Source organism: Ranitomeya variabilis, chromosome 3 (assembly GCF_051348905.1).
Source record: "Ranitomeya variabilis isolate aRanVar5 chromosome 3, aRanVar5.hap1, whole genome shotgun sequence".
NCBI classification, from domain to species: domain Eukaryota; kingdom Metazoa; phylum Chordata; class Amphibia; order Anura; family Dendrobatidae; genus Ranitomeya; species Ranitomeya variabilis.
Window position 1 is genome coordinate 505505879 of NC_135234.1, and position 144179 is coordinate 505650057.

Sequence of the window (144179 nt, forward strand, 5' to 3'; positions counted from 1 at the left end):
TCTTCCCTGTTATTTATTATTAGGATATTGGGACAGATAGGGTAAATGTTTAATGTAGTATAAGTTGACTAGATAAATTAGATTATATAAATATATGAATTAATTTTGAATTTTTAAAATAAAAATAAATCATTAGGGTTAAGCTTAGGGTTGATCAAAATTGCTTTACCTGTCAATTATTAGTAATTCCATCAATTATTTGAATCAATAAGTGACAGTAATCAATTAGTTCCGCTAATTAGCTACGCTAATCAGTTATGTAAATAATTAATTGTGTTAAAAATTGGTTGCTTGATCAATTAAATATGTTAATCAGCCAAATAGTTTCGCTAATCATTTAATTGCGTTAATCAATTTTTTCATTTTTGCACTAATATACGCATACAAATACTACACAATACTACTGTATATATAATATATAATTAGATTAGAAACTTATTTTCTACTAAAATATACTAAATACTGTAGTGTGTACATTTATATATAAAAAGTATTAAAATGGCAAGACAGTTTTATACTCCAAGGGATGCATATGCCCTTTTAAGTACTAAATAGCCACTTATAGCGTTTTTCCACATGGTACATCAATGGTAATCTATAATTAGTACCCATGGATAAGACTATCATGAGACCTATCATCAAATATAGAACATATACCAAGCAACAGATGATACTAGGTCAAGATAAATGGTATAAAATATCAGTACTTTATTATTAAAAATTGAAGTCAGGTATAAAGAGATGATACACAAAAAATGAAGTCTAAAGTACTGCTATAAGAAAGACATTGGCAAAAGGCATGTAAACAGGCGGTCAGTTAACCTAGATACAGCAATAATTTTAAGTAATCTTAATAGACTGATTTAAATGACCCAAAAGGAGGGGGGTGCCCTCATACAATGTACATTCCAATAGTCACACAAAGGTCCCTATCAGTCAGAAGTATACACAAAGACGCTGCATCCCATCAAGCAGTGGAAACCTAGATAGTAGTTACCCATCATTGCTATACAGCCGTTAAACCAGTGATGGCAATCACATAACATAATAGTGCAGTCATACGGCAATTGTCAGCATATACCCACCGCAGTATAGATGGACCCTCCTGGAACATGCCTCCGCCATCACTATTTTATACCATTTATCTTGCCCTAGTATCATCTGTTGCTTGGTATATATACCTTTGAAGTACTAGCAGGGAAGAAAGTATAATGTCAGATGGCGATGATGACTTCAAGGGCCTTTTTTTCCAGCGACAGTGATAGTTCAGAAATGAGCAGTCATTCTGATCCATTTTCAAAAATGAAAAGGACCAGTAGAAGAGAGGCAAAGAGCACTAATGGAGAGACATCTCCAAATCAGGGAACACTGCCCAGTACAAGTGATATGCCTAATACTAGTGAATTAACACTTAACACTTGTTTTTATGTGGTCCTATATGGCACAAGCCTCATGTATCTGACCACATATCTTATTTAAACATTATAATTTGTTAGTAACTTATTATTTTTTGATTGGCTCATTATATTTATTATCTATTATATATCCTAGAGCATATGTGCTAATCCCATACAATGTGAGCATACATCACACACATGTGTTTATATATGATTATGATGTCTCACCAGGTGTCTTCCCCTTTTCCTGCATTAAGTGTATTTTACCTGCTGCCTATTGTAGGCTTTTTATGACTATTTTTTCAGTCTTCTAAAGTATATAAATAAAAACTGTTCTAAAATTGAGTATTTGTGTGGTGCCTTTCTTTGTAGGTATATATAATACTAGTGAATTGGCACATGCCAATATACTGTATGTACAAGGGGCTTTACCACTTGATGCAGCATTTCCCAGATGGGATGCTTCGGATCTGGCTACCCCATTCATCACTGATTATAATGTCATCCCTGGTATAAATGTGGAGGTGGAAGACTTTTGACCAAGTTATTTTTTTAATTTGTGTATGACAGATGGATCGCTAGAGCATACTGTCCTCCAAACATACTTATATGCTTCCCAATTTATCAGTCAGAATCCACAATCCTGTTATACTAGATCAAATTTATGGATGCCAATGCAGCGCCCCAGGGTCCTGGTCGTTGCAGTAATGTCGCTCTGCCACTAAGGGGAGTGATGTTACGTCTGATTGCACTAAAGGAGTTTCTCTGACCAGGTAACACTCGCACTACACTTCACACTCCGGCCACCAGGGGGGGGGGTGGTTCTATCTAATAGGCCACTCCTCACACTCTGGTAAAACTGGGGGTTGGACAGGAAGACAGAGAGAAGTAACTGGGAAGAGCTAGTGAGAGGACCTGTCAGGGATGGGATCCTGGCAGACTCCTAAGAGCAGAACTAACCAGTGAACAACGGGAATACAGTAAAGAGGAATTAGGACCAGAAGGAGTCGTGCTGTTAGACCGAGGCAACATCCTTCTGAGGCACAAACAGTCGGTGGCCGGAACGCCGAGCAAGTAAGAGACTCTAAGTACTACTGCAAACCACAGCCGGACAGCCAATTATAGGTTGGCTGTCTCACACAAATCACCTAAGCAGACAACGGAGGCAGCTGTGGGAGAGGGGCGACACTAGAGTCCCGGAAGAACTCCAGGCCTACCCCGTCATACGGGTGCGTCCTACCATATCATCTGGGGGACAGAGAGAATGAACATCAGAGACAAACAGAATCCGTTGTGAGGACTATCCCGGGAGCTAAGCAGGGAAGGACTACAATACACAGCGCTAGAAGGTAGACACTGATTCCCACCTGTAAAGAGAACTCCTGATGTGCCTTTGGACCGGCCGGTCTCAGACAGCCCTGTTGACAGCGCTCTGGACTGAGGATTCTAAAACCTTCAGTAAAGAGGTAAAGAAACTGCAACCTGGTGTCCTTGTTATTACTACGACCTACGCGGCACCGCAACATCACCACCATTTACCACCACCTTTCACTGGACGCCCCTCAGCAGGGTCACGGACCGGGTCTAGCCACCGTGACAACCCCAGAGCAGAGACTCAGAGGCCCGGTACCGGGTACCCCTCGGCCCTGCGGCAGTGGGGGCGCTCCACCAACTAATCATTCTGAAATAAAAAAAATGTTAGGACTTACAATTGGCATGGGTTTTTCAAACAAAAAAAAACAAGCATTCGGTTTTACTGCTCCAACTGCCCTGTCGAAGCCACCCCAATATTTTCTGCCATTCTACCTAGGACCCGTTATGAAATGCTCATGAGATTTTGGCATTTTTATGACAGTAGTCAGTGCCTGCCCAAAAATGCTCCAAAATCTAACAGACTAAATAATATCAGACCCATCATAGCAGACTTGACAGAAATGAACTTAAGGCTCTACACCCTGTTAGGGTTTGCGGAACGCACCAAATATATTTATTGATGTGATTGGTGCGTTCGCAATCTGGGATCCACCGTGCAGGAAATATCCTGCCGCTAAGTAAATGGCGACACAATATGGCGGTATTAACCAGCTCTGTTAGCTTCACAGAGCGGCCGAGAAAGCAAAGCTCTGTGCCCAGTTAACTCTCACAGAGACACAGGCTAACTACCCAGAAGAGAGCAGTCAGTGGTCATGCATGCACACAACACTCCTCGCCGGAGGTGCCAGCATTCTAGGGGCTTATTTCAGCCGGGTACCTGAATACTCTCATACACAATCTCCTCGCCGGAGATGCCAGCATTCTAGGGGCTTATTTCAGCTGGGTCACTGAATACATTCACGCATATGACCACAGTGGCGCAAGGCATGTAACTTTAGAAGATACTAGCGCATGGCCGTGCGAGCCTTAAATAGCTGCAGCACGTACAGGACCTTAAAAAAGAGGACCAATGAGAGACTGCTACTGAGTCTGCATACCTACAGGACCTTCCTAGTAAGACCAATAGACTTGGCTGCAGTACCTGAACATGTGACCCTTGATCTCCACTGAGAGATCTTACCCTGGGCATGCTCAGTGTGTGCAAAGCAGGACTTAGTCCCAGAAAAGCCTGTTCGCCGTAGATCAGTGCAGGGTACAATATGCCCTCATTCCAGCAACAGAAACAAGAAAGAAGCCCCACAGAGGATGTTGTGTATGTATCAAGAAGGGACTAAGGCGTGATACCCATCTCTCTATACTAATAGATCACAGACTGCACATGAGTCAACAGTGTCATGCAGCAGCAAAAATGGCAAACACCGTTCTAGGATGTATTAAGAGAAGCATAGTCTAGATCACGTGAATTAATTATCTTCCCCCACCCCCTCTCTACTCCCCCTTGGCCAGGCCTCCTCTGGAATACTGTGTCCAGTTCTGGGCACACCAGATTTTAAAAAAGACATATAAAAACTGGAGCAAGTTTAGAAAAGAGTAGCAGGCTGGTGATAGGACTGCAAAGTATGTCCTATGAGGAACGGTTAAAGGATCTGGGAAGGTTTAGCTTGCAAAAAACAGTTAAGAGAGGGGCACAATAGCACAGTTAGCAAAATAAGTCAGTTTACTGTAAGGTCAAATTCTCACCTTTACATGTTGTGAGTATGCACAACACATATAGTAAGTATGATAGAAGGGCTGCAGATGGCACCGGACCCACAAAGGATCTTCAAGAAATTCTGGATAGGATATTCAAGATGCCGACAATTCCGTGCTCCTCCAAAATCAGGCAAGGGAATCAGAGTTCAGAAGAGTTGCATACTTTATTCAGGGTTATAAAACTACATGTTTCATAGTAGCTATCCAGAATAGCTTGCAAAAAGGAAGGCAAAGCAGAGACTTAATATCTGAAGGGATGTCACAGTGTAGAGGGATCATCATTATTCTCATTTGCACTTGAAAACATGAGAAACAATGTAATGAAACTGAAAGGGAGAAGATACAGATTAGATATAAGAAAAACTTTTTGTCATTGAGGGTGATAAACAAGTGAAAATTTAACAAGTTTTGGGATACATTTTCTCATTTTAATTGCTGTGAAAATGTGAAATTTAGATTTAAATCAACATCGTCATGGAAAAAAAAATTATATTTTAGTTTCATGGGGTGTAGTTTCCAAAATGGGATAATTTATGGGATCTTTATGCTGTTTTGGCACCTCGGGAGCTTAGCCAATGCAACAAGGCATCCACAGTCTATCCCACCACAATTTGCGCTGCAATTGTCAAATGGTGCTCCTTCCCTTCCAAGCCCTGCCTTGTGCCCAAGCAGTAGTTTATGACCACATGTGGGGTATCCTTGTACCAGGAGAATTTACACAAGTTGTGGGATCAATTTTCTCCTTTTAGGGCTCTATCACACTGCTGAGTAGCCAGAGTGCAGTGCGGATAATTGATGTTTCATCAGATAGCACTTGCTCCAATGTTGTACTATGGAGCCGTGTCGGCGAGTGTTTATTTTTTCATACCTAGTTGCTATGAGAAAAAAAATTGCTGCATGTTGAGCTTCGCAGCATATATTGAATAGCGCGAACGCATACAAGTCTATGGATTCAAGCAAAGCTTCCAACTACATTCGGATGTTATCCGAGTGCAGTCAGTCCGATATACGCCAACATACAGAATTGGAGAAGATGGAGAAATTAAGTTCTCCATCTTCTCTGCACCTGTGAACCGATTCTTGCATGCAAGAGAATCGGATCACAGTAAAATGACACTCTGCTCATGCTTGCAGCAGAGTTTGAGCAGAGGGTCATTTGCATACAGCATATTTTCTCCCATGAGTGAATCATCAGATGCTGCTTGACAGTGTGCAAGCTCTTACTCTTGTGAAAATGAGACATTTGAGGCTAAATCAACAGTTTTGTTTTAAAAAAAACTTAAATATTTAATTTTCACGTCCCAATATTCTAAAATTCTGTGAAGCACCTGCGGTATCAAGATGGTCATCATGCCAGAATATTAATTTATCAAGGGGTGTAGTTTCCAAAAGGGATCACTTTGGGTGGTTTCTAAAGTTTTGTTACCTCTGGGGCTCTCCAAATACTACATTGCGTCCACAGTTTATTCCAGTCAAATTTAAGCTACAAAAAACAAATTGCGCGCTTTCCCTTCTGAGCACTACAGTCTGTCCAAACAGTAGTTTCCAATCAAATATGGGGTATCACTGTATTTAGGAGAAATTGAACAGCAAATTGTGGGATCCAATTTCTCTATTTACCCTTGTAAAAAGTGGGCTTAAGATGCCCATTCCACCCCTAGAAAGTAGTAGTTACTTACCGATAACGGTGTTTCTCAGAGCCCATGACAGCACCATGGAGAGAGGGGATCCTCTCTTCAGGGACAGGAAACCTACAGATAAAAGGGCGGTACCTCTCCCTTTCATCAGTTGTTTTCCAGAGCATCGGAGGACCTCCAGGTTAATGACAACAAGAAAATTGTATGCACAACATATTTGTTTAACAGTATATACACTGTATTTATGCAAAACACACACAACTCAAAAAATAGAAGGTGCTCACCACACACATGACGAGAGGGAATAAGCGGGTGCTGTCATGGGCTCTGAGAAGCACCTTTAAAGGTGAGTAACTACGACTTTCTCAGTCCCCCATGACAACTAAGGTGTGGAATTTCTGCTCTTTCCTATTTTTAGGATCTGGGCAAAAAGATGGAAGGGATACCTCTTGTGATCTGTGGAATTTAGATGCCACCTTTGGTAAATAGGCCGGGTCAGGCTTAGGGATAACTCTATCATCTAAGATCTTTGTAAAAGGGGGGGATTGCAGATAGGGCTTGAATGTCGCTTACTCTGCGTGCAGATGTTGCAGCTACCAGGAGAATGGTCTTTAACTATAAGATCTTAAGGGGAACTGTCTCTATGGGCTCAAATGGGGGACCTGTTAGAGCGGATAGGACTAGATTCAGATCCCATGATGGTAGCTTTTGTGTGAATAAAGGTTTAGATCTTGCTGCAGCTTTACTGAACCGTGTTATCTGTTGTGAATTCTGCTTTTGGGCTCCCTCCGGTGGTTGTAGGTGGTAATGCAGTTGTCCCTGAGTTGCAGTCCTGGTCAGGTGTATCTGCTGATTGCAGTGCTGACTGGGGTATTTAGGCGTGCAGGATTCATTAGTCCTTGCCAGTTGTCCATGGTTGTTGGGAGGTTTTGGTCCTGGTTTGGTTCCTTCTGCCTTCCAAATCAGCAAAGATAAGTGTGTGGTTTTGTTTCTGTGGCACACATGCTGTGTGCTTAATAATTCTGTGCTATTCAGAGTTTTTTTTGTCCAGCTTAGATTGTGTCAGTATTTTCTGAGTCTTGTTGGATTCTCTGGAGTGGCAGATATACATTCCATGTCTTTAGTTAGATTGTGGAACTTTTTGTATTATCTGCTGAGGATATTTTTGGAAGGGTTTTAATACTGACCGCTTAGTATTCTGTCCTATCTTTCCCTATTTAGCTAGAGTGGCCTCTTTTGCTGAATCCTGTTTTCTGCCTGCGTGTGTCTTTCCTCTCCTACTCACAGTCAATATTCGTGGGGGGCTGCCTATCCTTTGGGGTTCTGCTCTGAGGCAAGGTAGTATTCCTATTTCCATCTATAGGGGTATTTAGTCCTCCGGCTGTGTCGAGGTGTCTAGGGTTTGTTAGGCACACCCCACGGCTGCTTCTAGTTGCGGTGTTAGTTCAGGTTTTGCGGTCAGTACAGTTTCCACCTACTCCAGAGAAAGTTCATGCGGCTCCAAAGTCACCGGATCATAACAGTTATCCATGGGTTGCCTGCAATGTCCTGGTTGTAGAGTGCACCTAAGGCTGCCACCTGTACTTTTAAAGTACTGACTGCTAGGCCTTGTTCCAGACCTTTTTGTAGGAATTCGAGTATTTTACTAATTGAAGCCCCATCCTGAACTTCTACTCTGGAGAGAGATAGGCTTTGATAGTAACTGGTTTCCTACTTTTTAATAACCTAGATGCTAAATTCTCTGAAAATCCTCTTTCTCTCAGCAGCGCCCGTTCAAATTCCATGCTGTTAAATGGAGGATCCAGGGGTCAGAGATGGATAGTATTCTTAGCCAGGAAAACCAGGTTCTTTTTGGCCAAAATGGGGCTATAAGTATCATTTTCGCTTTGTCTTCTCTGACTTTCCATATAACTGCCAGAATCAGGATAATCGGGGGTAAGCCATATGTTAGGTTGTGAGTCCACGGAATTAGGAAAGCATCTAGCGCCCAAGGATTCCCCTTGGGGTTGAGGAAGCAGAATGCCCTTACTTTTTTGCTTTTGAAATTGTCGAATAAATCTATTACCGGAGTTCCCCACATAATTGTAATTTGGTTGAAAATGGACTGATTTAGAGTTCACTCGCCCTGTTTCAGTTGAGTACGGCTCAGATAATCTGCTTTCTGATTCTTTGATCCTTGAATATGTAGTGTAGAGAGGAACAGTATGTTTTCCTCTGCAAAGCTGAGGATCCTGGAGGAAGAGTCCATCAGCGTTCGAGACATGGTTCCCCCTTGATGGTTTATATAGGCCACTGTTACTTGGTTGTCCAAAAATATATGGACATGATGTCCGTGTATGTAAGGCAGAAAAAATGAAAGAGCTTGACCCACAGCCCAAAGCTCTTTCTAGTTTGAGGTGGCGGTTAATTCCTGACTTCCCCAATCCCCCTGAGCAACCTTGTTCCACATGTGAGCTCACCAACCCGTGGGACTTGCGTCAGTCGTTATTATGTGAGATACTTTTGGGGATCCCCCTGGATAGGTTATTGTGTTCTCCCCACCAGAGTAGGGAATGAGTAGAGGAGGAATTTAGAGTTATGTGGCCCTCTAGATGATATTTTAGAATTCATTGCTTTTCTAGTATATCCCATTGAGGTTCTCTTGTGTGTAATTGTGCCCAGTGTACTGCTGGTAGGCATGATGAAAGGGAGCCCAATAGTAACATCGCTTTCCTTAGTGTCATGGAGGGATTGTGTAGAGTCCTTGCTACCATGCACCTAATTTTCTCTTTTTTGCGAACTGGAAGGCAGCACTCTTGGATGTGAGAGTCCAATGTTAGTCCCAAAAATTATTGGATTCTGCAGGGCTCTAACTTTTTTTTTGTAAGTTTATAAGCCAGCCCAAGTTTGTCAAGGTACTTATTACTCTCTCCCTCTGCTCTCTGCAGCTTTGGGCCGAGTCGCTTGCTATGAGAAAATCGTCTAAGTTAGGGATTATTAATATGTTCTGCTCCCTTAGATGAGCCACCATTTCTGCCACTATCTTTGTGAACACCCGGGGAGCTATCAATATCCCAAAGGACAGGGCTTCGTGCTGGAATTCCCGTATTTGTCCTTTTATGGAGACTGATTATCTGAGAAATTTCCGGGATTGTTTGTGGATAGGAACGTGGTAATGTGCATTGCTGAGATTTAACACAATCATAAAACAGATCGGAAACAGGATTTTGATGGTGGATCTTTGTTGATTCCATCTTGAATTTTTGGTTTCTGACATATTTGTTTAAATTCCTTAAATGTATTATTGTTCGATAGGTGCCATCTGGTTTTGACACTAGAAATAATGGGAAGTAGAATCCCCTCCCTATTCCTTGGGGGGAAATTTCCTGTAATACTGATTTCTGTAGAAGGGTTAGGATTTCGTTTTCTAAAGCTTTATATTCTGCCACTGAAGATCTTGGTTGGGTTACCACATCATTTTGGGGGGAGTAGAGAGGAAAAATCTATTCTCAGACCGGACCTGATTAGATTTAGAATCCATGAGTTGCTTGATATTTTTTCCCAGGCCGGAAGGAATGAAGTTAGTCTTCACCCTGGGGAGAATGTCACTTGGAGGGTTTTTTGTCTTGGAAAGAGTTACCAAAAAAGAAACCCTTGTCCTCCCTTCTTCCTTCATCCCATCTATTTTGCTCTCTGGGGGGGTTTCTGCGGAAGAATTTTCTGTTCCAAAAGGACTGTTTAAATGGTGTCGGTTCCAAGTTCTCCCGCTTTCTGGAGTATGTCATCCAGAGTTTCACCAAACAAGAATTTTTACTCGCAGGGAATGGAACATAATTTAAGTTTTGTTTGAAGATCCCCTGGCCAGCTTTTAAGCCATAGAGTTCTCCTGGCTGCATTAGAGAGGGCTACGGACTTAGATGTTAAGCGGACAGAATCCGCTGATAAGTCTGCTAGAAAAGCCGCTGCAGCCCTTATTACAGGAATGAATTCTAAGATTTTGCTTCTGGGAGTGCCATTTTTTATCTGTTTCTCCAACTGGTCTACCCATACCATTACGCATCTGGAGGTACATGTTGCTGCTACAGTGGGTCTTAAATTACCCCCTGCTGATTCCAAAGCCCCTTTAAGAAAGGTGTCAGCCTTTTTATCTAAGGGGTCTTTAAGTGTGCCCATATCTTCAAAGGGGAGGGCAATTTTTTTTGAGGCTTTGGTTACGGCAACATTAAGTTTAGGAGCTTTGTCCCAGGATGTGGACGCTTCCTCTTCGAAAGGATATTTCCTTTTAAGAGAAGGTACTGAGAAGTTTCTTCTGTCTGGTCTTTTCCATTTCTTCTTTATTAGGGTTTGGACATTCAGGTTCAAGGGAAATGCTCTCCGTTTTTTCTGTCCAAATCCCCCAAACATTATATCCTGTGCAGTTCTATCAGCACGAGGGTCTTCTACTCACATAGTAAATCTCACGGCTTTCACTAAGGGTATCTACTTCATCTAAGGGAAAGCAGTGGTGACTTGATTCTTCATCTGAGGAAGATGAGGAGAAATTTGATCTATCTGATTCAGCGCCTCCCAAAGTAGAAGGGTCAGATTGCGAATATACTGCTTCCTTTTTCTTTATTTTTTTCCCTTTTACCAAGGGATGCAAAAGGACTCTGAACTTCTGATCTGATTAAAGACTTTAGTTCAGAGGCAAAATCCGGGATTTCCTTACATAACAATTGTTGGATACAGGAATTTCAAAGCTTTTTGTTCCAAGATACCGGTAAAGCTTTGTTACAGGTGGGACAGCACCTGTTTTTCATTTTCCCCGATCTCTTCTTTCCCTAGTAAGGGAAGAAAAGGAACCTCACTATAATAGTGAACTTTCTCGATGATCACTCACCATTCAGATGCGGACGCAGGTACCGGTTCTGGAGGGGGGATAGGTTGTTGCGGAGGAAGATCCAGGGATGGTGACTTTCTCACTGCAGCAGATCTGCTGCGCTGTGTACAGTGACTGTTGGAGCCACTTCGCTTGTCTTTAGTAATCTTTAATTGCTGTTTGTGGTGGCACTGGTGCTGCTGCCAAGGCTGCTGTTCCAGGACTTGCTGGTTATCGCTGTCCTCCATGGTTTACAGAGGACTGTGTGGAGCAAGAATGTCTGCACTCCCCCCTTTTTAAATTTACTGCCACATCCAGCATTTCCGGACCCGCCCCTCCTCCTGTGCCGCATCAGAAGGTGAGCATTCTTACTGCGCATGCATGCGCCTCAAGGACCTGGAAGCTCTGCTCTATTTCTGTGCACCTTCCGGAGTGGATGCTGACAGACGTGCACTCCTAGGGGGCCTGAGAGCTCCTGTCTCCCTTCCAGAGTGGCGGCAGTGCTCCCCCCGCTCACCCTGAAGAACCCAGCGGTTCCAGCGGTGGGATCCGTTGAAGCGTGCCAGAGTTATTACCAGATAAAGTGACACTAGTCAGAATTAGTGTTGAGTGATACCTTCCGATATTCAAAAGTATCGGTATCGGATTGGATCGGCCGATATCCCAAAAATATTGGATATCGCCGATACCGATACCCGATACCAATACAAGTCAATGGGACACAAATATCGGAAGCTATCCTGGATGGTTCCCAGGGTCTGAAGGAGAGGAAACTCTCTTTCAGGCCCTGAGATCCATATTCATGTAAAAAATAAAGAATAAAAATAAAAAATATGGATATACTCACCCCTCCGACGGACCCTGGACCTCAGCGGTGCAAGCGTCTGCCTCCGTTCCTAAGAATGCAGTGAGTGAAGGACCTGCGATGATGTCGCAGTCACATGAGCGGTCACGTGACGTCATCGAAGGTCCTTCACTCACTGCATTCTTAGGAACGGAGGCTGCCGGTTGCACCGCTGAGAGCCAGGGTCCGTCGGAGGGGTGAGTATATCCATATTTTTTATTTTTATTCTTTATTTTTTACATGAATATGGATCCCAGGGCCTGAAGGAGAGTCTCCTCTCCTCCAGACCCTGGGAACCAAACGCACCGCACACGCCTGGGAACTTATAGGAACTTCCGATTCCGATTTCCGATATCACAAAAATATCGGAACTCGGTATCGGAATTCCGATACAGCGAATATCGGCCGATACCTGATATTTGCAGTATCGGAATGCTCAACACTAGTCAGAATTGAAAAAAATAGCCTGGTCAGGAAGGTGAAAACAGTATGTGATGTGAAAGGGTTAAATACATAGGCCAATAAAAATGCATAATAACCCTCATAAAAAAAAATACAAAAGGAAAAAAGAATGTATATAATAACCAAAAAGTGTAAATATATATATATATGACAAATGCAGTCCACTAAAATAGTGTTTTTTTCTTGCATACTGAAATTACAGGTGCATCTCACAAAATTAGAATATCATCAAAAAGTAAATTTCAGTTCTCCAATACAAAAAACGAAATTCATATATTAGATAGAGTCATTACAAACAGAGTAATGTATTTCAAGCATTTATTTCTGTTAACCCTTTCGTTCCCAGGCCTGTTTTTGCCTCCGGCCAATTTTTACAATTCTGACCACTGTCACTTTGAGGTCATAACTCTGGAATGCTTCAACGGATGCTAGAAATCTTGAGCACATTTTCCCGAGACATATTTTATGATAGTGGTCAAATTTCTTCGATATGACTTGCGTTTATTTGTGAAAAAAATGGAAATTTGGTGAAAATCTTGAAAAAAGAGTCATATCGCACAAAATAGTTAACAAGTACCATTTCCCACATGTCTACTTTACATCAGCACAATTTTGGAACCAACATTTTTTTGTTAGGAAGTTATAAGGGTTAAATTTGACCAGCGATTTTTCATTTTTTCAACAAATTCTATTGTTTGGGCGCATGGCAGGGCTTGGAAGGGAAGGAGCGCCATTTGACTTTTTGAATGTAAAATATGCTGGAATAATTAGCGGTTGCCATGTCATGTTTGGAGAGCCCTTGATGTGCCTAAACAGTGGAAACCTCCAATAAGTGACACCATTTTGATCCCTTAGGCAAATTATCTAGATGTGTATTGAGCACCTTGAATCCACAGGTGCTTTACAGAAGTTTATAACGAGAGCCGTGGAAATAAAAAAAATAAAATTTTTCCCAAGTAAATAATTTTAGCTCCATATTTTGGATTTTCATAAAGGCAACAGGAGAAATTGCACCATACAGTTTGTTGTGCAATTTCTCCTGAGCACGCCGATACCCCATATGTGAGGGAATACTACTGTTTGTGAGCATGGCAGACCTCGGAAGAGAAGGAGGGCCATTTGACTTTTTGAATGTAAAATTTGATGGAATAATTAGCGGTTGCTTGTCGCGTTTGGAGAGCCTTTAATGTGCCTACACAGTGGAAACCCCCAACAAGTGACACCATTTTGGAAACTAGACCACTCAAGGAATTTATCTAGATGTCTGGTGAGCACCTTGAACCTCCAGGTGCTTCACAGAATTTTATAATTTTGAGCCAACAAAATAAAAAAAAACATTTTTACCACATAAATGCTATTTTAGCCCCACATTTTTATTTTCACAAGGGTAGTAAGAAAAAATGGACCCGAAAATTTGTTGTGCAATTGCTCCTGAGTATGCCAATACCCAGTATGTGGTGGAAAACTACTGTCTGGGAGCACGGCAGGGCATGAAAGGGAAAGAGCGCCATATTACAGTGCAATTGTGGGAGGTGGAGACGCACATTCATCCCTGTAATGAGCGGCACCATGTGACCGCTCACACAGGACAAGCTGCCGGCGCTGATAGGAGGCATCGTGGGAGCTGGGTGAGTATTTTAATGCAAACGGACGGGCGGGCGCAAAGTGGGTGGGAGGCGGGGGGTGACCCCGAACTTTATTTTTAACCAAAAAAATAAAACAACCTTGATTTTTCATTCCTTCTCTCCAGCAAACGCTGCTGGGGAGAAGGAATGAATGCCGGCTTCAGCACCAAAGCAGGGGACAGCGCTTAACTCTAGCACTGTCTCCTGCATGGACCGTGTGGTCCTCAGTTGGCACACGGGCGGCACACGGCTGCCGCACGTGTGCCACACTGATGTGCCACGTGAGCACACGGAGACGGATAACTCCGGTACCGGGATTATCTGGATGTGTGAGACTGGCCTTAGTGTTTCTTAAAGCCAGAAAGTTGCCATTTGAAATGACTTTAGTTTTGTGCCAAGTCTGTGATCTGCTTTTTATCTACAAAATTAAACAACTTAATGAACATCCTCCAAGGCTGGTGATTCCATAATTTTTGCCAGGGGTTGTAGTGGGCAGTGAAGAAAAAATAATTACATTTTTACCACAAAAAATGGTTTTAGCCACAGATTTTACATTTTAACAGTGAGAAATGGGTAAAAATGGTGCCAAAATGTGTTATTATTATTTTTTATTATTATAGCGCCATTTATTCCATGGCGCTTTACATGTGAGGAGGGGTATACATGATAAAAACAGGTACAATAATCTTAAACAATACAAGTCACAACTGGTACAGGAGGAGAGGGACCCTGCCAGCGAGGGCTCACAATCTACAAGGGATGGGTGAGGATACAGTAGGTAAAGATAGAGCTGGTCGTGCAGTGGTTTGGTCGATCGGTGATTACTGCAGGTTGTAGGCTTGTCGGAAGAGGTAGGTCTTCAGGGTCTTTTTGAAGGTTTCAATGGTAGGTGAGAGTCTGATATGTTGTGGTAGAGAGTTCCAGAGTAGGGGTGATGCGCGAGAGAAATCTTGTATGCGATTGTGGGAAGAGGAGATAAGAGGGGAGTAGAGGAGGAGATCTTGTGAGGATCGGAGGTTGCGTGCAGGAAAGTACCGGGAGACGAGGTCACAGATGTATGGAGGAGACAGGTTGTGGATGGCTTTGTATGTCATGGTTAGGCTTTTGTACTGGAATCTCTGGGTAATGGGGAGCCAGTGAAGGGATTGACAGAGTGGAGAGGCCAGGGAATAGCGGGGGGACAGGTGGATTAGTCAGGCAGCTGAGTTTAGAATAGATTGGAGGGGTGCGAGAGTGTTCGAGGGGAGGCCACAGAGCAGGAGGTTACACAATTTCTTCTGAACTTGGCAATACCCCAATGGCTGTACAGTACTGCTTCGCCACACAGCAAGATTCTGGAAGGACGGAGCACTATGTGAATCTTGGAGAACAAATTATTATAGAATAGTTTCTAGACTCTATATAAAGAGCCCCTAAATGCTATAAAAGCAGAATCCCCCCTCAAGTGACCCCAGTTTGGAAATTATACCCCTTTAGGAATTTATCTACAAGTGTAGTGATGATTTTGACTCCATAAGTGTTTTCTAGAAACAGGCAGCAGTGGATGTTGCTAAGTGAAAAATGCAAACTGCCGCTGTAGTGACCAGTACGTTGTAGTGACCAGTAGGTTGCAGTCACCAGTACATTATGCCCAGCCCGTGCTTCTGAATAAATGCACCCATAAATTAGGTGGGCTCTCATCACTACAGAAATGCCAAACATGTGGATGATATATGTGGTTTAGGTACACTGTGGGGCTTAGAAAGGAGGGGGCATTTGAATTTGGGATCGCAGAATTTCTTTTAGCGGGGTGAGTAGCCATGACTCTTTCCAGAGCCTTTGTACTAGTAGTAATGTGGAAGCCCCCTATATTTCCATTAACAGATGACAGACCTGAGTGGGTCTTGCTTTATTTGTGGATTGAGTGGAAGCTTTTATTGGGAACATTTTACATAATCTTTGGGATCACAGTTATCCGGCGCTCTACGCTGACCACTTACTTTGGGGTTTCTAACTAAAGCTCTGTGTGACGTGACAGATGAAACCCCCGATCCAATCACTATGAGGCAAGAGAGTTACTCTGGACTCTGTTTGGCATCTGTTCAGCTGTGTCCTTCTTTTCAGAGGTGCACAAAACTGGCTGACTGCGCTTTTATGTATGACTAAAAAGACGGACGCTGCCAGATCACAAGTCTTATGGCATCCACAGTGCCTCCATCTGCCTCATTATGGGGAGTCTTCCGCTGGGGGTTCCATCTTAATCACGTATTTCAGAGATTTACATGGAAACTCCGGTGTAAGTGATCAGCGCAGTGTGTGGGATAAATGTGCGCCGAGCCTTACTGCGATCTTTGGGAGGCAGAATGAAAAAATAAACAGCAGGTGAAGAATTGGTTTTATCTTTTTTATTACGACGTTAGTCATGCGGTATAGGTGATTAGGCGACTTTATTCTTCGGGTGGGTGCGATTACAGCAATACTAGATTTATATCGGGTTTTTATGTTTGGCTGCTTTCACACACTAAAAGACGCTTTTCATTGCAAAGACAAGCTTTTGCATCACCATATTTTAAGAGCTATAAGTTATTTATATTTCACCCGACAGAGTCATGTGACAGCTTGTATTTTGCTGGACGAGCTGACATTTTTATTGGTACCATTTTTTGGCATATGACTTTTTTGATCGCTTTCTATTCTGATTTTTGGGAGACAGAATGATCAAACACCAGTAGGGTTGAGCGAAACGGATCGGTCATTTTCATAAGTCGCCGACTTTTGGCAAAGTCGGGTTTCATGAAGACCGACCCGATCCCTGTGTGGGGTCCCCAAACCGCTTGTGCTGTAGCGATTTCCACTGTCCAACACCACCTTTTGTTTGCAGGGACAGTGGAAGCTACATTTTTTTTCCTCAGCGCTGTAGCTCATTGGGCTGCCCTAGAAGGCTCCCTGATAGCTGAGTTGCTGTGTGTGTACGCCGCTGTGCAAACCAACTGCTTTTTTCAAAACACAAATCCTGTTGTTCCTTCCTTTCTTCACAGCTATCTTGTTTGTTTGTCCACACTTTTGTGTGCAGCTGTCCTTTTTATAGCTGCCTGCCATACTTTTCTGAGATTACTGCAGGGAGATAAAGATTGGCAAGTCTGCCTCTGTGCCAGTGCTGTGTGTGGCATCTGTCTCTCATTGTGTGCCACAGAAAACCTAGTGTGTAATACTGGGCCATTTCTTTTTAATTCTCCCTGAAAAAAAATAAATAAATAGTGGGAGATAAAGATTGGCAAGTCTACCTCTGTGCCAGTGCTGTGTGTGGCATCTGTCTCTCATTGTGTGCCACAGAAAACCTAGTGTGTAATACTGGGCCATTTTTTTTTAATTCTCTTTGAAAAATAAAAATAAATAGTGGGAGATAAAGATTGGCAAGTCTGCCTCTGTGCCAGTGCTGTGTGTGGCATCTGTCTCTCATTGTGTGCCACAGAAAACCTAGTGTGTAATACTGGGCCATTTTTTTTTTAATTCTCCCTGAAAAAAAAATAAATAGTGGGAGATAAAGATTGGCAAGTCTGCCTCTGTGCCAGTGCTGTGTGTGGCATCTGTCTCTCATTGTGTGCCACAGAAAACCTAGTGTGTAATACTGGGCCATTTTTTTTTTTTTTTTTAATTCTCCCTGAAAAAAAAAAAAAAATAGTGGGAGATTAAGATTGGCATTTCTGCTTGAGTGCCGGTCCTGTGTGTGCCATCTGTCTCAAATTATTGGTGCACAGAAAACCTAGTGTGTCATACTGTTAATTTTTTTATTTTTTTTAAATTCTCCCTGAAAAAAATAAATAGTGGGAGATAAAGATTGGCAAGTCTGCCTCTGTGCCAGTGCTGTGTGTGGCATCTGTCTCTCATTGTGTGCCACAGAAAACCTAGTGTGTAATACTGGGCCATTTTTTATTTTTTTTAATTCTCCCTGAAAAAAAAAATAAATAGTGGGAGATAAAGATTGGCAAGTCTGCCTCTGTGCCAGTGCTGTGTGTGGCATCTGTCTCTCATTGTGTGCCACAGAAAACCTAGTGTGTAATACTGGGCCATTTTTTTTTTTTTATTCTCCCTGAAAAAAAAAAATAGTGGGAGATTAAGATTGGCATTTCTGCTTGAGTGCCGGTCCTGTGTGTGCCATCTGTCTCAAATTATTGGGGCACAGAAAACCTAGTGTGTAACATTGGGCCTGATTTTCCTTTCAGTGTCAGGCACCTATAAAGGTATATATAAATCCTACAGAAGTTTGAGTTCACCTTATAAGTTGTTTTGCAGTAACAAATACCATTACTTTGGTTATGTTTTGCAAACAATGAGGAAGTCTGGTGGAAGAGGTCGTGGCCGTGGGCGGTCATTGTCAGCTGGTAATGATGGTAGTGGTGGTGGAGCATCAGGTGGTCATGGTAAAAGCAGTACAGCACCTAAGTCTCGAGTTGTTGAGCCAGGTTCGTCGTCTAGCTACACAAGGCCTCGAACGCTCCCTTTTCTGGGAGTAGGAAAACCGCTTTTAAAGCCGGAGCAGCAAGAACAAGTTTTGGCTTTCCTTGCTGACTCAGCCTCTAGCTCTTTTGCCTCCTCTTCTGAAAGTGCTAAATGTAAAAGCAGCGCGTCGTTAGTGGATGTTCACGGTCAGGGACAAGTCGCTTCCTTGTCTTCTTCACCCAGAACAAGAGAGAAGGATGCGTCAGGCGACACAACGGGTTACTCCATGGAGCTCTTTACACATACCGTTCCTGGGTTAGACAGTGAAACAGTTAACAGGCCATGCCCAGAAGTTGAATCGGACATGGAGTGCACAGATGCACAGCCACAGCCAGATTACTACGCTGTTCCTTTGACTCAGACCAGAACATTGCCCTCGCAGTGTACTGAGCCAGAATCAAACCCAGCGGAGACTATGGTGCCCCATCACGAACGCTATACCACCGGCTTACACAGTGACACAGACAAAGTTGCACACGACATAGAAGAGGAGGTCATAGATGACCCAGTTGTTGACCCCGATTGGCAGCCATTGGGGGAACAGGGTGCAGGTGGCAGTAGTTCTGAAGCGGAGGAGGAGGAGCCGCAGCAGGCATCAACATCACAACAGGTTCCATCTGCCGGGCCCGTATCTGACCAAAAACGCTTGGCAAAACCAAAACCAGTTGGGGGACAGCGTGGCCATCCGGTTAAAGAAGCTCAGTCTGCAATGCCTGAAAAGGTATCCGATAGTAGAAAGAGTGCAGTCTGGCATTTTTTTAAACAACATCCAAATGATCAGCGCAAAGTCATCTGTCAAAAATGTTCAACTACCTTAAGCAGAGGTCAGAATCTTAAAAGTCTAAATACAAGTTGCATGCATAGACATTTAACCACCATGCATTTGCAAGCCTGGACTAACTACCAAACGTCCCTAAAGGTTGCAGCACACTCGGCCAATGAAGCTAGTCAGCAACGCTACATCCCTTCCCTCACTGTAAACCCACCATTTCCCGCACCACCTGCAGTATCTGTGCTGCTTTTGTCGCCAGGCCAAAGCAGTCAGGGAATCACCAGGTTAGTAGTAGGAAACACTGCATGTAGGGCACCGGAAAGAATACCATCTCCAACCCTATCTCAGTCACCCATGTCCACCTGCACCCCCGCTAGTTCCACCGTATGCAGCTCTCCAGTCCAGCTCACCCTTCATGAGACTCTCGTTAGGAAAAGGAAGTACTCATCCTCGCATCTGCATACACAGGGTTTGAACACCCACATTGCTAGACTAATCTCATTAGAGATGATGCCCTACCGGTTAGTTGAAAGCGAAGCTTTCAAAGCGCTGATGGACTACGCTGTACCACGCTACAAGTTACCCAGTCGACACTTCTTTTCGAGAAAAGCCATCCCAGCCCTCTACCACCATGTTAAAGAACGCATCATCCATGCACTCAGGCAATCTGTGACTACAAAGGTGCACCTGACAACAGATGCATGGACCAGTAGGCATGGCCAGGGACGTTACGTGTCCATCACGGCACACTGGGTGAATGTGGTGGATGCAGGGTCCACAGGGGACAGCAATATTGGGACAGTTCTGCCTAGCCCACGGTCTAGGAAACAGTTGGCTGTAGGTGTTCGCCCCTCCTCCTCCTCCTCCTCCTGCAGAAGCGAGAGCTCGTCCACAGACCGCAGTCGCACATCCACTCCATCCGCAGCTGCCACTGTTGCACACCAGGTGTGCCATTATGGGACAGCTAGTGGCAAGCGTCAGCAGGCTATATTGGCAATGAAGTGTTTGGGCGACAACAGACACACCGCAGACGTTCTGTCCGAGTTCTTGCAGAAAGAAACCCAGTCATGGCTGGGCACTGTACATCTTGAGGCAGGCAAGGTAGTGAGTGATAACGGAAGGAATTTCATGGCTGCCATAGCCCTTTCCCAACTGAAACACATTCCTTGCCTGGCTTACACCTTAAACATGGTGGTGCAGTGCTTCCTGAAAAGTTATCTGGGGTTACCCGACCTGCTCCTCAAAGTGCGCAGACTTTGCTCTCATATCCGCCGTTCGCCCATACACTCCAGCCGTATGCAGAACTATCAGCGGTCTTTGAACCTTCCCCAGCATCGCTTAATCATCGATGTTGCAACAAGGTGGAAATCAACACTGCACATGCTTCAGAGACTTGGCGCAAGCACCCGTTAGAGTGCCGTTTGTCTGAAGAGGTGGGTGTGCCCGCTTTTGGTCGACGGCACTGCCACTGGGTCCCTCATAGTACAATAAAGTGTCTCTGGTGGTGGTGGCGCGCAACCAACGTCAGACACACCGTTGTAACATGAGGGGCCCTGGGCCTGTACCGCCGGCCACAAGAGAGTTCCCCCCCCAGCTCAAACTGTGCTCTACCACGTGCAAAATTATCTCTCACAGCTCCAACAATGTTTAGTCTATGCGCTGACATCCTTCAATGCCTGGCACTGACAATACCAATTTGTTGACATGTATGATGCTAGTTAAAATAGTCAGGGTCAGTGTCCTACATTGACACCAGTAAATACGTAGTGCCAAATTACTATGTCTGAAACTCAGTAGAGGCGCCCACCCCTGTACCTAAGTATGCCACACTTTTTTTTTTGTTTTGTTGTTTTGCGAGACATTAACATCTATTTATTTTTTGGGAGTACTAACTGTGTCAGACACTCCTTGCAATCGTCCTCCGCTGACCACACCAATGCTGCCTGTGTACCCCTGTGAGATAACTCTAACTGCCTTGAGCCTATTTTTATTTATTTTAGGCCTAGTAAGCCTGTCTGCGGTCCCTCCTTGCAATCGTCCTCCGCTGACCACACCAATGCTGCCTGTGTACCCCTGCGAGATAACTCTAACTGCCTTGAGCCTATTTTTATTTATTTTAGGCCTAGTAAGCCTGTCTGCGGTCCCTCCTTGCAATCGTCCTCCGCTGACCACACCAATGCTGCCTGTGTACCCCTGTGAGATAACTCTAACTGCCTTGAGCCTATTTTTATTTATTTTAGGCCTAGTAAGCCTGTCTGCGGTCCCTCCTTGCAATCCTCCTCTGCTGACCACACCAATGCTGCCTGTGTACCCCTGCGAGATAACTCTAACTGCCTTGAGCCTATTTTTATTTATTTTAGGCCTAGTAAGCCTGTCTGTGGTCCCTCCTTGCAATCGTCCTCCGCTGACCACACCAATGCTGCCTGTGTACCCCTGCGAGATAACTCTAACTGCCTTGAGCCTATTTTTATTTATTTTAGGCCTAGTAAGCCTGTCTGCGGTCCCTCCTTGCAATTCTCCTCCGCTGACCACACCAATGCTGCCTGTGTACCCCTGCGCGATAACTCTAACTGCCTTGAGCCTATTTTTATTTATTTTAGGCCTAGTAAGCCTGTCTGCGGTCCCTCCTTGCAATCCTCCTCCGCTGACCACACCAATGCTGCCTGTGTACCCCTGCGAGATAACTCTAACTGCCTTGAGCCTATTTTTATTTATTTTAGGCCTAGTAAGCCTGTCTGCGGTCCCTCCTTGCAATCGTCCTCCGCTGACCACACCAATGCTGCCTGTGTACCCCTGCGAGATAACTCTAACTGCCTTGAGCCTATTTTTATTTATTTTAGGCCTAGTAAGCCAGTCTGCGGTCCCTCCTTGCAATCGTCCTCCGCTGACCACACCAATGCTGCCTGTGTACCCCTGCGAGATAAATCTAACTGCCTTGAGCCTATTTTTATTTATTTTAGGCCTAGTAAGCCTGTCTGCGGTCCCTCCTTGCAATCGTCCTCCACTGACCACAACAATGCTGCCTGTGTACCCCTACGAGATAACTCTAACTGCCTTGAGCCTATTTTTATTTATTTTAGGCCTAGTAAGCCTGTCTGCGGTCCCTCCTTGCAATCGTCCTCCGCTGACCACACCAATGCTGCCTGTGTACCCCTGCGAGATAACTCTAACTGCCTTGAGCCTATTTTTATTTATTTTAGGCCTAGTAAGCCTGTCTGTGGTCCCTCCTTGCAATCGTCCTCCGCTGACCACACCAATGCTGCCTGTGTACCCCTGTGAGATAACTCTAACTGCCTTGAGCCTATTTTTATTTATTTTAGGCCTAGTAAGCCTGTCTGCGGTCCCTCCTTGCAATCGTCCTCCGCTGACCACACCAATGCTGCCTGTGTACCCCTGCAAGATAACTCTAACTGCCTGGAGCCTATTTTTATTTATTTTAGGCCTACTAAGTCTGTCTGCGGTCCTTCCTTGCAATCGTCCTCCGCTGACCACACCAATGCTGCCCGTGTACCCCTGGAACCTATTTTAAAGTGCATAGAGCTTATTTTTTTATTTTATTTAATATTAATAAAGCCATGATGGACTACGCTGTACCACGCTATGAGCTACCCAGTTGACACTTCTTTTGCAAGAAAAGCCATCCCAATCCTCCACCAGCATGTAAAAGACCGCATTGTCCATGCACTCTGGCAATCAGTGAGTACAAAGTGCACCTGTCAACAGACGCATGGACCTCTAGGCATGGCCACGGAAGGTTACGTGTCCATTACGGCGCAATGGGTTAATGTGGTGGATGCATGGTCCACAGGGGACAGCCTACTAAGTCTGTCTGCAGTCCCTAATTCAAATTATCCTTAATTCAGGTTTTAGGGCTTTTTTAAAAAATAGGAAACTGCATTTGGGCTACTAGTTTGGTTGGGGCCTACTGTTGATGTCTGACGCTCCTGGGTGTTCTCCTCCTCCTGGGTGTTCTCCTCCTCCTGGGTGTTCTCCTCCTTCTGGGTGTTCTCCTCCAGGTTTCCTTGTCTGAGCTTCAACCTTCTGGCTCTCATTAAGTATTTGTTGGTAAAAATTGGTGGTTGGGGCCTAGTAATGGTGTGTGCCGCTCCCTGGTGTTGTCCTCCACTGTATAAAGCTGAGCTTCAACCTTTAGGCTTTCGGCCTATAGTAGCAGATATTAAACTGCATTTGGCCTTCAACGTTGGTTGGGCCCTACTAACGGTGTGTGCCGCTCCCTGGTGTTGTCCTCCACTGTATAAAGCTGAGCTTCAACCTTCAGGCTCTCATTAAGTATTTGTTAGTAAAAATTGGTGGTTGGGGCCTACTAACGGTGTCTGACGCTCCTGGGTGTTCTCCTCTTCCTGGGTGTTCTCCTCCTCCTGGGTGTTCTCCTCCTGGTTTCCTTGTCTGAGCTTCAACCTTCTGGCTCTCATTAAGTATTTTTAAATGTAACACTGCAGTTGCCCTGCTACCTGGGTTGGGGCCTAGTAACAGTGTCTGCCGCTCCCTGGTGTTCTCCTCCTCCTTGGTGTTCTCCTCCAGGTTTCCTTGTCTGAGCTTCAACCTTCAGGCTCTCATTAAGTATTTGTTTGTAAAAATTGGTGGTTGGGGCCTACTAACGGTGTCTGACGCTCCTGGGTGTTCTCCTCCTCCTGGGTGTTCTCCTCCTCCTGGGTGTTCTCCTCCTGGTTTCCTTGTCTGAGCTTCAACCTTCTGGCTCTCATTAAGTATTTTTAAATGTAACACTGCAGTTGCCCTGCTACCTGGGTTGGGGCCTAGTAACGGTGTCTGCCGCTCCCTGGTGTTCTCCTCCTCCTGGGTGTTCTCCTCCAGGTTTCCTTGTCTGAGCTTCAACCTTCTGGCTCTCATTAAGTATTTGTTGGTAAAAATTGGTGGTTGGGGCCTAGTAACGGTGTGTGCCGCTCCCTGGTGTTGTCCTCCACTGTATAAAGCTGAGCTTCAACCTTTAGGCTTTCGGCCTATAGTAGCAGATATTAAACTGCATTTGGCCTTGAACTTTGGTTGGGCCCTACTAACGGTGTGTGCCGCTCCCTGGTGTTGTCCTCCACTGTATAAAGCTGAGCTTCAACCTTCAGGCTCTCATTAAGTATTTGTTAGTAAAAATTGGTGGTTGGGGCCTACTAACGGTGTGTGCCGCTCCCTGGTGTTCTCCTCCTCCTTGGTGTTCTCCTCCAGGTTTCCTTGTCTGAGCTTCAACCTTCAGGCTCTCATTAAGTATTTGTTTGTAAAAATTGGTGGTTGGGGCCTACTAACGGTGTCTGACGCTCCTGGGTGTTCTCCTCCTCCTGGGTGTTCTCCTCCTCCTGGGTGTTCTCCTCCTGGTTTCCTTGTCTGAGCTTCAACCTTCTGGCTCTCATTAAGTATTTGTTGGTAAAAATTGGTGGTTGGGGCCTAGTAACGGTGTGTGCCGCACCTTGGTGTTGTCCTGTGTTATTTTCCTGACCTTTAATCTTCAGGCTTTCGGCCTTCATTTGTAATATTAAACTGCATAGGGCCTACTAGTGTGGTTCGGCCCTACTAACGGTGTCTGCCGCTCCTGGGTTTTCTACTCCACTGAACTAAGCAATGCCACCTGGTTAGTCCTGTTACCAATTTTGAACTGCATTTTACCCACTTTATTATTTGGGCCTATATCAGTGTTTCGTCCTCATCCTGCCCATTGCCCAGCCGGTGCTAGGTGAGTCTTGTGGTACTTTGACCCAGACCACTACATTCCCCTTGCACGCTACACAGCCACAATCTGACCCTGCTGAAAGTCAGGTTCCCCTTCCTGCATACTATACCACCTTACACAGGGACAAAGAGGAAGGTGCAGATGAAAGTGCAAGTTTCTTCAACAGATAGGGGGGCATACTCGTTGGCGACGTCACAGGCACAGGGCCCCTCAGAGTACGCAAAAGTGTCGCTGCCGGTGGGAGGCGCCCCCGCCGTGCAATCACACCGCCGTACTTTGAGGGGCCCTGTGCCAGTGCCAATGCGAACGAGTGGGCCTCCCTGCTTGCTCAGGATCACAGCACTTGCAAAGTTGAAATACTTACCTCTCACTGCTCCACCGCCGTGACGTAGTCCACGTTTCCTGGGCCCACTAAAACCTTGAACCAGCCCTACCCCCCACAACTTTTGCCAAATGACCCCCAATTTCCAATGCCCAACTATTATTATAAAGTTAATTAAGATTGACAAGCTTCAGAAACAAGAATGGATGTTTTTGGCATTAAAATGGGCACTGTAGGTGTTTTCCTAGCCTCCACTCACTGCCGACTATGCTTCCCCATTGACTTGCATTGGGTTTCATGTTTCGGTCGATCCCCGACTTTTCGCGATAATCGGCCGACTTCACTCGACTCGACTTTGGACAAAGTCGGGTTTCGCAAAACCCGACTCGATCTTAAAAAAATGAAAGTCGCTCAACCCTAAACACCAGCAATTCAGGATTTTTTTTTTTTAAATGATGTTCCGTGTGTAGTAAAATTATTAAGGCAGCTTTATTCTTTGGGTCAGTACGATTACAGCGATACCACATTTATAGTTTTTTTTTTTTTACGTTTTGCCGCTTTTTCATAATAAAAACTATTTTATAGAAAAAATAATTGTTTTTGCATCGCCTTATTCTGAAAGCTATAACTTTTTTATTTTTCCCACTTTTGGAGCTATATGTTTTTTGCGGGACAAGATGTCATTTTCAGCTGTACCATTTTTATATAACTCTATGATCGCGTTTTATTCTACTTTTTGTTTGTGAAAAAGCAAAGGTCTTTGCTCCGTGTTTTTTTTTTTTCACAGTGTGCACCGAAGGAGTGAACAAGTGTGAACATTTAAAAGGTTGGCTCATTCCGGACATGGCGATACCAAATATGTGTACTTTTTTTGTTTATACATATATACATATTGTAAGATAGCGCTTACTGCATGTGTTGGGGGACACTCGCTTAGCAACGGGATTCAGTCACACAGGCACATTTTTCTCACAAAAACAGTCCATGCGGTTTATTATGACATCATAAACCGGGTCATGCACAGTCCATTACACTTCATGGAACACAATAGTCACCAACAGGTGACATTAAGTTGAAGCTTTAACTTCGATATTTCATATATGGCTTTCAATTCACAGTTCAGACACTACACCCGCCAGCCCTCCTTCACTAGTTCCCGGGGTTATCCGTGTGCCGTATTAATGTCTCTATTCACAGAGCATTAGATGACATGAGATTGCAGTTGATTAATGTCCATGGAACACAACAAGCACCAACACATGACATTAGGTTGCAGGCACTACACATGCTGGACCTTGCTCCATCCAGTTACCATGGGTGACCGCGCAGTTCATTAACTGACCCCCTGTCAGTGCACACAGTTCCCCATACTCTGGGTTACCTTCCAGGAGCTCCTGCTCCACATGCTGACCCCTGTCAGCCCTCTCTTCTCCAGGGAAACTGCTGAATCGGGATCACCAACTTGCCTGGCAGGCACATATCAGTTAGTCCAGATCCTCAGATGGGCTGTAGCTCCCCCAATGCAGTGCCATCACAGACTCTGCATACACTCCTTCCATGTGCTCTTCAGGAAGTCCTACTCCCAGGATCTTCCAACACAGGTTGTGCTATTCAGAAATCCTACTCCCAGGACTTCCAACACAGGCCACTCAATGTGCTATTCAGGATGTCCGTCCCCACCTGGGACCATCCAACACACAAGTCTCTCAGTGCGCTTAACAGGGATCCGATCCTACTCCCAGGATCTCCCAAGACACCAGGTCTTCAGATCCAAGGCCTCACAGTGCGCTATTCAGGGATCCAGTCCACACTCAGGACCTCCCAACACACAAGCCATCCATGATCACACAGTCTCCATTACAGAGACCACTCAGTTCCATACACAGGAACCACTCCCGACTCCATTGCAGGAACCATGTGACCCACACCCTGGTCACATTATGTAGTTGTAACCACTCCCATAGATGGGTGGTGGGTGTGTATGGCTAGTCCAACCCACCCAGTTCTCGAACTAGCCCAATAAGCCTCCCTTCATAACTATACAAACACTTGTGGGACTACATGTCCCAGAACAACAACATTACATCAGGCTTACAGTGCAGACTCCCTCTGCTACACACATCGGCCATTTACAATTTTGCCAGTCACTGTTTCACCATCATTACAACCACAGATACGCCTCCATGCATATCCTGAGGAGCACACACAGCGCCCCCTAGCTGCAACAGGGGTCACTCCATCACATTATGTATTTATTTGTTTAATATTTTATTTATTTAATTTTTGTCATTATTTTTTAATAGTTTTAAAATATGTTTTTACTTTTTTTTTTTACTTTTTTACTTGTCTCATCACAGGTCTCTTACAATGCAATACACATGTATTGCATTGCAAGAGACCTGTCAGTGTGACACAGGAAGATCGCTTGTTAGACTCAGATGCAGGCTGAGCCTAACAAGCCACCATAGCTGGAAGTCACCATGTGACATTCTGCTGTCAGGACAATGCGGATCCCCATGTTGTGATCAGATCTCATCATGGAGGGTGTTTGAAAGGTGAGTATAGCAGGGGTCTCCCTCTGCTATCTTCTAAATGCCGCAATTGTGGCATCTAAAAGATAGCATAGGGTTAACATCATTGGGACCTGATCTAATCAGGTCACGATGATGTCACCTGTCAGAGCTATCGCTCTGTACAGGAATCGCAGCAGTTGCAGGACCCTGGGGGCCCTGAGCTTTGCGAGACCACCGACTGTAGAGAAACGTCAGTGCTGCACAAAGCTCTACTAGTGCCGTGTTGTGAATTTACCTTTTGGCTCCCTCTAGTGGCTACTAGTGTTTTTACTCTGGGTATGTCTATCATCCCTTGTATGCTCACCTGGGTCGTTAGGTCAGGGGTGTTGCTATATTAGCTCCCTGGACCTTCAGTTCAATGCCTGGCAACGTTGATATCAGAGCTAATCTGTAGTGCTCTTGTCTACTGATCCTGGTTCCTGCTTGATTAAGCTAAGTCTGCTTTCTTGCTTTTTGCTATTGTTTTTGTTTGCATTTTTGTCCAGCTTGTACATAATCTGTATCCTATCCTTGCTGGAAGCTCTAGGGAGGCTGGAGTTCTCCCCCCGGGCTGTTAGACGGTTCGGGGGTTCTTGAATCTCCAGTGTGGATTTTTGTAGGGTTTTTGTTGACCATATAAGTTATCTTACTACATTCTGCTATTAGTGAGTGGGCCTCTCTTTGCTAAACCTAGTTCATCTCTGTGTTTGTCATTTCCTCTTACCTCACCGTTATTATTTGTGGGGGGCTTGTATCCAACTTTTGGGGTCTATTCTCTGGAGGCAAGAGAGGTCTTTGTTTTCCTCTTCTAGGGGTAGTTAGTCCTCCGGCTGGCGCGAGACATCTAGCGACCAACGTAGGCATTTTCCCCGGCTACTTCTAGTGTTGGCGTTAGGAGTAGATATATGGTCAACCCAGTTACCACTGCCCTATGAGCTGGATTTTTGTACTTCGCAGACTTGCTGATATCTCTGAGACCCTCGCCATTGGGGTCATAACAGTTTGCCAGGCCAGTATTAAATGTTAAATGCATTGCAGAAGCGGGATTATAAGAAAGAAAGTTCTGAGTTTTTTTTTTCTCTCTCTCATTTTTTTTTTTCTTTTCCCCTTTACCTCTGAGTGGCTTGTGATTGCTGCAGACATGAATGTCCAGACCTTGATTACAAGTGTGGACCAGCTTGCTGCTCGTGTGCAGGGCATACAAGATTATGTTACCAGAAATCCTATGTCAGAACCTAAGATACCGATTCCTGAACTGTTTTCCGGAGACCGATTTAAGTTTAGAAATTTCAGGAATAATTGTAAATTGTTTTTGTCCCTGAGACCCTGTTCCTCTGGAGACTCCGCTCAGCAAGTGAAAATTGTTATTTCTTTTTTACGGGGCGACCCTCAGGATTGGGCTTTCTCGCTGGCGCCAGGAGATCCGGCATTGGCTGATATTGATGCGTTTTTTCTGGCGCTCGGTTTGCTTTATGAGGAACCCAATCTTGAGATTCAGGCAGAAAAAGCCTTGCTGGCTATGTCTCAGGGCCAGGACGAGGTTGAAGTGTATTGCCAAAAATTTCGGAAATGGTCCGTGCTGACCCAGTGGAACGAGTGTGCATTGGCTGCAAATTTTAGAAATGGTCTTTCTGAAGCCATTAAGAATGTGATGGTGGGTTTTCCCATTCCCACAGGTCTGAATGATTCTATGGCCCTGGCTATTCAAATCGACCGGCGGTTGCGGGAGCGCAAAACCGCAAGTTCCCTCATGGTGTTGTCTGAACAGGCACCTGAATTAATGCAATGTGATAGAATCCTGACTAGAAATGAGCGGAAAATTCATAGACGCCAGAATGGCTTGTGTTACTACTGTGGTGATTCTACACATGTTATCTCAGCATGCTCTAAACGTCTTACTAAGGTTGTTAGTCCGGTCGTCATTGGTAATTTGCAACCTAAATTTATTCTATCTGTAACTTTGATTTGCTCACTGTCATCGTATCCTGTCATGGCGTTTGTGGACTCAGGTGCGGCCCTGAGCCTTATGGATCTGTCATTTGCCAAGCGCTGCGGATTTGTTCTTGAGCCATTGGAAAATCCTATCCCTCTTAGGGGTATTGATTCTACGCCATTGGCAAAAAATAAACCGCAGTTTTGGACACAGGTTACCATGTGCATGACTCCCGAACATCGGGAGGTAATACGTTTTCTTGTTCTGCATAAAATGCATGATTTGGTTGTTTTGGGTTTGCCATGGTTACAGACCCATAATCCAGTCTTGGACTGGAAGGCTATGTCAGTGTCAAGTTGGGGCTGCCATGGAATTCATGGAGATTCCCTGCCCTTGTCTATTGCTTCTTCTATGCCTTCGGAAGTTCCGGCGTATTTGTCTGATTATCAGGATGTCTTCAGCGAGTCTAAGTCCAGTGCACTGCCTCCTCATAGGGAATGTGACTGTGCAATAGATTTGATCCCTGGCAGTAAGTTTCCTAAGGGGAGACTGTTTAATCTGTCGGTACCTGAACATACCGCGATGCGTTCATATATCAAGGAGTCTTCAGAAGTTCTTGGGTTTTGCTAACTTCTACCGTCGTTTTATCGCAAATTTCTCTAGCGTTGTTAAACCGCTGACGGATATGACCAAGAAAGGCTCTGATGTAGCTAACTGGGCTCCTGCTGCCGTGGAGGCTTTCCAGGAGTTGAAACGCCGGTTTACTTCGGCGCCTGTTTTGTGCCAGCCTGATGTCTCACTTCCCTTTCAGGTTGAGGTGGATGCTTCGGAGATTGGGGCAGGGGCCGTTTTGTCGCAGAGAGGCCCTGGTTGCTCTACTATGAGACCTTGTGCCTTTTTCTCTAGGAAGTTTTCGCGGCAGAGCGAAATTATGATGTGGGCAATCGGGAGTTATTGGCCATGAAGTGGGCATTTGAGGAGTGGCGTCATTGGCTCGAGGGTGCTAAGCATCGGGTGGTGGTCTTGACTGATCACAAAAATTTGATGTATCTCGAGTCTGCTAAACGCCTGAATCCTAGACAGGCCCGCTGGTCATTGTTTTTCTCCCGTTTTGACTTTGTGGTCTCGTATTTACCAGGTTCTAAGAATGTGAAGGCCGATGCTCTGTCTAGGAGCTTTGTGCCTGATGCTCCTGGAGTCACTGAACCTGAGGGTATTCTTAAGGAAGGAGTTATCTTGTCAGCGATTTCTCCAGATCTGCGACGTGTGTTGCAGAGATTTCAGGCTGGTAGGCCTGACTCTTGTCCACCTGACAGATTGTTTGTGCCTGCTAAATGGACCAGCAGAGTCATTTCCGAGGTTCATTCCTCAGTGTTGGCAGGGCACCCGGGAATTTTTGGCACCAGAGATCTGGTGGCCAGGTCCTTTTGGTGGCCTTCCTTGTCAAGGGATGTGCGGTCATTTGTGCAGTCCTGCGGTACTTGTGCTCGAGCTAAGCCTTGCTGTTCTCGTGCCAGCGGGTTGCTCTTGCCCTTGCCTGTCCCGAAGAGACCTTGGACACACATCTCTATGGATTTCATTTCGGATCTCCCGGTGTCTAAAGGCATGTCTGTCATCTGGGTGATATGTGATCGTTTCTCCAAGATGGTCCATCTGGTTCCTTTGCCTAAGCTGCCTTCCTCTGCTGATCTGGTTCCTGTGTTCTTCCAGAACGTGGTTCGTTTGCACGGCATTCCTGAGAATATTGTGTCGGACAGAGGATCCCAGTTTGTTTCCAGGTTCTGGCGATCCTTTTGTGGTAGGATGGGCATTGATTTGTCGTTTTCGTCCGCTTTTCATCCACAGACTAACGGACAAACGGAACGAACTAATCAGACTCTGGAGGCGTATTTGAGGTGTTTTGTCTCTTCTGATCATGATGATTGGGTGACCTTTTTGCCGTTGGCTGAATTTGCCCTTAATAATCGGGCTAGTTCTGCCACCTTGGTTTCGCCATTTTTCTGCAACTCCGGTTTCCATCCTCGTTTTTCCTCGGGACATGTGGAGCCTTCTGACTGTCCTGGAGTGGATTCTGTGGTGGATAGGTTGCAGCAGATCTGGAATCATGTGGTGGACAACTTGAAGTTGTCACAGGAGAAGGCTCAGCGTTTTGCCAATCGCCGCCGCGGTGTGGGTCCCCGACTTCGTGTTGGGGATTTGGTATGGCTGTCTTCTCGATTTGTTCCTATGAAGGTCTCCTCTCCCAAATTTAAGCCTCGATTCATTGGTCCTTACAAGATATTGGAGATCCTTAATCCTGTATCCTTTCGCCTGGATCTTCCGGTGTCGTTTGCCATTCACAACGTATTTCATAGGTCCTTGTTGCGGCGGTACGTTGTGCCTGTGGCTCCTTCTGCTGAGCCTCCTGCTCCGGTGTTGGTTGAGGGCGAGTTGGAGTACGTGGTGGAGAAGATCTTAGATTCTCGTCTCTCCAGGTGGAGGCTTCAGTACCTGGTCAAGTGGAAGGGCTATGGTCAGGAGGATAATTCCTGGGTGGTCGCCTCTGATGTGCATGCGGCCGATTTAGTTCGCGCCTTTCACGTCGCTCATCCTGATCGCCCTGGTGGTCTTGGTGAGGGTTCGGTGACCCCTCACTAAGGGGGGGGTACTGTTGTGAATTTACCTTTTGGCTCCCTCTAGTGGCTACTAGTGTTTTTACTCTGGGTATGTCTATCATCCCTTGTATGCTCACCTGGGTCGTTAGGTCAGGGGTGTTGCTATATTAGCTCCCTGGACCTTCAGTTCAATGCCTGGCAATGTTGATATCAGAGCTAATCTGTAGTGCTCTTGTCTACTGATCCTGGTTCCTGCTTGATTAAGCTAAGTCTGCTTTCTTGCTTTTTGCTATTGTTTTTGTTTGCATTTTTGTCCAGCTTGTACATAATCTGTATCCTATCCTTGCTGGAAGCTCTAGGGAGGCTGGAGTTCTCCCCCCGGGCCGTTAGACGGTTCGGGGGTTCTTGAATCTCCAGTGTGGATTTTTGTAGGGTTTTTGTTGACCATATAAGTTATCTTACTACATTCTGCTATTAGTGAGTGGGCCTCTCTTTGCTAAACCTAGTTCATCTCTGTGTTTGTCATTTCCTCTTACCTCACTGTTATTATTTGTGGGGGGCTTGTATCCAACTTTTGGGGTCTATTCTCTGGAGGCAAGAGAGGTCTTTGTTTTCCTCTTCTAGGGGTAGTTAGTCCTCCGGCTGGCGCGAGACATCTAGCGACCAACGTAGGCATGTTCCCCGGCTACTTCTAGTGTTGGCGTTAGGAGTAGATATATGGTCAACCCAGTTACCACTGCCCTATGAGCTGGATTTTTGTACTTCGCAGACTTGCTGATATCTCTGAGACCCTCGCCATTGGGGTCATAACAGTGCCGACGGTTATCTAACATTGACAGTCGGGAAGCGGTTAATGTTGATGATTATGGCTTACAGCCAATGAAAACCCAAATTCATTATCTCAGTAAATTAAAATACTTTATAACACCAGTTTGAAAAAATGATTTTAAAATCCAAAATGTTGGCCTACTGAAAAGTACAGGGTGGGCCATTTATATGGATACATCTAAATAAAATGGGAATGGTTGGTGATATCAACTTCCTGTTTGTGGCATATTAGTAGATGAGAAGAGCAAAACTTTTCAAGATGGGTGGTGACCATGGCGGCCATTTTGAATCCAACTTTATAAATGGCTCACCCATGTGTATCCATATCTATAATGTGGTGGTGCACCATCTTGGGTGTCAGTTCCGAGCATTCCTACATGAACAGTTTCCTGGAAAGCGGATTGGTAATCGTGGGACAGTTGAATGGCCACCAAGGTCTCCAAATCTGACCTCTTTAGTCTTTTATCTTTGGGGTCATCTGAAGGCAATTGTCTATGCTGTGAAGATACAAGATGTGCAGCATCTGAAACAACAGATACTGGAAGCCTGTGCTAGCATTTTTTCTGCAGTGTTGCTGTCAGTGTGTCAAGAGTGGGAGAAGAGGGTTGCATTGACAATCCAACACAATAGGCAGCTCTTTGAACACATTTTAAAAGTGGTCATAAACTTGTAAATAACTCATGAAATAATAAAGTTATTTTAAAACCAAGCACACCATTGTTTTTCTTGTGAAATTCTCAATAAGTTTGATGTGTCTCATTGAAAAAAATAAAGTTGGATCCAACATGGCCGACTTCAAAATGGCCGCCATGGTCACCACCCATCTTGAAAAGTTTTACCCCTCCCATATACTAATGTGCCACAAATAGGAAGTTGATATCACCAACCACTCCCATTTTATTTAGGTGTATCCATATAAATGGCCCACCCAGTATGTGCAATAAATGCACTCAATACTTGGTTGGGGATCCTTTTGCATCAATTACTGCATCACTGCGGCATGGCATGGAGGCGATCAGTCTGTGGCACTGCTGAGGTGTTATGGAAGCTCAGGTTGCTTTGATAGCAGCCTTCAGTTCGTTTACATTGTTGGGTCTGGGGTCTCTCATCTTCCTTTTGATGATACCCCATAGATTTTCTATGGTGTTAAGGTCAGACAAGATTGCCTGCCAATCAAGCACAGTGATACTGTTGTTTTTAAACAAGGTATTGGTAATTTTGGCAGTGTGGACAGGTGCCACGTCCTGCTGGAGAATTATATTTCCATCTACAAAAAACTTTTCGGCAGAGGGAATCATGAAGTGACCTAAAATTTTCAGGTAGACGGCCGCGCTGACTTTGGTCTTGATAAAACACAGTGGACCTACACCAGCAGATGACATGGCTCCCCAAACCATCACTGATTGTGGATACTTCACACTAGACCTTGGAAATCAAGGTCCCAGAGTCTGGAGGAAGAGTGTATAAACAGACAATCCAAGCTGCTTGAGCTCTAGTGTGAAGTTATAGTTCCAGCAATGGCTGATGAAATGTCCTTAAACAAGGCTCCACAGCTCACGGTTCGGCTTCTGGTGGCAACGGACAGTCTATGGTCTCACCCGTTGGGCCCCCAGTCCATAAACTTATGCAGCCAAATACAAGGGTGCTGCAAAAACCCCAGTATCAAGTGAGGTCTCTAGTGTGCTGGTCAGCATGGGGGATTGCAGCGCTGGGTCCTGTACACAGCCCACGCTTCTATGCACGAGCACAGCCCCATACTTAACTGAGCCCATGGCCCTGTCTCGGCTCACAGTCCCGGTGTAGTGCTTGTGGGGTTTCAACCGCCGTTTGTCGCGGCACTGATGGCTGGAACCCCGAGCACGCTGTGCCTGCATCTGCTCTGCCTCTGCTGGAGGGAAACTGCCCATCACTGCACATGCTTTTTTGTTTGCCATGCCCCCTGCTTCCAGGTGAAGAGATCTGTCCGTTTCCCAATTCTTTCACCTGGACAACCTGGTCCGCAGCCTCGACAGTTCCGGACCCATCGCAGTACAGGTGCCTGCAGCCTGGTCTTCCTCTTTACACTCCCCCTCTCCTTTAGCTAACCATTCCATGAGCAAGAGTTTCAGTAGTAGAAATTGCCATTCTTCCATCTCTTGAATAATCCAGTGCCAAATAAATTGGTCTTGTTCATATCGAGTGGTGGGTAATCCAGCTGTCGTCCACTTGGTATGACGTAACTCAGGTTGAGTGGTAGAGTCAGGCTGGGGTGTGGAGAATGGGGGTTTGCCCCAGTTCTCTGGAGCAGCCATCTTGGAAGTTTTGAGCCCGCGTGCTTCCTCTGGATTCTGGACAGGCAATGTGCCATCCCCTTCAGGGAATGAAACAAACGTGTCCTCTTCATCACAATCAAGAACCATAGGGGTGAGCGTTGTAGAAACACTTGGTATTATCTCCCCTTCTTTGGGGTCCCGAGACAGACAAGGAGGCAACATACTTTGGTGGACTATTCGGGTAGGCGCTCCTTCCTCCACTTCGGGTTGAACTTCATAGTCGGGACCATTGGACCTAACTCGGCATTTCACCCGATAAGAAGTCTTTTCCAACTATGTTCCAACTTGCCTCAAGGTCGCTTATCTCGGACCAACACATGGTCTCCGGCCTTAAGAGGTGTCCCACGAAGAGGTACCATTTCATGATGCTCAAGCTTTCGAAACCTGGTCTGCACCAGCCAATGAAGGGTCTGCAACCAGTGTTGATGTTCTGGGACCCAAGAAGACATCCCCATCCGTGGGTAGTCCTCTGCTGGATCCAGTTCCAACTCTGTAATCTCCCATCCTTTTCGCCCAAACAGCAGGGTATACAGGGTGCACTCGATTGTTGTGCACCCAGACCAGCTCAGCCACATACTCAGGTCAATAGACTTTCCTGTCTTCTTCCAAGTTTCTCAACATTCAGATCAGTGTCTGGTTGAAGCGCTCACAAGCTCCTTCACTTGGGGATGATATGGAGTCATCCTGGACTTCTCAATAGAAAACAAGTGGTTCAGCTCCTCCATCATTCGGCCTTGGAAACAACAGCCCTGATCAGAATGAATCCTCTTCGGACAGTCGTACACCCAGATGAAGTCTTGATAGATGTCCTGTGCAGCTGACTCAGCATCTGATCTCGAATGGGAGTCATCACAGCAAATTTGGTAAGTGGTTGGTTATCACCAAGTTGTGTTCATATCCCAGATGAGCTGGGCCCACGGTCAAGTAGTCGATCATCAGTAACTCTAAGGGAGCGGATGTCATGATAGTCTGCGTGGGGTCTCTCTGTTCTGGAGGTTTAACCAGTCCGCAGCTTCGATATTGCTGGCAGTCTTCTTCTACCGGAGTCTTCAATCCACCCCCAGTAGACCAACTTCTGTAGCGACTGGAATGTCTTCTCCAGGCCAAAGTGAGCCCGATTCTCTAGATCCTCCATAGCTACCATGCTGGTCAACTTCTCCAGGATTACCACTTGCCAGGTAACCCCCTACTCCCATAACAACAGCAAGCCTTTTTCCAACTGAAGCCTCTCCCACTGCCTGAGAGTCTTCAGCGTTCCTGGGGACAGAGCATCTCTTTCACTTCGGCTAGGGAGTTGTTTCAAGGCCACCCACTGTTTCAGCTGGGCAAGTTCCCTATCTTCCTGCTGGAGTTGCACCCAGTCATCTTGAGGTCACCCCAGCACTCGTTCTTCCAACGCTTCTCCAATCTATCCCTGCATCGCCACCAACGTCCTGGCGAAGCCCCAGAATCCCAGAATCTTTTCGGCCTCTAGCTCTTCATCTGGGTCATGTCCAGGTAGGTCATGGGTGACTCTCGACAGAGCAACAGAATGTGTGTTCTCGGCCCCCTTTTGGGATGGAATCTTATACCGATACTTTTCCATGCAGTCCACCCATCTCTGCTCCAGGGCCCCCAGTTTTGCATTTTCTACGTGGGCCAGAGGGTTGTTATCGATGCGAACTAAGACCTTGGACCCGGACAGCTATTTGGCAAATTTCTCAGTAATCGCCCTCACCACTGCCAGCAATTCTAGCTTGAAGGAGCTGTAGTTGTCTGGGTTTCAGTCTGAGTCATGAAGGGACCGGCTCCTCATTCTGCATTTGTGACAAAACAGCTCCTAGGCCATGTAAGCTATCATCAGTGTGGAAAATAAAATGTTGAGAGAAGTTGGCATAGGCCAATATGGGCGCTTCAGTCAGGGCTATCTTCAGGGCTTGAAAGGCTTCTTGCTGGCTAACTCTCCACTGAATGAGCCGATTCTTCACACCGGATGTCACTCCTTTCAATAACTCCAGCAGGGTGTTAGCAATGCCAGTGAAGTCTGTCACGAACCTTCAATAATTCTTCGTGAGCCCCAGAAAAGCCCAAACATCCTTCACTGCCTTCGGGGTGGGCCAGTCCTGTTCTGCCGCTATCTTCTCATGCACAGGTCTCACTCCCTCAGCAGATACTACACGTCCCATATATTCAATTTGTTTGCGGAATAGGTGGCATTTTTGAGGCTTCACTTTTAAGCCATGTTTCTGCAGCCGACTCAACCCTTGCTCCAGCCATCGGAAATGCTCTTCAAAACTGGCGGCATAGACGATGATGTCATCCAGATCAATGAGGGTAGCCTCGAAGGTCAGGTCTCCTAAACATCTCTCCATCAGCCGCTGAAAGGTTCCAGGGTCATTAGTAAGGCTGAAGGGCATCCAGTTTAACTCAAACAGCCCCATGGGCAGTATGAATGCTGTCTTTGGCTGGTCATGGTCATATGGGCACCTGCCAATATCCACTGGCCAGATCTAGGGACGAGAAGTACTTACCTTTTCCCAGAGCAAGCAATGACTCCTCCATTCTTGGTAGGGGGTAAGAGTCTTACACGGTACATGCATTCAGTCACCTATAATCAACACAAAAACGCAGGGTTTCGTCTTTCTTTCTAAGTAGGACAATGGGGGCTGCCAACGGGTTTTGGCCCTCCCGGATAACGCCACTCTGCAGCATGTGGGCCAACATCTCTTTTACTTCTTCTTACATCTGAGGTGGGATCTGATGATATCTCTCACTGATTAGTGCAGCAGCTCCTGTGGGTATCTCGTGGGTTATGGCTGTGGTACACCCGAAATCATCATCATGACGGGCAAAGACGTCCTGGTAAAGCTCTAGCACAGCTTCCGCCTGTTGACCCTGCTGGGGGGAGAGCTCCGTCAGTTCATCCCGCACCTGCTCCAAGATTCGACGCCCTTCCCATATGCTTCCAGACAACTGTTCTGGGGGCACGGTAATGGCTATGGTCACTGCTAGCCGAATGGCCTCTGGCCGATGAGATCACATTGTTCTGATGGTCTCCATGCAGACCCCTGGCACCAAGATGGCCGCAGGGTCCTTCTGGGTCCTGGAGGGAAGGTGGCTTGCCTCCTTCCCTGTCTGTCAGATTGCTGATCTAACTCTGCTGTACAAATCGATCTGACATTATATAGTGATGACCCATACTGGGACAAGGTAATAAAGTTAAAAAAAAATATTCTAATATGTAATTGATTTATTTTTTAAATCCCTAAAAAAAAATAAAAAAATAAAATACATATTTTTTCAATAAATACATTTATTTATGTAAATAAATAAAAAACAATAAAAGTACACATATTTGGGATTACTGTGTCCGTAACGACCTGCTCTATAAAACTGTCCCACTAGTTAACCCCTTCAGTGAACACCGTAAAAAAAATAAGTAAAAAAAGAGGCAAAAAAACAATGCTTAACCATTATACCACTGAACAAAAAGTGGAATAAAACGCGATGAAAAAGACGGATGTAAATAAAAATGGTACCGCTGAAAATGTTATCTTGTCCCACCAAAAACAAGCCACACAGCTCCATCAGCAGAAAAATAAAAAAAGTTATAGCTCTCAGAATAATGCGATACAAAAATAATTTTTTTATAAAATAGTTTTTGTTGTGTAAAAGCGCCAAACATAAAAAAAATATAAATTAAGAATTGCTGTAATCGTACAGCTGCCTTATTAATTTTGCCATATGGAGAACGGTATTAATAAAAAAAATATAAAAAAGGAATTCCTGAATTGCTGTTTTTTGTTCATTCTGTCTCCCAAAAATCATAATAGAAAGCAATTAAAAAAGTCATGTGCCTAAAAATCATACCAATAAAAACATCAGCTTGTCCCGCAAAATCCAGGCCCTCACATGACTCTGTTGGCCGAAATATGAAAAAAATTATAGCTCTCAAAATATGGTGATGCAAAAATTGATTTTCGCAGTAAAAAGCGTCTTTTACGGTAGTGTGTGACAGCAGCAAAACATAAAAACCCGCAATAAATCTAGTATTGCTGTAATCGCTCCTACCGGAAGAATAAAGTCGCCTAGTCATTTATATTGCACGACGAATGGCATAAAAAATAAATAAAGCCAATTCTTCACATACTGTTGATTTTTTCATTCTGCCTCCCAAAAATCGTATTCAAGCTCAGCGCCCAATTATCCTGCGCTGTGCGCTGAGTGCTTACACCGGGGTTTGTGTGTAAATCTCTGAAATATATGATTCAGACAGAACCTCTGGTGGAAGATTCTATATAATGAGGCAGATGTAGGCACTGTGGGTGACATAGGACCTGTGATCCGGCGGTGTCCATCATTTTAGGATTGCATAAAAGTGCCATCGGCCAGTTTTGTGCACTTGCGAAATAAAGGAAACCACTGAACAGAGGCTAGATGTAGTCCAGAGTAACTGTTGCCTCACTATAGTGAATGGATTCATTGGGGGTTTCATCTGAATCATGTCACTCAAAGATTTAGATAGAATACGCAAAGTAAGTGGTCAGCGTAGAGCGCCAGGTAACTGTGATCCCAAACGTTATGTAAAATTTTCCCAATGAAAGCTTCCACTCAATCCACAAAAAAAAGCAAGTCCCCACTCAGATCTGTCACCTGTTAATGGAAATATAGGGGGCTTCCACGTTAGTGATAGTACAAAGGCTCTGGAAGGTGAAATGACTCCTCACCCGCCAAAAGAAATTAAGCAAATTCTCAGCTCCCAAATCCAAATGCAACCCTCCCTTCTGGGCTCCAGTGTGCCTAAACAACATTTAGCACCCACATGTTTGTAGTGATGAGAGCCCACATAATTTACAGGTGCATGTCTCCAGAAGCATGAGCTGGGCATAATTGTCACGGATGTGGTTTGTGGAACCACAGTGCCACAGACTGCAGATAGCCGGGGGGCGTAAATAAGCGAACACCAGACTGTTCAGTAGGGCCTCTGATGGTGCCACTCGAGGACAGACCAACAGTCGCACAGCAGCTGGACCCAGAAGAACAGACTGGATTGAGCAGCATGCTGAGCTTGTATCAGAAAGCAGCAGACCAGGTTCGTATCCGAGTGCAGCAGACAGAGTCAGCATCAGAGTGCAGAAGGCAGGATTTGCATCAGAGTGCAGCAGACAGGATTTGCATCAGAGTGCAGAAAGCAGGATTTGCATCAGAGTGCAGCAGGCAGGATTTGCATCAGAGTGCAGCAGGCAGGATTTGCACTGGTATGAGACCTTACACAACATAGACTGTAAACAGGAAGGTGGCTCAGGCACCTCCCCAGTGGGGAGGAAGCAATATATATATAGTGTCCCATAGCCATTGGCTGGGGAGGAAATAGCAAGTGCACGTGCTGACCCTTTAAGAGGGCGGGAGCATACACATGTGCACTAAGGACATGGCTAGAGGACAGGCTGGAAGCATGCAGAGCATGGGGAAGGGAAGAACTGTCTGCAGCCCGGGTGAGTGAAGTGACACGCCGGAGACTCTGCCTGTCAGAGCAGGGATCCAGCATGTTGCTAACAATAATGTACTGGTCACTACAGCATACTGGTGACTACAATGGCAGTTTGAAATTTTTACTCAGCAACATCCACTGCTACCTGTCTCTGAAAAACTCTCATGGAGTCAACCTCATCACTACATCTGTAGATAAATTCCCAAAGGGTTATAATTTTCAAAATGGGGTCCTGTACATCTGAACTGTAATATGGTGCTACTTCCCTTCTGAGCATTGCACTGTGCCTCAGAATTAGTTTTCGACCACAGATGGTGTATCGATGTACTCAGGAGAAATTGCACAACAATTTTGTGGTCCATTTTCTCCTTTTGCCCTTCTAAAAATTCAAAATTTGTAGCTAAAAAATATTTTTGTGGGAAAAATGTGATTTTTTTTTTTCTCCACGGCTCTACACTATAAACTTCTGTGAAGCACCTGGGGGTTCAAGGTACTCAATACACATCTAGCTAAGGTCCCAAAGGGGTCTAGTTTCCAAAATGGTGTCACTTGTTGGGGGTTTCCACTGATTAGGTACATCAGGGGCTCTTCAAAAGTGACATGGTGTCCATTAATTATTGCATCAAATTTTGCATTCAAAAAGTGAAATGGCGCTCTTTCCTTCCAAGCCCTGCCGTCTGCTTAAACAGTGGTTTTCCCCCATATTTCGGATATCGGTGTACTCAGGAGAAATTACACAACAAATTGTATGAGTAATTTCTCCTTTTAGCCTTATTAAAATGCAAAATATGGAGCTAAAAAAGATTTATTTGGGAAAAATGTGATTTTTTTTTTATTTCCACGGCTCTATGATATATGCTTCTGTGAAGCACCTGGGGGTTGAAGGTACTCGATACACATCTAGATAAGTTCCATAGTCCCACTGCTGCCAGTATTATGAAGTTCCATAAGGGGTCTAGTTTTCAAAATGGTGTCACTTGTTAGGGGTTTCCACTGTTTAGGCACATCAAGGGCTCTCCAAATGTGAAATGGCAACCAGCATATTTTACATTCAAAAAGGCCAAATGGCGCTCCTTCCCTTCTGAGCCCTGCCGTGTGCCCAAACAGTAGATATCCCCCACATATGGGGTATCGGCATGCTCAGGAGAAATTGCACAACAAAATGTATGGTCCATTTTCTCCTCTTACCCTTGAAAAAGTCAAAACAATTAGGTCTAAATGAAAATTTTTGTGAAAGAAAAGTAAATATTTATTTTTTCCTTACACATTCCAAAAGTTCCTGTGAAGCACCTGAAGGGTTAATAAACTTCTTGAATGTGGTTTTGAGTACTTTGAGGGGTGCAGTTTTCGATTGGTGTCATTATGGGGTATTTTCTGTCATATAGGCCCCTGAAAGTCACTTCAAGTGTGAGGTGGTCCCTAAAAAAATGGTTTTGTAAATTTTGTTGTAAAAATGAGAAATCGCTGGTCAACTTTATCCCTTATAACTTCCTAAAGAAAAAAATTATGTTTCCAAAATTGGGCTGATGTAAAGTAGACATGTGGAAAATGTTGTTAACTATTTTGTGCGATATGACTCTCTAAGGGTATAAAAATTAAAAGTTTGAAAATTGCAAAATTTTCAACAAACTTCAGTTTTTTTCACAAATAAACGCAAGTCATATCGAATAAATTTTAACACATTCATAAAGTACAATATGTCAGGAGAAAACTTCCTCAGAATCATTGGTATCCATTGAAGCGTTCCAGAGTTATGACCTCACAAATTGACAGTGGTCAGAATTGTCATAATTGGCCAGGTCAGAAAGGTGAAAACAGGCTTTGTCTCAAAGGGGTTAATAAATTTACAAGCTCAGATACAGTTTTCTATGTTAATAATTGCACTGCATCTGTAAAAATTGGATGGTACATGTTTGATCAAATGGGATCAACTTTTTGTGCACTCAGACTTATGTGGGCAATTCTCTTCTGAAATACGGAAGAGACTAGCGCATGCTGCAATTTTTTTTTCATGCAGATATTTGGTCCGTGTTAAAAAAAAAAAGCTGTTATCTGGACAGCCAAATTGAACAACATTGGCCCTATTGCTGTTCCTGTGAGGTCAGGTTTTTTTCACACACAAAACTGGCTGTGACACAGATTGTGTAGTCAAAAATCGCTTTACGCCATTGCGACATTGTACGCAGTAATTTCCTAGGTTGTCACATTGCAGTCTGCAGCATACCGCAACTTTGACAAATGTGGTGTTTTTTCTGGCTTTGGTCCTAAATCACATAAGACTCACTTGCTATATAGTTTGATACACGTTACATTGAAAGTTTGCAATTTTGGTGTTTTTTTAAAAGCAAAACTGCAATTCTAAAATAGATGTGCATCAGCAAGTTGCAGACGAGATACAGAAATGCATTTGTTTGGGCCACTGAGAATTGTGGTCTTGCGCCACATTCAGCCTGAGCCAAATTTTTATGAAAATGCACTTTTTTTTCACTCCTTGGATTATTATTGCCTGACTGTTGAAATTGGAGATGCTAAAAAAAAATAGTTGCTAGCAGTTTTCCTTTTCCCGTGTCTATGCAATGAGCATATCTGTGTGTTCATACTTGCCTAATTTAGTCCTCTTGTTTGATTGCAGTAGGCATAACACGTTTCCTCCCACTGTAATTACTCATAAATCTGTAAGCTGCCATTGTATTCTCTGGATGTAGGAAATACTACACAATGTCCAAAAGAATAAGCGCAGCTTGATGTTAAAATAGAGAGACGGGCATATTATCTCACTGAGAAGAAAGAACATGTTCAAAACTATTCTGCCGTACACATCAATTTAAGCGCATACTAACTAAAATGCCATTCAGTTAGATAAAACTAATTACTGAAAAGACCATTTAGCACAAAGAGCCAGCACCGGAAAGTGAAGTCTTATAATATGTAACTTTGTTGAGTGCACCCCTAACAGTAAGGAAATGTCATGAAGAGACATTATGTTACTTATAGAGCTCTCCTCATCTCTCCCAGGCAGCTGTACATGTATTTTAGATACTTTTTGTTTGACCAGTATATATGTCCAAACGAGGGGCAAACACTGATAGCTTGGGGCCCCTGTGCAATAAATGTGTCTGGGCCTCCCCCCCTTTAAGGCAACAAAGCTACAGATATACATATACCACACAAATACGTTTTTTATTATTTACCGTCCTATCTTGTTAGATGTATAATGCAGTGACTGCTGATGGAGCATGGGGAAGCTTCTCTTCTAATGGAGGAGCTGATGGACTGGTCATCTGGTCACCTGCTGCTCCACCTGTAGTCATATTATATCTAATAAGAGAGGATTCTGAAATAAAAGTGGGTGCTGTGAATAACAAAAATAACAAGAATACACTATGTAAGGGACAGCATTGTACATAAAACAGAGGAAGCTATGTAATAAGGGACGGTATTATATATAACTTGAGAGGGAGGTACACGATAAGGGACGGTGTTACACATAATAGAGGAAACTATGTAACTAAGGATGGCACTGTACATAATAAGTGAGTACACTATATACTTAGAGATTGTGCTCTACATAATAAGCGAGTACACTATATACTAAGGGACTGTGCCATACACAATGTGGCTACATTCCTGTGTGTAGTGTTGGTGTGTTGTGCGCTTTTACAAATGCATTGAGCATGTACTATTCTGATCCTCAAAATGAGATCAGAACAGGACATTTTCTGACCCTTGTGGATCTCATTCTCAGATCCGTGATTTTCATGGATGTGTGAATGGACTTAAAATTTAAAGCACATGGACATTTCACACAAATGTGAGAATGTGGCCTAAGGGATTTTACAGATAGCATTATCACTCCAAGTCATGCAGTGCAGATACAGAATAATATCTACATCCAGGCACTTACCACTGACTCTGATTAGTCGTTTTCTGCTGTTTCTTCTCCATCTGGTCAGACCTTCATGTTGACATCTCCCAGCCACAATTCATATTGTCACAACGATCATCACAGGCCTGAAACTAACAAGGTCACATATATTGTATACATACATGTGTATCCCCCTAAATACAGGTATATACCCAACCATTAATATACTATTAGCCACGAATCATTAAAAATATAAAGTGATAAGCAGCACTGTTTCCCCTATAATCTCTGCCAACCAATAATATAAATTATTCAGTCTCTGTGACTCTCCCCAATTAACTGTAAGGCTGTGTGCACACGGAAGATGTGCAAGGTTTTACAGTACAAGCGAAGTGAGTGAGATCCCTGAAGTCTCATGCACATGTTACTTATTGTTTCCTTGCAGATTTGCAGCAGATTCAAATATGCATAATGTTAATTCTTGCAGTGTAGTTCACCCATACTAATGAGTAGGGGTAAAAAGCAACAAAAGAATGTCAAAAACATTGCAAAAAATAAATGTACTTTACATAGTGTTCTTCCTGCCAACACATTAGGATATGCAGCAGAGTTTTCTCCTGCAAATCCTGAAAGTGTGCATAGCCTTATTCCCTGTCCTGTGTAATCCCTATTCATTATACGGTCCTTGATAGCATTATAATGAATTTGGGGTGGGAGAAGGCAAAATCAGGTACTGAATATCGTCCGCCGCCTCCCAATTCATTACAAGTCCCTGACAGCGTCTTCTCCCACCTTTCAATTCATTATAAAGTGTCCTGGGCCTCCTTTCCCCAACAAATTTTAAGTCCCCAATAGCATCACAATGAATTGTGAGATGCCCTCTCCACCACCTCCATCATTGCCCTCTCCACCACCTCCATTATTGCCCTCTCCACCATCACCTCCATCATTGCCCCCTGCACCCTCTCATGATTGCCTTCTCCACCTCCGCAGTCATTGTTCTCCCTCCCACTTCTATCATTGCCCTCTCCACCACCCCAATCATTGTTCTCCCCATCACCTCCATCATTGCCCTCTCCCCCTCCATCATTGCCCTCTCCCCCACCACCTCCATCTTTGCCTTCTACCCCACACATCCATCATTGCCTTCTCCCTCACCACCTCCATCATTGCCTTCTCCATCACCCCATCATTGCCTTCTCTCACCATCTCCATCATTGTCCTTTCCACCACTCCAATCGTTGTCCACTTTACCACCCCCAAATGTATTTTAAAGCAGTTGTATGATTTGCTTATTCTTTGCTGCCCCTCTCAACTTTATGAAAGGGACAGATGCAAACAATGCAATTTATTGAACTCAGTAGCATAGCCCTGGAACACTTTTAATAATTTAGCCACCTGGTGCTCCAGATTATCGGGTGATCTCCACTTTCAATTGCGCAGTTGAGACTTGGCTCCCGCACTAACCTTTTCCATCCTGAAGGCCACAGCATCCATTAGACATGTTAACTACACCATGTTAAGGCTGTGCTCAGGCAGCTGAATGTTATCCCAGCATTGCGCTGCCTGCCCTTGGCTGGGACCTGAAAAAGAGCACTCCTTAGGAAATCCCTGTTTTGCAAGTGAAAATTAATTTATTCATTTTTTCTGCACTAGCAACTCAAGTTGCATAATTACTTTAAAGATGATATAAGAGGTAGGGCTGAGTGAGCACTAAAAAGCTCACATGTTCATTACTCGAACCGAGCAATTCCTAGTGTTCGGATGCTTGTTTAGAAGTAATGAGTACTGTATAATGTGAGTCAATGGGAAATCCAAGCATTTTTCCGTCAGGCCCTACAGGGAGGTCTGGGGGGCAGTGGAAATGTTGATATCGATGAAACAAATGCTAAATGTAAGGAGAACAACATGGGGAAAATCTCTGGAAGCATCTCTGACTCCCAGGTCCCTGCTGAGAACAATGGTTTCACACTTTTACTCCACTTTAAGTACCAACAATAAAAAGTTCAAAATCAAAGAGGGATTGGAGTTTCCAGGAAAAAAGTTTAGAAACAATCTTACTGTCTCATGACTTGTATATAAGGCAACATTAAAAAGGGAATTTAAAAATAATATTTTAAGTAAACTAACATTGACATTTTTTATTATTTATTTAATTTTTATTTTTTTATAAAAAAATTGTCACTGCAATTTTTGAAGAAAGCAAGAACTTCCAAAGTTTAGATGGAAGAGGAACACAGATACATCCTGTTTTTTAAATAAAGGAGGGCCTCATACACATTATGTTCAAATTATCATGTAGTGGTACTCCTAAACTTATAGAGGCAATGCACTCATTCAAAGTATAGTTGTGGTACTCCTTCACTCATAAAATCTCTGCACACAGTGCAATGCCTACCAACATTACAAGCAGGGTCATCCATACACCCATGAAGGCACCAACTGTAGTATCTCATTCAAATATTGTGAACAAAGTGCAGTTGTGGTACTCCTACACTCATAAGGGCTCTGCACACAGTGCAAAGCCATAAAAAAATTATAAGGAGGGTCATCGATGCAACCTTGAAGGCACCAAATAGAGTGCTTCATTAAAAATTTAAGAAAGTGTAGTTGTTGCACTTCTACACTCATAGAGGCTTTGCACAATGTGCAAAGCCAGGAGAAAATGTTAAGAGGGGTAATACAGTAGGCCTTCTTCTCCTTCCTCTGAGTTTTATGTTTGGCTTCTGTCAAACTAAAATATGCCTTTTATTGCATCACCATATTTTGAGAGCTATAATTTTTCCCTATTTTGGCCCACATAGTCTTGTGAGGGCTTGTTTTTTTGTGGGAAGAGTTGACATTTTTATTGTTACCATTTTCAGACACATTACATTTTTTGATCGTTTTCTATTCTGATTTTTGGGAGGCAGCATGGACAGAAAACAGCAATTCAGGATTTTTTTTGGGGGGGTTTATGTCATTCCGTGGGTGGTGAAATTGGTAAGGCAGTTTTATTCTTTAGGTCAGTATAATTACAGCGATACCACAGTTATATAGTTTTTTTACATTTTGGCAGTTTTACAGAATAAAAACTATTATCGAAAAAATTATTATTTTTGCATCACTTTATTCTGAGAGCTATAACTTTTTTATTTTTCCTCTGATGGAGCTCTTTGGAGTTGTTTTTTTTTGCAAGACAAGATGTTGTGTTCAGCGGTACCATGTTTATTTATATCCATCTGTTTGAACGTATTTTATTCCACTTTTTGTTCGGAATTATGACGGCAAAGCATTGTTTTTTGTCTTGTTTTTTTATTTATTTTTTACGGTGTTCACTAAATGGTTTAGCTAGGGGGACAGTTTTACAGGTCGGGTTGTTCCGGATGTGGCAATATCAAATATATGTACTTTATTGTTTATATTTTTTTCATACAAATACTTTTTTATGGGTACAATATCTTTTGATTTTTCTATTATGAATTTTTGATTTAAAAAAATGTTTTTACAATTAATTAAAAATTGTTTGTTACTTTTTAAAACTTTTTTCTTAGTCCCACTATTGGACTATGATCTTTTGTAGGCTGATCGCTTGAATGGCATAGAGATGCAGCAGCATCCTTATGCTATGCAAACTGTCAGCGCTGCACTGACAGGGTAAGTTGCAGATCATGCTCTGTGCATCATCAAGCAACTTTCCTAGCTCTGATGACCTGGATGAAGTCATGAAAGCAATGTGTTATGATAACAACTATCGGGACCCCATGATGACGCCGCAGTGTCTCCAATCCAAGGGCAGAGGGGCTGTCTTCCCTCTGTTCACTGTTCCCAGAATGTTGCAATTGAGTTTGATCACAGCATTTAGGGGATTAAAGTGCTGTGAGTGGTGCTGGACCACTCCTGGCACTGAGTGCCGGGTGTCAGCTGTCAGAATCAACTGACACCTGGTGCCGATCATGCGCACACACAGCCTGTGTGCACGCACGATTGCCTGGATGTATCCATCCATCCCAGGTCAATAAGGCCCAGGTCACAGGAACGTATGGATACGTCCATGGTGGGAAAGGGATTAAAGAATAATGGTTGTTTTAATTATCTTCCCCATAAATTAATAGTGCATATGAAGCTAAGAATCTTTGTAATATATATTTATTAGAGAGATGCATTTCTTTGTCCACTGAACTGATCATTCATTCTCAAAACTCTCAATTCACAGAAAAAAAATTATTGCCTCCAGTGAATACAGATAAAAAGATAGGTGATGACAAATGGAGCTCATAATGTTCTATGGAGAACTGTGTTATTTTAAGAAATCTTGCATCAAAATGTCTGTATCTGTCTATAGCTTCTCCCTCCTCCTCCCCTCTTCATAGAATGTTATGAGCATCAGTTCTTATGTATTTTCTGAATCAATTCATTTACCAATACGTTAAATGTGAAAGATCAATCCAGAAGGAGAAAGAAACAGATTTTTCTGATTAAGATATATTACAAAGTTTCTAATTTTCATGTTTGCTACTGATTTATGAAGCTACATCCTATGATCAATGCAGAAATTGCAGTTGTATTGTTAAGGACAAATTATAACTCATGCCTATGTGACATATAAGTACACATTCTATTCAAATGGACGGTACATACATTGTATACATTGTTTAGTATCAGCCACTTGTTTTCAGCTACGGCTCAGCCATCTACTTTATGCACTCTAGTAAAATGTTCCTGAAATGAAGCAATTAAATCATTTCCTGAAATCCTTACAGACACTCCACAGGCAGGAAAACAATGAAGTTCTGTTCATGCCAAAACCAATGCAACATGAAAATTGGAGGGCATGGATGACACAGCGCTGGGTGATCAGTCAAGTGCGGCTAATTAAGTGAGATCCGCTAGTAGTGAAGTCCTAAAGTTATCTGCTCTGCATTGCAGTGCTGCTTGGCTTGCATGCTGTTTCTAAGCAGTTTTATTAGTACAGTACTGTGTTCCAAAGTCTCTGCTAGGAAATGTGACAAGATCCATCAAAAGATGCATATGTAACTTGGAGCAGCTGGCGGAAATGGGCTGTTATTAATTTTATTATGTGTAATCATTCAGAAACATTTGGGTAAGAAACTGAAAATAGTAAGATGGGTGAACTCTGGCTAAATAACAATAGGAGAACTGAACGCCTTCTTTTTAGCCGAAAAGCCCATACAACCCCATCATGAGTAATATACATAGCACCATTTGTACCAACATTGTAATGGTTATGAATGGACATAGGCTCAGATTCATAACTGCATTTGCACCTGCAAAGTTTTTAGAATTTTGTGCCTTTTATTTTGTTTGTGCCGTATTCATCTTTCCATTTGTGCCTTTTTGGAGAATCTATTTTATGTGTTCACCTGTTTTTTTAAATTTATTAGTTCATCACTTTGGGCAGAGTTTAGAATTACACATGTTTTCGCTTAATTCATCATTTGCGATTTCTTTGAAAAGTGAAATGTGTGACTTTCTGCAAAATTCTTGAACTGCTTGTGTCATTTTAAGGAATTTAGTGAAAAAATGGCAACAAATGCTGCAAGACAAATAAAAAAAGGGATTTTTCACAAATAATTGCTGTTTGACATTAGTATATTTTGGGGTAAATCATGCCTGGCTTTCGTTTCTTTGCAAGAGAGATGCTTTGAATCGGTATATGTTTGCTGATGTTATGATCATGGTATTTTCATATTTTGCCCATAAATATTTTTGATCTACTAGTCTACAATGTAAATGGTTACTCATAGCAGCTGTTTAATCTCCAGACTTGTTCTACCTTCTGTAACCGGAAAAATGAAAGTCCGTAATTTTAAAGTTATTGTGCCTAATGTACAGGAAAGATAAATATCTTTATACCGTATTAGCCAGTAGATAGAAAACTATTTAGATGTGAGAGTCCTCAGTGGTTGATACCTTTTAATGGCTAACTGAAAAGATGGTAACACATTGCAAGCTTTCGAGACTAATCAGGTCTCTTCATCAGGCAAAGACTAAAACAAATTCTGAAGAATCACATATTTATACACAACACAGCACAGAAATAATGCCATAGATAAGACGGGTGACGTGAAGCAGAACTATCATTAGGGGAAAAGGGATAAACAGTTGTGTCCATAAATATTGGAACATTTCATAGATAAGGAGTGTGAAAATATTATTGTCTTATGATTTTTCCTAATGTAAGCATACGCATACACCATATGGGGAAAAGTATAGGAATGTAGCTCTTAAAAACTGAATTCAGGTTTTCATTCAGTACCAGTGCAACAGGTGAATAAAATCCAGCCCCTAACCGTGCACTCTGCCTTTACAAGCATTGGTGAAAAAATTGGTCATTCTACTGAATTTGAGTGCAGTACTGTAATAGGATGTCATCATTGTAACAAGTCAATTTGTGAAATGTCAACTCACTCCGCTAAAGTGGCAAACCACGTAAGGTTACAGAGTGGTACCATCACGTGCTGAGACACAAAGTGCATAAAAAATAATGCACCACTCTTGCTCTTTTTATTCTACTGCTGCAGTGCTGTCACTAATTTAAGTTCCCTGCACTTAGTCTCACACTTACTAGTCGTCATCAGTGGCACCACTCCAGTGCTGAGATAAAAAATTGCTGTAATGGTGCTTTATCGCTGAGTAACTGCAGATTGTGAAATATTCTCCGACAGTCTTATCAGCAGAAAAACTGTGCCACATTACTAATCACAGGGCCATGTGTCGGATGAAGTGGTGTAAAGCATAACACTAATGGGATCTCGACTAGTGCAAAAGTGTTTATGTGGCAGTCGGATGAGTCTGGTTTTTGGCAAATGGCAGTAGAACATTACCAGCCTTTCTGCATTATGATAACTGTTAAATTTGGTGGAAGATGGATATTAATGATATGAGATTATGAAGAGAAATCTTAATGCCAAGTAATTTAAAAATAAATTAATGTTATGTTTCTGGATTATTTAAAAAAAATATACACTTTTATGCTAAATTTTATATATATATATATATATATATATATATATATATATATATATATATACACGTATATATATATATATACACTCACCGGCCACTTTATTAGGTACACCATGCTAGTAACGGGTTGGACCCCCTTTTGCCTTCAGAACTGCCTCAATTCTTCGTGGCATAGATTCAACAAGGTGCTGGAAGCATTCCTCAGAGATTTTGGTCCATATTGACATGATGGCATCACACAGTTGCCGCAGATTTGTCGGCTGCACATCCCAAAGATGCTCCATACAAGGCAGGATGGATCCATGCTTTCATGTTTACGCCAAATTCTGACCCTACCATCCGAATGTCGCAGCAGAAATCGAGACTCATCAGACCAAGCAACGTTTTTCCAATCTTCTACTGTCCAATTTCGATGAGCTTGTACAAATTGTAGCCTCAGTTTCCTGTTCTTAGCTGAAAGGAGTGGTACCCGGTGTGGTCTTCTGCTGCTGTAGCCCATCTGCCTCAAAGTTCGACGCACTGTGCGTTCAGAGATGCTCTTAGGCCTACCTTGGTTGTAACGGGTGGCGATTTGAGTCACTGTTGCCTTTCTATCAGCTCGAACCAGTCTGCCCATTCTCCTCTGACCTCTGGCATCAACAAGGCATTTCCGCCCACAGAACTGCCGCTCACTGGATTTTTTTTCTTTTTCGGACCATTCTCTGTAAACCCTAGAGATGGTTGTGCGTGAAAATCCCAGTAGATCAGCAGTTTCTGAAATACTCAGACCAGCCCTTCTGGCACCAACAACCATGCCACGTTCAAAGGCACTCAAATCACCTTTCTTCCCCATACTGATGCTCGGTTTGAACTGCAGGAGATTGTCTTGACCATGTCTACATGCCTAAATGCACTGAGTTGCCGCCATGTGATTGGCTGATTAGAAATTAAGTGTTAACAAGAAGTTGGACAGGTGTACCTAATAAAGTGGCCGGTGAGTGTATATATATATATATATATATATATATATATATATATATATATATATACTAGATGGGAGCCCGATTCTAAAGAATCGGGAGTCTAGAATCCATATATACTTTATTTATTCAAATGTAAGAATAATACAATTAATAAATAATAGTAAGAAAGAACAAAAAATGGCTGCACTCACCAGCTCTTGACAATTCTTGACAGTACGGCACATTTCTGATTGGTCGCTCGCGGCAGGCGGCAACCAATCAGAAAAGTGCCGCGCACCACGAAGGCATATATCTTTGTCCACCCTGAGCGGGTGTAGGACGCTGGTGACGTCACTTATCTCCGGACATTATCTCCGGACAAAGCCACGGAAGTTGGCACAAATTGCCGGAAGTAGTATTCTAGGCAATTATATATTAGATTTTAATGTTATCAGTGTTTACCTTTGAACGTTTATATTGTATTGTCCTGTCACCAGCCATGTGTACGATTATCGGCCGAAAGCCTCTCTGGAACCAATAATCACCCCATGTAAAGGTATCTTTATAAGTTAAAGATTCAGAATACTATGACTTTTATCATATCCTGAACAGTCAAGTTTTTTATGAACCGTTAAGGTTTTCTGGTTGAAGTAAAAAAAACTCTGAGTGTTTACAGTTTGAAACCATAAAATGTTGAAAAATTATGTCATTCTTGAGTATATCACTCAATGGTGCTCATAAACGTGTCAAATTTGATCTATAATATACTTTAATATACGTTACTTTAATCTTTAATATACTTAAGAACAGGGCCCCAGACATCACACAGGGGGTCTGAAACACCGCACAGTGGTCCAAAATATCGCTGTGCTCTGCCTGGGGCCCCATATGCTGCCTGGGGCCCCTGTGCTCTGCCTGGGGCCCCATATGCTGCCTGGGGCCCCTGTGCTCTGCCTGGGGCCCCATGTTCTGCCTGGGGCCCCTGTGCTCTGCCTGGGGCCACTGCTCTGCCTGGGGCCCCATATGCTGCCTGGGGCCCCTGTGCTCTGCCTGGGGCCCCATATGCTGCCTGGGGCCCCTGTGCTCTGCCTGGGGCCCCATAGGCTGCCTGGGGCCCCTGTGCTCTACCTGGGACCACTGTGCTCTGCCTGGGGCCCCATATGCTGCCTGGGGCCCCTGTGCTCTGCCTGGGGCCCCATGTTCTGCCTGGGGCCACTGTGCTCTGCCTGGGGCCCCATAGGCTGCCTGGGGCCCCTGTGCTCTGCCTGGGACCACTGTGCTCTGCCTGGGGTCCCATATGCTGCCTGGGGCCCCTGTGCTCTGCCTGGGGCCACTGTGCTCTGCCTGGGGCCCAATATGCTGCCTGGGGCCCCTGTGCTCTGCCTGGGGCCCCTGTGCTCTGCCTGGGGCCCCATGTTCTGCCTGGTGCCCCTGTGCTCTGCCTGGGGCCACTGTGCTCTGCCTGGGGCCCCATGTTCTGCCTGGGGCCACTGTGCTCTGCCTGGGGCCCCATAAGCTGCCTGGGGCCCCTGTGCTCTGCCTGGGACCACTGTGCTCTGCCTGGGGCCCCATATGCTTCCTGGTGCCCATGTGCTCTGCCTGGGGCCACTGTGCTCTGCCTGGGGCCCCATATGCTGCCTGGGGCCACTGTGCTCTGCCTGGGGCCCCATATGCTGCCTGGGGCCCCTGTGCTCTGCCTGGGGCCCCATATGCTGCCTGGGGCCCCTGTGCTCTGCCTGGGGCCCCTGTGCTCTGCCTTGGGCCCCATGTTCTGCCTGGGGCCCCTGTGCTCTGCCTGGGGCCACTGTGCTCTGCCTGGGGCCCCATATGCTGCCTGGGGCCCCTGTGCTCTGCCTGGGGCCCCATATGCTGCCTGGGGCCCCTGTGCTCTGCCTGGGGCCCCTGTGCTCTGCCTGGGGCCCCACCCATATGCTGCCTGGGGCCCCTGTGCTCTGCCTGGGGCCCCTGTGCTCTGCCTGGGGCCCCATGTTCTGCCTGGGGCCCCTGTGCTCTTGCCTGGGGCCACTGTGCTCTGCCTGGGGCCCCATATGCTGCCTGGGGCCCCTGTGCTCTGCCTGGGGCCCCATATGCTGCCTGGGGCCCCTGTGCTCTGCCTGGGGCCACTGTGCTCTGCCTGGGGCCCCATAGGCTGCCTGGGGCCCCTGTGCTCTGCCTGGGACCACTGTGCTCTGCCTGGGGCCCCATATGCTGCCTGGGGCCCCTGTGCTCTGCCTGGGGCCACTGTGCTCTGCCTGGGGCCCCATATGCTGCCTGGGGCCCCTGTGCTCTGCCTGGGTGTAGGACACTGGTGACGTCACTTATCTCCGGACATTATCTCCGGACATTATCTCCGGACATTAGCTCCGGACATTAGCTCCGGACAAAGCCACGGAAGTTGGCACAAATTGCAGGAAGTAGTATTCTAGGGAATTATATATTAGATGGGCATTTCCTGAAGGAAATACATGGTGCTTGAACAGCGCTACCAGCTTTACAGCAGCACTTTTCACACACGGGACTGGGGGGCGCGCTTACTTTTGCACCCGGGGCCGGGGGCGTGCCTACTTTTGCACCCGGGGGCGCACTTACTTTTGTATCCGGAGGCGCACTTACTTTTGCACCCGGGGGCGCACTTACTTTTGCACCCGGGGGCGCACTTACTTTTGCACCCGGGGGCGCACTTACTTTTGCACCCGGGGGCGCACTTACTTTTGCACCCGGGGGCGCACTTACTTTTGCACCCGGGGGCGCACTTACTTTTGGGGCCGCACTTACTTTTGGTGGGCGGGGCTCCTCGGCCTCCGATTTGGTTGGTGGGGCCCCTCGTCCTCCGATTTGGTGGGTGGGGACCCTCGGCCTCCGATTTGGTCGGCGGGGACCGGCCTCTGATTTGGTGGGCGGGGACCCTCGGCCTCCGATTTGGTGGGCGGGGACCCTCGACCTCCGATTTGGTGGGCGGGGACCCTCGGCCTCCGCTTTGGTGGGCGGGGCCCCTCGGCCTCCGATTTGGTGGGCGGGGACCCTCGGCCTCCGCTTTGGTTGGCGGGGCCCCACAGCCTCCGATTTGGTGGGCGGGGTCCCTCTGCCTCCGCTTTGGTGGGCGGGGCCGCTCGGCCTTCGATTTGGTGGGCGGGGCTCCTCGGCCTCCGATTTGGTTGGTGGGGCCCCTCGGCCTCCGATTTGGTGGGCGGGGCCCCTTATCCTCTGATTTGGTGGGCGGGGACCCTCGGCCTCCGATTTGGTGGGCGGGGCCCCTCGGCCTCCGATTTGGTGGGCGGGGCCCCTCGGCCTCCGATTTGGTTGGCGGGGCCCCTCGGCCTCCGATTTGGTGGGCAGGGACCCTTGGCCTCCGATTTGGTGGGCGGGGCCCCTCGGCCTCCGATTTGGTTGGTGGGGCCCCTCGGCCTCCGATTTGGTGGGCGGGGACCCTCGGCCTCCGATTTGGTGGGCGGGGACCCTCGGCCTCCGATTTGGTGGGCGGGGACCCTCGGCCTCCGATTTGGTGGGCGGGGACCCTCGGCCTCCGATTTGGTGGGCGGGGACCCTCGGCCTCCGATTTGGTGGGTGGGGACCCTCGGCCTCCGATTTGGTGGGCGGGGCCCCTCGGCCTCCGATGTGGTGGGCGGGGCCCCTCGGCCTCCGTTTTGGTGGGCGGGGCCGGGCCCCTCGGCCTCCGCTTTGGTGGGCGGAGCCGCTCGGCCTTCGATTTGGTGGGCAGGGCTCCTCGGCCTCCGATTTGGTTGGCGGGGCCCCTCGGCCTCCGATTTGGTGGGCGGGGCCCCTCGGCCTCCGATTTGGTGGGCGGGGACCCTCGGCCTCCGATTTAGTGGGCGGGGACCCTTGGCCTCCGATTTGGTAGGCGGGGCCCCTCGGCCTCCGATTTGGTGGGCGGGGACCCTCGGCCTCCAATTTGGTGGGCGGGGACCCTCGGCCTCCGATTTGGTGGGCGGGGCCCCTCGGCCTCCGATTTGGTGGGCGGGGCCCCTCGGCCTCCGATCTCCGATTTGGTGGGCGGGGCCCCTCGGCCTCCGATGTGGTGGTCGGGGCCCCTCGGCCTCCGCTTTGGTGGGCGGGGCCGGGCCCCTCGGCCTCCGCTTTGGTGGGCGGGGCCGCTCGGCCTTCGATTTGTTGGGCGGGGCTCCTCGGCCTTTGATTTGGTTGGCGGGGCCCCTCGGCCTCTGATTTGGTGGGCGGGGACTCTCGGCCTCCGATTTGGTGGGCGGGGACCCTCGGCCTCCGATTTGGTGGGCGGGGCCCCTCGGCCTCCGATTTGGTTGGCGAAGCCCCTCGGCCTCTGATTTGGTGGGCGGGGACCCTCGGCCTCCGATTTGGTGGGCGGGGCCCCTCGGCCTCCGATTTGGTGGGCGGGGACCCTCGGCCTCCGATTTGGTGGGCGGGGACCCTCGGCCTCCGATTTGGTGGGCGGGGCCCCTCGGCCTCCGATTTGGTGGGCGGGGACCCTCGGCCTCCGATTTGGTGGGCGGGGACCCTCGGCCTCCGATTTGGTGGGCGGGGACCCTCGGCTTCCGATTTGGTGGGCGGGGACCCTCAGCCTTCGATTTGGTGGGCGGGGCTCCTCGGCCTCCGATTTGGTTGGCGGGGCCCCTCGGCCTCCGATTTGGTGTGTGCTCTGCCTGGGGCCACTGTGCTCTGCCTGGGGCCCCATATGCTGCCTGGGGCCCCTGTGCTCTGCCTGGGGCCCCATATGCTGCCTGGGGCCCCTGTGCTCTGCCTGGGGCCCCATGTTCTGCCTGGGGCCCCTGTGCTCTGCCTGGGGCCACTGTGCTCTGCCTGGGTGTAGGACACTGGTGACGTCACTTATCTCCGGACATTAGCTCCGGACATTAGCTACGGACATTAGCTCCGGACAATAGCTCCGGACAATAGCTCCGGACAATAGCTCCGGACAAAGCCACGGAAGTTGGCACAAATTGCAGGAAGTAGTATTCTAGGCAATTATATATTAGATGTGGCTTATCTTTCTTGAACGGTCAGACTGGCCAACCATTTTCTGTCTTCATTCATTGATTTTTGTCTGACCGAGAATCATCATTAAATTCCCGCTCTATTAGCATCAGGCCAATGCACAGTGAAGTGAGGTGTAAGAAAACCACAAGCTTGACCGGGGTTCAGCCATCGTGACTGGTCAGGATGGAGGAACCGCCTCCTTGACTTTTCATTGATAATTGTCAGGTGGAAGTTGATTTTTTAAACTTTTTTTTTAAGATAATACAGAAACACACACATTGTATAGGAACATGTTTCAAAACATCATTTGCTTTACAATATACCAGTAGTGGCTGTTTGTTGGAATAAAAGTTCCAGACATTCCCTTTAATACCTGTGCATTTATTTTCAATCATTTTGCATTTTCAAAGTTTATATGAGTCTAATAAGCAAATTATGTGTTAGTTGATCTAATTGAATTCATTGGACTCATGATTACTGTAATTATTTTGAATATATATTATTGTCAGCCACATGTAAATAGATTAACAAACAGTATCAACATTATGTAGGAGTTTAGCTAGTTATGATTGATTTTACAATGAATATAATAATTTCCTCTGGATACAAGGCCTACAACACATAAGAATGATATGATGTATAAGTCTGTCCAGCAGGGGGTGTACTGCTCCAAGTTACCAAATTACTAAACAAAAAGCTTAGTTTAATAGTTTGTAGCTCAAAACTATTGTTTTGATCTGCAAACAATATTTTCATTTAACTCATAAGTGTGATACAAAGACATTTGAGGTCATTTGCAAAAGTTAAACACTGGTGATGAGTGAGTGTACTCGTTGCTCGGGTTTTCCCCAGCACGCTCGGGTGTCCTCTGAGTATTTATGACTGCTCGGAGATTTAGTTTTCATCGCTGCAGCTGAATGAGTTACAGCTGATAGACAGCATAAGTACATGTGGGGGTTGCCTAGCAACCAGGCAACTCCCACATGTACTCAGCCTGGCTAAGAGCTGTAAATCATTCAGCTGCAGTGATGAAAACTAAATCTCCGAGCAGTCATAAATACTCAGAGGACACCCGAGCAATGAGTACACTCGCTCATCACTATTAAACACAAAAGACTGTGCCGCAAATGACATTCTTGTTGTGCATTGCTGTCTAGATGCACCTGCATTTATAAGAAGCACTAGAAATAGGCCCGATGCTATCGCATCGGGAGTGCGGTGAAATTAACATCTGTGTATGCTTAGTGGTGCTGACAGGAGCAGCGGACATGTCTCACACCAATTGCACTTTCCAACATATCTGTTCTATGTTATCCCCCTGCATTTTTGTATTTTTGCGCAGGCGTAGTTTGTGGCAAGTGACATACACGTCACCGCTATTCCCGCACATGCGTAGTAACGACGCGGCTGTTACTGCGCCTCCGTGGGAATAGTGGAGATGTGTATGTCACTTGCGCAGGAGCAAGAGACACTGCCACGGTGCCTTATGGGATTCGGGGACAGCGGCCGGAAGTCCCAACTGGTGATTATTATATAGGATAGCTATCAACTTATTGCTAAAGTAGAGCATCTGCCTAGATGCAAAAGTTTGCTAATGAGATTTCATGCTGAGTGCAGAATATATATATATATACATATATCTTCTTAACTTGAAAGGTAAAATCTCAGGTTGTGAAGAGGAAGGTCCACTTAAGTAGGGGTGGGCTCTAGTGCAAATATAGCACAATGTGTGTGTGTGTGTATATATATATATATATATATATATATATATATATATATATATATATATATATATATATATATAATGCTGCAAAAGAAAGCAAAACGGGGGTAAGTGCACGACAGTTGCCCTGCAAACAAATGTGGATAGAGAAAGGAGTTAAAGGGAACCTGTCAGCAGGATTGTGCACAGTAACCTAGCACAGAGAACAAGGTTTTTATGCAACAGAGTAATAGGATTTTTTTGCCAGAGAACAAGGTTTTTATGCAACAGAGTAATAGGTTTTTTTTTTGCCAGAGAACAAGGTTTATATGGTACAGAGCAATAGCATTTTTTGTCACAGAGCAATAGGTTTTTATGGCACAAAGCCACAGGCTGTTAGGGAGGTCAGCACAAGCTGGTATGGCACACAGGAACAGCTTGCTGATAGAGCAGTCTACACAACACTGCTATGGTACACAGAAAGAGGCTTTTCAAGCACAGAGCACGAGGCTTATATGGTACGCAACATGAGGCTGATAAATCACAGAGGACCACATTGACAGCACAGGAGGAACAGAATGGTGTTCGGGAGCGTGATCGGGAAAACCCGAGCAACGAGTCATCACTAGTCACGACCTGTGACCTGACCTTCATACAGTACTTGGCACGGCTGTGAAGGTTCTGGAAGTGCCCACAGCCTAAAAGCTTGTTGATTGGCTGCACAGCATCCATTTAACAAACTTTATTCATCTGGCGAACCTAAACATTATGACGGACTTATCACAAACCTGGGAGTTGTAGATGAGTCAGTTGTATAGAGGGGACTCAGATTCTAGTTTCACATCCACAGCTTATTCTCTGTATCTCCCTCTTCTCCAGTCTTTTGCAGCACATCCCGACACAGTGCCCTTAAAAATAAGAGTGTTATTAAAATGCCCTCTGCATAAAAAATATTTGTCCATATTATGACCCTAAATAAGCCTCCGATGGTATATGACCCCCCACTCTGTCCACCATTATGAACTTTAACCACCACACTGTCCGCCCTTATGAGCCCTTATGGACCTATGTCATGGCTGTTCCCTTTCTAATATTCCATTCTACATTCTATTTCTCTACATTGTCCCCCCACCATGATAATCACTCTCCATTTTGTGCCTCCATTTCTTGCTAGCCCCTCTCCATATCCATTCTTGTCCCTTTTCACACTATGCCGTCATACTTTCCAGAACGCTGCCCTCTTCAAACTGTAACTGCTCCTCACATTGTTCCCCTACACAGTTTGATGGTCACCATAGCCACCCATATGCTAAGAAATCCACAACAAACACAAGAGTTTTGCATGGTCACCACCTGAGCTCCCCATATATAGTATGATGTCTACCACAGACTCCCATAAGTAATATGATGTCCAAAACAGCCCCTATGCATACTATGATGATCCCCACAAAACCCCATACAGTATTATGGTCCACAAACAACACAGTATGATATTCACCACAGCCCCCAGTATAATGGCCTCCACAGCCCCATATACAGTATGGTCACCAAATTCTCCTCATACATGTTGTTGTCCCCCCTTCACAACCCCTCATTTCATGGCCAAAACGCATATCCCCCTCATTTAATGGCCCCCGCACAGCACCTCAGTGCATGGCCCCCTGCACTGCCTCTCATTTCATGCCCCATGTGAACAGGCCCTCAGTTTATTCCCCCATCTGCACGGCCCATCAATTTATTCCCTTCTTTATGCACAGCCCCACATTTTATCCTCCCCATCTGCACAACCCCTCTGTTTAATCCCCCCATCTGCACAGCCCCTCTGTTTATTCCCCCAATCTGCACAGCCCCTCATTTTATTCCTCCCATCTGCACAGCCCCTCTGTTTATTCCCCCCTGCACAGCCCCTTATTTTATCCCCTCTTTACATCCCTTAAAGCCCCTCAGTTTATTCCCCCATCCCCCATTAGCAGAGTCGCCCATGTTTATTTCCCCACATTTGCAGAGCTCCTCAGTTTATCCCCCATCAGCACAGGTCCTCACCTCATTATATTCCTCCCATCTGCACAGCCAATCTCATTTTATTCTCCCATGTGGAGCCTATTTAGAGACATTAAGGCAGACAGGGTGTTGTCCGGTCTGCCTAGGAGTCTCCACTCCCCCTTTCCTAATGGTTGGACTACCCCACCCTCTTCCCATTGTTGCGCACTTAGTTTCTCCTTCATCCAGCATGACAGGTTAGAATGGGGAAATGACCCCACGCGTGTATCGCTACAGCAAGTGTAGCTTCTTCAGGGGCGATATTCTAAGTACACAGACACATTGTTGGTGTATATATATATATATATATATAAATATATTTATATCTATATATATATATACTGTATATATTATACAGTTGTGCTCAAGTGCTCAAAAGTTTACATACCCCAGAAGAATTTTTGCTTTCTTGGCCTTTTTTCAGAGAATATGAATGACAACACCAAAACTTTTTCCCCACTCATGGTTACTGGTTTGGTGAAGCCATTTATTGTCAGACTACTGTGTTTTCTCTTTTTAAATCATAATGAGAACGCAAAACACCCAAATGACCCTGATCAAATGTTCATATACCCTGGTGATTTTGACCTTATAACATGTACAGAAGTTGACACAAATGGGTTTGAATGGCTACTAAAGGTAACATCCTCACCTGTGACCTGCTAACTTATAATCTGTGTGTGTGTGCATAAAAGCTGAATGAGTTTCTGGGATCCAGACAGACTATTGCATCTTCCATCCAGCCACTGACGTTTCTGGATTGTGAGTCATGGGGAAAGCAAAAGAATTATCACAGGATCTACGGGGAAAGGTAGTTGAACTGAATAAAACATGGAAAGGATACAAAAAGATATCCAAGGAATTGATAATGCCAGTCAGCAGTGTTCAAACTGTGATCAAATGGAAAATCAGGGGCTGTGCAAAAACAAAACCACGGTCAGGTATAGCAACAAAAAGGTCATCCACAACTGCCAGGAAAATTGTTCAGGATGCAAAGAAAAACCACAAAGAACATCAGCTGAAATGCAGGACTCTCTGAAAACTAGCGGTGTGGCTGTTTCAAGATGCACAATAAAGAGGCACTTGAAGAAAAATAGGCTGCATGGTTGAGTCACCAAAAAAAAAGCCATTACTGCACAAATTCCACAAGGCATCTCCCCTACAATATGCAAAACAGCACAGAGACAAGCCTCAAAACTTCTGTAAGAAGGTAATTTGAAGTGAAGTGATGAGTAGTGTTGAGCGATACCTTCCGATATTCAAAAGTATCGGTATCGGATTGGATCAGCCAATATCCCAAAAATATCGGATATCGCCGATACCGATACCCGATACCAATGCAAGTCAATGGAACACAAATATTGGAACGTAAATAAGCCCTTTCTGTCCTTCTATATGCTGTTCCGGAGGGGGGAAGAGTGTGGGCAGTGCGTGGGCGGTGCGTGGGCGAACACTGTGAGTGTCTGTGTGTGCGGGCGGGGTCTGTGCGTGCCTGCCAGGGATCTAAATCTATGCAGGGCTGTATGCGGGCTGCCCAGGCTCTATGCGGCATGCTGGGGCTGTATGTGGGTGGTCCGGGCTCTATGCGGCATGGGGGGGTCTCTGTGCGGCGTTGGGGGTCTCTGTGCGGCATGGGGGGTTTCTGTGCGGTGTGGGGGGTCTCTGTGCGGTGTGTGGGGGTCTCTGTGCAGCGTGGGGGGGTCTCTGTGCGGCGGGTCAGGGCTCTGTGCGGCGTGGGGGGGCTCTGTGCGTGTATGCAGGCATCGTCCAATGGGACTACAAGTCCCATCGGACGATGCCTGCTACACTGACAGTGATTGACACATTAGCCAATGATGGGACAGTAGTAGTCCCATCATCCGGCTAATGTGTTGAATATAAAAAAAAAAAAATCCATACATACATACATACATACATGCTACATACATGCTACATGCATACTACATACATGTTACATGCTACATACATGCTACATACATGCTACATGCTACATACATGCTACATACATGCTACATACATACTACATGCTACATACATACTACATACATACTACATGATACATACATGCTACATACATGCTACATACACACTACATACATGCTGCATGCTACATACATGCTACATACACCTACATACATGCTACATACATGTTACATACATACTACATACATACTACATGCTACATACATGCTACATACATGCTGCATGCTACATACTGCTACATACATGCTACATACATACTACATGCTACATACATGCTACATACATGCTACATACATGCTACATACAAGCTATATGCTACATACATGCTACATACATACTACATGCTACATACATGCTACATACATGCTACATGCTACATAATGCTACATACACACTACATACATGCTACATACATGCTACATACTACATGCTACATATATGTTACATACATGCTACATGCTACAAACATGCTACACACATGCTACATACATGCTACATACATGCTACATACATGCTACATACATACATACTACTTACATCATACATACTGCATACATACTACATACATACATACATACTACATACATACCTGCATACTACATACAGTACATTCATACATTACATACATGACATACATATAGACATACAGTACATTCAACATAAATTACAGACTCACCATTACTTGTCATTTTGATCCCCGAAGCCAGTGTCAACCTGTAAAAAATATGAAAAAAACAAATAACCAATATACTCCCTGTCCGCAGAAATCCACGAGTGTCCCACGATGATCTCCCGTGGAGAACGGCAGCAACAGCTGTTGCAACCGCTCTCCAGGGGCTCCAGGAACACAATGACGGGAGGAAGATATCCTTCCGCATTGTATTCCTCCACAGCGGTAAAAAAAAGTCCCTAGTCTCACTTTATGGCATTGCTGGGTGAGAAATTTTCCCAGGCAGCAATTGCCATAAAGTGAGACTTTGTCCTATGGTAACCTCTCAGTGATGCACTGCAGGAGCCATTGTCTCCTGTCAGTGTGTCACTGAGGGTCCTATAGAGCAGTGACATCACCCGATGTCACTGTTCTATAGAGGAGATCGTCATGGGACACTCGTTATTAATTGGACTATGGCGGACAGGTAGTATGTGGTTTATAATTTTACATTTTTTGCAGGCGCTGAAGTATGGTAAGTATGGTGAAATGAAGAATATTAAAATACTTTTTCCTAATGTGTGCGTGTTTTGTTAACCCTTTCTTACTATTGGATTAATAATGGATAGGCGTCTTGACGCCTCTCCGTTATTAACCCGGCTTAATGTCACCTTACAATAGCAAGGTGACATTAACCCCTTATTACCCCATATGCCACCGCTACACGGGAAGGATACGCAGACAGCTGTGGGCTGATATTCATAGCAGGCTGCAAATATTGGCCCCCGGCCGTCGGCTTTCCCTCTCTGGTGAAGAAAATTGTGCAGGAGCCCACGCCGTTTTTTTCCTTTTTTTTTTTTTTTTAATTCAATGCTCATAAAGGCCTGTTTCACACTTGCGTCGGTACGGGTCCATCGCTATGCGTCGAGCCAATGTACCAACGCACGTTGTGAAATTTGTGCATGGTGTGGGCAGCGGATGCAGTTTTTCAATGCATCGGCTGCCCATTCTGAAGTATGGGGAGGAGGGGGCGGAGTTTCTGCCGCACATGCGCGGTAGAAAATGGCAGACGTGATGGACAAAAAAACGTTCACTTGAACATTTTTTTGTGCTGACGGTCTGCCGAAACACGACGGATCCATTGCAGGATGGACGCGACGTGTGGCCATCCGTCGCGATCTGTCGCTAATACAAGTCTATGGGAAAAAAACACATCCTGTAAGCACATTTGCAGGATCCGTTTTTTCCGCCAGATCCAGTTTTTTCCGCCAGATCCGTTTTTTCCACCACATCCGTTTTTTTCGCCAGATCCGTTTTTTCCACCAGATACGTTTTTTCCCCCAATTCCGTTTTTTTCGCATAGAGTTGTATTAGCGCCGGATTGCACCTGATGGCCACACGTTTCATGCATTTTTTGCAGGATCCGTCAAAAAAGCTGTTTCCGGTTTTCATCCGGTTTCCAGCAAAAAACGGATGAAACATATGTGAAATTATGAATACGGCCTCCGAGTCCGTTTTTTTGTGCATGTTTCCATTCAAATCATGAACATTTTCCGTTTATTTATTTCCAAAAACTGCATCAAAACCGGTCAAAAAACTGAACGAAAACTGCATCAAAAACAGCATCAAAAACCGCATCAAAAACAGCATCTAAAACAGCATCTAAAACCGCATCAAAAACTGCATCAAAAACCAGCATCAAAACCTGCACCAAAAACTGCACCAAAAACTATGTCGTGTTTTGGCCGATTGTCGGCACGAAAAAACATTCAAGTGAACTTTTTTGTCTGTCGCGTCTGCCATTTTCTACTCCGCCCCCTCCTCCCCAGACTTCAGAATGGGCAGTGGATGCAGTTTTTCCACGTCGGGCACAAATTTCACAACGTGCATCGGTACGTACCGACGCAAGTGTGAAAGAGGCCTTTATGAGCATTGAATTTAAAAAAAAAAAAAACTGAAAAAAACGGCGTGGGCTCCCGTGCAATTTTCTACGCCAGAGAGGGAAAGCCGACGACCGGGGGCCAATATTTGTAGCCTGCTATGAATATCAGCCCACAGCTGTCTGCATAGCCTTTACTGGCTATTAAAAAAGGGGGACCCCCCAAAAAAATGACGTGGGGTCCCCCTATATTTTATAGCCAGAAAGGCTACGCAGACAGCTGTGGGCTGATATTCATAGCCTAGAGAGGGGCCATGGATATTGCCCCCCCCCGGCTACAAATACCAGTCCACAGCCACCCCGGAAATGGCGCATGTGTAAGATGCACCAATTCCGGCACTTAGCCCCTCTCTTCCCACTCCCGTGTAGCGGTGGGATATGGGGTAATAAGGGGTTAATGTCACCTTGCTATTGTAAGGTGACATTAAGCCAGGTTAATAACGGAGAGGCGTAAATAAGACGCCTATCCGTTATTAATCCAATAGTAAGAAAGGGTTAATAAAATACGCACACATTAGGAAAAAGTATTTTAATATTCTTCATTTCACAATAATTACCATACTTCAGCGCCTGCAAAAAACGTAAAATAATAAACCGCATACTACCTGTCCGCCGTAGTCCAATTAATAACGAGTGTCCCACAATGATTTCCCCTATAGAACAGTGACATCGGGTGATGTCACTGCTCTATAGGACCCTCAGTGACACACTGACAGGAGACAATAGCTCCTGCAGTGCATCACTGAGAGGTTACCTTAGGACAAAGTCTCACTTTATGGCAATTATTGCCTGGGAAAATTTCTCACCCAGCAATGCCATAAAGTGAGACTAGGGACTTTTTTTTTACAGCGGCGGAGGAATACAATGCAGAAGGATATCTTCCTCCCATCATTGTGTTCCTGGAGCCCCTGGAGAGCGGTTGCAACAGCTGTTGCTGCCGTTCTCCACGGGAGATCGTCGTGGGACACCCGTGGATTTCTGCGGACAGGGAGTATATTGGTTGTTTGTTTTTTTCATATTTTTTACAGATGACACTGTCTTCGGGGATCAAAATGACAAGTAATGGTGAGTATGTAATCTATGTTTAATGTACTGTATGTTTGTATTGTATGTAATGTATGAATGTATTGTATGTAGTGTGTATGTAGTATGTATGTATGTATGCAGTATGTATGTATGTATGTAGTATGTATGGAAGTATGTATGTAGTATGCATGCATTATGTATGTTGTATGTATGTATGTAGCATGTATGTAGCATGTATGTAGCATGTATGTAGCATGTATGTAGCATGTATGTATGTAGTATGTATGCAGCATGTATGTAGTATGTATGTATGTAGCATGTATGTAGCATGTAGCATGTACTGTATGTAGCATGTATGTAGCATGTATATATGTAGCATGCATGTAGCATGTGTGTAGCATGTATGTAGCATGTAGCATGTATGTAGCAAGTATGTAGCATGTATGTATGTAGTATGTATCATGTATATAGCATGTATGTAGCATGGATGTAGCATGTAGCATGTATGTAGCATGTATGTAGTATGTATATAGCATGTATGTAGCATGTATGTAGTATGTATGTATGTAGCATGTATGTAGCATGTATGCAGCATGTATGTATGTAGTATGTAGCATGTATGTAGCATGTATGTAGTATGTAGCATGTATGCAGCATGTATGGAGTATGTATGGAGTATTTTTTTTTACATTCAACACATTAGCCGGATGATGGGACTACTACTGTCCCATCATTGGCTAATGTGTCAATCACTGTCATTGTAGCAGGCATACCCCGATGGGACTTGTAGTCCCATTGGACGATGCCTGCACAGACATAAAGACCCCCGGCAGTCCACACAGACCTCGGAGAGGCCGTACAGACACCCGGGAGGCCGTACAGACCCCCTGGCAGGCCGTACAGACCCCGGAAAGGCCGCACAGACCCCCCGGCAGGCCGTACAGACCCCGGAGATGCCGTACAGACCCCGCAGAGGCCTCACAGACCCCGGAGAGGCTGTACAGAACCCCCGGCAGGCTGTACAGACCCCCCGGCAAGCCGCACAGACCCCAAAGAGGCCGTACAGACCCCGGAGAGGCCGTACAGACCCCCCAGCAGGCCGTACAGACCCCCCGACAGGCACGCACAGACCACCCACGGGCCCGCACAGACCCCGCCCGCACAGGGACACGCAGTCTCCGCCCATGCACCGCCCACACTCAATTATACTGCATTTTTGCACTGTGGGAACTTCCGATTCCGATTTCCGATATCGCAGAAATATCAGAACTCGGTATCGGAATTCCGATACAGTGAATATCGGCCGATACCCGATATTTGCAGTATCAGAATGCTCAGCACTAGTGATGAGACCAAAATTGAACTATTTGGCCACAATCATAAACGTTACATTTGGAGAGAGGTCAACAAGGTCTGTGATGAAAGAAACACCATTTCTACTGTAAAGCATGGAGGTGGATTGCTAATGTTTTGGGGATGTGTGAGCTACAAAGGCACAGAAAACTTGGTCAAAGTTGAAGGAAAGATGAATGCAGCACATTATCAGCATATACTGAAGGCAAGTTTGCAATCATCAGCCCGGAAGCTGTACATGGGACATACTTGGACATTCCAACTTGACAGCAATCCACAACACAAGCCCAAGTCGACCTGTCATTGGCTACAGCAGAACAAAGTGAAGGTTCTGGAGTGGCCATTTCAGTTCCCTGACCTCAATATCATTGAGCCACTCTGTGGAGATCTCAAGTGCTATGCAGGAACTGGAGGCTTTTTGCCAAGTAGAGTGGGCAGCTTTACGATCTGAGAAAATAAAGAACCTCATCCACAACTACCACAAAAGACTTCAAGCTGTCATTGATGTTAGAGGGAGCAATACATGGTATTAAGAAATGGGGAATGTGAACTTTTTATCAGGTTCATTTGGATGTTTTGGGTTGTCATTATGATTTAAAAAGAGAAAAGACAGTAGTTTGACAATAATTGGCTTCACCCAACCACTAACCATGAGTGGAGAAAAAGTTTTGGTGTTATCATTCATATTCTCTGAAAAAAGGCCAAGAAAGCAAAAATTCTTCTGGGGTATGTAAACATTTGAGCACAACTGTGTGTGTGTGTGTGTATATATATATATATATATATATATATATATATATATATATCAAACAAAAAGGGAAACAGCACAAAAAGATTTAAAAAAGAGGACTTTAATGCCCTGTGGCGTGGCAACTAGTGTTGAGCGATACCGTCCGATACTTGAAAGTATCGGTATCGGAAAGTATCGGCCGATGCAGGCAAAGTATCGGATCTAATCCGATACCGATACCCGATACCAATACAAGTCAATGGGACTCATGTATCGGACAATATTCCTGATGGTTCCCAGGGTCTGAAGGAGAGGAAACTCTCCTTCAGGCCCTGGGAACCATATTAATGTGTAAAATAAAGAATTAAAATAAAAAATATTGCTATACTCACCTCTCCGACGCAGCCTGCACCTTACTGAGGGAACCGGCAGCGTTGTTTGCTTAAAATTCGCGCTTTAACTTCCTTACGCGAAGTCCCGGCTTGTGATTGGTCGCGCGCCGCCCATGTGGCCGGGACGCAACCAATCACAGCAAGCCGTGACGTAATTTCAGGTCCTTCAGGATTTTAAAATTACGTTCCGGCGTTGTGATTGGTTGCGTCGCGGTCACATGGGCGACGCGACCAATCACAACCCGTGACGTCACGGGAGGCTGGACACGCGCGCATTTTAAAATGCGCGCGTCTCCTGCCTCCCGTGACGTCACGGCTTGTGATTGGTCGCGTCGCCCATGTGACCGCGACGCAACCAATCACAGCAAGCCGTGACGTAATTTCAGGTCCTTCAGGATTTTAAAATTACGTTCCGGCGTTGTGATTGGTTGCGTCGCGGTCACATGGGCGACGCGACCAATCCCAAGCCGTGATCAAAAGTTTGGACAAACCTTCTCATTCTACATTCACACTGAAGGCATCAAAACTATGAATTAACACATGTGGAATTATATACTTAACAAAAAAGTGTGAATGCCAAGAGTGTGCAAAGCAGTCATCAAAGCAAAAGGTGGCTACTGTGAATAAACTAGAATATAAGACATAATTTCAGTTGTTTCACACTTTTTTGTTAAGTATATAATTCCACATGTGTTAATTCATAGTTTTTATGCCTTCAGTGTGAATGTACAATGAGTAGGTGTGTCCAAACTTTTGGTCTGTACTGTGTGTATATATATATATATATATATATATATATATATATATATATATATATGGAAAAAGAGGAACAGCACCAGAAAAAAATACCTTATAGCGGGCACGCTTCACTGACCAGCATTCCAATGGCCTCCCAGACAGCAAACATGCCTTCAGTGTGAATGTACAATTTTCATGGTCATGAAAACAGTGTGAATGTACAATTTTCATGGTCATGAAAATACAGAACAATCTTTAAGTGAGAAGGTGTGTCCAGAAGGTCTGTACTGTATATATACTTTATAACTTATAAAGATAATAGTTACCAGCTGTCAGGAAACAGGGACATGTGAAATCAATGGCGCAGCGATCCAGGAAGTGACATGGATGCTCTAGAGCACATGGTGCAAAAGGACCTATAGACGATTGTAAGGTCATGACACAATATGACAAGTGAGGGAAGACTGGCGGAAATCGGAGTCACAATTGGAATTGTGCATACGCGCCTGGTCATACTGCAGACCGGAAATCACAAAAATGTGTGCAGCAAAAATTAATAGTCAAAAATGCTACAGCACATGTATGCCCGGTCATGGTACAAACCGGAAGTCACATTGATGTGTGCAGTGAATACATGTAACTAATTTCCTCTTTTAAAAGTGCAATATAAATGCATTCTAAAAAAAACCACACTCAAAGTGCAATGAAAAAACGCAAGTAACCTAATTTATATAATAAGTGCTGAAATGGTGCAGAAATACTGCAACATCAAAACTGCACCAAAAGCTCATCGTGGACATATAGCCAAAGGGAAAAATGTTTTACCTGAAGTGTGCTGTATTTCAGAAAAAACAAGACAAACCAAGTAAAGTTTATTTAAAGACGTTAATTACGTAAATGATGAATAGGGTCCAAACATAAAAACCACTACTAATTATTTTTACTCCAGAAGAAAAGGCACAGACTATGATGAATATGGATGAAGGAGAAAAAAGGAGCATTCAGGTATATATAATAAAAAGGAAATTTATTAGTAATATATCAAAACACGTATGTGAACAATAATAATCAAAAATTACAAAAAATAAAGCAATAGCAGGATAGAAACAGAGGAACCAGGGAATCCATATTTGCAGCTGCCCATGTAAACATTTAGAGGTTATAGTAAAGTGCCAGTGCCAGTATATTCATGGTAAAGTCGTGCATTTGACAAGCGAAACACGCATCGGGGTCCCTTTACACCTGGCCCAGGGTCCTTCTTTGCTCTGCCACTGGTAAGTCTTGCCCTCATGTTGATTCCTTGGTTTACTAATCGCATAATTGTCCTGTTTGGAGTGGCGACTTTACCATGAATATACTGGCACTGGCACTTTACTATAACCTCTAAATGTTTACATGGGCAGCTGCAAATATGGATTCCCTGGTTCCTCTGTTTCTATCCTGCTATTCCTTTATTTTTTGTAATTTTTGATTATTATTGTTCACATAAGTGTTTTGATATATTACTAATAAATTTCCTTTTAATTATATATACCTGAATGCTCCTTTTTTCTCCTTCATTCGTTATTTTTGGAGTGGGTATTTATTTTTGCTGCTTGTGGATAGGCTATGTCTAGCCTTACCCTATGACATATAACATGTCACTGAGGTTTTTGCATTTACTATGATGAATATGGGCCTGAATGTTAAGAAAAATACTACCTATGGTCATGTTCAAACAATCAATATTTGGTCAGTATTTTACCTCAGTATTTGTACGCTAAAACCAGGAGTGGAATAATCAGAGGAAAAGTATAATAGAAACACGTGCACCACTTCTGCATTTTTCACCCACTCCTGGTTTTAAGTCCTTTAATTGTAAAAAGCACTCCCCAACAATTACCCTATTTTACCCATTTTATTACCATAAATTAATCCAAAGGGGTCTGCCGTAAATCCATAATAAGGAGGTCACATGATGTTCCCCAATTCTGCTACTTCTGGAGGCTGTAATGAGCGGTGACATCAGTAATGTGACTATGCACCATGGCCGCAGGAAAACAGAGTGGCATGTGCATCTGGCTGCTGTGATGAGTGGTGACATTAGTAAGGTTATTGCAGTTTACAGCCAATGAACTGCGGTAAACTTAATGTCGTCACCGCTTGCAGAGTGTGAAGTTACTTCTGGTTCTCATGCTGCCAGGGGGGAGGTCAGTAGGGTTACCGCAGTTCATCGACAATTTTTTCTTAGTCCATTCCGAGCTGAGAAACTCTCAGATGAGAACTGACTTATAGTATTTACTAACATTGGTCATAGTGCAATGCGATGTTGTGTTGCATTGCACTAGTCTGATTTATACACTCTTGTGAGTGAGCTCTTACAGTGTCCCAAAAAGTCTATTTTTTAATGCACTTTTATAAAAAAAAAGTTCCATAAAACATTGCAATGAAACATAAAAACAGCAATATGTGAAATCGTACTGAAGAAAATATGTATGATATAGATTACAAAATAGATAAGGGGGTAGCAAACCAAATATGGGTGCTGTCAGGAAAATAGTCAATATAGTAGAATGAAAAACCTTTAGCACAAAGTAGATATCTTTGCAGAACTCATGTATTTATTCAAATCAATGATCAGTCAAACAAAACGTTCTGCATATGGTGTACGTTGGGACTCAGGAAATGGCCTCTGTGCTGGTGGCATGTCACACCTTATGCAGAACGTTCCCCTGTCCATTTGAATCAAACAGATAATACCTTGATAAAGGCATACTCTCGCCGAAATGTAGGTTTTTGTTTGACTGATCATTGATTTGAATAAATACATGAGTTCTGCAAAGATATCTACTTTGTGCCAAAGGTTTTTCATTCTACTATTATATGGAGTACTTACAAGTTATCAAAGTTATGTGGCATCAGGGTTGGACAGGGCCCATGCACTGACATTTGCTGGCATACAGGGCCTACAGCTACATAGGGCCTCCTCTGCCCTAGGGACATCCAGCCAGAGGTGTGTCACTAATAGCGGCACACCACACAGATGGATTGGGGGCCGATGGGTCAGGAGGGCCCACATGGCACCAGCAGATCTACAGCGGTGGAGCATCTGGTGACAGGAGGCAGGAGCTGGCTGCTGCGGCTAAAGCCTGTGCCCACTGCTAAAGAGACATACATTTTCACTGCTCCCCATGCTCATAGGTGTGGAAAGCAGTGAATATTCATTTCACTTTAATAGCGGGCAGCAGGGCCGGCATCAGCAACCGGGCAAATTCCAGGGCCCTGGGCAGGTGGGGGGGGGGGCAGTTGCTGTCAGGTACACCGGCGCACTGTGAGGGCACTTGTGAAACTTACCTCTCCCCACTGTACTGCTGTGATGTCTTCCACATCTTCTGACTGTGACGATCAGGTCAGAGGGCATGATGACGTCACGTCTATGTGCCCTCTGCCTGAACAGTCACAGTGCAGAGAATCAGAAGATGGTGACACTGAGGAGTCCAGAGCAGAGCAGCAGCCAATGAGGAGAGGTGCGAATTTTTTTTTTTTATGTATGGAGCAATATATGAGAACCATCAGAAGGGGCCCATTATATATGGAGCATTATATTGGTACCATCATATATGAGCCCATCATATACTGGAGCATCATATATGGGGCCCATTATACACTGAAGCATCATATATGGGCCCATTATACAGTGAAGCATCATATATGGGCCCATCAAACTCTGAAGCATCAAATAAGGGGCCCATTATATATGGAGCATTATATGGGGCCCATCATACACTGGAGCATCATATATGGGGCCAATTATATATGGAGCATTATATGGAACTCATCATACACTGGAGCTTCATACAGTTGTGCTCAAAAGTTTACATACCTCTGCAGAATTTTAGCTTTCTTCGCCTTTTTTCAGAGAATATGAATGAGAACAGCAAAACTTTTTCTCCACGCATGGTTAGTGGTTGGGTGAAGCCATTTATTGTCAAACTACTGTGTTTTCTCTTTTTAAATAAAAATGAAAACCCAAAACATCCAAATGACCCTGATTAAAATTTCATATACCCCATTTTTTAATACCGTGTATTACCCTCTCTAACATCAATGACAGCTTGAAGTCTTTTGTGGTTGCTGTGGATGAGGTTCTTTATTTTCTCAGAAGGTAAAGCTGCTTACTCTTGGCAAAAAGCCTTCAGTTCCTGTAAAGACCTGGGCTGTCTAGCAGGAACGGCATGCTTAAGATCTCCCCAGAGTGGGTCAATGATATTGAGGTCAGGAGACTGAGATGGCCACTCCACCAACTTCACTTTGATCTGCTGTAGGCAATGACAGGTCGACTTGGCCTTGTGTTTTGTATCGTTGTCATTTTGGAACGTCCAAGTACATCCCATGCGCAACTTCCGGGCTGATGATTGCAAATTTGCCTCCAGTATTTGCTGATAATGTGCTGCATTCATCTTTCCTTCAACTTTGACCAAGTTTTCTGTGCCTTTGTAGCTCACACATCCCCAAAACATCAGCAATCCACTTCCGTGCTTTACAGTAGGAATGGTGTTCCTTTCAACATAGGCCTTGTAGGCACCCTCTCCACATGTAATGTTTATGGTTGTGGCCAAAAAGTTCAATTTTGGTCTCATCACTCCAAATTACCTTGTTCCAGAAGTTTTGAGGCTTATCTCTGTGCTGTTTTGCATATTGTAGGTGAGATACTTTGTGGCATTTGTGCGGTAATGGCTTTCTTCTGGCGACTCGAATATGCAGCCCATTTTTCTTCAAGTTCCTCCTTATTGTGCATCTTGAAACAGCTACACCGCTAGTTTTCAGATAGTCCAGGATTTCAGCTGATGTTATTTGTGGGTTTTTCTTTGCATCCTGAACAATTTTCCTTGCAGTTGTGGACAAAAATTTTGTTGGTCTGCCTGACCATGGTTTTCATTTTACGAAGCCCCTGATTTTCCATTTGTTAATCACAGTTTGATCAATTCCTTGGAAATCTTTTTGTATTCCTTTCCTGTTTTATGCAGTTCAATTATCTTTTCCCATAGATCGGATGCGAGCACCTCCTGAAAATATTGAGCTCTTATGGTGACCTCTGAATCCCACATCTGATCTCGCTCATGAGGCAGTGCTGCTATACTTTTTTCTTCTAAGATTTCCCATAGATCTGTTGACAATTTTTTTGCTTTCCCCATGACTCACAATCCAGAAAAGTCAGTGACTGGATTAAAGATGCAAGAGTCTATCTGGATCCCAAGACCTACTTAGCTTTTATGCACACACTGATTACAAGCACACATGTCATAAGTGAGGATGTTACCTTTTATAGCCATTCAAACCCATTTGTGTTAACTTCTGTGCATGTTATCAGGCCAAAATCACCAGGGTATGAGAACTTTTAATCAGGGTCATTTGGATATTTTGGGTTGTCAGTATGATTTAAAAAGAGAAAACACAGTAGTTTGACAATAAATGGCTTCATCCATCCACTAACTATGAGTGGAGAAAAAGTTTTGTTATCATTCATATTCTCTGAAAAAAAGCCAAGAAAGCAAAAATTATTCCGTGGTATGTAAACTTTTGAGCACAACTGTATATGGGGCCCATCATATACTGGAGCATCATATGGGGCCCATTATATATGGAGCATCATATGTTGCTCATCATATGGGGCCCATTATATATGGAACATTTTATGGGGGCCCATTATATGTGGAAAATTATATGGGGCCAATTCTGTTTGGAGCAATATATGGGGCCCATTCTGTATGTTGCAATATATAGGACCCATCATATACTGTATGGAGCATTATATGGGACTCATTATACTGTATGGTGGAATCTATGGGGCTAATAATTCTGTATGGAGCATTATATGTGGCTCGTTATACTGTATGGAGAAAAATGTGTGGCTCATTATACTCTGTGGGGCCCATCCTATAATGTATGGAACAGTATATGAAGCCCATAATACATGGAGCAATATATGGGGCTCATGATATACTGTGCGGAACATTATATGGGATCCATTATGTATGGAGCAATTTATGGGGCTCATTATTCTGTATGGAGCATTATATGGGCCTCATTATACTGTTTAGAGCATTATATGGGCTCATTATACTGTATGGAGCATTATTACAGTGTGGAACAATATATGGGGCTCTTTATACTGTATGGAGGAATATATTGGGCTTATTATATACTGTATGGAGCAATATATGGAGCTCGTTATAGGGTTGACCGAAACGGATCGTTCATTTTCATAAGTCGCCGACTTTTGGCAAAGTCGGCGTCTCATGAAACCCGACCCGATCCCTGTGTGGGGTCGGCCATGCGGTACGCGACTTTTGCACCAAAGTCGCGTTTCAATGATGCTAAAAGTGCCATTTCTCAGCCAATGAAGGTGGACGCAGAGTGTGGGCAGCGTGATGACATAGATCTCAGTCCCCACCATCTTAGAGAAGGGTATTGCAGTGATTGGCTTGCTTTCTGCCGCGTCACAGGGGCTATAAAGGGGCGTTCCCGCCGACTACCATCTTACTGCTGCTGATCTGAGCGTAGGGAGAGGTTGCTGCCGCTTCGTCAGAAGCAGGGATAGTGTTGGGCAGGGTACATTCACCCCCAAACCGCTTGTGCTGTAGCGATTTCCACAGTCCAACACCACCTTTTGTTTGCAGGGACAGTGGAAGCTACATTTTTTTTTCCTCAGCGCTGTAGCTCATTGGGCTGCCCTAGAAGGCTCCCTGATAGCTGCGTTGCTGTGTGTGTACGCCGCAGTGCAAACCAACTGCTTTATTCAAAGCACAAATCCTGTTGTTCCTTCCTTTCTGCACAGCTATCTTGTTTGCTTGTCCACACTTTTGTGTGCAGCAGTCTTTTTATAGCTGCCTGCCATACTTTTCTGAGATTACTGCAGGGAGATAAAGATTGGCAAGTCTGCCTCTGAGCCAGTGCTGTGTGTGGCATCTGTCTCTCATTGTGTGCCACCGAAAACCAGTGTGTAATATTGGGCCATTTTTTTTTTTTGGTAAATTCTCCCTGTAAAAAAAAAAATTAATAGTGGGAGATAAAGATTGGCAAGTCTGCCTCTGTGCCAGTGCTGTGTGTGGCATCTGTCTCTCATTGTGTGCCACAGAAAACCAGTGTGTAATATTGGGCCATTTTTTTTTTGGTAAATTCTCCCTGTAAAAAAAAAAAATAATAGTAGGAGATAAAGATTGGCAAGTCTGCCTGTTGTGAATTGACTTTTTGGCTCCCTCTTGTGGTCACTAGTGGTATGACTCTGGGATTGTCTTTCTTCAGTTTGGAACTCACCTGGGTCGTTAGTCCAGGGGTGTCGCTATATTAACTTCCTGGATCCTTAGTCCAGTGCCTGGCATCGTTGTAATCAGATCCTTCTGTTGCTCCTGTCTGCTGGTCCTGGCTCTTGCAAAATTAAGCTAAGTCCTGCTTCTTTGTTTTTTTGAGTTATTTGCTTTGCTCCTATTTTTGTCCAGCTTGTACTAAATTTGATTTCTGACCTTGCTGGAAGCTCTAGGGGGCTGGTGTTCTCCCCCCGGCCGTTAGTCGGTTCGGGGGTTCTTGAATATCCAGCGTGGATATTTTAATAGGGTTTTTGCTGACCATATAAGTCATCTTACTATATTCTGCTATTAGCTAGTGGGCCTCTCTTTGCTAAATACCTAGCTCATGCTTATGTTTGTCTTTTCCTCTTACCTCACCGTTATTATTTGTTGGGGGCTTGTATCCAACTTTTGGGGTCTTTTCTCTGGAGGCAAGAAAGGTCTTTCTTTTCCCTTCTAGGGTTAGTTAGTTCTCCGGCTGGCGCGAGACGTCTAGAACCAACGTAGGCACGTTCCCCGGCTGCTTCTATTTGTGGTGCTAGGATTAGATATATGGTCAGCCCAGTTACCACTGCCCTATGAGCTGTTTTTTTTTGTGTTTGCAGACTTGATATTATTTCCTGAGACCCTCTGTCATTGGGGTCATAACAGTATGCCAGGCCAACATTGAATGTTTAATGCATTGAGGAAGTGGGATAATAAGAAAGGAAATTCTGAGTTTTTTTTTTTTTTTCCTCTCTTCCTCCCCTTTACCTCTGAGTGGCTTGAGCTTGCTGCAGACATGAATATCCAGACCTTGATTACAAGTGTGGACCAGCTTGCTGCTCGTGTGCAAGGCATACAAGATTTTGTTACCAGTAGTCCTATGTCTGAACCTAAAATACCTATTCCTGAACTGTTTTCAGACCGATTTAAGTTTAGGAATTTCAGGGATAATTGTAAATTGTTTCTATCTCTGAGACCCCGTTCATCTGGAGACTCAGCTCAGCAAGTTAAAATTGTTATCTCTTTCTTACGGGGCGACCCTCAGGATTGGGCCTTCTCGCTAGCGCCAGGAGATCCGGCATTGGCAAATATTGATGCGTTTTTTCTGGTGCTCGGATTGCTTTACGAGGAACCCAATCTTGAGGTTCAGGCAGAAAAAGCCTTGCTGGCTATTTCTCAGGGCCAGGATGATGCTGAAGTGTATTGCCAAAAATTTCGGAAATGGTCCGTGCTTACTCAGTGGAATGAGTGTGCTCTGGCCGCAAACTTCAGAAATGGCCTTTCTGAAGCCATTAAGAATGTGATGGTGGGTTTCTCCATTCCTACAAGTCTGAATGATTCCATGGCGCTGGCTATTCAAATTGACCGGCGTTTGCGGGAGCGCAAAACAGCTAATCCTCTGGTGGTGTTGTCTAAACAAACACCTGATTTGATGCAATGTGATAGAATTCAGACCAGAAATGAGCAGAAGAATCATAGACGTCAGAATGGGTTGTGTTTTTACTGTGGTGATTCTACACATGTTATATCAGCATGCTCTAAACGCCTAACAAGGGTTGTTAGTCCTGTCGCCATTGGTAATTTGCAACCTAAATTTATTTTGTCTGTAACTTTAATTTGCTCATTGTCCTCTTACCCTGTTATGGCGTTTGTGGATTCAGGTGCTGCCCTGAGTCTTATGGATCTGTCATTTGCCAAGCGCTGTGGTTTTGTTCTTGAGCCGTTGGTTAATCCTATTCCTCTGAGGGGTATTGATGCTACGCCATTGGCGGAAAATAAACCGCAGTTTTGGACACAGGTAACCATGTGCATGACTCCTGAACATCGGGAGGTGATTCGTTTTCTTGTTCTGCATAAAATGCATGATTTGGTCGTTTTGGGTTTGCCATGGTTACAGACTCATAATCCAGTCTTGGATTGGAAGGCAATGTCTGTGTCAAGTTGGGGCTGTCAGGGTATTCATGGTGATTCCCCGCCGGTGTCTATTGCTTCCTCTACTCCTTCGGAAGTTCCTGAGTATTTGTCTGATTATCAGGATGTGTTCAGCGAGTCCAGGTCCAGTGTTCTGCCTCCTCATAGGGACTGTGACTGTGCCATAGATTTGATCCCAGGTAGCAAATTTCCTAAGGGAAGACTATTTAATTTGTCTGTACCTGAGCATACCGCAATGCGTTCGTATATCAAGGAATCTCTGGAGAAGGGGCATATCCGTCCTTCCTCTTCCCCTCTTGGTGCGGGATTCTTTTTTGTGGCCAAGAAGGACGGATCTTTGAGACCTTGTATTGACTATCGGCTTTTGAATAAAATCACTGTTAAATTTCAGTATCCTTTGCCTCTGTTGTCAGACTTGTTTGCCCGAATTAAAGGTGCCAAGTGGTTCACCAAGATAGATCTTCGTGGTGCGTACAACCTTGTGCGCATTAAGCGAGGAGATGAATGGAAAACCGCGTTTAATACGCCCGAAGGTCATTTTGAGTACTTGGTGATGCCTTTTGGGCTCTCTAATGCTCCTTCAGTGTTTCAGTCCTTTATGCATGATATTTTCCGGAAGTATCTGGATAAATTTTTGATCGTTTATCTGGATGATATTCTGTTTTTTTCTGATGACTGGGACTCGCATGTAGAGCAGGTCAGGATGGTGTTTCAGGTTTTGCGTGAGAATGCTTTATTTGTTAAGGGCTCAAAGTGTCTCTTTGGAGTACAGAAGGTTCCCTTTTTGGGGTTTATTTTTTCCCCTTCTGCGGTGGAGATGGACCCAGTCAAGGTCCGTGCTATTCATGATTGGACTCAACCCACGTCAGTTAAGAGTCTTCAGAAGTTCTTGGGTTTTGCTAACTTCTACCGTCGTTTTATTGCTAATTTTTCTAGCATTGCTAAACCTTTGACGGATATGACCAAGAAAGGTTCTGATGTTGCTAACTGGGCTCCTGCAGCCGTGGAGGCTTTCCAGGAGTTGAAGCGCCGGTTTACTTCGGCGCCTGTTTTGTGCCAGCCTGATGTCTCACTTCCCTTTCAGGTTGAAGTGGATGCTTCTGAGATTGGGGCAGGGGCCGTTTTGTCGCAGAGAGGCCCTGGTTGCTCTGTGATGAGACCTTGTGCCTTTTTCTCGAGGAAGTTTTTGCCTGCTGAGCGGAATTATGATGTTGGCAATCGGGAGTTGTTGGCCATGAAGTGGGCATTTGAGGAGTGGCGTCATTGGCTCGAGGGTGCTAACCATCGTGTGGTGGTCTTGACTGATCACAAAAATTTGATGTATCTCGAGTCTGCTAAGCGTCTGAATCCTAGACAGGCCCGCTGGTCATTGTTTTTCTCCCGTTTTGACTTTGTGGTCTCGTATTTACCAGGTTCAAAGAATGTGAAGGCTGATGCTCTTTCAAGGAGCTTTGTGCCTGACTCTCCGGGAGTCGCAGAACCAGTTGGTATTCTTAAAGAGGGAGTTATCTTGTCAGCCATTTCTCCAGATTTGCGACGTGTGTTGCAGAGATTTCAGGCTGGTAGACCTGACTCTTGTCCACCTGACAGACTGTTTGTTCCTGATAAGTGGACCAGCAGAGTCATTTCCGAGGTTCATTCCTCGGTGTTGGCAGGGCATCCGGGAATTTTTGGCACCAGAGATCTGGTGGCTAGATCCTTTTGGTGGCCTTCCTTGTCACGGGATGTGCGGTCGTTTGTGCAGTCCTGTGGGACTTGTGCTCGAGCTAAGCCTTGCTGTTCGCATGCCAGCGGGTTGCTCTTGCCCTTGCCTGTCCCGAAGAGGCCTTGGACACACATTTCCATGGATTTCATTTCAGATCTCCCGGTGTCTCAGGGCATGTCTGTCATCTGGGTGGTATGTGATCGCTTTTCTAAGATGGTCCATTTGATACCTTTGCCTAAGCTGCCTTCCTCTTCCGATCTGGTTCCTGTGTTCTTTCAGAATGTGGTTCGTTTACACGGCATTCCTGAGAATATTGTGTCTGACAGAGGATCCCAGTTTGTTTCCAGGTTCTGGCGATCCTTTTGTGCTAGGATGGGCATTGAGTTGTCGTTTTCGTCTGCCTTTCATCCTCAGACTAATGGACAAACGGAGCGAACTAATCAGACTCTGGAGGCTTATTTGAGGTGTTTTGTTTCTGCGGATCAGGATGATTGGGTGACCTTCTTGCCATTGGCTGAGTTTGCCCTTAATAATCGGGCTAGTTCCGCTACATTGGTTTCGCCATTTTTCTGCAACTCTGGTTTCCATCCTCATTTTTCCTCGGGACATGTGGAGCCTTCTGACTGTCCTGGGGTAGATTCTGTGGTGGATAGGTTGCAGCAGATCTGGAATCATGTGGTGGACAACTTAAAGTTTTCACAAGAGAAGGCTCAGCGTTTTGCCAACCGCCGCCGCGGTGTGGGTCCCCGACTTCGTGTTGGGGATTTGGTATGGCTGTCTTCTCGATTTGTTCCTATGAAGGTCTCCTCTCCTAAATTTAAGCCTCGCTTCATCGGTCCTTACAAGATATTGGAAATCCTTAATCCTGTGTCCTTTCGCTTGGATCTTCCGGTGTCGTTTGCCATTCACAACGTGTTCCATAGGTCTTTGTTGCGGCGGTACATTGTACCTGTGGTTCCTTCTGTTGAGCCTCCTGCTCCGGTGTTGGTTGAGGGCGACTTGGAGTACGTGGTGGAGAAGATCTTGGATTCTCGTCTCTCCAGGCGGAGGCTTCAGTATCTGGTAAAGTGGAAGGGCTATGGTCAGGAGGATAATTCCTGGGTGGTTGCCTCTGATGTGCATGCGGCCGATTTAGTTCGTGCCTTTCACGCTGCTCATCCTGATCGCCCTGGTGGTCTTGGTGAGGGTTCGGTGACCCCTCCTTAAGGGGGGGGTACTGTTGTGAATTGACTTTTTGGCTTCCTCTTGTGGTCACTAGTGGTATGACTCTGGGATTGTCTTTCTTCAGTTTGGAACTCACCTGGGTCGTTAGTCCAGGGGTGTCGCTATATTAACTTCCTGGATCCTTAGTCCAGTGCCTGGCATCGTTGTAATCAGATCCTTCTGTTGCTCCTGTCTGCTGGTCCTGGCTCTTGCAAAATTAAGCTAAGTCCTGCTTCTTTGTTTTTTGAGTTATTTGCTTTGCTCCTATTTTTGTCCAGCTTGTACTAAATTTGATTTCTGACCTTGCTGGAAGCTCTAGGGGGCTGGTGTTCTCCCCCCGGCCGTTAGTCGGTTCGGGGGTTCTTGAATATCCAGCGTGGATATTTTAATAGGGTTTTTGCTGACCATATAAGTCATCTTACTATATTCTGCTATTAGCTAGTGGGCCTCTCTTTGCTAAATACCTAGCTCATGCTTATGTTTGTCTTTTCCTCTTACCTCACCGTTATTATTTGTTGGGGGCTTGTATCCAACTTTTGGGGTCTTTTCTCTGGAGGCAAGAAAGGTCTTTCTTTTCCCTTCTAGGGTTAGTTAGTTCTCCGGCTGGCGCGAGACGTCTAGAACCAACGTAGGCACGTTCCCCGGCTGCTTCTATTTGTGGTGCTAGGATTAGATATATGGTCAGCCCAGTTACCACTGCCCTATGAGCTGGTTTTTTTTGTGTTTGCAGACTTGGTATTATTTCCTGAGACCCTCTGCCATTGGGGTCATAACATCTGCCTCTGTGCCAGTCCTGTGTGTGGCATCTGTCTCTCATTGTGTGCCACCGAAAACCAGTGTGTAATACTGGGCCATTTTTTTTTTTTTGGTAAATTCTCCCTGTAAAAAAAAAAATTAATAGTGGGAGATAAAGATTGGCAAGTCTGCCTCTGTGCCAGTCCTGTGTGTGGAATCTGTCTCATTGTGTGCCACCAAAAACCAGTGTGTAATATTGGGCCATTTTTTTTTTGGTAAATTCTCCCTGTAAAAAAAAAAATTAACAGTGGGAGATAAAGATTGGCAAGTCTGCCTCTGTGCCAGTCTTCAAATAAAAATAAAAAAAATAAAAAATACCCAGAAATTTTAATAAAAGACCAGCACTGTCAAAAACAGGCATAACACATACTCCAACAAGAATATTTTACACAAGCGAGAAAGGAGTACCAAATCACCCATAGAAGTTAAAAGGTAATATTTATTTATAAATGAATCTAAAATCATGCAATATGCAATATAATACACAATAGTATAAAACATATATTTATAGACATAGAATTGTGAAGGACACAGACAAAACCAACCACTTTACAAAGTGTACACAGGACCCTATATATCTGGTAATGCAGTGCATATAGCAACATATAGCATTAGTCGAAGGGAAAGATCCAGGGAAAGCCACACAGATCACCACAAATGTGGTCCAAAACTCAGTATCCCAGACTAAATGTACTATGTGCCAATCATATATATAGATATCTCACCCAGACGGATCCGTGTGTGTGGTCAGACGTAGCCCCAATGCGCATTTCGCGTAAGCTTCTTCAGGGGATAAAGATTGGCAAGTCTGCCTCTGTGCCAGTGCTGTGTGTGGCATCTGTCTCTCATTGTGTGCCACTAAAAACCAGTGTGTAATATTGGGCCATTTTTTTTTTTTGGTAAATTCTCCCTGTAAAAAAAAAAAATTAATAGTGGGAGATAAAGATTGGCAAGTCTGCCTCTGTGCCAGTGCTGTGTGTGGCATCTGTCTCTCATTGTGTGCCACTGAAAACCAGTGTGTAATATTGGGCCATTTTTTCGGGGGAGTAAATTCTCCCTGTAAAAAAAAAAATTAACAGTGGGAGATAAAGATTGGCAAGTCTGCCTCTGTGCCAGTCTTGTGTGTGGCATCTGTCTCTCATTGTGTGCCACAGAAAACCAGTGTGTAATATTGGGCCTTTTTTTTTTTTGGTAAATTCTCCCTGTTAAAAAAAAAAAATAATAGTGGGAGATAAAGATTGGCAAGTCTGCCTCTGTGCCAGTCCTGTGTGTGGCATCTGTCTCTCATTGTGTGCCACCGAAAACCAGTGTGTAATATTGGGCCATTTTTTTTTGGGTAAATTCTCCCAGTAAAAAAAATTAATAGTGGGAGATAAAGATTGGCAAGTCTGCCTCTGTGCCAGTGCTGTGTGTGGCATCTGTCTCTCATTGTGTGCCACCGAACACCAGTGTGTAATATTGGGCCATTTTTTTGGGGGGGGGGTAAATTCTCCCTGTAAAAAAAAAATTAACAGTGGGAGATAAAGATTGGCAAGTCTGCCTCTGTGCCAGTCTTGTGTGTGGCATCTGTCTCTCCTTGTGTGCCACCGAAAACCAGTGTGTAATACTGGGCCTTTTTTTTTTTTTTGGTAAATTCTCCCTGTAAAAAAAAAATAATAGTGGGAGATAAAGATTGGCAAGTCTGCCTCTGTGCCAGTCCTGTGTGTGGCATCTGTCTCTCATTGTGTGCCATCGAATACCAGTGTGTAATATTGGGCCATTTTTTTTTTGGTAAATTCTCCCTGTAAAAAAAAAAATTAATAGTGGGAGATAAAGATTGGCAAGTCTGCCTCTGTGCCAGTCCTCTGTGTGGCATCTGTCTCTCCTTGTGTGCCACCAAAAACCAGTGTGTAATACTGGGCCTTTTTTTTTGTAACTTCTCCCTGTAAAAAAAAATTAATAGTGGGATATAAAGATTGGCAAGTCTGCCTCTGTGCCAGTCCTGTGTGTGGCATCTGTCTCTCATTGTGTGCCACCGAAAACCAGTGTGTAATACTGGGCCATTTTTTGGGGGGGGTAAATTCTCCCTGTAAAAAAAAAATAATAGTGGGAGATAAAGATTGGCAAGTCTGCCTCTGTGCCAGTCCTGTGTGTGGCATCTGTCTCTCATTGTGTGCCATCGAAAACCAGTGTGTAATATTGGGCCATTTTTTTTTTGGTAAATTCTCCCTGTTAAAAAAAAAAATAATAGTGGGAGATAAAGATTGGCAAGTCTGCCTCTGTGCCAGTCCTGTGTGTGGCATCTGTCTCTCCTTGTGTGCTACCGAAAACCAGTGTGTAATACTGGGCCTTTTTTTTTGGTAAATTCTCCCTGTAAAAAAAAAATTAATAGTGGGAGATAAAGATTGGCAAGTCTGCCTCTGTGCCAGTCCTGTGTGTGGCATCTGTCTCTCATTGTGTGCCACCGAAAACCAGTGTGTAATACTGGGCCATTTTTTTGGGGGGGTAAATTCTCCCTGTAAAAAAAAAATAATAGTGGGAGATACAGATTGGCAAGTCTGCCTCTGTGCCAGTCCTGTGTGTGGAATCTGTCTCATTGTGTGCCACCAAAAACCAGTGTGTAATACTGGGCCTTTTTTTTTGGTAAATTCTCCCTGTAAAAAAAAAATTAATAGTGGGAGATAAAGATTGGCAAGTCTGCCTCTGTGCCAGTGCTGTGTGTGGCATCTGTCTCTCATTGTGTGCCACCAAAAACCAGTGTGTAATACTGGGCCATTTTTTTTGGGTAAATTCTCACTGTAAAAAAAAAATTAATAGTGGGAGATAAAGATTGGCAAGTCTGCCTCTGTGCCAGTCCTGTGTGTGGCATATGTCTCTCCTTGTGTGCCACCGAAAACCAGTGTGTAATACTGGGCCTTTTTTTTTTGTAAATTCTCCCTGTAAAAAAAAAATTAATAGTGGGAGATAAAGATTGGCAAGTCTGCCTCTGTGCCAGTCCTGTGTGTGGCATCTGTCTCTCCTTGTGTGCCACTGAAAACCAGTGTGTAATACTGGGCCATTTTTTGGGGGGGGTAAATTCTCCCTGTAAAAAAAAAATTAATAGTGGGAGATAAAGATTGGCAAGTCTGCCTCTGTGCCAGTCCTGTGTGTGGCATCTGTCTCTCCATGTGTGCCACCGAAAACCAGTGTGTAATACTGGGCCTTTTTTTTTGGTAAATTCTCCCTGTAAAAAAAAAATTAATAGTGGGAGATAAAGATTGGCAAGTCTGCCTCTGTGCCAGTCCTGTGTGTGGCATCTGTCTCTCCTTGTGTGCTACCGAAAACCAGTGTGTAATACTGGGCCATTTTTTTTGGGTAAATTCTCCCTGTAAAAAAAAAATTAATAGTGGGAGATAAAGATTGGCAAGTCTGCCTCTGTGCCAGTCCTGTGTGTGGCATCTGTCTCTCATTGTGTGCCACCGAAAACCAGTGTGTAATACTGGGCCATTTTTTTGGGGGGGTAAATTCTCCCTGTAAAAAAAAAATAATAGTGGGAGATACAGATTGGCAAGTCTGCCTCTGTGCCAGTCCTGTGTGTGGAATCTGTCTCATTGTGTGCCACCAAAAACCAGTGTGTAATACTGGGCCTTTTTTTTTGGTAAATTCTCCCTGTAAAAAAAAAATTAATAGTGGGAGATAAAGATTGGCAAGTCTGCCTCTGTGACAGTGCTGTGTGTGGCATCTGTCTCTCATTGTGTGCCACCAAAAACCAGTGTGTAATACTGGGCCATTTTTTTTGGGTAAATTCTCACTGTAAAAAAAAAATTAATAGTGGGAGATAAAGATTGGCAAGTCTGCCTCTGTGCCAGTCCTGTGTGTGGCATATGTCTCTCCTTGTGTGCCACCGAAAACCAGTGTGTAATACTGGGCCTTTTTTTTTTGTAAATTCTCCCTGTAAAAAAAAAATTAATAGTGGGAGATAAAGATTGGCAAGTCTGCCTCTGTGCCAGTCCTGTGTGTGGCATCTGTCTCTCCTTGTGTGCCTCTGAAAACCAGTGTGTAATACTGGGCCATTTTTTTGGGGGGGTAAATTCTCCCTGTAAAAAAAAAATTAATAGTGGGAGATAAAGATTGGCAAGTCTGCCTCTGTGCCAGTCCTGTGTGTGGCATCTGTCTCTCCATGTGTGCCACCGAAAACCAGTGTGTAATACTGGGCCTTTTTTTTTGGTAAATTCTCCCTGTAAAAAAAAAATTAATAGTGGGAGATAAAGATTGGCAAGTCTGCCTCTGTGCCAGTCCTGTGTGTGGCATCTTTTTCTCCTTGTGTGCCACTGAAAACCAGTGTGTAATACTGGGCCATTTTTTTGGGGGGGTAAATTCTCCCTGTAAAAAAAAAAATTAATAGTGGGAGATAAAGATTGGCAAGTCTGCCTCTGTGCCAGTCCTGTGTGTGGAATCTGTCTCATTGTGTGCCACCAAAAACCAGTGTGTAATATTGGGCCATTTTTTTTTTTGGTAAATTCTCCCTGTAAAAAAAAAATTAATAGTGGGAGATAAAGATTGGCAAGTCTGCCTCTGTGCCAGTGCTGTGTGTGGCATATGTCTCTCATTGTGTGCCACCAAAAACCAGTGTGTAATACTGGGCCATTTTTTTTTGGTAAATTCTCACTGTAAAAAAAAAATTAATAGTGGGAGATAAAGATTGGCAAGTCTGCCTCTGTGCCAGTCCTGTGTGTGGCATATGTCTCTCCTTGTGTGCCACCGAAAACCAGTGTGTAATACTGGGCCTTTTTTTTTTGTAAATTCTCCCTGTAAAAAAAAAATTAATAGTGGGAGATAAAGATTGGCAAGTCTGCCTCTGTGCCAGTCCTGTGTGTGGCATCTGTCTCTCCTTGTGTGCCACTGAAAACCAGTGTGTAATACTGGGCCATTTTTTTGGGGGGGTAAATTCTCCCTGTAAAAAAAAAATTAATAGTGGGAGATAAAGATTGGCAAGTCTGCCTCTGTGCCAGTCCTGTGTGTGGCATCTGTCTCTCCATGTGTGCCACCGAAAACCAGTGTGTAATACTGGGCCTTTTTTTTGGTAAATTCTCCCTGTAAAAAAAAAATTAATAGTGGGAGATAAAGATTGGCAAGTCTGCCTCTGTGCCAGTCCTGTGTGTGGCATCTGTTTCTCCTTGTGTGCCACTGAAAACCAGTGTGTAATACTGGGCCATTTTTTGGGGGGGGTAAATTCTCCCTGTAAAAAAAAAAATTAATAGTGGGAGATAAAGATTGGCAAGTCTGCCTCTGTGCCAGTCCTGTGTGTGGAATCTGTCTCATTGTGTGCCACCAAAAACCAGTGTGTAATATTGGGCCATTTTTTTTTGGTAAATTCTCCCTGTAAAAAAAAAAATTAATAGTGGGAAATAAAGATTGGCAAGTCTGCCTCTGTGCCAGTGCTGTGTGTGGCATCTGTCTCTCATTGTGTGCCACAGAAAACCAGTGTGTAATATTGGGCCATTTTTTTTGGTAAATTCTCCCTGTAAAAAAAAAAATTAATAGTGGGAGATAAAGATTGGCAAGTCTGCCTCTGTGCCAGTCCTGTGTGTGGCATCTGTCTCTCATTGTGTGCCACCAAAAACCAGTGTGTAATACCGGGCCATTTTTTTTTTTTGGTAAATTCTCCCTGTAAAAAAAAAAATAATAGTGGGAGATAAAGATTGGCAAGTCTACCTCTGTGCCAGTGCTGTGTGTGGCATCTGTCTCTCATTGTGTGCCACCAAAAACCAGTGTGTAATATTGGGCCATTTTTTTTTTTGGTAAATTCTCACTGTAAAAAAAAAATTAATAGTGGGAGATAAAGATTGGCAAGTCTGCCTCTGTGCCAGTCCTGTGTGTGGCATCTGTCTCTCCTTGTGTGCCACCGAAAACCAGTGTGTAATACTGGGCCTTTTTTTTTGGTAAATTCTCCCTGTAAAAAAAAAATTAATAGTGGGAGATAAAGATTGGCAAGTCTGCCTCTGTGCCAGTCCTGTGTGTGGCATCTGTCTCTCATTGTGTGCCACTGAAAACCAGTGTGTAATACTGGGCCATTTTTTGGGGGGGTAAATTCTCCCTGTAAAAAATAAATTAATAGTGGGAGATAAAGATTGGCAAGTCTGCCTCTGTGCCAGTCCTGTGTGTGGAATCTGTCTCATTGTGTGCCACCAAAAACCAGTGTGTAATATTGGGCCATTTTTTTTTGGTAAATTCTCCCTGTAAAAAAAAAAATTAATAGTGGGAAATAAAGATTGGCAAGTCTGCCTCTGTGCCAGTGCTGTGTGTGGCATCTGTCTCTCATTGTGTGCCACCGAAAACCAGTGTGTAATATTGGGCCATTTTTTTTTGGTAAATTCTCCCTGTAAAAAAAAAAAAATTAATAGTGGGAGATAAAGATTGGCAAGTCTGCCTCTGTGCCAGTCCTGTGTGTGGCATCTGTCTCTCATTGTGTGCCACCGAAAACCAGTGTGTAATATTGGGCCATTTTTTGGGGGGGGGTAAATTCTCCCTGTAAAAAAAAAATTAATAGTGGGAGATAAAGATTGGCAAGTCTGCCTCTGTGCCAGTGCTGTGTGTGGCATCTGTCTCTCATTGTGTGCCACCAAAAACCAGTGTGTAATACTGGGCCTTTTTTTTTTTTTTGGTAAATTCTCACTGTAAAAAAAAAATTATAGTGGGAGATAAAGATTGGCAAGTCTGCCTCTGTGCCAGTCCTGTGTGTGGCATCTGTCTCTCCTTGTGTGCCACCGAAAACCAGTGTGTATTACTGGGCCTTTTTTTTTTGGTAAATTCTCCCTGTAAAAAAAAAATTAATAGTGGGAGATAAAGATTGGCAAGTCTGCCTCTGTGCCAGTCCTGTGTGTGGCATCTGTCTCTCATTGTGTGCCACCGAAAACCAGTGTGTAATATTGGGCCATTTTTTTTTTGGTAAATTCTCCCTGTAAAAAAAAAATTAATAGTGGGAGATAAAGATTGGCAAGTCTGCCTCTGTGCCAGTCCTGTGTGTGGCATCTGTCTCTCATTGTGTGCCACCGAAAACCAGTGTGTAAAATTAGGCCATTTTTTTTGGGGGGGGTAAATTCTCCCTGTAAAAAAAAAAAAATTAATAGTGGAAGATAAAGATTGGCAAGTCTGCCTCTGTGCCAGTCCTGTGTGTGGCATCTGTCTCTCATTGTGTGCCACCAAAAACCAGTGTATAATATTGGGCCATTTTTTTTTGTAAATTCTCCCTGTAAAAAAAAAATTAATAGTGGGAGATAAAGATTGGCAAGTCTGCCTCTGTGCCAGTGCTGTGTGTGGCATCTGTCTCTCATTGTGTGCCACCGAACACCAGTGTGTAATATTGGGCCATTTTTTTTGGGGGGGTAAATTCTCACTGTAAAAAAAAAATTAACAGTGGGAGATAAAGATTGGCAAGTCTGCCTTTGTGCCAGTCTTGTGTGTGGCATCTGTCTCTCCTTGTGTGCCACCGAAAACCAGTGTGTAATACTGGGCCTTTTTTTTTTTTGGTAAATTCTCCCTGTAAAAAAAAAATAATAGTGGGAGATAAAGATTGGCAAGTCTGCCTCTGTGCCAGTCCTGTGTGTGGCATCTGTCTCTCATTGTGTGCCATCGAATACCAGTGTGTAATATTGGGCCATTTTTTTTTTGTAAATTCTCCCTGTAAAAAAAAAAATTAATAGTGGGAGATAAAGATTGGCAAGTCTGCCTCTGTGCCAGTCCTGTGTGTGGCATCTGTCTCTCCTTGTGTGCCACCGAAAACCAGTGTGTAATACTGGGCCTTTTTTTTTGTAAATTCTCCCTGTAAAAAAAAAATTAATAGTGGGAGATAAAGATTGGCAAGTCTGCCTCTGTGCCAGTCCTGTGTGTGGCATCTGTCTCTCATTGTGTGCCACCGAAAACCAGTGTGTAATACTGGGCCATTTTTTTGGGGGGGGTAAATTCTCCCTGTAAAAAAAAAATAATAGTGGGAGATAAAGATTGGCAAGTCTGCCTCTGTGCCAGTCCTGTGTGTGGCATCTGTCTCTCATTGTGTGCCACCGAAAACCAGTGTGTAATACTGGGCCTTTTTTTTTGTAAATTCTCCCTGTAAAAAAAAAATTAATAGTGGGAGATAAAGATTGGCAAGTCTGCCTCTGTGCCAGTCCTGTGTGTGGCATCTGTCTCTCATTGTGTGCCACCGAAAACCAGTGTGTAATACTGGGCCATTTTTTTGGGGGGGTAAATTCTCCCTGTAAAAAAAAAAAAATAGTGGGAGATAAAGATTGGCAAGTCTGCCTCTGTGCCAGTCCTGTGTGTGGAATCTGTCTCATTGTGTGCCACCAAAAACCAGTGTGTAATATTGGGCCATTTTTTTTTTTGGTAAATTCTCCCTGTAAAAAAAAAAAATTAATAGTGGGAAATAAAGATTGGCAAGTCTGCCTCTGTGCCAGTGCTGTGTGTGGCATCTGTCTCTCATTGTGTGCCACCGAAAACCAGTGTGTAATATTGGGCCATTTTTTGGGGGGGTAAATTCTCCCTGTAAAAAAAAAAATTAACAGTGGGAGATAAAGATTGGCAAGTCTGCCTCTGTCCCAGTGCTGTGTGTGGCATCTGTCTCTAGTTGTGTGCCACCAAAAACCAGTGTGTAATACTGGGCCATTTTTTTTTGGTAAATTCTCACTGTAAAAAAAAATTAATAGTGGGAGATAAAGATTGGCAAGTCTGCCTCTGTGCCAGTCCTGTGTGTGGCATCTGTCTCTCCTTGTGTGCCACCGAAAACCAGTGTGTAATACTGGGCCTTTTTTTTTGGTAAATTCTCCCTGTAAAAAAAAAATTAATAGTGGGAGATAAAGATTGGCAAGTCTGCCTCTGTGCCAGTGCTGTGTGTGGCATCTGTCTCTCATTGTGTGCCACCGAAAACCAGTGTGTAATATTGGGCCATTTTTTTGGGGGGGTAAATTCTCCCTGTAAAAAAAAAAAATAACAGTGGGAGATAAAGATTGGCAAGTCTGCCTCTGTGCCAGTCTTGTGTGTGGAATCTGTCTCTCATTGTGTGCCACAGAAAACCAGTGTGTAATATTGGGCCATTTTTTTTTTGGTAAATTCTCCCTGTAAAAAAAAAAAATTAATAGTGGGAGATAAAGATTGGCAAGTCTGCCTCTGTGCCAGTGCTGTGTGTGGCATCTGTCTCTCATTGTGTGCCACCGAAAACCAGTGTGTAATATTGGGCCATTTTTTTGGGGGGGTAAATTCTCCCTGTAAAAAAAAAATTAACAGTGGGAGATAAAGATTGGCAAGTCTGCCTCTGTGCCAGTCTTGTGTGTGGCATCTGTCTCTCATTGTGTGCCAACAGAAAACCAGTGTGTAATATTGGGACATTTTTTTTTTGGTAAATTCTCCCTGTAAAAAAAAAAAATTATAGTGGGAGATAAAGATTGGCAAGTCTGCCTCTGTGCCAGTGCTGTGTGTGGCATCTGTCTCTCATTGTGTGCCACCAAAAACCAGTGTGTAATACTGGGCCATTTTTTTTTTTGGTAAATTCTCACTGTAAACAAAAAATTAATAGTGGGAGATAAAGATTGGCAAATCTGCCTCTGTGCCAGTCCTGTGTGTGGCATCTGTCTCTCCTTGTGTGCCACTGAAAACCAGTGTGTAATACTGGGCCTTTTTTTTTGGTAAATTCTCCCTGTAAAAAAAAATTAATAGTGGGAGATAAAGATTGGCAAGTCTGCTTCTGTGCCAGTCCTGTGTGTGGCATCTGTCTCTCATTGTGTGCCACCAAAAACCAGTGTGTAAAATTAGGCCATTTTTTTGGGGGGGAAATTTTCCCTGAAAAAAAAAATAATAATAGTGGAAGATAAAGATTGGCAAGTCTGCCTCTGTGCCAGTCCTGTGTGTGGCATCTGTCTCTCATTGTGTGCCACCAAAAACCAGTGTATAATATTGGGCCATTTTTTTTTTTTTGGTAAATTCTCCCTGTAAAAAAAAAAATAATAGTGGGAGATAAAGATTGGCAAGTCTGCCTCTGTGCCAGTCCTGTGTGTGGCATCTGTCTCTCATTGTGTGCCACAGAAAACCAGTGTGTAATATTAAGCAATTTTTTTTTGGTAAATTCTCCCTGTAAAAAAAAAAATTAATAGTGGGAGATAAAGATTGGCAAGTCTGCCTCTGTGCCAGTCCTGTGTGTGGCATCTGTCTCTCATTGTGTGCCACCGAAAACCAGTGTGTAATATTGGGCCATATTTTTTGGGGTAAATTCTCCCTGTAAAAAAAAAAATAATAGTGGGAGATAAAGATTGGCAAGTCTGCCTCTGTGCCAGTCCTGTGTGTGGCATCTGTCTCTCATTGTGTGCCACAGAAAACCAGTGTGTAATATTGGGCAATTTTTTTTTTGGTAAATTCTCCCTGTAAAAAAAAAATTAATAGTGGGAGATAAAGATTGGCAAGTCTGCCTCTGTGCCAGTCCTGTGTGTGGCATCTGTCTCTCCTTGTGTGCCACCGAAAACCAGTGTGTAATATTGGGCCATTTTTTTTTTGGTAAATTCTCCCTGTAAAAAAAAAATTAATAGTGGGAGATAAAGATTGGCAAGTCTGCCTCTGTGCCAGTGCTGTGTGTGGCATCTGTCTCTCATTGTGTGCCACCGAACACCAGTGTGTAATATTGGGCCATTTTTTTTGGGGGGGGGGTAAATTCTCCCTGTAAAAAAAAATTAACAGTAGGAGACAAAGATTGGCAAGTCTGCCTCTGTGCCAGTCTTGTGTGTGGCATCTGTCTCTCATTGTGTGCCACCGAAAACCAGTGTGTAATATTGGGCCATTTTTTTTTTTGGTAAATTCTCACTGTAAAAAAAAAATTAATAGTGGGAGATAAAGATTGGCAAGTCTGCCTCTGTGCCAGTCTTGTGTGTGGAATCTGTCTCTCATTGTGTGCCACAGAAAACCAGTGTGTAATATTGGGCCATTTTTTTTTTTGGTAAATTCTCCCTGTAAAAAAAAAAAATTAATAGTGGGAGATAAAGATTGGCAAGTCTGCCTCTGTGCCAGTGCTGTGTGTGGCATCTGTCTCTCAGTGTGTGCCACCGAAAACCAGTGTGTAATATTGGGCCATTTTTTTGGGGGGGTAAATTCTCCCTGTAAAAAAAAAATTAACAGTGGGAGATAAAGATTGGCAAGTCTGCCTCTGTGCCAGTCTTGTGTGTGGCATCTGTCTCTCATTGTGTGCCAACAGAAAACCAGTGTGTAATATTGGGCCATTTTTTTTTTGGTAAATTCTCCCTGTAAAAAAAAAAAATTATAGTGGGAGATAAAGATTGGCAAGTCTGCCTCTGTGCCAGTGCTGTGTGTGGCATCTGTCTCTCATTGTGTGCCACCAAAAACCAGTGTGTAATACTGGGCCATTTTTTTTTTTTGGTAAATTCTCACTGTAAAAAAAAAATTAATAGTGGGAGATAAAGATTGGCAAATCTGCCTCTGTGCCAGTCCTGTGTGTGGCATCTGTCTCTCCTTGTGTGCCACTGAAAACCAGTGTGTAATACTGGGCCTTTTTTTGGTAAATTCTCCCTGTAAAAAAAAATTAATAGTGGGAGATAAAGATTGGCAAGTCTGCTTCTGTGCCAGTCCTGTGTGTGGCATCTGTCTCTCATTGTGTGCCACCAAAAACCAGTGTGTAAAATTAGGCCATTTTTTTGGGGGGGGAAATTTTCCCTGAAAAAAAAAAAAATAATAGTGGAAGATAAAGATTGGCAAGTCTGCCTCTGTGCCAGTCCTGTGTGTGGCATCTGTCTCTCATTGTGTGCCACCAAAAACCAGTGTATAATATTGGGCCATTTTTTTTTTTTTGGTAAATTCTCCCTGTAAAAAAAAAAATAATAGTGGGAGATAAAGATTGGCAAGTCTGCCTCTGTGCCAGTCCTGTGTGTGGCATCTGTCTCTCATTGTGTGCCACAGAAAACCAGTGTGTAATATTGGGCAATTTTTTTTTTGGTAAATTCTCCCTGTAAAAAAAAAATTAATAGTGGGAGATAAAGATTGGCAAGTCTGCCTCTGTGCCAGTCCTGTGTGTGGCATCTGTCTCTCATTGTGTGCCACCGAAAACCAGTGTGTAATATTGGGCCATTTTTTTTTTGGTAAATTCTCCCTGTAAAAAAAAATTAATAGTGGGAGATAAAGATTGGCAAGTCTGCCTCTGTGCCAGTCCTGTGTGTGGCATCTGTCTCTCATTGTGTGCCACCGAAAACCAGTGTGTAACATTGGGCCATTTTTTTGGGGGGGGTAAATTCTCCCTGTAAAAAAAAAAAATTAATAGTGGAAGATAAAGATTGGCAAGTCTGCCTCTGTGCCAGTCCTGTGTGTGGCATCTGTCTCTCCTTGTGTGCCACCGAAAACCAGTGTGTAATACTGGGCTTTTTTTTTTTTGGTAAATTCTCCCTGTAAAAAAAAAATTAATAGTGGGACATAAAGATTGGCAAGTCTGCCTCTGTGCCAGGCGTGTGTGTGGCACCTGTCTCTCATTGTGTGCCACCGAAAACCAGTGTGTAACATTAGGCCATTTTTTTGGGGGGGTAAATTCTCCCTGTAAAAAAAAAAATTAATAGTGGGAGATAAAGATTGGCAAGTCTGCCTCTGTGCCAGTCCTGTGTGTGGAATCTGTCTCATTGTGTGCCACCAAAAACCAGTGTGTAATATTGGGCCATTTTTTTTTGGTAAATTCTCCCTGTAAAAAAAAAAAAATAATAGTGGGAAATAAAGATTGGCAAGTCTGCCTCTGTGCCAGTGCTGTGTGTGGCATCTGTCTCTCATTGTGTGCCACCGAAAACCAGTGTGTAATATTGGGCCATTTTTTTTTTGGTAAATTCTCCCTGTAAAAAAAAAAAATTAATAGTGGGAGATAAAGATTGGCAAGTCTGCCTCTGTGCCAGTCCTGTGTGTGGCATCTGTCTCTCATTGTGTGCCACCAAAAACCAGTGTGTAATACTGGGCCATTTTTTTTTTTTGGTAAATTCTCACTGTAAAAAAAAAATTAATAGTGGGAGATAAAGATTGGCAAGTCTGCCTCTGTGCCAGTCCTGTGTGTGGCATCTGTCTCTCCTTGTGTGCCACTGAAAACCAGTGTGTAATACTGGGCCTATTTTTTTTGGGAAATTCTCCCTGTAAAAAAAAAATTAATAGTGGGAGATAAAGATTGGCAAGTCTGCCTCTGTGCCAGTCCTGTGTGTGGCATCTGTCTCTCATTGTGTGCCACCGAAAACCAGTGTGTAATATTGGGCCATTTTTTTTTCGTAAATTCTCCCTGTAAAAAAAAAAATTAATAGTGGGATATAAAGATTGGCAAGTCTGCCTCTCTGCCAGTCCTGTGTGTGGCATCTGTCTCTCATTGTGTGCCACCAAAAACCAGTGTGTAAAATTAGGCCATTTTTTGGGGGGGGGGGAAATTTTCCCTGTAAAAAAAAAAAATAATAGTGGAAGATAAAGATTGGCAAGTCTGCCTCTGTGCCAGTCCTGTGTGTGGCATCTGTCTCTCATTGTGTGCCACAGAAAACCAGTGTGTAATATTGGGCCATTTTTTTTTGGTAAATTCTCCCTGTAAAAAAAAAATAATAGTGGGAGATAAAGATTGGCAAGTCTGCCTCTGTGCCAGTCCTGTGTGTGGCATCTGTCTCTCATTGTGTGCCACCAAAAACCAGTGTGTAATACTGGGCCATTTTTTTTTGGTAAATTCTCACTGTAAAAAAAAAATTAATAGTGGGACATAAAGATTGGCAAGTCTGCCTCTGTGCCAGGCGTATGTGTGGCACCTGTCTCTCATTGTGTGCCACCGAAAACCAGTGTGTAACATTAGGCCATTTTTTGGGGGGGTGTAAATTCTCCCTGTAAAAAAAAAATTAATAGTGGAAGGTAAAGATTGGCAAGTCTGCCTCTGTGCCAGTCCTATGTGTGGCATCTGTCTCTCATTGTGTGCCACCAAAAACCAGTGTATAATATTGGGCCATTTTTTTTTTTGGTAAATTCTCCCTGTAAAAAAAAAAATAATAGTGGGAGATAAAGATTGGCAAGTCTGCCTCTGTGCCAGTCCTGTGTGTGGCATCTGTCTCTCATTGTGTGCCACAGAAAACCAGTGTGTAATATTGGGCCATTTTTTTTTTCGTAAATTCTCCCTGTAAAAAAAAAATTAATAGTGGGATATAAAGATTGGCAAGTCTGCCTCTCTGCCAGTCCTGTGTGTGGCATCTGTCTCTCATTGTGTGCCACCAAAAACCAGTGTGTAAAATTAGGCCATTTTTTTTGGGGGGGGGGAATTTTCCCTGTTAAAAAAAAAAAATAATAGTGGAAGATAAAGATTGGCAAGTCTGCCTCTGTGCCAGTCCTGTGTGTGGCATCTGTCTCTCATTGTGTGCCACCAAAAACCAGTGTATAATATTGGGCCATTTTTTTTTGGTAAATTCTCCCTGTAAAAAAAAAATAATAGTGGGAGATAAAGATTGGCAAGTCTGCCTCTGTGCCAGTCCTGTGTGTGGCATCTGTCTCTCATTGTGTGCCACAGAAAACCAGTGTGTAATATTGGGCAATTTTTTTTTTGGTAAATTCTCCCTGTAAAAAAAAAAAATTAATAGTGGGAGATAAAGATTGGCAAGTCTGCCTCTGTGCCAGTCCTGTGTGTGGCATCTGTCTCTCATTGTGTGCCACCGAAAACCAGTGTGTAATATTGGGCCATTTTTTTTTGGTAAATTCTCCCTGTAAAAAAAAAAATAATAGTGGGAGATAAAGATTGGCAAGTCTGCCTCTGTGCCAGTCCTGTGTGTGGCATCTGTCTCTCATTGTGTGCCACAGAAAACCAGTGTGTAATATTGGGCAATTTTTTTTTTGGTAAATTCTCCCTGTAAAAAAAAAATTAATAGTGGGACATAAAGATTGGCAAGTCTGCCTCTGTGCCAGGCGTGTGTGTGGCACCTGTCTCTCATTGTGTGCCACCGAAAACCAGTGTGTAACATTAGGCCATTTTTTTGGGGGGTGTAAATTCTCCCTGTAAAAAAAAAATTAATAGTGGAAGATAAAGATTGGCAAGTCTGCCTCTGTGCCAGTCCTATGTGTGGCATCTGTCTCTCATTGTGTGCCACCAAAAACCAGTGTATAATATTGGGCCATTTTTTTTTTGGTAAATTCTCCCTGTAAAAAAAAAAATAATAGTGGGAGATAAAGATTGGCAAGTCTGCTTCTGTGCCAGTCCTGTGTGTGGCATCTGTCTCTCATTGTGTGCCACCAAAAACCAGTGTGTAAAATTAGGCCATTTTTTTGGGGGGGAAATTTTCCCTGAAAAAAAAAATAATAATAGTGGAAGATAAAGATTGGCAAGTCTGCCTCTGTGCCAGTCCTGTGTGTGGCATCTGTCTCTCATTGTGTGCCACCAAAAACCAGTGTATAATATTGGGCCATTTTTTTTTTTTTGGTAAATTCTCCCTGTAAAAAAAAAAATAATAGTGGGAGATAAAGATTGGCAAGTCTGCCTCTGTGCCAGTCCTGTGTGTGGCATCTGTCTCTCATTGTGTGCCACAGAAAACCAGTGTGTAATATTAAGCAATTTTTTTTTGGTAAATTCTCCCTGTAAAAAAAAAAATTAATAGTGGGAGATAAAGATTGGCAAGTCTGCCTCTGTGCCAGTCCTGTGTGTGGCATCTGTCTCTCATTGTGTGCCACCGAAAACCAGTGTGTAATATTGGGCCATATTTTTTGGGGTAAATTCTCCCTGTAAAAAAAAAAATAATAGTGGGAGATAAAGATTGGCAAGTCTGCCTCTGTGCCAGTCCTGTGTGTGGCATCTGTCTCTCATTGTGTGCCACAGAAAACCAGTGTGTAATATTGGGCAATTTTTTTTTTGGTAAATTCTCCCTGTAAAAAAAAAATTAATAGTGGGAGATAAAGATTGGCAAGTCTGCCTCTGTGCCAGTCCTGTGTGTGGCATCTGTCTCTCCTTGTGTGCCACCGAAAACCAGTGTGTAATATTGGGCCATTTTTTTTTTGGTAAATTCTCCCTGTAAAAAAAAAGTAATAGTGGGAGATAAAGATTGGCAAGTCTGCCTCTGTGCCAGTGCTGTGTGTGGCATCTGTCTCTCATTGTGTGCCACCGAACACCAGTGTGTAATATTGGGCCATTTTTTTTTTGGGGGGGGTAAATTCTCCCTGTAAAAAAAAATTAACAGTAGGAGACAAAGATTGGCAAGTCTGCCTCTGTGCCAGTCTTGTGTGTGGCATCTGTCTCTCATTGTGTGCCACCGAAAACCAGTGTGTAATATTGGGCCATTTTTTTTTTTGGTAAATTCTCCCTGTAAAAAAAAAATTAATAGTGGGAGATAAAGATTGGCAAGTCTGCCTCTGTGCCAGTGCTGTGTGTGGCATCTCTCTCTCATTGTGTGCCACCAAAAACCAGTGTGTAATACTGGGCCATTTTTTTTTGGTAAATTCTCACTGTAAAAAAAAAATTAATAGTGGGAGATAAAGATTGGCAAGTCTGCCTCTGTGCCAGTCCTGTGTGTGGCATCTGTCTCTCCTTGTGTGCCACCGAAAACCAGTGTGTAATATTGGGCCATTTTTTTTGGTAAATTCTCACTGTAAAAAAAAAATTAATAGTGGGAGATAAAGATTGGCAAGTCTGCCTCTGTGCCAGTCTTGTGTGTGGAATCTGTCTCTCATTGTGTGCCACAGAAAACCAGTGTGTAATATTGGGCCATTTTTTTTTTTGGTAAATTCTCCCTGTAAAAAAAAAAAATTAATAGTGGGAGATAAAGATTGGCAAGTCTGCCTCTGTGCCAGTGCTGTGTGTGGCATCTGTCTCTCAGTGTGTGCCACCGAAAACCAGTGTGTAATATTGGGCCATTTTTTTGGGGGGGTAAATTCTCCCTGTAAAAAACAAATTAACAGTGGGAGATAAAGATTGGCAAGTCTGCCTCTGTGCCAGTCTTGTGTGTGGCATCTGTCTCTCATTGTGTGCCAACAGAAAACCAGTGTGTAATATTGGGCCATTTTTTTTTTGGTAAATTCTCCCTGTAAAAAAAAAAAATTATAGTGGGAGATAAAGATTGGCAAGTCTGCCTCTGTGCCAGTGCTGTGTGTGGCATCTGTCTCTCATTGTGTGCCACCAAAAACCAGTGTGTAATACTGGGCCATTTTTTTTTTTTGGTAAATTCTCACTGTAAAAAAAAAATTAATAGTGGGAGATAAAGATTGGCAAATCTGCCTCTGTGCCAGTCCTGTGTGTGGCATCTGTCTCTCCTTGTGTGCCACTGAAAACCAGTGTGTAATACTGGGCCTTTTTTTGGTAAATTCTCCCTGTAAAAAAAAATTAATAGTGGGAGATAAAGATTGGCAAGTCTGCTTCTGTGCCAGTCCTGTGTGTGGCATCTGTCTCTCATTGTGTGCCACCAAAAACCAGTGTGTAAAATTAGGCCATTTTTTTGGGGGGGGGAAATTTTCCCTGAAAAAAAAAAAAATAATAGTGGAAGATAAAGATTGGCAAGTCTGCCTCTGTGCCAGTCCTGTGTGTGGCATCTGTCTCTCATTGTGTGCCACCAAAAACCAGTGTATAATATTGGGCCATTTTTTTTTTTTTGGTAAATTCTCCCTGTAAAAAAAAAAATAATAGTGGGAGATAAAGATTGGCAAGTCTGCCTCTGTGCCAGTCCTGTGTGTGGCATCTGTCTCTCATTGTGTGCCACAGAAAACCAGTGTGTAATATTAAGCAATTTTTTTTTGGTAAATTCTCCCTGTAAAAAAAAAAATTAATAGTGGGAGATAAAGATTGGCAAGTCTGCCTCTGTGCCAGTCCTGTGTGTGGCATCTGTCTCTCATTGTGTGCCACCGAAAACCAGTGTGTAATATTGGGCCATATTTTTTGGGGTAAATTCTCCCTGTAAAAAAAAAAATAATAGTGGGAGATAAAGATTGGCAAGTCTGCCTCTGTGCCAGTCCTGTGTGTGGCATCTGTCTCTCATTGTGTGCCACAGAAAACCAGTGTGTAATATTGGGCAATTTTTTTTTTGGTAAATTCTCCCTGTAAAAAAAAAATTAATAGTGGGAGATAAAGATTGGCAAGTCTGCCTCTGTGCCAGTCCTGTGTGTGGCATCTGTCTCTCATTGTGTGCCACCGAAAACCAGTGTGTAATATTGGGCCATTTTTTTTTTGGTAAATTCTCCCTGTAAAAAAAAAAATTAATAGTGGGAGATAAAGATTGGCAAGTCTGCCTCTGTGCCAGTGCTGTGTGTGGCATCTGTCTCTCATTGTGTGCCACCGAACACCAGTGTGTAATATTGGGCCATTTTTTTTTGGGGGGGGTAAATTCTCCCTGTAAAAAAAAAATTAATAGTGGGAGATAAAGATTGGCAAGTCTGCCTCTGTGCCAGTGCTGTGTGTGGCATCTCTCTCTCATTGTGTGCCACCAAAAACCAGTGTGTAATACTGGGCCATTTTTTGGGGGTAAATTCTCACTGTAAAAAAAAAATTAATAGTGGGAGATAAAGATTGGCAAGTCTGCCTCTGTGCCAGTCCTGTGTGTGGCATCTGTCTCTCCTTGTGTGCCACCGAAAACCAGTGTGTAATACTGGGCCTTATTTTTTTGGTAAATTCTCCCTGTAAAAAAAAATTAATAGTGGGAGATAAAGATTGGCAAGTCTGCCTCTGTGCCAGTCCTGTGTGTGGCATCTGTCTCTTATTGTGTGCCACCGAAAACCAGTGTGTAACATTGGGCCATTTTTTTGGGGGGGTAAATTCTCCCTGTAAAAAAAAAAAATTAATAGTGGAAGATAAAGATTGGCAAGTCTGCCTCTGTGCCAGTCCTGTGTGTGGCATCTGTCTCTCCTTGTGTGCCACCGAAAACCAGTGTGTAATACTGGGCTTTTTTTTTTTTGGTAAATTCTCCCTGTAAAAAAAAAATTAATAGTGGGACATAAAGATTGGCAAGTCTGCCTCTGTGCCAGGCGTGTGTGTGGCACCTGTCTCTCATTGTGTGCCACCGAAAACCAGTGTGTAACATTAGGCCATTTTTTGGGGGGGGTAAATTCTCCCTGTAAAAAAAAAAATTAATAGTGGGAGATAAAGATTGGCAAGTCTGCCTCTGTGCCAGTCCTGTGTGTGGAATCTGTCTCATTGTGTGCCACCAAAAACCAGTGTGTAATAGTGGGCCATTTTTTTTTGGTAAATTCTCCCTGTAAAAAAAAAAAAATAATAGTGGGAAATAAAGATTGGCAAGTCTGCCTCTGTGCCAGTGCTGTGTGTGGCATCTGTCTCTCATTGTGTGCCACCGAAAACCAGTGTGTAATATTGGGCCATTTTTTTTTTGGTAAATTCTCCCTGTAAAAAAAAAAAATTAATAGTGGGAGATAAAGATTGGCAAGTCTGCCTCTGTGCCAGTCCTGTGTGTGGCATCTGTCTCTCATTGTGTGCCACCAAAAACCAGTGTGTAATACTGGGCCATTTTTTTTTTTTGGTAAATTCTCACTGTAAAAAAAAAATTAATAGTGGGAGATAAAGATTGGCAAGTCTGCCTCTGTGCCAGTCCTGTGTGTGGCATCTGTCTCTCCTTGTTTGCCACTGAAAACCAGTGTGTAATACTGGGCCTATTTTTTTGGGAAATTCTCCCTGTAAAAAAAAAATTAATAGTGGGAGATAAAGATTGGCAAGTCTGCCTCTGTGCCAGTCCTGTGTGTGGCATCTGTCTCTCATTGTGTGCCACCGAAAACCAGTGTGTAATATTGGGCCATTTTTTTTTTCGTAAATTCTCCCTGTAAAAAAAAAAATTAATAGTGGGATATAAAGATTGGCAAGTCTGCCTCTCTGCCAGTCCTGTGTGTGGCATCTGTCTCTCATTGTGTGCCACCAAAAACCAGTGTGTAAAATTAGGCCATTTTTTTTGGGGGGGGGAAATTTTCCCTGTAAAAAAAAAAAATAATAGTGGAAGATAAAGATTGGCAAGTCTGCCTCTGTGCCAGTCCTGTGTGTGGCATCTGTCTCTCATTGTGTGCCACAGAAAACCAGTGTGTAATATTGGGCCATTTTTTTTTGGTAAATTCTCCCTGTAAAAAAAAATAATAGTGGGAGATAAAGATTGGCAAGTCTGCCTCTGTGCCAGTCCTGTGTGTGGCATCTGTCTCTCATTGTGTGCCACAGAAAACCAGTGTGTAATATTGGGCAATTTTTTTTTTGGTAAATTCTCCCTGTAAAAAAAAAATTAATAGTGGGACATAAAGATTGGCAAGTCTGCCTCTGTGCCAGGCGTATGTGTGGCACCTGTCTCTCATTGTGTGCCACCGAAAACCAGTGTGTAACATTAGGCCATTTTTTTGGGGGGTGTAAATTCTCCCTGTAAAAAAAAAATTAATAGTGGAAGGTAAAGATTGGCAAGTCTGCCTCTGTGCCAGTCCTATGTGTGGCATCTGTCTCTCATTGTGTGCCACCAAAAACCAGTGTATAATATTGGGCCATTTTTTTTTTGGTAAATTCTCCCTGTAAAAAAAAAAATAATAGTGGGAGATAAAGATTGGCAAGTCTGCCTCTGTGCCAGTCCTGTGTGTGGCATCTGTCTCTCATTGTGTGCCACAGAAAACCAGTGTGTAATATTGGGCCATTTTTTTTTTCGTAAATTCTCCCTGTAAAAAAAAAAATTAATAGTGGGATATAAAGATTGGCAAGTCTGCCTCTCTGCCAGTCCTGTGTGTGGCATCTGTCTCTCATTGTGTGCCACCAAAAACCAGTGTGTAAAATTAGGCCATTTTTTTTGGGGGGGGGAAATTTTCCCTGTTAAAAAAAAAAAATAATAGTGGAAGATAAAGATTGGCAAGTCTGCCTCTGTGCCAGTCCTGTGTGTGGCATCTGTCTCTCATTGTGTGCCACCAAAAACCAGTGTATAATATTGGGCCATTTTTTTTTTGGTAAATTCTCCCTGTAAAAAAAAAATAATAGTGGGAGATAAAGATTGGCAAGTCTGCCTCTGTGCCAGTCCTGTGTGTGGCATCTGTCTCTCATTGTGTGCCACAGAAAACCAGTGTGTAATATTGGGCAATTTTTTTTTTGGTAAATTCTCCCTGTAAAAAAAAAAAATTAATAGTGGGAGATAAAGATTGGCAAGTCTGCCTCTGTGCCAGTCCTGTGTGTGGCATCTGTCTCTCATTGTGTGCCACCGAAAACCAGTGTGTAATATTGGGCCATTTTTTTTTGGTAAATTCTCCCTGTAAAAAAAAAAATAATAGTGGGAGATAAAGATTGGCAAGTCTGCCTCTGTGCCAGTCCTGTGTGTGGCATCTGTCTCTCATTGTGTGCCACAGAAAACCAGTGTGTAATATTGGGCAATTTTTTTTTTGGTAAATTCTCCCTGTAAAAAAAAAATTAATAGTGGGACATAAAGATTGGCAAGTCTGCCTCTGTGCCAGGCGTGTGTGTGGCACCTGTCTCTCATTGTGTGCCACCGAAAACCAGTGTGTAACATTAGGCCATTTTTTTGGGGGGTGTAAATTCTCCCTGTAAAAAAAAAATTAATAGTGGAAGATAAAGATTGGCAAGTCTGCCTCTGTGCCAGTCCTATGTGTGGCATCTGTCTCTCATTGTGTGCCACCAAAAACCAGTGTATAATATTGGGCCATTTTTTTTTTTGGTAAATTCTCCCTGTAAAAAAAAAATAATAGTGGGAGATAAAGATTGGCAAGTCTGCCTCTGTGCCAGTCCTGTGTGTGGCATCTGTCTCTCATTGTGTGCCACAGAAAACCAGTGTGTAATATTGGGCCATTTTTTTTTTGGTAAATTCTCCCTGTAAAAAAAAAAAATAATTGTGGGAGATAAAGATTGGCAAGTCTGCCTCTGTGCCAGTCCTGTGTGTGACATCTGTCTCTCATTGTGTGCCACCGAAAACCATTGTGTAATATTGGGCCATTTTTTTTTTTGGTAAATTCTCCCTGTAAAAAAAAAATAATAGTGGGAGATAAAGATTGGCAAGTCTGCCTCTGTGCCAGTCCTGTGTGTGGCATCTGTCTCTCATTGTGTGCCACAGAAAACCAGTGTGTAATATTGGGCAATTTTTTTTTTGGTAAATTCTCCCTGTAAAAAAAAAATTAATAGTGGGACATAAAGATTGGCAAGTCTGCCTCTGTGCCAGGCGTATGTGTGGCACCTGTCTCTCATTGTGTGCCACCGAAAACCAGTGTGTAACATTAGGCCATTTTTTTGGGGGGTGTAAATTCTCCCTGTAAAAAAAAAATTAATAGTGGAAGGTAAAGATTGGCAAGTCTGCCTCTGTGCCAGTCCTATGTGTGGCATCTGTCTCTCATTGTGTGCCACCAAAAACCAGTGTATAATATTGGGCCATTTTTTTTTTTGGTAAATTCTCCCTGTAAAAAAAAAAATAATAGTGGGAGATAAAGATTGGCAAGTCTGCCTCTGTGCCAGTCCTGTGTGTGGCATCTGTCTCTCATTGTGTGCCTCAGAAAACCAGTGTGTAATATTGGGCCATTTTTTTTTTCGTAAATTCTCCCTGTAAAAAAAAAAATTAATAGTGGGATATAAAGATTGGCAAGTCTGCTTCTCTGCCAGTCCTGTGTGTGGCATCTGTCTCTCATTGTGTGCCACCAAAAACCAGTGTGTAAAATTAGGCCATTTTTTTTGGGGGGGGGAAATTTTCCCTGTTAAAAAAAAAAAATAATAGTGGAAGATAAAGATTGGCAAGTCTGCCTCTGTGCCAGTCCTTTGTGTGGCATCTGTCTCTCATTGTGTGCCACCAAAAACCAGTGTATAATATTGGGCCATTTTTTTTTTGGTAAATTCTCCCTGTAAAAAAAAAATAATAGTGGGAGATAAAGATTGGCAAGTCTGCCTCTGTGCCAGTCCTGTGTGTGGCATCTGTCTCTCATTGTGTGCCACAGAAAACCAGTGTGTAATATTGGGCAATTTTTTTTTTGGTAAATTCTCCCTGTAAAAAAAAAAAATTAATAGTGGGAGATAAAGATTGGCAAGTCTGCCTCTGTGCCAGTCCTGTGTGTGGCATCTGTCTCTCATTGTGTGCCACCGAAAACCAGTGTGTAATATTGGGCCATTTTTTTTTGGTAAATTCTCCCTGTAAAAAAAAAAATAATAGTGGGAGATAAAGATTGGCAAGTCTGCCTCTGTGCCAGTCCTGTGTGTGGCATCTGTCTCTCATTGTGTGCCACAGAAAACCAGTGTGTAATATTGGGCAATTTTTTTTTTGGTAAATTCTCCCTGTAAAAAAAAAATTAATAGTGGGACATAAAGATTGGCAAGTCTGCCTCTGTGCCAGGCGTGTGTGTGGCACCTGTCTCTCATTGTGTGCCACCGAAAACCAGTGTGTAACATTAGGCCATTTTTTTGGGGGGTGTAAATTCTCCCTGTAAAAAAAAAATTAATAGTGGAAGATAAAGATTGGCAAGTCTGCCTCTGTGCCAGTCCTATGTGTGGCATCTGTCTCTCATTGTGTGCCACCAAAAACCAGTGTATAATATTGGGCCATTTTTTTTTTTGGTAAATTCTCCCTGTAAAAAAAAAATAATAGTGGGAGATAAAGATTGGCAAGTCTGCCTCTGTGCCAGTCCTGTGTGTGGCATCTGTCTCTCATTGTGTGCCACAGAAAACCAGTGTGTAATATTGGGCCATTTTTTTTTTGGTAAACTCTCCCTGTAAAAAAAAAAAATAATTGTGGGAGATAAAGATTGGCAAGTCTGCCTCTGTGCCAGTCCTGTGTGTGACATCTGTCTCTCATTGTGTGCCACCGAAAACCATTGTGTAATATTGGGCCATTTTTTTTTTTGGTAAATTCTCCCTGTAAAAAAAAAATAATAGTGGGAGATAAAGATTGGCAAGTCTGCCTCTGTGCCAGTCCTGTGTGTGGCATCTGTCTCTCATTGTGTGCCACAGAAAACCAGTGTGTAATATTGGGCAATTTTTTTGGGGGTAAATTCTCCCTGTAAAAAAAAAATTAATAGTGGGAGATAAAGATTGGCAAGTCTGCCTCTGTGCCAGTCCTGTGTGTGGCATCTGTCTCTCATTGTGTGCCACCGAAAACCAGTGTGTAATATTGGGCCTTTTTTTTTTGGGTAAATTCTCCCTGTAAAAAAAAAATTAATAGTGGGAGATAAAGATTGGCAAGTCTGCCTCTGTGCCAGTGCTGTGTGTGGCATCTGTCTCTCATTGTGTGCCACCGAACACCAGTGTGTAATATTGGGCCATTTTTTTTTGGGGGGGGTAAATTCTCCCTGTAAAAAAAAATTAACAGTAGGAGACAAAGATTGGCAAGTCTGCCTCTGTGCCAGTCCTGTGTGTGGCATCTGTCTCTCATTGTGTGCCACAGAAAACCAGTGTGTAATATTGGGCAATTTTTTTTTGGGTAAATTCTCCCTGTAAAAAAAAAATTAATAGTGGGAGATAAAGATTGGCAAGTCTGCCTCTGTGCCAGTCCTGTGTGTGGCATCTGTCTCTCATTGTGTGCCACCGAAAACCAGTGTGTAATATTGGGCCATTTTTTTTTTGGTAAATTCTCCCTGTAAAAAAAAAATTAATAGTGGGAGATAAAGATTGGCAAGTCTGCCTCTGTGCCAGTGCTGTGTGTGGCATCTGTCTCTCATTGTGTGCCACCGAACACCAGTGTGTAATATTGGGCCATTTTTTTGGGGGGGGGTAAATTCTCCCTGTAAAAAAAAATTAACAGTAGGAGACAAAGATTGGCAAGTCTGCCTCTGTGCCAGTCTTGTGTGTGGCATCTGTCTCTCATTGTGTGCCACCGAAAACCAGTGTGTAATATTGGGCCATTTTTTTTGGTAAATTCTCCCTGTAAAAAAAAAATTAATAGTGGGAGATAAAGATTGGCAAGTCTGCCTCTGTGCCAGTGCTGTGTGTGGCATCTCTCTCTCATTGTGTGCCACCAAAAACCAGTGTGTAATACTGGGCCATTTTTTTTTGGTAAATTCTCACTGTAAAAAAAAAATTAATAGTGGGAGATAAAGATTGGCAAGTCTGCCTCTGTGCCAGTCCTGTGTGTGGCATCTGTCTCTCCTTGTGTGCCACCGAAAACCAGTGTGTAATACTGGGCCTTTTTTTTTGGTAAATTCTCCCTGTAAAAAAAAATTAATAGTGGGAGATAAAGATTGGCAAGTCTGCCTCTGTGCCAGTCCTGTGTGTGGCATCTGTCTCTCATTGTGTGCCACCGAAAACCAGTGTGTAACATTGGGCCATTTTTTTGGGGGGGGTAAATTCTCCCTGTAAAAAAAAAAAATTAATAGTGGAAGATAAAGATTGGCAGGTCTGCCTCTGTGCCAGTCCTGTGTGTGGCATCTGTCTCTCCTTGTGTGCCACCGAAAACCAGTTTGTAATACTGGGCTTTTTTTTTTTGGTAAATTCTCCCTGTAAAAAAAAAATTAATAGTGGGACATAAAGATTGGCAAGTCTGCCTCTGTGCCAGGCGTGTGTGTGGAATCTGTCTCATTGTGTGCCACCAAAAACCAGTGTGTAATATTGGGCCATTTTTTTTTGGTAAATTCTCCCTGTAAAAAAAAAAAAATAATAGTGGGAAATAAAGATTGGCAAGTCTGCCTCTGTGCCAGTGCTGTGTGTGGCATCTGTCTCTCATTGTGTGCCACCGAAAACCAGTGTGTAATACTGGGCCATTTTTTTTTTTGGTAAATTCTCACTGTAAAAAAAAAATTAATAGTGGGAGATAAAGATTGGCAAGTCTGCCTCTGTGCCAGTCCTGTGTGTGGAATCTGTCTCATTGTGTGCCACCAAAAACCAGTGTGTAATATTGGGCCATTTTTTTTTGGTAAATTCTCCCTGTAAAAAAAAAAAAATAATAGTGGGAAATAAAGATTGGCAAGTCTGCCTCTGTGCCAGTGCTGTGTGTGGCATCTGTCTCTCATTGTGTGCCACCGAAAACCAGTGTGTAATATTGGGCCATTTTTTTTTTGGTAAATTCTCCCTGTAAAAAAAAAAAAATTAATAGTGGGAGATAAAGATTGGCAAGTCTGCCTCTGTGCCAGTGCTGTGTGTGGCATCTGTCTCTCATTGTGTGCCACCGAAAACCAGTGTGTAATATTGGGCCATTTTTTTTTTTGGTAAATTCTCCCTGTAAAAAAAAAAAATTAATAGTGGGAGATAAAGATTGGCAAGTCTGCCTCTGTGCCAGTGCTGTGTGTGGCATCTGTCTCTCATTGTGTGCCACCGAAAACCAGTGTGTAATATTGGGCCATTTTCTTTTTGGTAAATTCTCCCTGTAAAAAAAAAAAAATTAATAGTGGGAGATAAAGATTGGCAAGTCTGCCTCTGTGCCAGTCCTGTGTGTGGCATCTGTCTCTCATTGTGTGCCACCAAAAACCAGTGTGTAATACTGGGCCATTTTTTTTTTGGTAAATTCTCACTGTAAAAAAAAAATTAATAGTGGGAGATAAAGATTGGCAAGTCTGCCTCTGTGCCAGTCCTGTGTGTGGCATCTGTCTCTCCTTGTGTGCCACTGAAAACCAGTGTGTAATACTGGGCCTTTTTTTTTTGGGAAATTCTCCCTGTAAAAAAAAATTAATAGTGGGATATAAAGATTGGCAAGTCTGCCTCTCTGCCAGTCCTGTGTGTGGCATCTGTCTCTCATTGTGTGCCACCAAAAACCAGTGTGTAAAATTAGGCCATTTTTTTTGGGGGGGGGAAATTTTCCCTGTAAAAAAAAAAAAATAATAGTGGAAGATAAAGATTGGCAAGTCTGCCTCTGTGCCAGTCCTGTGTGTGGCATCTGTCTCTCATTGTGTGCCACCAAAAACCAGTGTATAATATTGGGCCATTTTTTTTTTTGGTAAATTCTCCCTGTAAAAAAAAAAATAATAGTGGGAGATAAAGATTGGCAAGTCTGCCTCTGTGCCAGTCCTGTGTGTGGCATCTGTCTCTCATTGTGTGCCACAGAAAACCAGTGTGTAATATTGGGCCATTTTTTTTTTGGTAAATTCTCCCTGTAAAAAAAAAAATAATTGTGGGAGATAAAGATTGGCAAGTCTGCCTCTGTGCCAGTCCTGTGTGTGACATCTGTCTCTCATTGTGTGCCACCGAAAACCAGTGTGTAATATTGGGCCATTTTTTTTTTGGTAAATTCTCCCTCTAAAAAAAAAAATAATAGTGGGAGATAAAGATTGGCAAGTCTGCCTCTGTGCCAGTCCTGTGTGTGGCATCTGTCTCTCATTGTGTGCCACAGAAAACCAGTGTGTAATATTGGGCAATTTTTTTTTTGGTAAATTCTCCCTGTAAAAAAAAAATTAATAGTGGGAGATAAAGATTGGCAAGTCTGCCTCTGTGCCAGTCCTGTGTGTGGCATCTGTCTCTCATTGTGTGCCACCGAAAACCAGTGTGTAATATTGGGCCATTTTTTTTTTGGTAAATTCTCCCTGTAAAAAAAAAATTAATAGTGGGAGATAAAGATTGGCAAGTCTGCCTCTGTGCCAGTGCTGTGTGTGGCATCTGTCTCTCATTGCGTGCCACCGAACACCAGTGTGTAATATTGGGCCATTTTTTTGGGGGGGGGTAAATTCTCCCTGTAAAAAAAAATTAACAGTAGGAGACAAAGATTGCCAAGTCTGCCTCTGTGCCAGTCTTGTGTGTGGCATCTGTCTCTCATTGTGTGCCACCGAAAACCAGTGTGTAATATTGGGCCATTTTTTTTTTGGTAAATTCTCCCTGTAAAAAAAAAATTAATAGTGGGAGATAAAGATTGGCAAGTCTGCCTCTGTGCCAGTGCTGTGTGTGGCATCTGTCTCTCCTTGTGTGCCACCGAAAACCAGTGTGTAATACTGGGCTTTTTTTTTTGGTAAATTCTCCCTGTAAAAAAAAAATTAATAGTGGGACATAAAGATTGGCAAGTCTGCCTCTGTGCCAGGCGTGTGTGTGGCACCTGTCTCTCATTGTGTGCCACCGAAAACCAGTGTGTAACATTAGGCCATTTTTTGGGGGGGGTAAATTCTCCCTGTAAAAAAAAAAATTAATAGTGGGAGATAAAGATTGGCAAGTCTGCCTCTGTGCCAGTCCTGTGTGTGGAATCTGTCTCATTGTGTGCCACCAAAAACCAGTGTGTAATATTGGGCCATTTTTTTTTGGTAAATTCTCCCTGTAAAAAAAAAAAAATAATAGTGGGAAATAAAGATTGGCAAGTCTGCCTCTGTGCCAGTGCTGTGTGTGGCATCTGTCTCTCATTGTGTGCCACCGAAAACCAGTGTGTAATATTGGGCCATTTTTTTTTTTGGTAAATTCTCCCTGTAAAAAAAAAAAATTAATAGTGGGAGATAAAGATTGGCAAGTCTGCCTCTGTGCCAGTGCTGTGTGTGGCATCTGTCTCTCATTGTGTGCCACCGAAAACCAGTGTGTAATATTGGGCCATTTTCTTTTTGGTAAATTCTCCCTGTAAAAAAAAAAAAATAATAGTGGGAAATAAAGATTGGCAAGTCTGCCTCTGTGCCAGTGCTGTGTGTGGCATCTGTCTCTCATTGTGTGCCACCGAAAATCCAGTGTGTAATATTGGGCCATTTTTTTTTTGGTAAATTCTCCCTGTAAAAAAAAAAATTAATAGTGGGAGATAAAGATTGGCAAGTCTGCCTCTGTGCCAGTGCTGTGTGTGGCATCTGTCTCTCATTGTGTGCCACCGAAAACCAGTGTGTAATATTGGGCCATTTTCTTTTTGGTAAATTCTCCCTGTAAAAAAAAAAAATTAATAGTGGGAGATAAAGATTGGCAAGTCTGCCTCTCTGCCAGTCCTGTGTGTGGCATCTGTCTCTCATTGTGTGCCACCAAAAACCAGTGTGTAATACTGGGCCATTTTTTTTTTTGGTAAATTCTCACTGTAAAAAAAAAATTAATAGTGGGAGATAAAGATTGGCAAGTCTGCCTCTGTGCCAGTCCTGTGTGTGGCATCTGTCTCTCCTTGTGTGCCACTGAAAACCAGTGTGTAATACTGGGCCTTTTTTTTTTGGGAAATTCTCCCTGTAAAAAAAAATTAATAGTGGGATATAAAGATTGGCAAGTCTGCCTCTCTGCCAGTCCTGTGTGTGGCATCTGTCTCTCATTGTGTGCCACCAAAAACCAGTGTGTAAAATTAGGCCATTTTTTTTTGGGGGGGGGGAAATTTTCCCTGTAAAAAAAAAAAAATAATAGTGGGAGATAAAGATTGGCAAGTCTGCCTCTGTGCCAGTCCTGTGTGTGGCATCTGTCTCTCATTGTGTGCCACAGAAAACCAGTGTGTAATATTGGGCCATTTTTTTTTGGTAAATTCTCCCTGTAAAAAAAAAAAATAATTGTGGGAGATAAAGATTGGCAAGTCTGCCTCTGTGCCAGTCCTGTGTGTGACATCTGTCTCTCATTGTGTGCCACCGAAAACCAGTGTGTAATATTGGGCCATTTTTTTTTTGGTAAATTCTCCCTGTAAAAAAAAAATTAATAGTGGGAGATAAAGATTGGCAAGTCTGCCTCTGTGCCAGTGCTGTGTGTGGCATCTCTCTCTCATTGTGTGCCACCAAAAACCAGTGTGTAATACTGGGCCATTTTTTTTTGGTAAATTCTCACTGTAAAAAAAAAATTAATAGTGGGAGATAAAGATTGGCAAGTCTGCCTCTGTGCCAGTCCTGTGTGTGGCATCTGTCTCTCCTTGTGTGCCACCGAAAACCAGTGTGTAATACTGGGCCTTTTTTTTTTGGTAAATTCTCCCTGTAAAAAAAAATTAATAGTGGGAGATAAAGATTGGCAAGTCTGCCTCTGTGCCAGTCCTGTGTGTGGCATCTGTCTCTCATTGTGTGCCACCGAAAATCAGTGTGTAACATTGGGCCATTTTTTTTGGGGGGGTAAATTCTCCCTGTAAAAAAAAAAAATTAATAGTGGAAGATAAAGATTGGCAAGTCTGCCTCTGTGCCAGTCCTGTGTGTGGCATCTGTCTCTCCTTGTGTGCCACCGAAAACCAGTGTGTAATACTGGGCTTTTTTTTTTTGGTAAATTCTCCCTGTAAAAAAAAAATTAATAGTGGGACATAAAGATTGGCAAGTCTGCCTCTGTGCCAGGCGTGTGTGTGGCACCTGTCTCTCATTGTGTGCCACCGAAAACCAGTGTGTAACATTAGGCCATTTTTTTGGGGGGGTAAATTCTCCCTGTAAAAAAAAAAATTAATAGTGGGAGATAAAGATTGGCAAGTCTGCCTCTGTGCCAGTCCTGTGTGTGGAATCTGTCTCATTGTGTGCCACCAAAAACCAGTGTGTAATATTGGGCCATTTTTTTTTGGTAAATTCTCCCTGTAAAAAAAAAAAATAATAGTGGGAAATAAAGATTGGCAAGTCTGCCTCTGTGCCAGTGCTGTGTGTGGCATCTGTCTCTCATTGTGTGCCACCGAAAACCAGTGTGTAATATTGGGCCATTTTTTTTTGGTAAATTCTCCCTGTAAAAAAAAAAAAATTAATAGTGGGAGATAAAGATTGGCAAGTCTGCCTCTGTGCCAGTGCTGTGTGTGGCATCTGTCTCTCATTGTGTGCCACCGAAAACCAGTGTGTAATATTGGGCCATTTTTTTTTTTGGTAAATTCTCCCTGTAAAAAAAAAAAATTAATAGTGGGAGATAAAGATTGGCAAGTCTGCCTCTGTGCCAGTGCTGTGTGTGGCATCTGTCTCTCATTGTGTGCCACCGAAAACCAGTGTGTAATATTGGGCCATTTTCTTTTTGGTAAATTCTCCCTGTAAAAAAAAAAAAATAATAGTGGGAAATAAAGATTGGCAAGTCTGCCTCTGTGCCAGTGCTGTGTGTGGCATCTGTCTCTCATTGTGAGCCACCGAAAACCAGTGTGTAATATTGGGCCATTTTTTTTTTGGTAAATTCTCCCTGTAAAAAAAAAAATAATAGTGGGAGATAAAGATTGGCAAGTCTGCCTCTGTGCCAGTCCTGTGTGTGGCATCTGTCTCTCATTGTGTGCCACAGAAAACCAGTGTGTAATATTGGGCAATTTTTTTTTTGGTAAATTCTCCCTGTAAAAAAAAAATTAATAGTGGGAGATAAAGATTGGCAAGTCTGCCTCTGTGCCAGTCCTGTGTGTGGCATCTGTCTCTCATTGTGTGCCACCGAAAACCAGTGTGTAATATTGGGCCATTTTTTTTTTGGTAAATTCTCCCTGTAAAAAAAAAATTAATAGTGGGAGATAAAGATTGGCAAGTCTGCCTCTGTGCCAGTGCTGTGTGTGGCATCTGTCTCTCATTGTGTGCCACCGAACACCAGTGTGTAATATTGGGCCATTTTTTTTGGGGGGGGGTAAATTCTCCCTGTAAAAAAAAAAAAATTAATAGTGGGAGATAAAGATTGGCAAGTCTGCCTCTGTGCCAGTGCTGTGTGTGGCATCTGTCTCTCATTGTGTGCCACCGAAAACCAGTGTGTAATATTGGGCCATTTTTTTTTGGTAAATTCTCCCTGTAAAAAAAAAAAAATTAATAGTGGGAGATAAAGATTGGCAAGTCTGCCTCTGTGCCAGTGCTGTGTGTGGCATCTGTCTCTCATTGTGTGCCACCGAAAACCAGTGTGTAATATTGGGCCATTTTTTTTTTGGTAAATTCTCCCTGTAAAAAAAAAAAAATTAATAGTGGGAGATAAAGATTGGCAAGTCTGCCTCTGTGCCAGTGCTGTGTGTGGCATCTGTCTCTCATTGTGTGCCACCGAAAACCAGTGTGTAATATTGGGCCATTTTCTTTTTGGTAAATTCTCCCTGTAAAAAAAAAAAAATAATAGTGGGAAATAAAGATTGGCAAGTCTGCCTCTGTGCCAGTGCTGTGTGTGGCATCTGTCTCTCATTGTGTGCCACCGAAAACCAGTGTGTAATATTGGGCCATTTTTTTTTGGTAAATTCTCCCTGTAAAAAAAAAAAATTAATAGTGGGAGATAAAGATTGGCAAGTCTGCCTCTGTGCCAGTGCTGTGTGTGGCATCTGTCTCTCATTGTGTGCCACCGAAAACCAGTGTGTAATATTGGGCCATTTTCTTTTTGGTAAATTCTCCCTGTAAAAAAAAAAAATTAATAGTGGGAGATAAAGATTGGCAAGTCTGCCTCTCTGCCAGTCCTGTGTGTGGCATCTGTCTCTCATTGTGTGCCACCAAAAACCAGTGTGTAATACTGGGCCATTTTTTTTTTTGGTAAATTCTCACTGTAAAAAAAAAATTAATAGTGGGAGATAAAGATTGGCAAGTCTGCCTCTGTGCCAGTCCTGTGTGTGGCATCTGTCTCTCCTTGTGTGCCACTGAAAACCAGTGTGTAATACTGGGCCTTTTTTTTTTGGGAAATTCTCCCTGTAAAAAAAAAATTAATAGTGGGATATAAAGATTGGCAAGTCTGCCTCTCTGCCAGTCCTGTGTGTGGCATCTGTCTCTCATTGTGTGCCACCTAAAACCAGTGTGTAAAATTAGGCCATTTCTTTGGGGGGGGGAAATTTTCCCTGTAAAAAAAAAAAATAATAGTGGAAGATAAAGATTGGCAAGTCTGCCTCTGTGCCAGTCCTGTGTGTGGCATCTGTCTCTCATTGTGTGCCACCAAAAACCAGTGTATAATATTGGGCCATTTTTTTTTTTGGTAAATTCTCCCTGTAAAAAAAAAAATAATAGTGGGAGATAAAGATTGGCAAGTCTGCCTCTGTGCCAGTCCTGTGTGTGGCATCTGTCTCTCATTGTGTGCCACAGAAAACCAGTGTGTAATATTGGGCCATTTTTTTTTTGGTAAATTCTCCCTGTAAAAAAAAAAATAATTGTGGGAGATAAAGATTGGCAAGTCTGCCTCTGTGCCAGTCCTGTGTGTGACATCTGTCTCTCATTGTGTGCCACCGAAAACCAGTGTGTAATATTGGGCCATTTTTTTTTGGTAAATTCTCCCTGTAAAAAAAAAAATAATAGTGGGAGATAAAGATTGGCAAGTCTGCCTCTGTGCCAGTCCTGTGTGTGGCATCTGTCTCTCATTGTGTGCCACCAAAAACCAGTGTGTAAAATTAGGCCATTTTTTTTTGGGGGGGGGGAAATTTTCCCTGTAAAAAAAAAAAAATAATAGTGGGAGATAAAGATTGGCAAGTCTGCCTCTGTGCCAGTCCTGTGTGTGGCATCTGTCTCTCATTGTGTGCCACAGAAAACCAGTGTGTAATATTGGGCCATTTTTTTTTTGGTAAATTCTCCCTGTAAAAAAAAAAAATAATTGTGGGAGATAAAGATTGGCAAGTCTGCCTCTGTGCCAGTCCTGTGTGTGACATCTGTCTCTCATTGTGTGCCACCGAAAACCAGTGTGTAATATTGGGCCATTTTTTTTTTGGTAAATTCTCCCTGTAAAAAAAAAATTAATAGTGGGAGATAAAGATTGGCAAGTCTGCCTCTGTGCCAGTGCTGTGTGTGGCATCTCTCTCTCATTGTGTGCCACCAAAAACCAGTGTGTAATACTGGGCCATTTTTTTTTGGTAAATTCTCACTGTAAAAAAAAAATTAATAGTGGGAGATAAAGATTGGCAAGTCTGCCTCTGTGCCAGTCCTGTGTGTGGCATCTGTCTCTCCTTGTGTGCCACCGAAAACCAGTGTGTAATACTGGGCCTTTTTTTTTTGGTAAATTCTCCCTGTAAAAAAAAATTAATAGTGGGAGATAAAGATTGGCAAGTCTGCCTCTGTGCCAGTCCTGTGTGTGGCATCTGTCTCTCATTGTGTGCCACCGAAAATCAGTGTGTAACATTGGGCCATTTTTTTGGGGGGGGTAAATTCTCCCTGTAAAAAAAAAAAATTAATAGTGGAAGATATAGATTGGCAAGTCTGCCTCTGTGCCAGTCCTGTGTGTGGCATCTGTCTCTCCTTGTGTGCCACCGAAAACCAGTGTGTAATACTGGGCTTTTTTTTTTTGGTAAATTCTCCCTGTAAAAAAAAAATTAATAGTGGGACATAAAGATTGGCAAGTCTGCCTCTGTGCCAGGCGTGTGTGTGGCACCTTTCTCTCATTGTGTGCCACCGAAAACCAGTGTGTAACATTAGGCCATTTTTTTGGGGGGGTAAATTCTCCCTGTAAAAAAAAAAATTAATAGTGGGAGATAAAGATTGGCAAGTCTGCCTCTGTGCCAGTCCTGTGTGTGGAATCTGTCTCATTGTGTGCCACCAAAAACCAGTGTGTAATATTGGGCCATTTTTTTTTGGTAAATTCTCCCTGTAAAAAAAAAAAAATAATAGTGGGAAATAAAGATTGGCAAGTCTGCCTCTGTGCCAGTGCTGTGTGTGGCATCTGTCTCTCATTGTGTGCCACCGAAAACCAGTGTGTAATATTGGGCCATTTTTTTTTTGGTAAATTCTCCCTGTAAAAAAAAAAAAATTAATAGTGGGAGATAAAGATTGGCAAGTCTGCCTCTGTGCCAGTGCTGTGTGTGGCATCTGTCTCTCATTGTGTGCCACCGAAAACCAGTGTGTAATATTGGGCCATTTTTTTTTTTGGTAAATTCTCCCTGTAAAAAAAAAAAATTAATAGTGGGAGATAAAGATTGGCAAGTCTGCCTCTGTGCCAGTGCTGTGTGTGGCATCTGTCTCTCATTGTGTGCCACCGAAAACCAGTGTGTAATATTGGGCCATTTTCTTTTTGGTAAATTCTCCCTGTAAAAAAAAAAAAATAATAGTGGGAAATAAAGATTGGCAAGTCTGCCTCTGTGCCAGTGCTGTGTGTGGCATCTGTCTCTCATTGTGAGCCACCGAAAACCAGTGTGTAATATTGGGCCATTTTTTTTTTGGTAAATTCTCCCTGTAAAAAAAAAAATAATAGTGGGAGATAAAGATTGGCAAGTCTGCCTCTGTGCCAGTCCTGTGTGTGGCATCTGTCTCTCATTGTGTGCCACAGAAAACCAGTGTGTAATATTGGGCAATTTTTTTTTTGGTAAATTCTCCCTGTAAAAAAAAAATTAATAGTGGGAGATAAAGATTGGCAAGTCTGCCTCTGTGCCAGTCCTGTGTGTGGCATCTGTCTCTCATTGTGTGCCACCGAAAACCAGTGTGTAATATTGGGCCATTTTTTTTTTGGTAAATTCTCTCTGTAAAAAAAAAATTAATAGTGGGAGATAAAGATTGGCAAGTCTGCCTCTGTGCCAGTGCTGTGTGTGGCATCTGTCTCTCATTGTGTGCCACCGAACACCAGTGTGTAATATTGGGCCATTTTTTTTGGGGGGGGGTAAATTCTCCCTGTAAAAAAAAATTAACAGTAGGAGACAAAGATTGGCAAGTCTGCCTCTGTGCCAGTCTTGTGTGTGGCATCTGTCTCTCATTGTGTGCCACCGAAAACCAGTGTGTAATATTGGGCCATTTTTTTTTGGTAAATTCTCCCTGTAAAAAAAAAATTAATAGTGGGAGATAAAGATTGGCAAGTCTGCCTCTGTGCCAGTGCTGTGTGTGGCATCTCTCTCTCATTGTGTGCCACCAAAAACCAGTGTGTAATACTGGGCCATTTTTTTTTGGTAAATTCTCACTGTAAAAAAAAAATTAATAGTGGGAGATAAAGATTGGCAAGTCTGCCTCTGTGCCAGTCCTGTGTGTGGCATCTGTCTCTCCTTGTGTGCCACCGAAAACCAGTGTGTAATACTGGGCCTTTTTTTTTTGGTAAATTCTCCCTGTAAAAAAAAATTAATAGTTGGAGATAAAGATTGGCAAGTCTGCCTCTGTGCCAGTCCTGTGTGTGGCATCTGTCTCTCATTGTGTGCCACCGAAAATCAGTGTGTAACATTGGGCCATTTTTTTGGGGGGGTAAATTCTCCCTGTAAAAAAAAAAATTAATAGTGGAAGATAAAGATTGGCAAGTCTGCCTCTGTGCCAGTCCTGTGTGTGGCATCTGTCTCTCCTTGTGTGCCACCGAAAACCAGTGTGTAATACTGGGCTTTTTTTTTTTGGTAAATTCTCCCTGTAAAAAAAAAATTAATAGTGGGACATAAAGATTGGCAAGTCTGCCTCTGTGCCAGGCGGGTGTGTGGCACCTGTCTCTCATTGTGTGCCACCGAAAACCAGTGTGTAATATTGGGCCATTTTTTTTTGGTAAATTCTCCCTGTAAACAAAAAAAAATTAATAGTGGGAGATAAAGATTGGCAAGTCTGCCTCTGTGCCAGTGCTGTGTGTGGCATCTGTCTCTCATTGTGTGCCACCGAAAACCAGTGTGTAATATTGGGCCATTTTTTTTTTTGGTAAATTCTCCCTGTAAAAAAAAAAAAATTAATAGTGGGAGATAAAGATTGGCAAGTCTGCCTCTGTGCCAGTGCTGTGTGTGGCATCTGTCTCTCATTGTGTGCCACCGAAAACCAGTGTGTAATATTGGGCCATTTTCTTTTTGGTAAATTCTCCCTGTAAAAAAAAAAAAATAATAGTGGGAAATAAAGATTGGCAAGTCTGCCTCTGTGCCAGTGCTGTGTGTGGCATCTGTCTCTCATTGTGTGCCACCGAAAACCAGTGTGTAATATTGGGCCATTTTTTTTTGGTAAATTCTCCCTGTAAAAAAAAAAAATTAATAGTGGGAGATAAAGATTGGCAAGTCTGCCTCTGTGCCAGTGCTGTGTGTGGCATCTGTCTCTCATTGTGTGCCACCGAAAACCAGTGTGTAATATTGGGCCATTTTCTTTTTGGTAAATTCTCCCTGTAAAAAAAAAAAATTAATAGTGGGAGATAAAGATTGGCAAGTCTGCCTCTCTGCCAGTCCTGTGTGTGGCATCTGTCTCTCATTGTGTGCCACCAAAAACCAGTGTGTAATACTGGGCCATTTTTTTTTTTGGTAAATTCTCACTGTAAAAAAAAAATTAATAGTGGGAGATAAAGATTGGCAAGTCTGCCTCTGTGCCAGTCCTGTGTGTGGCATCTGTCTCTCCTTGTGTGCCACTGAAAACCAGTGTGTAATACTGGGCCTTTTTTTTTTGGGAAATTCTCCCTGTAAAAAAAAAATTAATAGTGGGATATAAAGATTGGCAAGTCTGCCTCTCTGCCAGTCCTGTGTGTGGCATCTGTCTCTCATTGTGTGCCACCTAAAACCAGTGTGTAAAATTAGGCCATTTTTTTTGGGGGGGGGAAATTTTCCCTGTAAAAAAAAAAAATAATAGTGGAAGATAAAGATTGGCAAGTCTGCCTCTGTGCCAGTCCTGTGTGTGGCATCTGTCTCTCATTGTGTGCCACCAAAAACCAGTGTATAATATTGGGCCATTTTTTTTTTTGGTAAATTCTCCCTGTAAAAAAAAAAATAATAGTGGGAGATAAAGATTGGCAAGTCTGCCTCTGTGCCAGTCCTGTGTGTGGCATCTGTCTCTCATTGTGTGCCACAGAAAACCAGTGTGTAATATTGGGCCATTTTTTTTTTGGTAAATTCTCCCTGTAAAAAAAAAAATAATTGTGGGAGATAAAGATTGGCAAGTCTGCCTCTGTGCCAGTCCTGTGTGTGACATCTGTCTCTCATTGTGTGCCACCGAAAACCAGTGTGTAATATTGGGCCATTTTTTTTTTGGTAAATTCTCCCTGTAAAAAAAAAAATAATAGTGGGAGATAAAGATTGGCAAGTCTGCCTCTGTGCCAGTCCTGTGTGTGGCATCTGTCTCTCATTGTGTGCCACAGAAAACCAGTGTGTAATATTGGGCAATTTTTTTTTTGGTAAATTCTCCCTGTAAAAAAAAAATTAATAGTGGGAGATAAAGATTGGCAAGTCTGCCTCTGTGCCAGTCCTGTGTGTGGCATCTGTCTCTCATTGTGTGCCACCGAAAACCAGTGTGTAATATTGGGCCATTTTTTTTTGGTAAATTCTCCCTGTAAAAAAAAAATTAATAGTGGGAGATAAAGATTGGCAAGTCTGCCTCTGTGCCAGTGCTGTGTGTGGCATCTGTCTCTCATTGCGTGCCACCGAACACCAGTGTGTAATATTGGGCCATTTTTTTGGGGGGGGGTAAATTCTCCCTGTAAAAAAAAATTAACAGTAGGAGACAAAGATTGGCAAGTCTGCCTCTGTGCCAGTCTTGTGTGTGGCATCTGTCTCTCATTGTGTGCCACCGAAAACCAGTGTGTAATATTGGGCCATTTTTTTTTTGGTAAATTCTCCCTGTAAAAAAAAAATTAATAGTGGGAGATAAAGATTGGCAAGTCTGCCTCTGTGCCAGTGCTGTGTGTGGCATCTGTCTCTCCTTGTGTGCCACCGAAAACCAGTGTGTAATACTGGGCTTTTTTTTTTGGTAAATTCTCCCTGTAAAAAAAAAATTAATAGTGGGACATAAAGATTGGCAAGTCTGCCTCTGTGCCAGGCGTGTGTGTGGCACCTGTCTCTCATTGTGTGCCACCGAAAACCAGTGTGTAACATTAGGCCATTTTTTTGGGGGGGTAAATTCTCCCTGTAAAAAAAAAAATTAATAGTGGGAGATAAAGATTGGCAAGTCTGCCTCTGTGCCAGTCCTGTGTGTGGAATCTGTCTCATTGTGTGCCACCAAAAACCAGTGTGTAATATTGGGCCATTTTTTTTTGGTAAATTCTCCCTGTAAAAAAAAAAAAATAATAGTGGGAAATAAAGATTGGCAAGTCTGCCTCTGTGCCAGTGCTGTGTGTGGCATCTGTCTCTCATTGTGTGCCACCGAAAACCAGTGTGTAATATTGGGCCATTTTCTTTTTGGTAAATTCTCCCTGTAAAAAAAAAAAAATAATAGTGGGAAATAAAGATTGGCAAGTCTGCCTCTGTGCCAGTGCTGTGTGTGGCATCTGTCTCTCATTGTGTGCCACCGAAAACCAGTGTGTAATATTGGGCCATTTTTTTTTTGGTAAATTCTCCCTGTAAAAAAAAAAAATTAATAGTGGGAGATAAAGATTGGCAAGTCTGCCTCTGTGCCAGTGCTGTGTGTGGTATCTGTCTCTCATTGTGTGCCACCGAAAACCAGTGTGTAATATTGGGCCATTTTTTTTTTTGGTAAATTCTCCCTGTAAAAAAAAAAATTAATAGTGGGAGATAAAGATTGGCAAGTCTGCCTCTGTGCCAGTGCTGTGTGTGGCATCTGTCTCTCATTGTGTGCCACCGAAAACCAGTGTGTAATATTGGGCCATTTTCTTTTTGGTAAATTCTCCCTGTAAAAAAAAAAAAATTAATAGTGGGAGATAAAGATTGGCAAGTCTGCCTCTGTGCCAGTCCTGTGTGTGGCATCTGTCTCTCATTGTGTGCCACCAAAAACCAGTGTGTAATACTGGGCCATTTTTTTTTTTGGTAAATTCTCACTGTAAAAAAAAAATTAATAGTGGGAGATAAAGATTGGCAAGTCTGCCTCTGTGCCAGTCCTGTGTGTGGCATCTGTCTCTCCTTGTGTGCCACTGAAAACCAGTGTGTAATACTGGGCCTTTTTTTTTTGGGAAATTCTCCCTGTAAAAAAAAAATTAATAGTGGGATATACAGATTGGCAAGTCTGCCTCTCTGCCAGTCCTGTGTGTGGCATCTGTCTCTCATTGTGTGCCACCAAAAACCAGTGTGTAAAATTAGGCCATTTTTTTTTGGGGGGGGAAATTTTCCCTGTAAAAAAAAAAAAATAATAGTGGAAGATAAAGATTGGCAAGTCTGCCTCTGTGCCAGTCCTGTGTGTGGCATCTGTCTCTCATTGTGTGCCACCAAAAACCAGTGTATAATATTGGGCCATTTTTTTTTTTGGTAAATTCTCCCTGTAAAAAAAAAAATAATAGTGGGAGATAAAGATTGGCAAGTCTGCCTCTGTGCCAGTCCTGTGTGTGGCATCTGTCTCTCATTGTGTGCCACAGAAAACCAGTGTGTAATATTGGGTCATTTTTTTTTTGGTAAATTCTCCCTGTAAAAAAAAAAATAATTGTGGGAGATAAAGATTGGCAAGTCTGCCTCTGTGCCAGTCCTGTGTGTGACATCTGTCTCTCATTGTGTGCCACCGAAAACCAGTGTGTAATATTGGGCCATTTTTTTTTGGTAAATTCTCCCTGTAAAAAAAAAAATAATACTGGGAGATAAAGATTGGCAAGTCTGCCTCTGTGCCAGTCCTGTGTGTGGCATCTGTCTCTCATTGTGTGCCACAGAAAACCAGTGTGTAATATTGGGCAATTTTTTTTTTGGTAAATTCTCCCTGTAAAAAAAAAATAAATAGTGGAAGATAAAGATTGGCAAGTCTGCCTCTGTGCCAGTCCTGTGTGTGGCATCTGTCTCTCATTGTGTGCCACCGAAAACCAGTGTGTAATATTGGGCCATTTTTTTTTTGGTAAATTCTCCCTGTAAAAAAAAAAAAATAATAGTGGGAAATAAAGATTGGCAAGTCTGCCTCTGTGCCAGTGCTGTGTGTGGCATCTGTCTCTCATTGTGTGCCACCGAAAACCAGTGTGTAATATTGGGCCTTTTTTTTTTGGTAAATTCTCCCTGTAAAAAAAAAAAATTAATAGTGGGAGATAAAGATTGGCAAGTCTGCCTCTGTGCCAGTGCTGTGTGTGGCATCTGTCTCTCATTGTGTGCCACCGAAAACCAGTGTGTAATATTGGGCCATTTTTTTTTTTGGTAAATTCTCCCTGTAAAAAAAAAAAATTAATAGTGGGAGATAAAGATTGGCAAGTCTGCCTCTGTGCCAGTGCTGTGTGTGGCATCTGTCTCTCATTGTGTGCCACCGAAAACCAGTGTGTAATATTGGGCCATTTTCTTTTTGGTAAATTCTCCCTGTAAAAAAAAAAAAATTAATAGTGGGAGATAAAGATTGGCAAGTCTGCCTCTGTGCCAGTCCTGTGTGTGGCATCTGTCTCTCATTGTGTGCCACCAAAAACCAGTGTGTAATACTGGGCCATTTTTTTTTTTGGTAAATTCTCACTGTAAAAAAAAAATTAATAGTGGGAGATAAAGATTGGCAAGTCTGCCTCTGTGCCAGTCCTGTGTGTGGCATCTGTCTCTCCTTGTGTGCCACTGAAAACCAGTGTGTAATACTGGGCCTTTTTTTTTGGGGAAATTCTCCCTGTAAAAAAAAAATAATAGTGGGATATAAAGATTGGCAAGTCTGCCTCTCTGCCAGTCCTGTGTGTGGCATCTGTCTCTCATTGTGTGCCACCAAAAACCAGTGTGTAAAATTAGGCCATTTTTTTGGGGGGGGGAAATTTTCCCTGTAAAAAAAAAAAAATAATAGTGGAAGATAAAGATTGGCAAGTCTGCCTCTGTGCCAGTCCTGTGTGTGGCATCTGTCTCTCATTGTGTGCCACCAAAAACCAGTGTATAATATTGGGCCATTTTTTTTTTTGGTAAATTCTCCCTGTAAAAAAAAAAATAATAGTGGGAGATAAAGATTGGCAAGTCTGCCTCTGTGCCAGTCCTGTGTGTGGCATCTGTCTCTCATTGTGTGCCACAGAAAACCAGTGTGTAATATTGGGCCATTTTTTTTTTGGTAAATTCTCCCTGTAAAAAAAAAAAATAATTGTGGGAGATAAAGATTGGCAAGTCTGCCTCTGTGCCAGTCCTGTGTGTGGCATCTGTCTCTCATTGTGTGCCACCGAAAACCAGTGTGTAATATTGGGCCATTTTTTTTTGGTAAATTCTCCCTGTAAAAAAAAAAATAATAGTGGGAGATAAAGATTGGCAAGTCTGCCTCTGTGCCAGTCCTGTGTGTGGCATCTGTCTCTCATTGTGTGCCACAGAAAACCAGTGTGTAATATTGTGCAATTTTTTTTTTGGTAAATTCTCCCTGTAAAAAAAAAATTAATAGTGGAAGATAAAGATTGGCAAGTCTGCCTCTGTGCCAGTCCTGTGTGTGGCATCTGTCTCTCATTGTGTGCCACCGAAAACCAGTGTGTAATATTGGGCCATTTTTTTTTTGGTAAATTCTCCCTGTAAAAAAAAAATTAATAGTGGGAGATAAAGATTGGCAAGTCTGCCTCTGTGCCAGTGCTGTGTGTGGCATCTGTCTCTCATTGTGTGCCACCGAACACCAGTGTGTAATATTGGGCCATTTTTTTTGGGGGGGTAAATTCTCCCTGTAAAAAAAAATTAACAGTAGGAGACAAAGATTGGCAAGTCTGCCTCTGTGCCAGTCTTGTGTGTGGCATCTGTCTCTCATTGTGTGCCACCGAAAACCAGTGTGTAATACTGGGCCATTTTTTTTTGGTAAATTCTCACTGTAAAAAAAAAATTAATAGTGGGAGATAAAGATTGGCAAGTCTGCCTCTGTGCCAGTGCTGTGTGTGGCATCTCTCTCTCATTGTGTGCCACCAAAAACCAGTGTGTAATACTGGGCCATTTTTTTTTGGTAAATTCTCACTGTAAAAAAAAAATTAATAGTGGGAGATAAAGATTGGCAAGTCTGCCTCTGTGCCAGTCCTGTGTGTGGCATCTGTCTCTCCTTGTGTGCCACCGAAAACCAGTGTGTAATACTGGGCCTTTTTTTTTTTGGTAAATTCTCCCTGTAAAAAAAAATTAATAGTGGGAGATAAAGATTGGCAAGTCTGCCTCTGTGCCAGTCCTGTGTGTGGCATCTGTCTCTCATTGTGTGCCACCGAAAACCAGTGTGTAACATTAGGCCATTTTTTTGGGGGGGTAAATTCTCCCTGTAAAAAAAAAAATTAATAGTGGGAGATAAAGATTGGCAAGTCTGCCTCTGTGCCAGTCCTGTGTGTGGCATCTGTCTCTCATTGTGTGCCACCGAAAACCAGTGTGTAATATTGGGCCATTTTTTTTTTGGGTAAATTCTCCCTGTAAAAAAAAAAAAATTAATAGTGGGAGATAAAGATTGGCAAGTCTGCCTCTGTGCCAGTGCTGTGTGTGGCATCTGTCTCTCATTGTGTGCCACCGAAAACCAGTGTGTAATATTGGGCCATTTTCTTTTTGGTAAATTCTCCCTGTAAAAAAAAAAAAATTAATAGTGGGAGATAAAGATTGGCAAGTCTGCCTCTGTGCCAGTGCTGTGTGTGGCATCTGTCTCTCATTGTGTGCCACCGAAAACCAGTGTGTAATATTGGGCCATTTTTTTTTTTGGTAAATTCTCCCTGTAAAAAAAAAAAATTAATAGTGGGAGATAAAGATTGGCAAGTCTGCCTCTGTGCCAGTGCTGTGTGTGGCATCTGTCTCTCATTGTGTGCCACCGAAAACCAGTGTGTAATATTGGGCCATTTTCTTTTTGGTAAATTCTCCCTGTAAAAAAAAAAAATTAATCGTGGGAGATAAAGATTGGCAAGTCTGCCTCTGTGCCAGTCCTGTGTGTGGCATCTGTCTCTCATTGTGTGCCACCAAAAACCAGTGTGTAATACTGGGCCATGTTTTTTTTTTGGTAAATTCTCACTGTAAAAAAAAAATTAATAGTGGGAGATAAAGATTGGCAAGTCTGCCTCTGTGCCAGTCCTGTGTGTGGCATCTGTCTCTCCTTGTGTGCCACCGAAAACCAGTGTGTAATACTGGGCCTTTTTTTTTTGGTAAATTCTCCCTGTAAAAAAAAATTAATAGTGGGAGATAAAGATTGGCAAGTCTGCCTCTGTGCCAGTCCTGTGTGTGGCATCTGTCTCTCATTGTGTGCCACCGAAAACCAGTGTGTAACATTAGGCCATTTTTTGGGGGTGGTAAATTCTCCCTGTAAAAAAAAAAATTAATAGTGGGAGATAAAGATTGGCAAGTCTGCCTCTGTGCCAGTCCTGTGTGTGGAATCTGTCTCATTGTGTGCCACCAAAAACCAGTGTGTAATATTGGGCCATTTTTTTTTGGTAAATTCTCCCTGTAAAAAAAAAAAAATAATAGTGGGAAATAAAGATTGGCAAGTCTGCCTCTGTGCCAGTGCTGTGTGTGGCATCTGTCTCTCATTGTGTGCCACCGAAAACCAGTGTGTAATATTGGGCCATTTTTTTTTTGGTAAATTCTCCCTGTAAAAAAAAAAAAATTAATAGTGGGAGATAAAGATTGGCAAGTCTGCCTCTGTGCCAGTGCTGTGTGTGGCATCTGTCTCTCATTGTGTGCCACCGAAAACCAGTGTGTAATATTGGGCCATTTTTTTTTTTGGTAAATTCTCCCTGTAAAAAAAAAAAATTAATAGTGGGAGATAAAGATTGGCAAGTCTGCCTCTGTGCCAGTGCTGTGTGTGGCATCTGTCTCTCATTGTGTGCCACCGAAAACCAGTGTGTAATATTGGGCCATTTTCTTTTTGGTAAATTCTCCCTGTAAAAAAAAAAAAATTAATAGTGGGAGATAAAGATTGGCAAGTCTGCCTCTGTGCCAGTCCTGTGTGTGGCATCTGTCTCTCATTGTGTGCCACCAAAAACCAGTGTGTAATACTGGGCCATGTTTTTTTTTTGGTAAATTCTCACTGTAAAAAAAATAATAATAGTGGGAGATAAAGATTGGCAAGTCTGCCTCTGTGCCAGTCCTGTGTGTGGCATCTGTCACTCCTTGTGTGCCACTGAAAACCAGTGTGTAATACTGGGCCTTTTTTTTTTGGGAAATTCTCCCTGTAAAAAAAAAATTAATAGTGGGATATAAAGATTGGCAAGTCTGCCTCTCTGCCAGTCCTGTGTGTGGCATCTGTCTCTCATTGTGTGCCACCAAAAACCAGTGTGTAAAATTAGGCCATTTTTTTTTGGGGGGGGAAAATTTTCCCTGTAAAAAAAAAAAATAATAGTGGAAGATAAAGATTGGCAAGTCTGCCTCTGTGCCAGTCCTGTGTGTGGCATCTGTCTCTCATTGTGTGCCACCAAAAACCAGTGTATAATATTGGGCCATTTTTTTTTTTTGGTAAATTCTCCATGTAAAAAAAAAAATAATAGTGGGAGATAAAGATTGGCAAGTCTGCCTCTGTGCCAGTCCTGTGTGTGGCATCTGTCTCTCATTGTGTGCCACAGAAAACCAGTGTGTAATATTGGGCAATTTTTTTTTTGGTAAATTCTCCCTGTAAAAAAAAAAATTAATAGTGGGAGATAAAGATTGGCAAGTCTGCCTCTGTGCCAGTCCTGTGTGTGGCATCTGTCTCTCATTGTGTGCCACCGAAAACCAGTGTGTAATATTGGGCCATTTTTTTTTTGGTAAATTCTCCCTGTAAAAAAAAAATAATAGTGGGAGATAAAGATTGGCAAGTCTGCCTCTGTGCCAGTCCTGTGTGTGGCATCTGTCTCTCATTGTGTGCCACAGAAAACCAGTGTGTAATATTGGGCCATTTTTTTTTTGGTAAATTCTCCCTGTAAAAAAAAATAATAATTGTGGGAGATAAAGATTGGCAAGTCTGCCTCTGTGCCAGTCCTGTGTGTGACATCTGTCTCTCATTGTGTGCCACCGAAAACCAGTGTGTAATATTGGGCCATTTTTTTTTTTGGTAAATTCTCCCTGTAAAAAAAAAAATAATAGTGGGAGATAAAGATTGGCAAGTCTGCCTCTGTGCCAGTCCTGTGTGTGGCATCTGTCTCTCATTGTGTGCCACAGAAAACCAGTGTGTAATATTGGGCAATTTTTTTTTTGGTAAATTCTCCCTGTAAAAAAAAAATTAATAGTGGGAGATAAAGATTGGCAAGTCTGCCTCTGTGCCAGTCCTGTGTGTGGCATCTGTCTCTCATTGTGTGCCACCGAAAACCAGTGTGTAATATTGGGCCATTTTTTTTTTGGTAAATTCTCCCTGTAAAAAAAAAATTAATGGTGGGAGATAAAGATTGGCAAGTCTGCCTCTGTGCCAGTGCTGTGTGTGGCATCTGTCTCTCATTGTGTGCCACCGAACACCAGTGTGTAATATTGGGCCATTTTTTTTGGGGGGGGGTAAATTCTCCCTGTAAAAAAAAATTAACAGTAGGAGACAAAGATTGGCAAGTCTGCCTCTGTGCCAGTCTTGTGTGTGGCATCTGTCTCTCATTGTGTGCCACCGAAAACCAGTGTGTAATATTGGGCCATTTTTTTTTTGGTAAATTCTCCCTGTAAAAAAAAAATTAATAGTGGGAGATAAAGATTGGCAAGTCTGCCTCTGTGCCAGTGCTGTGTGTGGCATCTCTCTCTCATTGTGTGCCACCAAAAACCAGTGTGTAATACTGGGCCATTTTTTTTTGGTAAATTCTCACTGCAAAAAAAAAATTAATAGTGGGAGATAAAGATTGGCAAGTCTGCCTCTGTGCCAGTCCTGTGTGTGGCATCTGTCTCTCCTTGTGTGCCACCAAAAACCAGTGTGTAATACTGGGCCTTTTTTTTTTGTAAATTCTCCCTGTAAAAAAAAATTAATAGTGGGAGATAAAGATTGGCAAGTCTGCCTCTGTGCCAGTCCTGTGTGTGGCATCTGTCTCTCATTGTGTGCCACCGAAAACCAGTGTGTAACATTGGGCCATTTTTTTGGGGGGGGTAAATTCTCCCTGTAAAAAAAAAAATTAATAGTGGAAGATAAAGATTGGCAAGTCTGCCTCTGTGCCAGTCCTGTGTGTGGCATCTGTCTCTCCTTGTGTGCCACCGAAAACCAGTGTGTAATACTGGGCTTTTTTTTTTTGGTAAATTCTCCCTGTAAAAAAAAAAATAATAGTGGGACATAAAGATTGGCAAGTCTGCCTCTGTGCCAGGCGTGTGTGTGGCCCCTGTCTCTCATTGTGTGCCACCGAAAACCAGTGTGTAACATTAGGCCATTTTTTTGGGGGGGTAAATTCTCCCTGTAAAAAAAATAATTAATAGTGGGAGATAAAGATTGGCAAGTCTGCCTCTGTGCCAGTCCTGTGTGTGGAATCTGTCTCATTGTGTGCCACCAAAAACCAGTGTGTAATATTGGGCCATTTTTTTTTGGTAAATTCTCCCTGTAAAAAAAAAAAAATAATAGTGGGAAATAAAGATTGGCAAGTCTGCCTCTGTGCCAGTGCTGTGTGTGGCATCTGTCTCTCATTGTGTGCCACCGAAAACCAGTGTGTAATATTGGGCCATTTTTTTTTTGGTAAATTCTCCCTGTAAAAAAAAAAAATTAATAGTGGGAGATAAAGATTGGCAAGTCTGCCTCTGTGCCAGTGCTGTGTGTGGCATCTGTCTCTCATTGTGTGCCACCGAAAACCAGTGTGTAATATTGGGCCATTTTTTTTTTTTGGTAAATTCTCCCTGTAAAAAAAAAAAATTAATAGTGGGAGATAAAGATTGGCAAGTCTGCCTCTGTGCCAGTGCTGTGTGTGGCATCTGTCTCTCATTGTGTGCCACCGAAAACCAGTGTGTAATATTGGGCCATTTTCTTTTTGGTAAATTCTCCCTGTAAAAAAAAAAAAATTAATAGTGGGAGATAAAGATTGGCAAGTCTGCCTCTGTGCCAGTCCTGTGTGTGGCATCTGTCTCTCCTTGTGTGCCACTGAAAACCAGTGTGTAATACTGGGCCTTTTTTTTTTGGGAAATTCTCCCTGTAAAAAAAAAATTAATAGTGGGATATAAAGATTGGCAAGTCTGCCTCTCTGCCAGTCCTGTGTGTGGCATCTGTCTCTCATTGTGTGCCACCAAAAACCAGTGTGTAAAATTAGGCCATTTTTTTTGGGGGGGGAAATTTTCCCTGTAAAAAAAAAAAAATAATAGTGGAAGATAAAGATTGGCAAGTCTGCCTCTGTGCCAGTCCTGTGTGTGGCATCTGTCTCTCATTGTGTGCCACCAAAAACCAGTGTATAATATTGGGCCATTTTTTTTTTTTGGTAAATTCTCCCTGTAAAAAAAAAAATAATAGTGGGAGATAAAGATTGGCAAGTCTGCCTCTGTGCCAGTCCTGTGTGTGGCATCTGTCTCTCATTGTGTGCCACAGAAAACCAGTGTGTAATATTGGGCAATTTTTTTTTGGTAAATTCTCCCTGTAAAAAAAAAAATTAATAGTGGGAGATAAAGATTGGCAAGTCTGCCTCTGTGCCAGTCCTGTGTGTGGCATCTGTCTCTCATTGTGTGCCACCGAAAACCAGTGTGTAATATTGGGCCATTTTTTTTTTGGTAAATTCTCCCTGTAAAAAAAAAAATAATAGTGGGAGATAAAGATTGGCAAGTCTGCCTCTGTGCCAGTCCTGTGTGTGGCATCTGTCTCTCATTGTGTGCCACAGAAAACCAGTGTGTAATATTGGGCAATTTTTTTTTTGGTAAATTCTCCCTGTAAAAAAAAAATTAATAGTGGGACATAAAGATTGGCAAGTCTGCCTCTGTGCCAGGCGTGTGTGTGGCACCTGTCTCTCATTGTGTGCCACCGAAAACCAGTGTGTAACATTAGGCCATTTTTTTGGGGGGTGTAAATTCTCCCTGTAAAAAAAAAAAATTAATAGTGGAAGATAAAGATTGGCAAGTCTGCCTCTGTGCCAGTCCTATGTGTGGCATCTGTCTCTCATTGTGTGCCACCAAAAACCAGTGTATAATATTGGGCCATTTTTTTTTGGTAAATTCTCCCTGTAAAAAAAAAATAATAGTGGGAGATAAAGATTGGCAAGTCTGCCTCTGTGCCAGTCCTGTGTGTGGCATCTGTCTCTCATTGTGTGTCACAGAAAACCAGTGTGTAATATTGGGCCATTTTTTTTTTTGGTAAATTCTCCCTGTAAAAAAAAAAATAATAGTGGGAGATAAAGATTGGCAAGTCTGCCTCTGTGCCAGTCCTGTGTGTGACATCTGTCTCTCATTGTGTGCCACCGAAAACCAGTGTGTAATATTGGGCCATTTTTTTTTTGGTAAATTCTCCCTGTAAAAAAAAAATTAATAGTGGGAGATAAAGATTGGCAAGTCTGCCTCTGTGCCAGTGCTGTGTGTGGCATCTGTCTCTCATTGTGTGCCACCGAACACCAGTGTGTAATATTGGGCCATTTTTTTTGGGGGGGGTAAATTCTCCCTGTAAAAAAAAAATTAACAGTGGGAGATAAAGATTGGCAAGTCTGCCTCTGTGCCAGTCTTGTGTTTGGCATCTGTCTCTCCTTGTGTGCCACCAAAAACCAGTGTGTAATACTGGGCCTTTTTTTTTTTTTTGGTAAATTCTCCCTGTAAAAAAAAAATTAATAGTGGGAGATAAAGATTGGCAAGTCTGCCTCTGTGCCAGTCCTGTGTGTGGAATCTGTCTCATTGTGTGCCACCAAAAACCAGTGTGTAATATTGGGCCATTTTTTTTTGGTAAATTCTCCCTGTAAAAAAAAAAATTAATAGTGGGAGATAAAGATTGGCAAGTCTGCCTCTGTGCCAGTCCTGTGTGTGGCATCTGTCTCTCATTGTGTGCCACCGAAAACCAGTGTGTAATATTGGGCCATTTTTTTTTTGGTAAATTCTCCCTGTAAAAAAAAAAATAATAGTGGGAGATAAAGATTGGCAAGTCTGCCTCTGTGCCAGTCCTGTGTGTGGCATCTGTCTCTCATTGTGTGCCACAGAAAACCAGTGTGTAATATTGGGCAATTTTTTTTTTGGTAAATTCTCCCTGTAAAAAAAAAATTAATAGTGGGACATAAAGATTGGCAAGTCTGCCTCTGTGCCAGGCGTGTGTGTGGCACCTGTCTCTCATTGTGTGCCACCGAAAACCAGTGTGTAACATTAGGCCATTTTTTTGGGGGGTGTAAATTCTCCCTGTAAAAAAAAAAAATTAATAGTGGAAGATAAAGATTGGCAAGTCTGCCTCTGTGCCAGTCCTATGTGTGGCATCTGTCTCTCATTGTGTGCCACCAAAAACCAGTGTATAATATTGGGCCATTTTTTTTTGGTAAATTCTCCCTGTAAAAAAAAAATAATAGTGGGAGATAAAGATTGGCAAGTCTGCCTCTGTGCCAGTCCTGTGTGTGGCATCTGTCTCTCATTGTGTGTCACAGAAAACCAGTGTGTAATATTGGGCCATTTTTTTTTTTGGTAAATTCTCCCTGTAAAAAAAAAAATAATAGTGGGAGATAAAGATTGGCAAGTCTGCCTCTGTGCCAGTCCTGTGTGTGACATCTGTCTCTCATTGTGTGCCACCGAAAACCAGTGTGTAATATTGGGCCATTTTTTTTTTGGTAAATTCTCCCTGTAAAAAAAAAATTAATAGTGGGAGATAAAGATTGGCAAGTCTGCCTCTGTGCCAGTGCTGTGTGTGGCATCTGTCTCTCATTGTGTGCCACCGAACACCAGTGTGTAATATTGGGCCATTTTTTTTGGGGGGGGTAAATTCTCCCTGTAAAAAAAAAATTAACAGTGGGAGATAAAGATTGGCAAGTCTGCCTCTGTGCCAGTCTTGTGTTTGGCATCTGTCTCTCCTTGTGTGCCACCAAAAACCAGTGTGTAATACTGGGCCTTTTTTTTTTTTTTGGTAAATTCTCCCTGTAAAAAAAAAATTAATAGTGGGAGATAAAGATTGGCAAGTCTGCCTCTGTGCCAGTCCTGTGTGTGGCATCTGTCTCTCATTGTGTGCCACCGAAAACCAGTGTGTAATAATGTGCCATTTTTTTTTTCGTAAATTCTCCCTGTAAAAAAAAAAAATAATAGTGGGAGATAAAGATTGGCAAGTCTGCCTCTGTGCCAGTGCTGTGTGTGGCATCTGTCTCTCATTGTGTGCCACAGAAAACCAGTGTGTAATATTGGGCCATTTTTTTTTTTTTGGTAAATTCTCCCTGTAAAAAAAAATTAATAGTGGGAGATAAAGATTGGCAAGTCTGCCTCTGTGCCAGTCCTGTGTGTGGCATCTGTCTCTCATTGTGTGCCACCGAAAACCAGTGTGTAATATTGGGCCATTTTTTGGGGGGGTAAATTCGCCCTGTAAAAAAAAAAATTAATAGTGGGAGATAAAGATTGGCAGGTCTGCCTCTGTGCCAGTCCTGTGTGTGGCATCTGTCTCTCATTGTGTGCCACCGAAAACCAGTGTGTAATATTGGGCCATTTTTTTGGGGGGGTAAATTCTCCCTGTAAAAAAAAAAATTAATAGTGGGAGATAAAGATTGGCAAGTCTGCCTCTGTGCCAGTGCTGTGTGTGGCATCTGTCTCTCATTGTGTGCCACCAAAAACCAGTGTGTAATACTGGGCCATTTTTTTTTTTTGGTAAATTCTCCCTGAAAAAAAAAAATTAATAGTGGGAGATAAAGATTGGCAAGTCTGCCTCTGTGCCAGTCCTGTGTGTGGCATCTGTCTCTCCTTGTGTGCCACCGAAAACCAGTGTGTAATACTGGGCCTTTTTTTTTGGTAAATTCTCCCTGTAAAAAAAAAAATTAATAGTGGGAGATAAAGATTGGCAAGTCTGCCTCTGTGCCAGTCCTGTGTGTGGCATCTGTCTCTCATTGTGTGCCACCGAAAACCAGTGTGTAATATTGGGCCATTTTTTTTTGGTAAATTCTCCCTGTAAAAAAAAAAATTAATAGTGGGAGATAAAGATTGGCAAGTCTGCCTCTGTGCCAGTCCTGTGTGTGGCATGTCTCTCATTGTGTGCCACAGAAAACCAGTGTGTAAAATTGGGCCATTTTTTTTGGGGGGGTAAATTCTCCCTGTAAAAAAAAAATTAATAGAGGGAGATAAAGATTGGCAAGTCTGCCTCCGTGCCAGTCCTGTGTGTGGCATCTGTCTCTCATTGTGTGCCACCGAAAACCAGTGTGTAATATTGGGCCATTTTTTGGGGGGCGTAAATTCTCCCTGTAAAAAAAAAATTAATAGTGGGAGATAAAGATTGGCAAGTCTGCCTCTGTGCCAGTCCTGTGTGTGGCATCTGTTTCTCATTGTGTGCCACCGAAAACCAGTGTGTAATATTGGGCCATTTTTTTTTTTGGTAAATTCTCCCTGTAAAAAAAAAAATTAATAGTGGGAGATAAAGATTGGCAAGTCTGCCTCTGTGCCAGTCCTGTGTGTGGCATTTGTCTCTCATTGTGTGCCACCGAAAACCACTGTGTAATACTTGGCCATTTATTTTTTGGGGGTAAATTCTCCCTGTAAAAAAAAAATAATTAGTGGGAGATAAGGATTGGCAAGTCTGCCTCTGTGCCAGTCCTGTGTGTGGCACCTGTCTCTCATTGTGTGCCACCGAAAACCACTGTGTAATACTTGGCCATTTATTTTTTGGGGGTAAATTCTCCCTGTAAAAAAAAATAATTAGTGGGCGATAAAGATTGGCAAGTCTGCCTCTGTGCCAGTCCTGTGTGTGGCATCTGTCTCAAATTATTGGGGCACAGAAAACCTAGTGTGTAACATTGGGCCAGGCACCTATAAAGGTATATATAAATCCTACAGAAGTTTGAGTTCACCTTATAAGTAGTGTTGAGCATTCCGATACTGCAAGTATCGGGTATCGGCCGATACTTGCTGTATCGGAATTCCGATACCGGGATCCGATATTTTTGTGATATCGGGTATCGGTATCGAAACAACATTAATGTAAAAATGTGTAAAAGAGAGAATTAAAATAAAAAATATTGCTATACTCACCTCTCCGACGCAGCCTGCACCTTACCGAGGGAAGCGGCAGCGTTCTTTGTTTAAACTTCGCGCTTTTCTTTCATTTACGTGAGTCCCGGCTTGTGATTGGTTGCGTGCCGCCCATGTGACCGGGACGCAACCAATCACAGCAAGCCGTGACGTAATTTCAGGTCCTTCAGGATTTTAAAATTACGTTCCGGCGTTGTGATTGGTTGCGTCGCAGTCACATGGGCGACGCAACCAATCACAGCAAGCCGTGATGTAATTTCAGGTCCTTAAGGATTTTAAAATTACGTCCCGGCTTTGTGATTGGTTGCGTCGCAGTCACATGGGAGACGCAACCAATCACAAGCCGTGACGTCACGGGAGGCTGGACACGCGCGCATTTTAAAATGGGCGCGTGTCCAGCCTCCCGTGACGTCCCGGCTTGTGATTGGTTGCGCCGCGATCAACCAATCACAAGCCGGGAGGCTGGACACGCGCGCATTTTAAAATTTTAAAATGCGCGCGTGTCCAGCCTCCCGGCTTGTGATTGGTTGACCGCGGCGCAACCAATCACAAGCCGGGACGTCACGAGAGGCTGGACACGCGCCCATTTTAAAATTTTAAAATGCGCGCGTGTCCAGCCTCCCGGCTTGTGATTGGTTGATCGCGGCGCAACCAATCACAAGCCGGGACGTCACGGGAGGCTGGACACGCGCGCTTTTTAAAAAGCGCGCGTGTCCAGCCTCCCGTGACGTCACGGCTTGTGATTGGTTAATGGCGGCCATGTTGCCGGGACGCGGACCAATCACAGCAAGCCGTGACGTAATTTCGTCACGGCTTGCTGTGATTGGTCCGCGTCCCGGCAACATGGGCGCCGTGACCAATCATAAGCCGGGACGTCACTGGAGGCTGGACACGCGCGCTTTTTAAATTGGGCGCGTGTCCAGCCTCCCGTGACGTCCCGGCTTGTGATTGGTGAATGGCGGCCATGTTGCCGGGACGCGGACCAATCACAGCAAGCCGTGACGTAATTTCGTCACGGCTTGCTGTGATTGGTCCGCGTCCCGGCAACATGGCCGCCCTGACCAATCACAAGCCGGGACTTCACGTAACCAAGTAAAAGCGCGAATTTTAAACAAACAACGCTGCCGGTTCCCTCGCTGAGGTCCAGGCTGCGTCGGAGAGGTGAGTATAGCGATATTTTTTATTTTAATTCTTTCTTTTACACATTTATATGGATCCCAGGGCCTGAAGGAGAGTTTCCTCTCCTTCAGACCCTGGGAACCATCAGGAATACCGTCCGATACTTGAGTCCCATTGACTTGTATTGGTATCGGGTATCGGTATCGGATTGGATCCGATACTTTGCCGGTATCGGCCGATACTTTCCGATACCGATACTTTCAAGTATCGGACGGTATCGCTCAACACTACTTATAAGTTGTTTTACAGTAACAAATACCGTTACTTTGGTTACGTTTTGCAAACAATGAGGAAGTCTAGTGGAAGAGGTCGTGGCCGTGGGCGGTCATTGTCAGCTGGTAATGATGGTAGTGGTGGTGGAGCATCAGGTGGTCGTGGTAAAAGCAGTACAGCACCTAAGTCTCGAGTTGTTGAGCCAGGTTCGTCGTCTGGCTACACAAGGCCTCGAACGCTCTTTTCTGGGAGTAGGAAAACCACTTTTGAAGCCGGAGCAGGAGGAACAAGTATTGGCTTTCATTGCTGACTCTGCCTCCAGCTCTTTCGCCTCCTCCTCGGAAAGTGCCAAATGTCAGAGCAGTGCATCGTCAGTGGATGCTCCCGGTCAGGAACAAGTCGCTTCCTTGTGTCCTTCACCCAGAACAACAGTGAAGGATGCGTCAGTCGACACAACAGGTTACTCCATGGAGCTCTTTACACATACCGTTCCTGGGTTAGACAGTGAAACAGTTAACAGGCCAACCCATTAGAAGTTGAATCGGACATGGAGTGCACAGATGCACAGCCACAGCCAGATTACTATACTGTTCCTTTGACTCAGACCAGAACATTGCCCTCGCAGTGTACTGAGGCAGAATCAAACCCAGCGGAGACTATGGTGCCCCGTCACGAACGCTATACCACCGGCTTACACGGTGACACAGACGAAGTTGCACACGACATAGAAGAGGAGGTCATAGATGACCCAGTTGTTGACCCCGATTGGCAGCCATTGGGGGAACAGGGTGCAGGCGGCAGTAGTTCTGAAGCGGAGGAGGAGGAGCCACAGCAGGCATCAACATCACAACAGGTTCCATCTGCCGGGCCCGTATCTGGCCAAAAACGCTTGGCAAAACCAAAACCAGTTGGAGGACAGCGTGGCCATCCGGTTAAAGAAGCTCAGTCTGCAATGCCTGAAAAGGTATCCGATAGTAGAAAGAGTGCAGTCTGGCATTTTTTTAAACAACATCCAAATGATCAGATCAAAGTCATCTGTCAAAAATGTTCAACTACCTTAAGCAGAGGTCAGAATCTTAAAAGTCTAAATACAAGTTGCATGCATAGCCATTTATCCACCATGCATTTTCAAGCCTGGACTAACTACCAAACGTCCCTAAAGGTTGCAGCACCCTCGGCCAATGAAGCTAGTCAGCAATGCTACATCCCTTCCCTCACTGTAAACCCACCACTTCCCGCACCACCTGCAGTATCTGTGCAGCTTTCGTCGCCAGGCCAAAGCAGTCAGGGAATCACCAGGTTCGCAGTAGGAAACACTGCATGTAGGGCACCGGCAAGAATACCATCTCCAACCCTCTCTCAGTCACCCATGTCCATCGGCACCACCACTGTTGTGAATTAGACTTTTTGGCTCCCTCTTGTGTTCACTAGTGGTATGACTCTGGGATTGTCTTTTTTCTGTTTGGCACTCACCTGGGTCGTTAGTCCAGGGGTGTCGCTATATTAACTTCCTGAATCCTTAGTCCAGTGCCTGGCATCGTTGTAATCAGATCCTTCTGTTGCTCCTGTCTGCTGGTCCTGGCTCTTGCAAAATTAAGCTAAGTCTTGCTTCTTTGTTTTTTGAGTTACTTGCTTTGCTACTATTTTTGTCCAGCTTGTACTAAATGTGATTTCTGACCTTGCTGGAAGCTCTAGGGGGCTGGTGTTCTCCCCCCGGCCGTTAGACGGTTCGGGGGTTCTTGAATATCCAGCGTGGATATTTTAATAGGGTTTTTGCTGACCATATAAGTCATCTTACTATATTCTGCTATTAGCTAGTGGGCCTCTCTTTGCTAAATACCTAGCTCATTCTTATGTTTGTCTTTTCCTCTTACCTCACCGTTATTATTTGTTGGGGGCTTGTATCCAACTTTTGGGGTCTTTTCTCTGGAGGCAAGAAAGGTCTTTCTTTTCCCTTCTAGGGTTAGTTAGTTCTCCGGCTGGCGCGAGACGTCTAGAACCAACGTAGGCACGTTCCCCGGCTACTTCTATTTGTGGTGCTAGGATTAGATATATGGTCAGCCCAGTTACCACTGCCCTATGAGCTGGTTTTTTGTGTTTGCAGACTTGGTATTGATTCCTGAGACCCTCTGCCATTGGGGTCATAACAGTATGCCAGGCCAACATTGAATGTTTAATGCATTGCAGAAGTGGGATATAAGAAAGGAAATTCTGAATTTTTTTTTTCTTTTCCCTCTCTTCCTCCCCTTTACCTCTGAGTGGCTTGAGCTTGCTGCAGACATGAATGTCCAGACCTTGATTACAAGTGTGGACCAGCTTGCTGCTCGTGTGCAAAGCATACAAGATTTTGTTACCAGTAGTGTTGAGCATTCCGATACTGCAAGTATCGGGTATCGGCCGATACTTGCTGTATCGGAATTTCCGATACCGAGATCCGATACTTTTGTGGTATCGGGTATCGGGTATCGCAACAACATTAATGTAATAATGTGTAAAAAAGAGAATTAAAATAAAAAATATTGCTATACTCACCTGTCCGACGCAGCCGGGACCTCAGCGAGGGAACCGGCAGCGTTGTTTGTTTAAATTTCGCGCTTTTACTTGGTTACGTGAAGTCCCGGCTTGTGATTGGTCAGGGCGGCCATGTTGCCGGGACGCGGACCAATCACAGCAAGCCGTGACGAAATTACGTCACGGCTTGCTGTGATTGGTCCGCGTCCCGGCAACATGGCCGCCATTAACCAATCACAAGCCGTGACGTCACGGGAGGCTGGACATGCGCGTATTTTGAAAAGCGCGCGTGTCCAGCCTCCAGTGACGTCCCGGCAACATGGCCGCCATTAACCAATCACAAGCCGGGACGTCACTGGAGGCTGGACACGCGCGCTTTTCAAAATACGCGCATGTCCAGCCTCCCGTGACGGCTTGCTGTGATTGGTCCGCGTCCCGGCAACATGGCCGCCCTGACCAATCACAAGCCGGGACCTCACGTAACCAAGTAAAAGCGCGAATTTTAAACAAACAACGCTGCCGGTTCCCTCGCTGAGGTCCCGGCTGCGTCGGACAGGTGAGTATAGCGATATTTTTTATTTTAATTCTTTCTTTTACACATTAATATGGTTCCCAGGGCCTGAAGGAGAGTTTCCTCTCCTTCAGACCCTGGGAACCATCAGGAATACCGTCCGATACCTGAGTCCCATTGACTTGTATTGGTATCGGGTATCGGTATCGGATTGGATCCGATACTTTGCCGGTATCGGCCGATACTTTCCGATACCGATACTTTCAAGTATCGGACGGTATCGCTCAACACTAGTTACCAGTAGTGTTGAGCATTCCGATACCGCAAGTATCGGGTATCGGCCGATACTTGCGGTATCGGAATTCCGATACCGGGATTCCGATACTTGCCGCGTATCGGATACCGGAATCGGAAGTTCTAAGATTCAAAAAGCAGAAATTCAGCCAATGAGATTGATTCCAAGTGTGGGCACATCCTGTTTAGCATGGAGGGCATGAAACTACTGGCAAGGCTGTGATTGGCTGGTGTAATGATGTCATGATGCAGTTTAAAAGTCGCTGGCGCCATTTTGCGATCACTCTGCTGTGAATTCAGTTAGTGACAGGACGCTGTTTGCTGACTGAGGGACAGTTTAGAGATAGCGATTTGCTTCTTTGTGCTTTCCAAAGGCTAATTTAGCAACCGCTGTGTTCACCTACTATTCACCTTGCTTTTGCCTTGTAGCGCTGTTTTCACAGCGATCTGCAGGGTCTGTGTGTGTGTGTGTGTGAGTGCAGCCCAGTCTCCAGTCTGAGTGCAGCCACATAGGCCATCCATAGTTGGTTGTATTCAGTTCAGGGAGGGTGGTTCATTGCCTCATACTGTTCCTTTTTTTTTTTTTTTTCCCAAGTAGTGTAGTCTGCTGCTAATTTATTCAAAAAAATCCTATTAGTGTCTTTCCACCCGTCTCCAGCTAATTTGTGGAAAAACACTACATAGGATAAAGTAGAGGAGGGTTTTTGGGCCTTGCAGCGCCGTTTACGGCTGTCTGCACGGTCTCCGTGTGACTGCAGCTCGCCCTGTAATCTGTGAGCAGCTGTAGCCTGGTTGTCTCCAGCTCAGGGTTTTTCACTGCGTCATACCGCCAAATCAATTTTCTTTTTTTTCAAAGTAGTGTAGTCTGCTGCTAATTAATTTAAAAAAATCCTATTAGTGTCTTTCCACCCGTCTCCAGCTAATTTGTGGAAAAACACTACATAGGATAAAGTAGAGGAGGGTTTTTGGGCCTTGCAGCGCCGTTTACGGCTGTCTGCACGGTCTCCGTGTGACTGCAGCTCGCCCTGTAATCTGTGAGCAGCTGTAGCCTGGTTGTCTCCAGCTCAGGGTTTTTCACTGCGTCATACCGCCAAATCAATTTTCTTTTTTTTCAAAGTAGTGTAGTCTGCTGCTAATTAATTTAAAAAAATCCTATTAGTGTCTTTCCACCCGTCTCCAGCTAATTTGTGGAAAAACACTACATAGGATAAAGTAGAGGAGGGTTTTTGGGCCTTGCAGCGCCGTTTACGGCTGTCTGCACGGTCTCCGTGTGACTGCAGCTCGCCCTGTAATCTGTGAGCAGCTGTAGCCTGGTTGTCTCCAGCTCAGGGTTTTTCACTGCGTCATACCGCCAAATCAATTTTCTTTTTTTTCAAAGTAGTGTAGTCTGCTGCTAATTAATTTAAAAAAATCCTATTAGTGTCTTTCCACCCGTCTCCAGCTAATTTGTGGAAAAACACTACATAGGATAAAGTAGAGGAGGGTTTTTGGGCCTTGCAGCGCCGTTTACGGCTGTCTGCACGGTCTCCGTGTGACTGCAGCTCGCCCTGTAATCTGTGAGCAGCTATAGCCTGGTTGTCTCCAGCTCAGGGTTTTTCACTGCGTCATACCGCCAAATCAATTTTCTTTTTTTTCAAAGTAGTGTAGTCTGCTGCTAATTAATTTAAAAAAATCCTATTAGTGTCTTTCCACCCGTCTCCAGCTAATTTGTGGAAAAACACTACATAGGATAAAGTAGAGGAGGGTTTTTGGGCCTTGCAGCGCCGTTTACGGCTGTCTGCACGGTCTCCGTGTGACTGCAGCTCGCCCTGTAATCTGTGAGCAGCTATAGCCTGGTTGTCTCCAGCTCAGGGTTTTTCACTGCGTCATACCGCCAAATCAATTTTCTTTTTTTTCAAACTAGTGTAGTCTGCTGCTAATTTATTCAAAAAAATCCTATTAGTGTCTTTCCACCCGTCTCCAGCTAATTTGTGGAAAAACACTACATAGGATAAAGTAGAGGAGGGTTTTTGGGCCTTGTAGCGCCGTTTACGTCTGTCTGCACGGTCTCCGTGTGACTGCAGCTCTATCTGTTGTCAGTTCAGCCCCCAAAAAATAAATAAATAATAAAGTTCACCAAACACACCAGTTACACCACTTTACATTTCTGTAGGCCACATTAGCTCATATTTGTGTCTAGTCCACACTTTAGATAATTAGTGCTTCTTATACCTGTTAGGAGGAGTTGCTCAGGAATAAGCACACAAATCCGTTAGTACTTTTCTGCTTATCTTTATCAGTCAACCAAGATGAAGAAGGCAGTGAGTAAGGCACGGGGGCGTGGGAGCCGTCGCGGAGCAGGGAGGGGACGTGGGGATTCTGTGCCTGCTGCGGGCACCGGTGACTCATCAGCACCCACTTTCACCAGGCAACAGTCGTTCATGCGAAGCTTTGTGTCCGAGCGCCGTACACCGCTGCTGCGTGAAGAACAAATTGAAGCTGTTGTCGGATGGATGGCAGCTAATGCATCAACTTCCATTAGTGCCACATCCTCTCAGACACAGAGCACTGGAGAGCAGCCATCTGTCTCTTCACCACCTGCCAAATTGCCCAGGCAGACAGAGAGCCCAGGACAGGAGCCGTCTCTACTTCTGTTCTCTGAATCTCTTGGCTTGGAAACAGGGGGCCAGCCAAGCAGCATTGGAGAAATGGAAGAAGAGGCAGGGTGCAGTGATGCCCAACAGCTTTTTCTGTCTTCCTCTGAAGAGGCGGGTGGGCCAGTGGCTCCGGTCACCACATCGCAGGCCGCATCAGCTGATGATGACACTCAGGTGCCACTTACTGGTGCGTGCTCTGCTGCTGAGACTACCCAGGAGGAGCAGTTGGGGGCAGAGGGTAGTGTAGATGATGAGGTCCTCGACCCATCTTGGCGTGAGGGACAGGAAGGTGGTGGGAGCAGCTCTGAGGAAGAGATTCCCCGTACGGCCCAAAGAGGGAGAGGGAGGGGGAAGACTGCGGATCCTGCAGCCTCCGCTTTGGCACCCGTTAGGAGCATGTCTCTTCCAAAAGCCAAAAAGGGCGCTCCCAAGACTTGCAGTGCCTGGTCCTTTTTTGACACAGTTGCAGATGACATTTGCTATGTCAGATGCAACGTGTGTCATCAAAAAGTCAAAAGAGGTCGAAATGTCAGCAACCTCAATACCTCCAACATGTGGAAACATGTGCGCAACAGGCACCCGGCGGAGTTAGAAAAACACACTGAAGAGGTAGGCCAACCAACAGCGGCAGCTACCACCTCTTCAGCTCGTGTTGCCTCTTCCTCTACCTCACACGCAGCTGGTTCGGCGTCCTCCCAGGATCGCCGTGGAAGAACCTCTGCCCCTGTTGTCCAGAGACCCGCTGTAATTCCACCCGCAGCGCCACTTTCCCAGTCATCCACACACTCCCAGCCCAGTCTACAGCCATCGGTAGTACAGGCATGGGAGAAAAGGCGGCCTTTCTCGTCAAACCACCCACGAGCACAGGCTCTGACTGCAGGCATTGCCAAACTTCTGTCACTGGAAATGCTGTCATTCAGGCTGGTGGAGACTGACAGCTTCCGTGACTTCATGTCATTGGCAGTCCCACAGTACAAAGTGCCCAGCCGCTTTTACTTCAGCAGGCAAGCCGTCCCTGCCCTGCAGAAGCATGTGGAGGGACACATAAAACACGCGCTACTGAACGCCGTCAGTAGCAAGGTCCACCTCACCACCGATGCGTGGACCAGTCAACATGGACAGGGGCGATACCTTTCCCTCACTGCCCATTGGGTTAATGTCGTTGAGCCGGGTACAGACCGTGCGAGTGGCGCAGGACGTGTCCTGCCCACTCCAAGGATTGCAGGAATCCATTCTGTACGCATTGACTCCTCCTCTTACACCAGTTCCTCAGAATCATCGCTGCAGGAGCCGTCACAGTCCACCTCCACATGGACCCGTGATGAACGTGTACCTGTTACGACCGACATGAGCACAGCCGTGGCCAAACGTCAACAGGCCGTCTTGAAATTAATTTTCTTGGGGAATCGTAGCCACACAGCGCAGGAGCTCTGGAATGCCATCAAGCAGGAGAGCGATGTGTGGTTTGTGCCAGCGAA